At 49.2% G+C, this 144,179-nt stretch overlaps 1 protein-coding gene across 1 annotated transcript; it reads right to left on the bottom strand.

Moving 5' to 3' along the window:
- Positions 1-55,017: 55,017 nt before the first annotated feature.
- LOC140410894 (uncharacterized) lies at positions 55,018-95,598 on the bottom strand. The gene is made up of 4 exons (XM_072499714.1): positions 95,439-95,598; positions 84,298-84,427; positions 57,804-57,978; positions 55,018-56,164 (listed from the first exon to the last, which is right to left on the bottom strand). The coding sequence occupies exons 1-4, from the start codon at positions 95,568-95,570 to the stop codon at positions 55,999-56,001; spliced, it is 603 nt and encodes a 200-aa protein (XP_072355815.1). The 5' UTR covers positions 95,571-95,598; the 3' UTR covers positions 55,018-55,998.
- Between the last annotated feature and the right edge of the window lie 48,581 nt (positions 95,599-144,179).

Below are 144,179 nucleotides of genomic sequence, written 5' to 3' on the forward strand. Positions count from 1 at the left end.
CAAACAGCAAAGGTCCCAGCACTGATCCGTGTGGAACACCACTGGTCACAGCCCTCCAATTAGAAAATCATCCTTCCATTGCTACTCTCTGCCTTCTATGACCTAGCCAGTTCTGTATCCACCTTGCCAGCTCACCCCTGATCCCATGTGACTTCACCTTTTGTACTAGTCTACCATGAGGCACCTTGTCAAAGGCCTTACTGAAGTCCATATAGACAACATCCACTGCCCTACCTGCATCAATCATCTTAGTGACATCCTCGAAAAACTCCATCAAGTTAGTGAGACACGACCTCCCCTTCACAAAACCATGCCGCCCCTCAGTAATTTGTCCATTTGCTTCCAAATGGGAGTAGATCCTGTCTCGAAGAATTCTCTCCAGTAATTTCCCTACCACTGAAGTAAGGCTCACCAGCCAGTAGTTCCCTGGATTATCCTTGCTACCCTTCTTAAACAGAGGAACAACATTGGCTATTCTCCAGTCCTTCGGGACATCCCCTGAAGACAGTGAGGATCCAAAGATTTCTGTCAAGACCTCAGCAATTTCCTCTCCAGCCTCCTTCAGTATTCTGGGGTAGATCCCATCAGGCCCTGGGGACTTATCTACCTTAATATTTTTTAAGACACCCAACACCTCGTCTTGAGACCCAGGCTATCTACACACCCTTCTCCAGAGTCAACATCTACCAATTTCTTCTCTTTGGTGAATACTGATGCAAAGTATTCATTTAGTACCTCGCCCATTTCCTCTGGCTCCACACATAGATTCCCTTGCCTATCCTTCAGTGGGCCAACCCTTTCCCTGGCTACCCTCTTGCTTTTTATATACGTGTAAAAAGCCTTGGGATTTTCCTTAACGCTATTTGCCAATGACTTTTCGTGACCCCTTCTAGCCCTCCTGACTCCTTGCTTAAGTTCCTTCCTACTTTCCTTATATTCCACGCAGGCTTCGTCTGTTCCCAGCCTTTTAGCCCTGACAAATGCCTCCTTTTTCTTTTTGACGAGGCCTACAATATCTCTCATTATCCAAGGTTCCCGAAAATTGCCGTATTTATCCTTCTTCCTCACAGGAACATGCCAGTCCTGAATTCCTTTCAACTGACACTTGAAAGCCTCCCACATGTCAGATGTTGATTTGCTCTCAAACATCCGCCCCCAATCTATGTTCTTCAGTTCCCGCCTAATGTTGTTATAATTAGCCTTCCCCCAATTTAGCACATTCATCCTAGGACCACTCTTATCCTTGTCCACCAGCACTTTAAAACTTACTGAATTGTGGTCACTGTTACCGAAATGCTCCCCTACTGAAACATCTACCACCTGGCTGGGCTCATTCCCCAATACCAGGTCCAGTACCGCCCCTTCCCTAGTTGGACTGTCTACATATTGTAAGCCCTCCTGGATGCTCCTTACAAACTCCGCCCCGTCTAAGCCCCTGGCACTAAGTGAGTCCCAGTCAATATTGGGGAAGTTGAAGTCTCCCATCACCACAACCCTGTTGTTTTTACTCTTTTCCAAAATCTGTCTACCTATCTGCTCCTCTATCTCCTGCTGGCTGTTGGGAGGCCTGTAGTAAACCCCCAACATTGTGACTGCACCCTTCTTATTCCTGATCTCTACCCATATAGCCTCACTGCCCTCTGAGGTGTCGTCCCGCAGTACAGCTGTGATATTCTCCCGAACAAGTAGCGCAACTCCGCCTCCCCTTTTACATCCCCCTCTATCCCGCCTGAAACATCTAAATCCTGGAACGTTTAGCTGCCAATCCTGCCCTTCCCTCAACCAGGTCTCTGTAATGGCAACAACATCATAGTGCCAAGTACTAATCCAAGATCTAAGTTCATCTGCATTACCCGTAATACTTCTTGCATTAAAACATATGCACTTCAGGCCACCAGACCCGCTGTGTTCAGCAACTTCTCCCTGTCTGCTCTGCTTCAGAGCCCCACTGTCCCTATTCCCTAGTTCTCCCTCAATGCTCTCACCTTCTGACCTATTGCTCCCGTGCCCACCCCCCTGCCATACTAGTTTAAACCCTCCCGTGTGACACTAGCAAACCTCGCGGCCAGGATATTTATGCCTCTCCAGTTTAGATGCAACCCGTCCTTCTTATATAGGTCACACCTGCCCCGGATGAACTCCCAGTAGTCAGATAACGGAAACCCTCCCTCCTACACCAGCTGTTTAGCCACGTGTTTAGCTGCTCTATCTTCCTATTTCTAGCCTCACTGGCACGTGGCACAGGGAGTAATCCCGAGATTACAACCCTAGAGGTCCTGTCTTTTAACTTTCTGCCTAGCTCCCTGAACTCCTGCTGCAGGACCTCATGCCCCTTTCTGCCTATGTCGCTAGTACCAATATGTACAACGACCTCTGCCTGTTTGCCCTCCCCCTTCAGGATGCCCTCTACCCGTTCGGAGACATCATGGACCCTGGCACCAGGGAGGCAACATGCCATCCTGGAGTCTCTTTCACATCCACAGAAGCGCCTATCTGTGCCCCTGACTATAGAGTCCCCTATTACTATTGCTCTTCTGTGCTTTGACCCTCCCTTCTGAACATCAGAGCCAGCCGTGGTGCCACTGCTCTGGCTGCTGCTGTTTTCCCCTGATAGGCTATCCCCCCCGACAGTATCCAAAGGGGTATACCTGTTTGAGAGGGGGACAACCACAGGGGATTCCTGCACTGACTGCCTGCCCTTTCTGGTGGTCACCCATTTCTCTGCCTGAATCTGGGGTGTGACCACATTTATATAACTGCGATCGATGATGCTTTCCGCCGCCTGCATGCTCCTAAGTGCATCCAATTGCTGCTCCAACCGAACCATGCGGTCTGTGAGGAGCTCCAGTTGGGTGCACTTTCTGCAGATGAAGACATCTGGATGCTGGAAGCCTCCCGGACCTGCCACATCTCACAGTCAGAGCACTGCACCCCTCTAACTGACATTGCGTCAATTAATTAAAATTAAAAGTTATTTTTTTTATTTATTTTTTATATAAACCAAACTCTTTTTATGTTCTCGGTCATCTGTTCCATTGTTCTATGAAAAATGTCAGAAGCAGATATGATACCAAAAGGCATCCTATTGAAACAGTACCTTCCAAAAGGTGTATTAAAAGTACAAAGAAGTTTACTGGAGTCTTCTAACTGCATCTCCCAAAATCCTTGAGGCGCATCAAGCTTGGCAAATATTTTAGCATTTGCCATCTCAGCAGTGATATCTTCTTTCTTTGGTATTGGATAATGCTCTCTCTTGATACTTCTGTTGAGATCTTTTGAGTCCATACAGATTCTTATTTCACCTGTAGGTTTTTTTTACACAGACTAGGGAGCTTACCAAGTCAGCAGGTTGAGTAACCGTCGATTTTATTCCTTGAGCTTGAAGTCTTGACAATTCAGCTTTCAGTCGATCTTTAAGTGGAGCAGGAACACATCTAGGTTGATGGATCATCAATCTGGCATCCTTTTTCAGTTGGATTTTATACTGAAAAGGTAACGTGCCCATACCTTTAAAAAACATTTGGGTATTGCTGTAAAAGTTGCTGAACATCATCATTGAATGCACTTGATTGACAGGTATTCATGAAGATTCTCTGTATGAGTTGCAAATCTTTGCATGCTTGTGCTCCAAGTAATGATGAACAAGTATCATTGACAATCTCAAACCTTACTTGCAGTTGAATGTCTCTGTTTGTGACTTAGGTAGTAGGATCCATGTGAAAAAATGGGGTTGCCATTGTAATCAAGCAATGAGCATTCTGGAGGAATCATTTCATAGTGACTCTTGATCTTGGACAGGTCCTTGGAATTCAAAAGATTCGCCGAGAAACTATCCAATTTAAAAGTGATTGGAATTGTGTCAATATACACAGTAGTCATCCATTTGTTACTTACTATGTTGACTTTTTGTTCTTCCATTGCTTGAACATTTTTCTCATACTCTCGATGAGGTAACTTCATTGTTTTAAGATGATCCTTGCTTGCTTGTAGATCATGCTTGATGGACGAATCGACTAGAATCAACGAAGAAACTATTTTCTAAGAGAAAATAGTGACACCGTGAAATCTTCTGGAGTGTGGATTTCTTCTGTTTTGTCCACAGCTCACAGTTTGTGATGTTTTTTGTGTGTAGGAGGAATGTAAATAGCAGTTGATTGACACTGTGAAACATAATGGTTGAGTTTCTGACATTTTAAACATTGTTTGCCAAAAGCTGGACAATTCCCCTTTAAGTGGGCGTTACCACATCTGTGACACGTAATTACATTGTCACCATGGCGTAATTGTGAGGTACACGCATGCGCAGACTTCTTCTTGAACATCTCGCATTTTGGCGCAGAGTGCGCTTGTGCAGAGCTCGAAAATGCTTACAGAGGATAGCTTCCGTTCCTTACAGATTTCTGCTTTGCTTGCGACGCCTTTTTAATTTTCTCTGCCTCGTGGTAGAGATTCGCGCTTTTTCCCTTTGGATAAAATGCCAGATACTGGCTTCTGGTCTGTTCTGCTGTTATACATTTTTCAATCACGATTTGTAGAGTTAAATCATTTTGACGAATTAACACTTCTCTAACATTATCATCAAGTATACCATATACTATTTGATCTCTGACAAGTGAATCATGTAGATTTTCATAGTTACACGTTTTAGCTAAGAGCTTGAAATCTGTGATGAAATTATTCCAGTTTTTTTAATTCTCCGATGAAATTTCAGTCGTCTAAAATCTCATTTGTCCGTATTTTACAATGTTCATCAAACTTCGCTATCACTTGATCAAATTTAGTTTTATCTTCACCAGCACTAAAATTAAATGAGTTGAATATTTTGATTGCTTGCTGTCCTGCCAGGGACAGAAATAACATGATTCTTACAAAGAACAAAGAAAAGTACAGCACAGGAACAGGCCCTTCGGCCCTTCAAACCTGTGCCGACCATGTTGTTCGTCTAAACTAAAATCTTCTACACTTCCGTATCCGTTGTCCATAGCTCCCTATTCCCATCCTATTCGTGTATTAGTCGAGATGCCCCTTAAACGTCACTCTCGTCTCTGCTTCCACCACCTCCTCCGGCAGCAAGTTCCAGGCACCCACTACCCTCTGTGTAAAACACTGTGTAAATCCGGTTCTTATAGTAGCTGACTGTGAGCCATTTAGTGTTGAAATGACTGTACTACATTTACATACATTGATCATGTATATTGATAGCTGAATATCACTACAGTGAGTTTGCAAAGCCAAAAATCACCTATTTAGGCCATGTGGTGGGACAGGGGCAAGTGATGCCCAGAACGGCTAAACTAAGGGCATTTCTGAACTTCCCCACTCCCAAAACTAAATGGGAAATTATGAGGTTCCTGGCTATGTGCGGATTCTATAGGAAATTCATACCGACCTTCAATACTATACCAATACCTTTCACCAATGTGTTTGGGAAACAAGCGAAAATGGTGTGGTCCGCAGACTGCCAAGAAGCATTTGAGCAGTTGAGGGCCAACTTAATGAGCGAACCAGTGCTGCCCACCCCAAACCTTTCCAGGCCCTTTAAAATGGCCACAGAAAGGACACTGTGGTTAGCACTGCTGCCTCACGGCGTTGAGGACCCGGGTTCAATCCCCCACAACCCAAAAAGATATGCAGGGCAGGTGAATTGGCCATGCGAAATTGCCCCTTAATTAGGAAAAAAAACGAATTGGATACTCTAAATTTACTTTTAAATAGTCAAATAAAAAATCTGGGCACAGATGCCAATGACCTGGGGTGGGGGCAGTGCGACGACAAAATGATGGTGCAGGAATTGAGAGGTCAGTGGGATATTTTTTGAAAAAGATAAGGGCGCGATCTTCCGGCCTCGTTACACTTGCGCTCAAGCGTAACGAGGCCTGTGAACCGCGGGAGAGGCCAAAAACGGGAACCGTGGCAGGCGCTAAACAGTTTGCGATGCAACTGGCCTGCTCCCGTCGGTGAAATTGGAATCTCGTTGTAGCGCGGCGAGAAACCAATTATCACCACTTAAGCCCCATTTCCATACAATTAAGAGGAGCCGCCCCATATCCAACGGCCTCCTGTCATTAATCGCCCACCCCAGTGAGTGGTCACGCTGGGTCCGATTAGTACTCCTTTTTGAAAAACGTGAACCTGGTGGACGGGCTTCTGTGGAGAGCCGAGGAGGTGAGTAGCCATCTTTGCTCACCAACAAACAGCCCGGGGATGTTGGGTTTGCCACCCCGGTGCTCGGTGGAGAGTGGGGAACCCTCAACAGGGGTGGGCCACTGGGGGGGGGGGGGGTGCGGCTGCTGGGGGGACAATCGGTCACGGCACCACCATGCCAAACCTTGGATCCCAACCCCATTACAGAAGCAACCCCTGTTCCTGCCCGTCATCCCCACCGATCACCCATAACCCCCACCAACTGCTGAGGCCTCTGGCTGCACTGCTGAAGGCAATCGCTCAAAGGGAATTGGCAATCGTGGTTAAGTGAGCACTTGACACATGCCAAGTGAATTCCCGTGGGTAAGCGGGCCTTGTAGCATCTGGGAATCATTGCCTGGCATCCCAGTCAGACCATGGTGCCTGGACACTGTGTAGGAGTCAACACCACACTCGCAGCAGCCAACATCCGCACACCCAGGGCAGGCATTTTCAAAGTGGGGGTCGCGTCCCGTGGGTGGGTCGCGGGCGGGTTTTGGGAGGGTCACGGAGCCATCCGTCACGGCGTTCCCGATCATGGGAATGGAGAGACAGGCAAGTGTCTGGGGGTCAGCTGCATTATGGAGGAAAGTGACAGGCATCATAATGTTTGTGCAAAAAGTTATTTTCTAAATGTAGAAATGCTTAAATCAGAAGCACAAAGGGACTTGGGAGTCCTTGTTCATGATTTTCTTAAGGTTAACGTGCAGGTTCAGTCGGCAGTTAAGAAGGCAAATGCAATGTTAGCATTCATGTCAAGAGGGCTAGAATACAAGACCAGGGATGTACTTCTGAGGCTGTATAAGGCTCTGGTCAGACCCCATTTGGAGTATTGTCAGCAGTTTTGGGCCCGTATCTAAGGAAGGATGTGCTGGCCTTGGAAAGGGTCCAGAGGGTACACAAGAATGATCCCCGGAATGAAGAACTTGTTGTATGAGGAACGTTTGAGGACTCTGGGTCTGTACTTGTTGGAGTTTAGAAGGATAAGGGGGGATCTTATTGAAACTTACAAGACACTGAGAGGCCTGGATAGAGTGGATGTGGAGAGGATGCCATTTGCAGGAAAAACTAGAACCAGAGGATATCATCTCCGACTAAAGGGACAATCCTTTAAAACAGAGATGAGGAGGAATTTCTTCAGCCAGAGGGTGGTGAATCTGTGGAACTCGTTGCCGCAGAAGGCTGTGGAGACCAAATCACTGAGTGTCTTTAAGACAGAGATAGATAGGTTCTTGATTAATAAGGGGATCAGGGGTTATGGGGAGAAGGCAGGAGAATGGGGATGAGAAAAATATCAGCCATGATTGAATGGCGGAGCAGACTCGGTGGGCCGAGTGGCCTAATTCTGCTCCTATGTCTTATGGCCTTATGGTCTTATGGACCGAAGCCCTGGCTTTTACTAGGGTCTGGTTTAGCACAGTGGGCTAAACAGCTGGCTTGTAATGCAGAACAATGCCAGCAGAGCGGGTTCAATTCCCGTACCGGCCTCCCCGAACCGGTGCCGGAATGTGGCAACTGGGGGCTTTTCACAGTAACTTCATTGAAGCCTACTTGTGACAATAAGTGATTATTATTATTACTTCCTGCATCGCACGCCGGAGAATCCTGCTCGACTGGCAATCAGCAGCACCACCCATAGCTGCAGACTGGCTGTCAGACCTGGTGGAATTTCTCCAGCTTGGAAAATCAAGTCCGCCATCCAAGGGTCGGACGAGGACTCCCATAAAGCTTGGGGGGGGCCATTCATCAGCCTGTTCCAAGAGCTGTTCGAAGCTAATTAGTGATTAGGAAGATAGGGAGGGGGGGGGGACCAAGGAGGGCAAACAAGATCACACAGAGCAAAGAGGAACAAGGGGAGGGGGGTGAGGCAAGGAAGGAACCAGGGAAGTATTAGGATGGGACATGGGAAAAGAGCAAGGAGTGACAGAGAGCCCCCCCCCCCCCCCCCCCCCCCCAGCGAGGCTCGCAGGGGTTTTAAGCAAAAGTCACAAAATAAAGGAAAGAATATATAAAAATACACACCCACGCCAAAAGATGGGGCCAAGGTGGAGCCAACTATGAACTGGGGGGGGAGGGGGGGCAATAAAAGAGAGACATGTAAAGTTGTACATAAGAAACGTCTTATTCTGTAAACATTATGTGTTTTATATGTCTAATTGTTAAACTGTTAAAATTGAAAAACGCCAAGAAAAATATATATTTTTTAATTATCCAGTTCAGCATTTAATTGTTTGAAAGTTCCATCAGTTAAAACTGCTGAGTGGATCTTCCTCCACAACCTGTGATCCAATCATCTTCAGCTGCCTCAGTGATGGATTTCCCTCCGTTATAAGGTCAGGAGCACAGCAGCTCACTGACAATCGGAGAGTTTAACTCCATCCAGAACACCTCAATGAGCAGCTACTGAATGATAGGAACAGCAAGGCTGTGACAAAACGCAGTCTCGCTCAGACCAGCAGCAGCCTGATCAGTACTCGATACGACACATCCACAAGAGAAATCTCAACATACACCCCCAAATTTCAATGTCATTGTTGTGAATTACCGACCATCAATTACTTGCAGTTACTAATGAGTAGAAAAGTCATTGTCTTGTTCGGAGTATCTTCACACAGTGACATCAAGATCCACAGGGTGTGTCATCATGTGGGAGTTCCTGGTTGTAACGGATTCTAATCCTGAACATCCATCCTCCGTCTCTGACACCTGAGAATGGAAATCCTGTTGTTGAATGACTCAGTAATGTGGTTGTAATATGGTGAACATTTCAATTCCCATCCTCATTCTGCTCATTTCATCCACATTTGGGACTCCTCCTGCTACAAGGTGCCAAGGTCTGTATTCCGATTGTCTTTATTCTCATCGAGCAAGTACGTTGTAAAACCTGATTACAGCTCGTGAAATAAAGTGGACAGGAGCAGCATAGAGTGACCAGCAATAGTTAATGGACTTGTTCGGACTAAATATTGTTCCTAGTGGAGGGTTCCTGGGATCATTGCTCGATCTGTTGCCCGATACAATATATATTAACAACAGAGAAGAATTGTAGCATTGAAAATTATACTTTCATTCTCCTGAAATGTTCTTTCCTTAATGCTAAGCCTATCCCTGATGCTCTGCCTTGTTTTCATGTTTTCTCCAAAATGATATTGTAAAACATCATTGATGCATGATCAATTGGACAAAGACGAGAGTTGAATACAATTGAGGCTTTATTACTCTAAGATGTGTGGCCTCCCACAGCAGCTGGCAAAATGGCTGCTGTATGGAGGACACACATATTTATACTCCGCCTACTGGGCGGAGCCAGCAGGCAGGAACTACCGCTGTACCTGTAGTACATGGTCGTACCCTAGATCCCCTAATATATGTACAACAGTGGTTTACCACATTCATCCCCTGTTAAAATTGAGTCTGGCGGGGGGTAGTGGAGAACTATATACAGAAAGCCTGAGTTTAATGTACAGTATTCGCAAAAAAAAAATTTATTTTGAAGTACAGTGAACCAGTTATAGGTTTAGCCGGTCCGGGGCCTTGATGTGCCGCTGGGAGCGACGCAGTGGTGGCGGCGATGCCGATGTTGGTCTGGTCCTCGGTGACTCCGGGAGCGTGCCGAAATCCTCTTCATCCTCGGGTGTGGGCAGGGGGAGGACGGATGGTCCTGGGGGGGTTGCTGCTGGGAGCGCCGGGGGAGGGGGGGTGGAGCCGGGCCAAAAATGTGTGTGTGTGTGTGGAGCCTGCTGGTGCCAGGTCCCTGAGGGAGACGGTATCCTGGCGGGCATCGGGGAACGCTACGTAGGCATACTGGGGGTTCACGTGGAGCAACTGCACCCTTTCCACCAATGGGTCCGCCTTGTGGAGTCGGACGTGCCTACGGAGGAGTACGGGTCCTGGAGCTGCGAGCCAAGTCGGGAGCAACACCCCGGATGTGGACTTCCTGGGGAAGGCAAAGAGACGTTCATGGGGTGTGCCGTTAGTGCCGGTGCATAGTAGCGACCGAATGGAGTGTAGTGCATCGGGGAGGACCTCCTGCCAGCAAGAGGCCAGGAGATTGCTGGACAGTAGGGCCAGTTGGACGGCCCTCCAGACCGTCCCGTTCTCCCTCCCCACCTGTCCGTTTCCCCGGGGGTTATAGCTGGTCGTCCTGCTGGAGGCGATACCCCTGCTGAGCAGGAACTGACGCAGCTCATCACTCATGAATGAGGATCCCCTGTCATCCAGAATGTAGGCGGGGAAGACGAACAGAGCAAAGATTGTGTTGAGGGCTTTGATGACGGTGGCAGATGTCATATCGGGGCATGGGATGGCGAAGGGGAATATGGAGTACTCATCGACCACACTGAGAAAATACGCACTACGGTCGGTGGAAGGGAGGGGCCCTTTGAAATCCACGCTAAGGCGTTCAAAGGGGCGGGAGGCCTTCACCAGGCACGCACGGTCTGGCCGGTAGAAGTGCGGTTTGCACTCCGCACAGACCTGGCAGTCCCTGGTGATTGTCCGGACTTCCTCGATGGAGTAGGGCAGATTGTGGGCCTTTATGAAATGGTACAACCGTCTGACTCCTGGGTGACAAAGGCTGTCGTGCAGGGTCCGGAGTCGGTCTACTTGTGCGCTGGCACATGTACCTCGGGATAGGGCGTCTGGGGCCTCGTTCAGCTTGCCGGGGCGATACAAAATCTCATAGTTGTAGGAGGAGAGCTCGATCCTCCACCTAAAGATCTTATCATTCTTGATCTTGCCCCGCTGTGTGTTATTAAACATGAAGGCTACCGACCGTTGGTCAGTGAGGAGAGTGAATCTCCTGCTGGCCAGGTAATGCCTCCAATGCCGCACAGCTTCAACGATAGCGTGGGCCTCCTTTTCGACGGAGGAGTGCCGAATTTCATATGCATGAAGGGTTTGTGAAAAGAATGCCACGGGCCTGCCTGCCTGGTTGTGCGTGGCGGCTATGGTGACGTCTGATGCGTCACTTTCCACTTGAAAGGGCAGCGTCTCGTCCACAGCGTGCATCCCTGCCTTGGCGATATCGGCTCTGATACGGTTGAAGGCATGTTGTGCCTCGGCCCGCAGGGGAAAATGGGTGGACTGGTTGAGTGGGCGGGTCTTGTCCGCATAGTTTGGGACCCACTGGGCGTAGTATGAAAAGAACCCCAGGCAGCGTTTGAGGGCCTTGGGGCAGTGGGGGAGGGGAAGCTCCATGAGAGGGTGCATGAGGTCGTGATCGGGCCCCAGAACTCGGTTCTGGGCCACATAGCCGAGGATGGCTAAGCGGTTCTTGCTGAACACGCACTTCTCCTTGTTATACGTGAGATTGAGGAGAGTGGCGGTGTGGAGGAATTTTGCAAGGTTGGCATCGTGGTCCTGCTGATCATGGCCGCAAATGGTGACATTGTCTAGGTACAGGAAGGTGGCCCGCAATCCGTACCGGTCGACCATTCGGTCCATCTCCCTTTGGAATACCGAGACCCCGTTGGTGACACCGAAGGGAACCCTGAGGAAGTGATAGAGGCGACCATCTGCCTCGAAGGCAGTGTGTGGACGGTCCGTCTTACAGATGGGGAGCTGGTAGTTGTAGGTGGAGAGCTCGATCTACACCGCGGCGAAGTGCCCTTTCTTACCGCAGGCCTTACAAAGTGCGGATTTGAGGTCTACCGTTGAGAAGACTCGGTACTATGCAATCTGATTGACCATATCAGATATGCGTGGGAGGGGGTACACATTGAGCTGCCTGTACCTGTTGATGGTCTGGCTGTAGTCCACGACCATTCTGTGTTTCTCCACAGTTTCAATTGGGCTCTCCAGGGGCTGTTGCTGGCCTCGATGATCCCTTCCCGAAGAAGCCGCTGGACTTCTGACCTGATGAAGGTCCTGTCCTGGGTGCTGTACCGTCTGCTCCTGGTGGCGACGGGTTTGCAATCCAGGGTTAGGTTTGCGAAAAGGGAAGGTGGGTCGACCTTTAGGGTCGCGAGGCCGCACACAGTAAGTGGTGGTAGGGGCCCGCCGAATTTCAAGGTTAGGCTCTGGAGGTTACATTGGAAGTCCAGGCCGAGTAGCAGGGCAGCGCAGAGGTTGGGGAGGACATAGAGGCGTGCTGAATTCTACGCCCTGGACTGTGAGCGTGGCTATACAGTACGGATCGCCACGGAGTGGGATCCGAAGGCCAGGGAGATTCTCTGCTTGACTGGGTATACCGCGAGGGAGCAGCGTCTTACCGTATCTGGGTGGATGAAGCTTTCGGTGCTCCCGGAGTCCAGTAGGCAAAAGGTCACATGCCCATCGATCATAACGCTGGTCGAGGCGGTGGCCAGGTTGTGCGGGCGAGACTGGTCGATGGTGACCGAGACGAGTCGTGGCTTGTCGTCGCTGGTGTCGGACGATGGGTTGCCCGGGGGGCATGGGTCCTGGAACGACGGTGGTGCCCATGTGCCATGGGGAAGACAAGAAGGCGATGCCTGGAGATCTTGGGGTGGACAAAATGGCGGCGCCCACTGGCCACACATGGCGGGGGTTAAAAAAGATAGCGGCGCCCATGGGCCGCACGTGTTCCGCGGAAGGGAAGATGGCGGCACCCACTGGCTGCGCGTGGTCTGAGGGTGGGAAGATGGCGGCGCCCACTGGCTGCGCGAGGTCCGGGGGCTTGAAGTTGGCGGTGCCCATTGTGCGTAAACGAGGGGGGTCAGAGCGATAGCGGCGACTGAGCAGGCCTGGCACACCGCGGCGAAGTGCCCTTTCTTACCGCAGGCCTTACAAAGTGCGGTGCGGGCCGGGCAGCATTGGCGGGGGTGTTTTTGTTGGCCGCAGAAGTAACATTGGGGACCCCCGGGGTTGGCTGGCTGGCGCGTGGTGCAGGCGTATTGGCTGGGTAAGGCCCCCTCTGGGCCGGCAGTCTGTGGCGTCCACGATGCATAGGAGGGGTGGGCCGCACGGCTGGGGGTGTAAGCCTGAATATTGCGCGAGGCGACCGTCATTGATAGCGCTAATTTCTTTGTCTCTGCGAGGTCGAGCGTGGCGCCCTCTAAAGGTCGCTGACCTATGAGGTCTGACCCAATCCCAAAATTCGGGGATGCTGACCTGGGAGGCTCCTGGACGCGGTGGAGGCCGGGAGGGATGTCCTGTTCCCCCGAGGGTCCCGGAGGGTGAACCACAAGGCAGCCGGTGCTGCCTGGGACAGGTGGCGGCAACTGTGAGCTCAGGGAGTGTGACCAGGCGGAGTCTTCAGTGCCGGAAAACCGGGCAGCCGGAGTGAGTAGACACCAATGCCTCCCACCCCACTAAGGGAGCATCCAACCCCCCAACTCCCTATGTAACCCCCAACCCTCTCTCCACCCCCTCCCCATTCAAACCCCCCCCAGCCCAATCTTCCCTTCACACGCCCTCTCCCACCACTGAACCAGATGTGTGGCTAACGATGTCCTCTCTGTGTCTCCTCAGGAAAAGATCGCCACTAATCGGCGGTAGAGGGCCCAGATTGGCAGTGGGGTGCCCGACATAAGAATCCTCACCTCCTTCGAGGAACGGGCCCTGGAGGTGACCGGTGTGGCCGAGGGCAGATCGATCACCCATGCGAACGACGCAGAGGTGAGGAACCACTGGACTCCACCTGGAGGCCTTGTCAAACATGAGTTGTTATTGCTTTACTGACTGACCCATCCCTCCCACTGACCACATGTCCATTCTCCCACAGGTCCTCCAGTTGACAGCGCCGGCCTATCCTGGGTGGCCCCATTTCCTGACCCCGTGGAGAACACCTCGGAGAAAAGCTCCGAGGATATGACTATTATAGTCGCAGCACAGCTGTCATCGCCACCCTCCACCAGCACAGGTACACACACCTCGGTTGTGAGTGGACAGGCTTCGGGGGCACAATCTGGTGAGCACCGCACTGCTGCTGATGTACATCTGGGGGAAGCAGGAACCCCCAGGTGTTCAAGGCAGGCTTCAAGATAGGCGACCCTGACCTATTCAAGAAATCCGGGTGAGACCTTTCGCAAAGTCATCCGGGATGCCAAGAGGTAATATCAGACTAAGCTAGAGTCACAGACCAGCGTTATAGACACTCGTCAGTTGTGGCAAGGCCTAAACAATATAACGGGCTACAAAGCGAAGCCGAGCAGATCTCCAGCAGCAGCGCACCCCTCCCCGATGAACTCAATGGATTCTGTGCTCGGTTCGAGCAGGAAACCATCAACCTGCTGTTGAGTTCCCCAGCAGCCCATAACTCACCCATACCCACCATCACAGCGTCCAAAGTCAGATCGGCCTTCCTGAAAGTGAACCCTCGGAAGGCGACGGGCCCAGACGGGATCCCTGGTCGTGCACTCAGAGCCTGCGTGGACCAGCTGCCAGATGTGTTCCTGGGCATCTTTAACCTGTCCCTACTCCACTCCGAGGTCCCCGCCTGCTTCAAGAAGACCACCATCATACCGGTGCCAAAGAAGAACCAGTGTAGCGCACAAAGACTCCGAGAGACGAATAGAGTGAAGTCGATGAGGCTTTATTAAGCGTGACTGTTCCCCCGCAGTTCAGTAGTAGACTGCCTGCGGGGGAGGACTCCAGGTACTTATACTCCGCCTTCAGGGCGGAGCTAGAGGTCAACGTCCAACCAGGACCCGGGATCTGTCAGCCAATGACATCACGGCTTCACAGTCCCACATGACCCCTAATGCATACTATCACATTCACCCCTTGTTAAAAATGAACCCGGCGGGGTGATGCTTCGCATGGTGGTAAGGGTTTACAAGGCTGGTCCTGGGAGGAAAACTTTTGCATGTTATTACAGTATGTACAAGGTTTTTTTTTGTTTCGAACTATTTACAGTAATCGTCAGGAAAAAAAAGACAATAATGTTCTCGTTAAAAGTCCACATATTGTAGTGTTAGATCGACGCCACGAGTCGGTCGGACGATCTGGTCGTCCGTGTCGATCGCCTCGGCCCCGGTGGTGGTGGTGGTGCTTGTTCCGGTGTTGTCGTCTCCGGGAGCCTTACGGTTTCAGCTTGGGCTTTATTCTTGGTCGGGCCTGAGGGGAGGGGAACCGATCCTCCTGGGAAGGGGGCGGTTGCGGGGTGCGGCGGTGGCAGGAAGGGGGGGGGTTGGGTGAATGGTGTCGGGGGGGGGTGTATGTTGCCGGCGGGCGCCAGATCCCGCAGGGAGACCGTGTCCTGTCGGCCGTCGGAGTACTCCACGTAAGCGTACTGCGGGTTCGCGTGGAGGAGGTGAACCCTTTCGACCAACGGGTCCGACTTGTGCGCCCACACATGTTTTCGGAGCAAGATGGGTCCTGGGGCCGCCAGCCAGGTGGGCAGCGACGTTCCAGAGGAGGACTTCCTGGGGAAGACAAGGAGGCGCTCATGAGGCGTTTGGTTAGTGCTCGTACATAATAGCGACCGGATGGAGTGGAGAGCGTCCGGGAGGACCTCCTGCCACCGTGAAACTGGGAGGTCCCTGGACCGTAGGGCCAGTAGGACGGTCTTCCAGACCGTGCCGTTCTCCCTCTCTACTTGCCCGTTCCCCCGGGGGTTGTAGCTGGTCGTCCTGCTCGAGGCTATGCCGTTGCTGAGCAGGAACTGGCGCAGCTCGTCACTCATGAAAGAGGACCCCCTGTCGCTGTGGACGTATGCGGGGCAACCGAACAGTGTGAATATGGTGTTCAGGGCTTTAATGACTGTGGCCGCGGTCATGTCAGAGCAGGGGATGGCGAATGGGAAGCGGGAGTACTCGTCCACCACATTAAGGAAGTATATGTTGCGGTCGGTGGAGGGGAGGGGTCATTTGAAATCCAGACTAAGGCGTTCAAAGGGGCGGGAAGCCTTAATCGGGTGCGCACCATCCGGCCTGAAAAAATGCGATTTACACTCTGCGCAGATGTGGCAGTTCCTTGTGACTGTACGGACCTCCTCTAAAGAGTATGGGAGGTTGTGGGACTTAATAAAGTGGTAGAACCGAGTGACCCCCGGGTGGCAGAGGTCCTCGTGGAGGGTTTGGAGGCGGTTAATTTGTGCGTTGGCACATGTGCCGCGGGATAAGGCATCGGACGGCTCGTTCAGCTTTCCGGGACGATACAAGATCTCGTAATTGAAGGTGGAGAGCTCGATCCTCCACCTTAAGATCTTGTCGTTTTTGATTTTGCCCCGCAGTGCATTATCGAACATGAAGGCTACCGACCGTTGGTCCGTGAGGAGAGTGAATCTCCTGCCGACCAGGTAATGCCTCCAATGTCGCACAGCCTCCACTATGGCTTGGGCTTCCTTTTCCACTGAGGAGTGGCGGATTTCTGAAGCGTGGAGGGTTCGGGAGAAAAAGGCCACGGGTCTGCCCGCTTGGTTAAGGGTGGCCGCTAGAGCTACGTCGGAGGCGTCGCTCTCGACCTGGAAGGGGAGGGACTCGTCGATGGCGCGCATCGTGGCCTTTGCGATATCCGCTTTGATGCGGCTGAAGGCCTGGCAAGCCTCTGTCGACAGAGGGAAGGTCGTGGTCTGTATTAGGGGGCGGGCCTTGTCTGCGTACTGGGGGACCCACTGGGCGTAGTATGAAAAAAACCCCAGGCAGCGTTTCAGGGCTTTTGAGCAGTGCGGGAGGGGAAATTCCATGAGGGCACGCATACGTTCGGGGTCGGGGCCTATTATCCCATTGCGCACAACGTAGCCCAGGATGGCTAGCCGGTTTGTGCTAAAAACGCACTTGTCCTCGTTGTACGTGAGGTTCAAGGCTTTAGCGGTCTGGAGGAATTTTGGAGGTTGGCGTCGTGGTCCTGCTGATCGTGGCCGCAGATGGTTACATTGTCGAGATACGGGAACGTGGCCCGTAACCCGTGTTGATCAACCATTCGGTCCATCTCTCGTTGGAAGACCGAGACCCCGTTTGTGACGCCAAATGGGACCCTTAGGAAATGGTATAATCGCCCGTCTGCCTCGAAGGCTGTGTACTTGCGGTCACTTGGGCGGATGGGGAGCTGATGGTAGGCGGACTTGAGGTCCACGGTGGAGAAGACCTTATATTGGGCAATCCGATTGACCATGTCGGATATGCGGGGGAGAGGGTACGCGTCTAGTTGTGTGTACCTGTTGATGGTCTGGCTATAGTCTATGACCATCCTTTGCTTCTCCCCTGTCTTTACTACTACCACCTGTGCTCTCCAGGGACTATTGCTGGCCTGGATTATGCCTTCCTTTAGTAGCCGCTGGACTTCGGACCGAATGAAGGTCCGGTCCTGGGCGCTGTACCGTCTGCTCCTAGTGGCGACGGGTTTGCAATCCGGGGTGAGGTTTGCAAACAAGGATGGGGGTTGCACCTTGAGGGTTGCGAGGCCGCAGATAGTGAGTGGGGGTATTGGGCCGCCGAATTTGAAGGTTAGGCTCTGTAGATTGCACTGGAGGTCTAATCCCAGGAATGTGGGGGCGCAGAGTTGGGGAAGGACGTAGAGCCTGTAGTTTTTGAACTCCCTCCCTTGCACCGTTAGGGTAACTATGCAGAAGCCTTTGATCTGTACGGAGTGGGATCCTGCAGCTAGGGAAATCTTTTGTGCGCTGGGACGGATGGTCAAAGAACAGCGTCTTACCGTGTCGGGGTGGATAAAGCTCTCCGTGCTCCCGGAGTCGACCAGGCATGGTGTCTCGTGCCCGTTTATCAGCACCGTTGTCGTCGTCGTCTGGAGCGTCCGGAGCCGTGCTTGGTCCAGCGTCATTGAAGCCAGACGTGGTCGTAATGGTTGAGCGTCTTCTTCGAACCCTGTGGAGCCGTCGACACTGGGGTCCGTTGTTGCTGTCCAAGATGGCGTCGGGGGTGAACAAGATGGCTGCCCCCATGCATCGCACATGGCTGGGGGGTCACAAGATGGCGGCGGGGGTGGACAAAATGGCCGCCCCCATGCGTCGCACACGTCTGGGGTGGTCCAAGATGGCGGCGCCCTTCCTCCTCTCGTGGTGGCCGGGACCCAAAATGGCGGCGCCTGCGGGTCGCACATGGGGCGCTGGGGGGGTTGGGGAACGTTAGGAACACGCAGGACTCCCTCTTCTCTGGGGACAGCGGTGGCCGGGACCCAAAGTGGTAGCGCCGGCGGGTCATACATGGGGTGCGGGGGGGGGGGGGTTGGGGAGTGTAAACGGCGTGCAGGGCTCCCTGTTCTCCGGGGAGAGCGGTGGTCGGGACCCAAGGTGGTTGCGCCTGCGGGTCGTACATGGGGCGCTGGGGGGGTTGGGGAGCGTAAAAGGCGTGCAGTGCTCCCTGTTCTCCTGGGACCGCGGCGACCTCCCGGGACCGGCACACAGCCGCGAAATGGCCCTTTTTCCCGCAGCTCTTACAGATCGCTGCACGGGCCGGGCAGCGCTGCCGTGGGTATTTCGCCTGGCCGCAGAAATAGCAGCGGGCGCCCCCGGTGCGACTTGGCGTTTGAACCGCGCAAGCCTGTGGGGTGTCCGGGGGGGGGGGGGGGGTTTGACGCGACGGGTGCGCACGGAGCCCAATGGGCTGCCGCGCGGTCGGGGCCGTAGGCGCGGGTGTTTCGCGCGGCCACGTCTAGGGAGGCTGCTAGGGCCCGTGCCTCTGAGAGTCCTAGCGACTCTTTTTCTAGAAGACTTTGGCGGATTTCGGAGGAGTTCATACCTGCCACAAAAGCATCGCGCATTAACATGTCTGTGTGTTCATTTGCGTTCACCGGCGGGCAGCTGCATGCCCGTCCCAAAATTAGTAGCACGGCGTAGAATTCATCTATCGATTCTCCGGGACTTTGCCGTCTCGTTGCGAGTTGATAGCGAGCGTAGATCTGGTTTACTGGGCGAACATAGAGACTTTTTAGTGCTGCGAAGGCCGTCTGGAAATACTCTGCGTCTTCGATGAGGGAGAAAATCTCCGTGCTTAACCTCGAGTGCAGGACCTGTAGTTTCTGGTCTTCTGTGACCCGGCCGGGGGCCGTTCTGAGGTAGGCCTCGAAACAAGTCTGCCAGTGCTTGAAAGCTGCTGCTGCGTTCACTGCATGGGGGCTGATCCTCAGGCATTCCGGGATGATCCTGAGCTCCATAGTCCTTTAGTCACGCTTAATAAATTGTAGCGCACAAAGACTCCGAGAGACGATTAGAGTGAAGTCGATGAGGCTTTATTAAGCGTGACTGTTCCCCCGCAGTTCAGTAGTAGACTGCCTGCGGGGGAGGACTCCTGGTACTTATACTCCGCCTTCAGGGCGGAGCTAGAGGTCAACGTCCAACCAGGACCCGGGATCTGTCAGCCAATAACATCACGGCTTCACAGTCCCACATGACCCCTAATGCATACTACCACAACCAGGCAACATGCCTCAATGACTATCGACCAGTGGCCTTGACTTCAGTCATAATGAAGTGCTTTGAGAGGTTGATCATGAAGCGCATCACCTCCATACTCCCAGAATGCCTTGATCCACTGCAATTCGCATACCACCACAGCCGGTCCACAGCAGACGCCGTTTCCCTGGCCCGACACTCATCCCTGAAGCATCTCGCCAACAAGGACTCCTACATCAGACACCTATTTATTGACTACTGCTCCGCCTCCAACACCATAATCCCAGCCAAGCTCATATCAAAGCTCCAAAACCTAGGACTTGACTCCTCACACTGCAACTGAATCCTCGACTTCCTGACCGATAGACCACAATCAGTAAGACTAAACAACAACACCTCCTCCACAATAGTCCTCAATACTGAGGCCCCGTAAGGCTGTGTACTTAGCCCCCTACTATACCCCCTGTACACACACGAATGTGAGGCCAAATTTGGCTCCAACTCAATCTGCAAGTTTGCTGACGACATGACCATAGTGGGTCAGATTGCAAACAACGATGAGTCCGAATACAGGAGGGAGGTAGAGAACCTAGTGGAGTGGTGTAACACACAATCTCTCCCTCAGTGTCAGCAAAACTAAGGAGCTGGTCATCAAATTCAGGAAGCAAAGTATCGTACACACCCCTGTCTGCATCAACAGGGCCGAGGTGGAGATGGTTGACAGCTTCAAATTCCTAGTTGTGCGCATCACCAACAATCTGTCCTGGTCCACCCAGCTACGACAAAAAAAGCACAACAGCGCCTATACTTCCTCAGGAAGCTAAGGAAATTCGGACATGACACTTACCAACTTTTACAGATGCACCACAGAAAGCATCCTATCGGGCTGCATCACAGCCTGGTATGGCAACTGCTCGGCCCAGGACCGCAAGAAACTTCAGAGAGTCGTGAACACCGCCCAGTCCATCACACGAACCTGCCTCCCATCCATTGACTCCATCTACACCTCCCGCTGCCTGGGGAAAGCGGGCAGCATAGTCAAAGACCCCTCCCACCCGGCTTACTCACTCTTCCAACTTCTTCCATCGGGCAGGAGATACAGAAGTCTGAGAACACGCACAAACAGATTCAAAAACAGCTTCTTCCCCGCTGTCACCAGACACCTGGATGACCCTCTTGTGGACTGAACTGATCTCGCTACTCACCTTCATTACTGTTGTAGTACACTCTGTATGGTTCACTCTATGTCTATGTATTTACATTGTGCATTTATCATATGTCCGATGTTTTTCATGTATGGAGCAATCTGTCTGGACTGTACACAGAACAATACCTTTAACTGTACCTTGGTACACGTGACAAATTTAAATCTAAAAATCTAAAATCTAAAAATAATCATATCAGCCATGGTATTATAAAATGTCAGAGCAATTCTGAGGAGCCAAAATGTTCAAGAACAATAAAACTTAAGAACTAGGAGCAGCATAGGCAATTCTGCCCCTCGAGCTTTAACCGCCAGTCATTACGATCATGGCTAATCTCATCCTGGCCACCTTCCTGCCTGTTCTCCCTTCAACCCATTACTAATTAAAAATCTGTCTGTCTCCTCCTTAAATTTACTCACCGTCCCAGCCTCCACCGCACTCTGGGGAAGTGAATTCCACAGATTCACACCCTTTGAGAGAGGTAATTTCTCTTCATCTCTGTTTTAAACCTGCTATCCCTTATCCTAAAACCTCTTGTTCCAGAATGCCCCACAAGAGGAAGCATCTGCTCTACGTCTATGTTATCCATGCCTTTTATCATTTTATATACCTCAATTAGACCTCCTCTCGTTCTTCTAAACCCGAGAAAGTTTAGGCCGAAACTGATCAATCTCTCCTCATACGACAAACCCTCATCTCTGGAATCGATTTCGTGAACCTCCTCTGAACTGCCTCCAATGCCATTACATCTTTCCTCAAATAAGGAGACCAAAACTGCTCAGTACTCCAGGTGTGGTCTTACCAATGCCTTGTACAGTTGCAACAACACTTCCTTACCTTTGTACTCAATTCCTTTTGCTATAAATGCCAAAATTCTTTTCACTTTCTTATTACCTGCTGTACCTGCATTCTAATTTCCTCAATTCATGCACGAGGACGCCCAGATCCCTCTGCACCGACGCACTCTGAAGTCTCTCCCCATTTAGATAATAAGTTGCCTTTCCATTTTTCTGGCTAAAATGCATGACCTCACACTTATTCATATTAAACTCCATCTGCCACATTTTGGCCCACTCTCCTCACCTATCTGTATCCATTTGTACGGTTCTTATTTCCTCATTGCAACTTACTATCCCACCTATTTTAGTGTTGTCTGCAAATTAGGCAATATAACTTTCTATCCCTGTTCCAAGTCTTTAATATAGATTGCAAATAGCTGGGGCACAAGGACTGAACCCTGTGGCAGCCCACTAGTTATATCTTGCCACCCAGAAAAAGACCCATTTATCCCCACTCTCTGTCTCCTGTCCATCAGCCAGTCTTCTATTCAAACTAATAAATTACCCCTAATCCCAGGTGATCTTACCTTGCATATTAACCCTTTGTGCGGCACCTAATGAAACACCTTCCAGAAGTCCAGATATACTACATCTACAAGATTCCCATTATCCACTTGGCTTGTTGCATCTTCAAAGAACTCTCGCAAATTAGTCAAACATGATTTACCCTTCTTAAATCCATGCCTCCTCTGATGGGTTGTGATTTGACTTTTCAAATGTCCTGTTATTACTTCCATAATAGTAGATTCTGACAATTTCCCAATGGCAGATGTTAAACTAACTGGTCGAGAGTTCCCTACTTTCTATCTCCCTCACATTTTGAATAAGGGTGTTACGTTAGCATTTTCCCCATCCACTGTTACTTTTCACACATCCAGCAAATTTTGGAATATTAGAACCAATGGATCCACTATCTCTGCTGCCACTTAAAGACCCTAGGATGTAGGTCATCAGATCCCGGAGACTTGTCTGCCTTGTAAAGTAAAAATGGGAAAATATGTCATTTGAAACATGGAAGTCTGGCAAAACCTGACCTGAGGATACATGAGAAAATGTAGGGAACAATCCCACGAAGAGCTAACAGCAGCTTCAAAAGAAGGTTTTGAAATGCAGATAGCCTTTATCAAACAGGCGGTAAGAAAACAGCTTGTGACTATTCAAGCTGTAAAACTGATGCATGTCTTTTAAGTCACAGCAGATTGAATTTTTAGTTACATGGAAAAAAACAATATTTCGCACCTTTTTTGAAGTTAATTATTTTAGTAAGCAGCAAAAAACATTGCCAGGATCTTCAGTTGAATTGGGTGAAAAATGTGTAGCTGTGAAATTCTGCTGACACCAGGTGAATATGGGAAGCTGGAGAAAACGTGTCCACAAGCACACAGGTTAACCCCAAATCGGAGTCAAAGTTCTGACAAGCTAAGGGCACTATTTGGTAATAAAGCAACTTTAGAAGTGACAGGAACCAGATGTGACACCCCTCTAGGATCAAAGCACCTTTGAACATCACGAGGAAAACAATGTAATCAGAGTTCGATGAGCTAAAGTCATGCTCAACATGAATACATAGTCGTGTTAGAAGTAACTCAGATTAAAGGTACCTTGAACAATCAAGAGTAAAATAAAGTTACTTTACGATAAAGTCATAAAACTTAATAACTGCGAGATGGAGAATATAAACCCTAAATTGGTGACAGCCAGCAGAGTCAGCTCTCATAGCTGCCCTCAGTCATGGGAAGGATAGAACACCACAGAAACCGAGCAGAACAGCGAATCCATCTGAGGAAGACCAAAAGTTAAATTAGAGAGATTGTCAAGGTAGACCTGAAGATCTTTTCAACCAACCAGGAGAATCCAGAAGCAAGATCTTTTTACTTTTCTGGAAAGACAGTGATTGCATCTTTTAAAAGAAAAAATATAATAATAAAATAACTTAACGTTTTAACATGAAACAGTGGTTATTACAAAGTCTACTTTACTTACTTAGCAATGCAGGACCCAGGATCGATGCTACTAAGTGGTAAGTAGATGAAATCTCCTTTGAAGATATGGGTTATACCGGGAGATAACTTGAAAATATAGATTGACCCGAATAGCACCCACCTAAGTCTGCATAGGAGTCAGGGAGTGAGAATCCCTGTTCACCATTTAGAATGTCTTATTGACTCTTTTTCGTATAGGTGGATTTCTAAGAATAATGGTGAGTTTTTTACTTCAGCCTTCAATCCCAATAGTTTTAGTAATATTTCCTGTTGATGATGATTGTTCTATGTTCCTCCCTTTCTATTACCTCTGCATTACCTGTTACCATTGGGATGGTACGCGTGTCCTCCACTGGTAATAGTGTTCCCCACTATTAGCTCACTGGCCTCAACCTCCAAGGGACCATCATTTACTTTAGCTACTCTCTTCCTTTTCACATACTTAAAGAAGCTTTTGCTATTCTTTTTTATATTTTGCACTAGTTTTCTTTCATAATTTACCTTTGCTCTTCTTATTATTTTTTTTAGTAACCTTTTGTTGATCTTTAAAGGTTTCCCATCCTTCCAGCCTGCCATTGGCCTTTGCAATATGTTTTTTGTTGTTATGTTATCTTTAACTTCCTTGTTTAGCCATATATGTTTTTTCCCCTGTTACAACCTTCTTTCCTCTCTGGAATATATTTTAGTTGGGGGAAATTGAATATGTCCTTAAACAACTGCCACTGCTCATCAACTGTCCTACCTTTTAATCTTCCTACCCAGTCCGTTCGGGCCAAATCTGTCCTCATGTCTACATAATTACCTTTTCTTATCTCCAGAACACTAGTTCCAGTTTCTTGCCCTCAAACTGAATTTAAAATACTATCATACTATGATCACTCTTCAATAGAGGATCCTTAACTAGGATCATTAATTAATCCCTCCTCATTACACAATACAAAATCTAGAATAGCCTGCTCCCTGGTTTGTTCCACAACAAATTTCTCCAAGAAACAATCTCCAACACAATCAATGACCTCTCCCTCGAAGCTACCCTTGCCAATTTGATTAATCCTGTCTACATACACATTAAAATCACTCGTAATTATTGTCGTACCTTCCTTACACGCCCCCTATATTTCTTGTTTTATACTGTGCCCCACTGTGGAACTACTGTTTGGGGATCTATAGATTACTCCCACCAGGGATTTCTTTCCTCTGCTATTTTTTACTTCTATTCAGACTGTTTCCACATCTTGATCTCCAGTGACTATCCTTTCTCAATGCAACACTGATCCCTTCCTTTACCAGCAAAGCTACACCACCGCCTTTTCCTTGCTGTCTATCTTCTGAAATACTGAATACCCTTGGATATTCAACGCCCAGACTTGGTCTCCTTGTAACCATGTCTCATTAATCTGCAACAGATCATACCCCTTTGTCTCTGTTTGTGCTGTTAACTCATTAATTTTGTTCCGAATGCTTTGTGCATTCAGACACAAAGCTTATAAGTTTCTTCAGTTATCAAATTTCCCTCCTCTTTTCTGATTCCTTGACGCAATGTGACCCTCACATAGAAAATAAATAGAAAATACAGCACAGAACAGGCCCTTCGGCCCACGATGTTGTGCCGAACCTTTGTCCTAGATTAATCATAGATTATCATTGAATTTACAGTGCAGAAGGAGGCCATTCGGCCCTTTGAGTCTGCACCAGCTCCTGGAAAGAGTGTTCTGTCCCTCCCTTTAATTTTCTGCTAACAGTCCGCCTCATCACTAACCTGCACTCCTACCTTCCCCTTGAACTTTGATTTTCCAGTTTTCCATGCAACTGGAACCTCCCCCCTCTCTCACTATTTAGTTTAACACCCTATCTACAGCCCAAGTTATACGATTCGCCAGGACTCTGCTCCCAGCATGATTCAGATGAAGACCGTCCCATCGGAACAGCTCCCTCCTTCCCCAGTACTGGTGCCAATGTCCCGTGAATTCAAACCCATTTCTCCCACACCAATCTTTGAGCCATGCATTTACCTCCTTAATATTATTGACCCTGTGTCAATTGGCTCGTGGCTCAGGTAGTGATCTGGAGATTATTTCCTTTTTGGTTCTGCTTTTTCATTTAGCTCCTAGCTGCTCATTTTCCCTTAGCAGAACCTCTGTTCCTGTTCTGCCTATGTCGTCGGTACCTACGTGGACCACTACAACTGGATCTTTACCCTTCCACTCCAGGTTCTTCTGCAGCCCAGATGAGATATCCCGATCCCGAGCACCAGGCAGATAACACAACCTTCGGGACTCTCAATCCTGGTCACAGAGAATAGTGCCAATACTCCTAACTATACATTCCCAATTACATTTTTTTTCTGTCTCCCCACTTGAATGGCTCCCTGTACCACGGTGCTGTGGTCAGTTTTCTCATCCTCCCTGCAGTCCCAGTTCCCTCCCACACAGGGAGCAAGGATCTCAAACCTGTTGGACAGGGACAAGGATTGAGGCTCCAACAACCCTACCTCCTGGATCCCTCTACCTACCTCACACCCCCGCTCCTCCATTTTACAATGGCCTCCTTTTGCACCATAAAGACTATAATTGCAGACCTGCCAGACCTGCTGAGATTTTCCAGCATTTTCTCTTTGGTTTTGTCCAGAACTATGACTTCTGCACCATTTTCTGACCGGTTCAAATGGAAAGTGCGTTCGACACACAAATAAACATTGGCGATATTCTCAGATTTGAAGAGGGATTGTTTATTGCTCCAGATTAAAGGGGTCAAGTTTAAAGCGGAGTGGAGTCGAGGCCACAATGATGTGGAATGATAGGGGTCTTTTATTAAAAATGTCTTTCTTAGTACATTGAGTTTGAGGCAATTTGTAAGATTTTATTACAGATGCACCAGTTTAGATGCAGGTAGCTGTGACATTGCAGGATTCAGTTTGACTGAAGCGAGGTTTCGATTGGGATTACTGGCTGGATTGAGAAACGAGTTGGTTTATGAATCTGCAGCTCCCCCTGTAGTTGGATGAAACTGAGTGTCTCCTTTCTATAAACCCTGGATAGTTCCCAGTCTCACCACTCAATCCTGGCCAGACAACTTCGCGATTGACAGTCGACAGTCGGTGAGTACCTTAGTTCTTTCTTCTCTCTCTCACTATTTCTGTCTTTACAGTTTCCATCTCAGCTCTTTGCTGCCTTTAAATATTCTCACTTTGTGCCCTCCGGGTGTGAGTAAATCTTTTTGACGTTCGGCTCTGGAAATGCCTCTCTCGCCTTCCATTCCTCACTCCCCTCCTGGCTCTCAATGCTGCCTCTTTATAGTCCCCTCTCAGGAAAATTAGCGACATGTTTCTAGTTGAAATATTAGTATTGCATCTATTTTCTGAATGAAAATTGTGCAGAACAGTTCATTATTTCAGCTCAGTAAATTTGTGAAAACACTAAAGAGTTAGACGGTTCTGCAATCGCAGAGGAATGTGAGTGATTGTTTTAAGGTCTTTAATCTGTCTGTATTTTTCATTGTAGTATCTATCACTTTTAATATTCATTAAAATAGACATTCTTGTCTGAATACACATCTCCACAGCCTGTTTATCAAACTTCAGGCAGCAACAGGGCAATTCAATGTTTGAAGATGTGAAGTTACCAAGTTACTGTTTTCAGTAAAACTCCTTGTGGTAGTATGTATTGGGGGTCATGTGGGACTGGAAGCCCTAATGTCATTGGCTGACAGATCCTGGGTCCTGGTTGGCCGTTGACCTCTAGCTCCGCCCTGAAGGCGGAGTATAAGAAGCCAGAGTCCTCCCCCGCAGGCCATTCTACTATCGAGCTGCGGGGGAACAAACACGCTTAATAAAGCCTCATCGACTTCACTCTATTCGTCTCACGGAGTCTTTGTGCGCTACAATTTATTAAGCGTGCCTAAAAAGGACTATGGAGCTCAAGATCATTCCGGAATGCCTGAGGACCAGCCCCCACGCAGTGAACGCGGCAGCAGCCTTCAAGCACTGGCAGACTTGTTTTGAGGCCTACCTCAGAACGGCCAACGGCCGGGTCACAGAAGACCAAAAACTACAGGTCCTGCACTCGAGGGTAAGCACGGAGATCTTCTCCCTCATCGAAGACTCGGAGGATTTCCAGACGGTGTTCGCAGCACTGAAAAGTCTCTATGTCCGCCCAGTTAACCAAATCTACGCTCGCTACCAGCTCGCGACGAGACGGCAAGGTCCCGGAGAATCGATGGACGAATTCTACGCCGCGCTGCTGATTTTGGGACGAGCCTGCAGCTGCCCTTCGGTGAACGCAAATGAACACACGGACATGTTAATGCGCGAAGCTTTTGTGGCAGGTATGAATTCCTCCCAAATCCGCCAAAGACTTCTAGAAAGAGAGTCGCTAGGACTCTCAGAGGCCCGGGCCCTAGCAGCCTCCCTAGACGTGGCCGCGCGTAATACCCGCGCCTACGGCCCCGACCGCGCGGCAGCCCATTGGGCTCCGTACGTACCCGTTGCGACAAACCCCCCCCGGACACCCCACAGGCTTGCGCGGTGCAGACGCCAGGTCATTCCGGGGGGCCCGCTGCTATTTCTGCGGCCAGGCGAAACACCCCCGGCAGCGCTGCCCGGCCCGCGCAGCGATCTGCAAGAGCTGCGGGAAAAAGGGCCATTTCGCGGTTGTGTGCCGGTCCTGCGAGGTCGCCGCTGTCCCGGGAGACCAGAGAGCCCTGCAAACTGTTTACGCTCCCCAACCCCCCCAGCGCATCATGTACGACCCGCAGGCGCAGCCGCTCTGGGTCCCGACCACCGCGGTCCCGGGAGAACAGGGAGCCCTGCATGCCGCTTACGCTCCCCAACCCCCCCCCCACCCCATGTATGACCCGCCGGCGCTACCACTTTGGGTCCCGACCACCACTCCCCACGGAGAAGAGGGAGTTCTGGCCGTCTCTAACGCCCCCCTAACCCCCCCACCCCCGCGCCCCACGTCTGACCCGCCGGCGCTACCAACTTGGGTCCCGACCACCGCTGTCCCCGGAGATGAGGGAGCCCCGCGCGGTCCTAACGCTCCCCAACCCCCCCCAGCGCCCCATGTGCGACCTGCAGACGCCGCCATTTTGGGTCCCGGCCACCACGAGGGGAGGAAGGGCGCCGCCATCTTGGACCACCCCAAACCTCTACGACGCGTGGGGGTGGCCATTTTGTCCACCCACGCCGCCATCTTGTGACCCCCCCAGCCATGTGCGATGTATGGGGGTGGCCATTTTGTTCATCCCCGACGCCACCTTGGACGGCAACAACGGACCCCACTCCGCTACTACAACCACGTCTCGCTTCAATTACGCTCGATCAAGCTCGGCCCCGGACACTCCAGATGACGACGACAACGGTGCTAATAAACGGCCACGAGACACCATGCCTAGTCGACTCCGGGAGCACGGAGAGCTTTATCCACCCCGACAAGGTAAGACGCTGTTCCTTGACCACTTATCCCAGCGCACAAAAGATCTCCCTAGCTGCAGGATCCCACTCCGTACAGATCCAAGGATTCTGCATAGTTACCCTAACGGTGCAGGGGAGGGAGTTCAAAAACTACAAACTACACGTCCTTCCCCAACTCTGCGCCCCCACCTTACTGGGATTAGATTTCCAATGCAGTCTACAGAGCCTTACGTTCAAATTCGGCGGCCCAATACCCCCACTCACTATCTGCGGCCTCGCAACCCTCAAGGTGCAACCCCCATCCTTGTTTGCAAACCTCACCCCGGATTGCAAACCCGTCGCCACTAGGAGCAGACGGTACAGCGCCCAGGACCGGACCTTCATTCGGTCCGAAGTCCAGCGGCTACTAAAGGAGGGCATAATCCAGGCCAGCAATAGTCCCTGGAGAGCGCAGGTGGTAGTAGTGAAGACAGGGGAGAAACAAAGGATGGTCATAGACTATAGCCAGACCATCAACAGGTACACACAACTAGACGCGTACCCTCTCCCCCGCATATCCGACATGGTCAATCGGATTGCCCAATATAAAGTCTTCTCCGCCGTGGACCTCAAGTCCGCCTACCATCAGCTCCCCATCCGCCCAAGTGACCGCAAGTACACAGCCTTCGAGGCAGACGGGCGATTATACCATTTCCTAAGGGTCCCATTTGGCGTCACAAACGGGGTCTCGGTCTTCCAACGGGAGATGGACCGAATGGTTGATCAACATGGGTTGCGGGCCACGTTCCCGTATCTCGACAATGTAACCATCTGCGGCCACGACCAGCAGGACCACGACGCCAACCTCCAAAAATTCCTCCAGACCGCCAAAGCCTTGAACCTCACGTACAACGAGGACAAGTGCGTTTTTAGCACCAATCGGCTAGCCATTCTGGGCTACGTAGCGTGCAATGGGTTCCCCATTCATACTACGCCCAGTGGGTTCCCCAGTACGCAGACAAGGCCCGCCCCCAAATACAGACCACGACCTTCCCTATGTCGACAGAGGCTTGCCAGGCCTTCAGCCGCATCAAAGCGGATATCGCAAAGGCCACGATGCGCGTCACCGACGAGTCCCTCCCCTTCCAGGTCGAGAGCGACGCCTCCGACGTAGCTCTAGCGGCCACCATTAACCAAGCGGGCAGACCCGTGGCCTTTTTCTCCCGAACCCTCCACGCCTCCGAAATCCGCCACTCCTCAGTGGAAAAGGAAGCCCAAGCCATAGTGGAAGCTGTGCGACATTGGAGGCATTACCTGGCCGGCAGGAGATTCACTCTCCTCACTGACCAACGGTCGGTAGCCTTCATGTTCGATAATGCACTGCGGGGCAAAATCAAAAACGACAAGATCTTAAGGTGGAGGATCGAGCTCTCCACCTTCAACTACAAGATTTTGTATCGTCCCGGAAAGCTGAACGAGCCGTCCGATGCCCTATCCCGCGGCACATGTGCCAACGCACAAATTAACCGCCTCCAAACCCTCCACGAGGACCTCTGCCACCCGGGGGTCACTCGGTTTTTCCACTTTATCAAGTCCCGCAACCCCCCATACTCTTTAGAGGAGGTCCGTACAGTCACAAGGGACTGCCACATCTGCGCGGAATGCAAACCGCATTTTTTCAGGCCGGATGGTGCGCACCTGATTAAGGCTTCCCGCCCCTTTGAATGCCTTAGTCTCGATTTCAAAGGGCCCCTCCCCTCCGCCGACCGCAACACATATTTTCTGAATGTGGTGGACAAATACTCCCGCTTCCCATTCGCCATTCCCTGCTCTGACATGACCGCGGCCACAGTCATTAAAGCTCTGAACACCATCTTCACACTGTTCGGTTGCCCCGCATACGTCCACAGCGACAGGGGGTCCTCTTTCATGAGTGACGAGCTGCGCCAGTTCCTGCTCAGCAAGGGCATAGCCTCAAGCAGGACGACCAGCTACAACCCCCGGGGGAACGGGCAAGTAGAGAGGGAGAACGGCACGGTCTGGAAGGCTGTCCTACTGGCCCTACGGTCCAGGGACCTCCCAGTTTCACGGTGGCAGGAGGTCCTCCCGGACGCTCTCCACTCCATCCGGTCGCTATTATGTACGAGCACTAATCAAACGCGTCATGAGCGTCTCCTTGTCTTCCCTAGGAGGTCCTCCTCTGGAACGTCGCTGCCGCCCTGGCTGGCGGCCCCAGGACCCATCTTGCTCCGAAAGCATGTGCGGGCACATAAGGCGGACCCGTTGGTCGAAAGGGTTCACCTCCTCCACGCGAACCCGCAGTATGCTTACGTGGAGTACCCCGACGGCCGACAGGACACGGTCTCCCTGCGGGATCTGGCGCCCGCCGGCAACACACACACCCCCCCCCCCGACACCATTCACCCAACCCCCCCCCTTCCTGCCACCGCCACACCCCGCGACCGCCCCCTTCCCAGGAGGATCGGTTCCCCTCCCCTCAGGCCCGACCAAGAATAAAGCCCAAGCTGAAACCGTCAGGCTCCCGGAGACGACAACGCCGGTACAAGCACCACCACCACCACCGGGGCCGAGGCGATCGACACGGACGACCAGACCGCCCGACCGACTCGTGGCGTCGATCTAAATCACTATCTGGACTTTTCAGAAGAACATTTTGCTTTTCTCCCGATACCTTCTGTAAATAGTTGAAACAGGACAAAATTGTACAATACTGTATTGCCATGTGAATGTTTTTCCTCCCAGGACCAGCCCTGTAAACCCTTACCACCATACGAAGCATCACCCCGCCGGGTTCATTTTTGACAAGGGGTGAATGTGGTAGTATGTATTGGTGGTCATGTGGGACTGGAAGCCCTAATGTTATTGGCTGACAGATCCCGGGTCCTGGTTGGCCGTTGACCTCTAGCTCCGCCCTGAAGGCGGAGTATAAGATGCCGGAGTCCTCCCCCGCAGGCCATTCTACTATCGAGCTGCGGGGGAACAGACACGCTTAATAAAGCCTCATCGACTTCACTCTATTCGTCTCACGGAGTCTTTGTGCGCTACACTCCTTTCACTTCATGCAGAGATAAAGGATTAAACCCATCCTTTATCCATGAATGACAGCCGCAGTCCACAGTTCATGTTCCTGACACTGTTAAAGGAGCAGACACAATCTCCAAAATAGTGGCCATCGCCACTACCCCACCACCCATCAACCAGGGAAAACATCCTCCACCCACCCTGCTCAGCCTAGTAAGAATGATTAATTATGTAACTGTTGATGAGATCTCCTCAGAAGCCAATCCTACCATCACAGAGATATATCTTGTGGAGTTCCATTGCATTCCCTCTGTGACAACTGTATCCTGCTTGAGCCGAGGAAGTCAAAACTGTGCACAATAATTCATATGGCTTTGGTCACTGACTGTGAAAGCTCGTGACATCAAAACAAACCTGTTGGCATGTTCAAAGTTAAGTATAGGCCTGTTAGTTGTGGAAGTAGCTTAGACGTAGAATTTGTGCATGAGTAGCGATTACTGTGGATAATAAATGTGCTTTGATTTAAACCTTACTAATCGGTGTATTGGATTATTGATCATTACTCGGACTTGAACCTCGTGGCGGTATCATAAAGATACCTGGCGACTCAAGAGCAAAGGTAATAAAACAGAGCAATTGAACCAAGGAGAAAATTAGCAACAAGAGCCAACCACATAGCTGTAGGTCTGGAGTTAACGTTAAGTATCCAATGATGACCATGAAGCCATTGTCGATTGTCACAAAACCCCATCTGCTTCACTAATGCCCTGACGGAAGGGAATCAGCCATCCTGATCTGGTGCTTACCTTCTTGACCCGTCTCCCATGCGAGGCCTTGTCAAGGTTTACTGAAGTCCAAAATCCATGTAGACTACATCAACTACACTACCCTCATCGACACACAGAATTCTCCACCTCATGCCTCCAGCAGTGGAGTTCCCGGTGAGATGGAAAATCCAGCGTTGCGGAGAAAATGGGATCGACGCCGGGCATTCCCCCGCCCCGCTGCCGCTGTTAAGACCCATTTGCATTCATCTAGCAGCCGGGCACCATATTCTCCAGTCCTCTGTGCCGGAAATCACGTGGGTAAGAATCAATACAGGTATGGACAAGCGTGACCCTGATGTGGTGGACCTCACGGTGGGACAAGGGGGTAACTATTTTAAGGGGGTTTCCCCCAAAGTCCATCCGTGGGCCACCCTCCCCTCTACAATGCAAGACCTGTCCCCCCCACCCCCACCAGACATCCGCCCCCGGAGACCCTTAAATAAAGACAACCCCCTAGCAACCCCCCCTAAATAAGGTGACCCCCTAAGTTAGAGGTTCCAAGTTTATTGTTTTGTAATGCATGTCCCTGTCTGACCTAGCGCTCTTAGAATTGTTAGTTAAAATTTTTTGTGCATAGCTATGGTCAGTGCAGAGGCCATGAAAGAAGTGTCCCCCCCCGCCCCCCCCAGGTCAGGGAATGGAAAGTAGCATAATGATGTGATTCTTCACGCTTCGCGTTAGGATCACAAGGAGGGAATGTAGCCAGTTAAAATGGCTAACTCCCGATTAGAATGGCCAAACCTCAATTTAAAATGGCAAACGGAAGAGGCTGATGGGAAAATCAGCCAACAGGACTCAAACAGGCAGCTGCAGGTAAAACTGTGTATTCGCCTCTGGGAAGGCCAGACAGAATTGATACCTGCAGCCATCAGCATAACACACCAGCCATCTGAATATTAAGTAGCAAACCCCGGGAACAATGTGCAACAAATTAGACACACAAAGCCAACCCAGGCTTTTCGGCGCCAGCAGGAGCCTACACAAAGAGAGGTGAATGACCACCCCAAAACCGCCCATCGATCAAGGAATCGCTCCAGCATTTGGAGAAAATCGAACCAAGTGATTGGGGCGAAGTCCAAACACTTGGAACCAGGTACAAGGTCCGCCCCGAAAGTCGGGAAGCCCCTGGGGACTATAAGAATAGAGTCCAAGGTCAAATCGGCCCTTCTTCACCCCTTCTTCACCCTTCTTCACCCTGCTGCAACCCCTGCTGCCTTCTGCTGACCATCTGCAACAGCCGCTAGAATCGTAAGTCTTACTTCAACGCTCGCTACGAGATAGGTGCTCCTGGCTATCGACCTGTACCAGCTTTGAATCCCACAGGCTCAGAACCCATACGGAAGGCCATTCATTTCCCTGACCTGGTGGGCCATTTCCAAAGTTAAGTATTGGCCTGTTAGTTGTAGGAAGTAGCTTAGAAGTAGAATTAATGTATAAGTATTGATTACTGTATATAATAAATGTGCATTGATTTATCTCTTACTAAGCGGTGTGTTGGATTATTGATCATTACTCGGACTTGAACCACGTGGCGGTATCAGAAAGATACCTGGCGACTCAAGAGCAAAGGTGATAGAACAAGAGCAATTAAACTAAGGCTAAAACGAGCAACACTACGAACAGCAAAGGTCCCAGCACTGAGCCCTGCAGAACACCACTAGTCACAGCCCTCCAATCAGAAAAGCACCCTTCCATTGCTACTCTCTGCCTTCTATGACCTAGCCAGTTCTGTATCGCTCTTGCCAGCTCACCCCTGATCCCATGTGACTTCACCCTTTGTACCAGTCTGTCATGAGGGACCTTGTCAAAGGCCTTACTGATGTCCATATAGACAACATCCACTGCCCTACCTGCATCAATCATCTTTGTGACCTCTTCGAAAAACTATCAAGTTAGTGAGACACGACCTCCCCTTCACAAAACCATGCTGCCTCTCGCAAATAGGTCCATTTGCTTCCAAATGGGAGTAGCTCCTGTCTCTAAGAATTCTCTCCAGTAATTTCCCTACCACTGATGTAAGGCTCACCGGCCTGTAGTTCACTGGATTATCCTTGCTACCGTTCTTAAACAAAGGAATAACATTGGCTATTCTCCAGTCCTCCGGGACATCCCCTGAAGATAATGAGGATCCAAAGATTTCTGCGAAGGCCTCAGCAATTTCCTCTCTCGCCTCCTTCAGTATTCTGGGGTAGATCCCATCAGGCCCTGGGAACTTATTTACCTTAATACTTTTCAAGATGCCCAACACCTCGTCTTATTGGATCTCATATAGACTCACAATTTTTTTTTAAATTAAGATTTGACTCATAAATATTAATTGGCTTTATATAATTGTCAAGATCAGCACAACTTGTACATAACATCATTTGTCGACCTATTTCATGCAAGCAAAAAAAACTTAAGAGACTAAATGTATTAACATTTGACGGACTAACTCATTGATTTTATGTAATGCCTTTGCAAACTGCATCCATTATGTTCGTTCAATTTTCTTTACAACATACAGAAAATATGTAACACGAAAAAAGGGGGATGTAGTGATCTCTATGTGTGCATGTACACAAGGGGTTAATGTGTAATCAGTAGCACCACATGATCACTCGAGGGCCGGACTAACAGGGGTATAAAAGGCAGCCACATTGGATCTCTCTCTCTCTCTCTTGGGTGCACTGTGATCAAAGCAACAGCAGACTAGTTTAGATGGCCAGAGGAGTTACGTATAGTTACCATAGTTAGATCTTGTTAACCTTATCAATAGTATCAAAGTTAAAGTAAAGAACTCATGCAAATATTGTTCTGGTTACTCAATAAACATTTTGTTCCTCCTGGAAGAGTTCGAATCTTCTTCATCGGGATTCAGAAGACCTCATCACTAACCAAGGATTGAGTAGCACATGTTACCTACCACACTGGGAACAAAACAGCGTGCATAATCAAACAGCCGATTTGGCCATTCAGGGGCCAATTGACCTTAATTTTATATGACCCGTCTGCTTTTGCGGATGACGAGCAGGCTGATTGTCCAGGCAGCCGTTACGTTTCAGCTGCAACCCCGACCCAGGGCAGGGCAAACTCTCCAGGCTGAAGCAAAATTTAAAACCTTGAGCTGGATTCTCCAGTGGCTGACGCCGAAATCGTGTTCAACGAGTGGCCGGAGAATCTGAGTTCCTGACCATATCAGGAGCGGCGCCGCTTTTACGATGCCCCGCCCCTCCAAAGAGGCATGCTCGAGGAGTACACCGCGCCATATATTGTCATCCTCAGGACGTTGCCTGACGCCCGCCCCCGAATGCTCCGCCCCCGACCGGCCGGGTTCCCGGCAGCGTGGGACACGTGTCGTGTCACTTGTCGGGAACTCGGCTTGGCGGCTGTCGACTCAGCCTAGTGCTGCCACAGTCGGGGGAAGGCCGATCCGTGGGCAGGGGGGGACATCATTTGAGTCTGGGGCACTGTGGGGGGGGGTGGTCCAATTTCCGCTAGTCGGCCGCAGGGGGGGGACTATTTCGCGGGCCGGGTCCGCGAGCAGTCGCCGCCATGTTGCACGGCGAGGCCACTGTAGGCGGCTACCGTGCGCATGTGTGGCCACGGACCCTGCAATTCTTCGAGCCGTATCGGCAGCGAGAACCGGGTGCTCTACGCTGCCGTCCTGCTAGCCCCAGCAAAATGGGGAATCGGTGGCGGTTTTGCACCAGGTTTCTGGCGTAAAAACATCACCGTTCCCACGCCGGCGTGGGGACACAGCCCCAGAATCGGAGAATCCAGTCTCGTCTGGGGACTGAGGTTTGTGTTTGAATGTGCTGCGTAGACGCTCATTGCGGCGTTTTTCCATCATTCTTTATTTTGTACGGGTCAGCATTGCAACGGCTGTCCCCCTAAGGCAGCACATGAGAAGTGCCTGCCCACATCATCCCTTTTCTCAGTGTCCATCCTCTTCCCACTTTCCCCGGCAGCTCTGAGCCTTTCCCAGCACATGTTTCACGCTGAAGGCCTGTTAATTGGTCAGCCAGCTTGAAATCGCAGCCTGGGACCGCTCACAGTCGGAAGCACAGTTTACTTCTGCTTTTGGGGCCACCGACTGCACACATCCACAGCAGAAACATCCGGACCCTGGTAGTCATCTAGTAAACCTCTCAACTGCTTCAATAGCATTGGTCTCCTTAAATAAGGAGACCAATACTGTATACAATACTCAACAATACCTTGTACATCTGCACCATAACCTCCCTACTTTTGTAATTAATTCCCTCACAATAAATAATAACATTCTATGAGCTTTCCTAATTACTTGCTGTACCTGTATGGTAGTCTTGTGCTATTTATACACTCGGACACCCAGATCCCTCCACACCTTAGAACTCTGCACCCTGTCACCATTTCTTTTTTTAAATAAATTTAGAGTGCCCAATTCATTTTTTCCAATTGAGGAGCAATTTAGTGCAGCCAATTCACCTACCCTGCGCATCTTTGGCTTGTGGGAGCAAAACTCATGCAAACACGGTGATAGTAATCGACTATTTCCTGATAGATCTGATCGGTTAAAAGGACTATTTAGTGTAAATATTAAGACCCAGTTTTAATAGCCATTTTAAAATGAGGATTTCAGCACTCATAACCTCAGGTCATGACAAAATACATAGCTTCAATGGAGACACAAAAAGCCTGACACATGCATAAACTAATTGGAGATAAAAACAACATTTTCACTAAGCAAGATGAAAAAGCTATTGTTCTAATAAGCATATTTTCAAAGATAGTTTGACATTAAGAAATGAGCTGTAACAGTAATCATATCAAGGCCAAGTAAGCACCATAGCAATATGAAGGCACCAGTTCCAGAATGTGGATAAAAGCAAAGTCAGCAGAGAACCAGTAAAAAACAGTCATGATAAAAGCACAGAATCGCATTCCATAACATACACAGATATTCAAACATGAAACATTCAGAACTTATGTTGCACATTAAGGATTGACAGTTAACCATCAAATAAAATGTATTTGATTCTGACCCAAGCCAATTAGGATGACATAGAGGTGTAGATAGATGGCTCAAGACTGATAAGATTTCCTTCAAACATGATGGTCCGTACGGCCAGCTTTATTCCGGGATCATCCTATACTTTGGACCTAACTATTCGCTAACTCTATTTTCATATTTTCACTTTTCCACTCTAACTCTTGAAGTAAATGCAAGCTGTTTTGCCGTAAGAAAGAAACTATTTCTGTATTATCTTGAAAGTTAAATTGTTTACAAGTTACTTCTCTTTAAGTCCTTTGCTAGCCGGACTTTATTGAGAATAGACTTACGTTTCTCCTAATTGTAATCAAATAGAGGCAATAAAAGATTCGTGTTTGCATCCGAGAAGTTTAACTCAAATTTCTACTGAGTTTTAGTGTCACAAGACTTCACTAATTCTGCATGGTAGATCTCTTCACACGGGTAGAATGTGCAAACTCCCCACGGACAGTGACCCAGAGCCGGGATCGAACCTGGCACCTCGGCGCCATGAGGCAGCAGTGCTAACCAATGCGCCACCGTGTTGTCCCCTCTCACCATTTCGAAAATGGTTCATGTTGTGTGCTTCCCAGAATTTCCAAATAACCGCACACTTCGAAAATCAGATCCTGAGCTAATTAAATGAGTGGTTCCGGTTCCTTTGGAGACCATCAAAAGAAACACATTTACTAAACAACCCAATCAGAAAACCAATATTTATGATTCCACTTTTATAATTTTAACAATTGAATCAACATCAATTAAGCATGAATTAACAAACATATTGTGGTCAATATCAAATATAGAACAAAGTAAGATCGCACAGATTTACTGGACAGTCCCCACAACATATATGGCACGAATTTGAACCATAAACCCCTTCAAAGTTCTGAACTTCCTCAGGTTGAATTCCAGCTCCATTTCTTCAATGATTTAACCACCGATTCTCATCCAACATCAGCTCCCATGCAACCCCAGTTTCACCTAAATGGGAAACCTCTGCATATAGTTATTAGCTCTTTTCACTGAAATATTGACAGTGTGGGTCCACCAGAGATACCTTTCTCTGAACCCTCGGTGACAGCCCTGTGCACTGTATGACCAGTACCGGTCAATCAGTTCCTTTAAAATAACTGAAACAGCAACTATTTCCATCCCAGATCCAACTATTGTGTTCACCATTTTCCAACTAACAACCTCTCCCTCACAAAGCACAGTCACATTGGTCTACTTTCATGCTGCCACAGGTCACCTCAGCCCCTTTTAGTGTCTGACCCCAGGGCACAGTATTGCTCCTGTCCTGCAGCACCCGACAGAGTCTGATTGCACAATCGACGACCCACACCGTCCTAACAGGAAATGAACTCCAACAGCTGCCTGCCATGTACCATGGAGACCATGGACAGGGACAGGTAACCGCACTTCTGCCTCTGGTCAAACTCCAGACTCCTTGCCAATGCTCTCCAGTCTCTAACCCCCAACCCACGGTCCAGCCACCTCCAGTCAACTGGCCTACACTGATTGTGGATAAAATGGTGCCAGGTACAATCACACCATGTGCTGTGGAATGACACATTATTAGCTCAGTACGCAGGGCGCAGTTCAGCAGCCTCGAGTTAAAGTCGGTTGAGTGCCCATTTAGCAGTGTTATTCTCGGAACCTGCAGCACTGAGAAACACCTCGCTATTCAAAGGTATTTTGCTGTTTTTTTGGCCTTGGGACATTCTCTCCAGTTGCATTTAGGGAGATATCCTGCTGAAGACCTGACCTCGGGGAAGGGAGGTTAGGTGGGGGGGGGGGGGGGAGGGTTTGTGGGGGGAGGGGGAGGGTTGGGGGGAGGGGGGGGGAAGTTGGGAGGGTGTGTGGGGCGAGGTAGGTGGTGATGTGTTGCGTACTCTGGATCTGTGGAGACTGCGTTTACCTCAGCAGTAACATAGACAGGCTACCAACACTTGTAATAGTACAATTCTATTTTATTTAACTAAGAGCTGTTAAACATACTTGCACTGTGGGTCGACTCTATATTAGATTGACTGAAGACCTATGCCTAACCTGACCAGCCTATACTGCTAGCACATGGTGGATGTTTATGCTACTGACTGCGGGCTCTGTCTCTCTCAGAGGCTGCATCCCGAATGAGCAGGAAAACTAGTGCCCTCTGTCTTTATAGTGACCGTGCCCTAACTGGTGATTGGCTGCTGTGTTGTGTGTGTTGATTGGTCTTGCAGTGTGTCAGCTAGTGTGTGTCTCTGCACCATCATATACTGATGTGTATATTATGACATCCCCCTTTTCTAAAAGAAATGTGTGTTTGTGGCAATAAATAATGTAGTATGCAAATGTTCCTAACTATGTGTGGCACATGCGAGCATATTTACAGGACTATGTACAGAAACTCTAAGATATTTACATTGGAAGGTGTCTAGTGCAGATGGACAGTATGTAACACAGAATATAACTAGAATAACAGTATGTACAAACCAGTGAGTTAATCAAACAGGGTAACGAAACAATCAGTTCATGAGTTCAAAGAGTCCATGAATTCAGGCAGTTTATAAGTTCAGTCTCTGAGGTGGGCGACGAATTCTGATTGACCGTCTCAAGGGTGGGTCAGGGGCCGCCTGTTCTGGGATGGGCAGGACTGTGTCAGACTCAGAGGGTGGCAGAGCAAAAGGGAGATCTGCAAAGTCCGTGATGGGTTCGTCGTGACGGCGAGGCAGGACATGATGATCTGGTGGCGAGCGAGGAAGGAGTCGTAGTGCCCGCCTATTTCGGCGAAGAAGAAAGCCGTCTTGTAGACGAACCAGAAATGACCTGGGGGCCACTTGTCTGAGCACCACAGCGGTGGCGGACCAACCACCATCGGGAAGTTGGACACGGACCTCGTCAGCAGGAGCCAGAGCAGGGAGATCCGTGGCGCGGGCGTCGTACACCGATTTGTGTTGGGCCCGAGACAACTGCATTCGACGAAGGACGGGAAAGTTGTCCAAGTCCGGGACATGAATGGCCGGCACCGTCGTCCGCAGCGTGCGATTCATCAACAATTGAGCCGGTGACAGGCCGGTGGACAATGGAGCTGATCTGTAAGCAAGCAGGGCGAGGTAAAAATCGGATCCTGCATCGGCCGCCTTGCACAGGAGTCGTTTGACAATGTGCACCCCCTTTTCAGCTTTGCCATTGGATTGGGGGTAATGGGGACTGGACGTGACATGTGTGAAGTTGTATCGTTTGGCAAAATTGGACCACTCCTGACTGGCAAAACACGGGCCATTGTCGGACATGACCGTGAACGGGATGCCATGGCGAGCGAAGGTTTCCTTGCACGCCCGAATGACCGCAGTTGAGGTGAGGTCGTGTAGCCTAACTACCTCCGGGTAGTTTGAGAAATAGTCCACTATGAGGACGTAGTCCCGGCCAAGTGCATGGAACAGGTCGATGCCCACTTTGGTCCAGGGGGACGTGACCAACTCATGGGGTTGCAAGGTCTCCCTTGGCTGAGCAGGCTGGAAACGCTGGCATGTTGGGCTGTTAAGAACGGCGTTGGCAATGTCCTCGTTGATTCCAGGCCAGCACACTGCCTCATGGGCCCGGCGACGGCATTTCTCCACTCCCAGGTGGCCTCATGGAGCTGCTCAAGGACGAGGTTCCGCATGCTGTGCGGAATGACGATCCTGTCCAGCTTTAGTAGAATTCCATCTACCACCGCCAGGTCATCTTTAATGTTATAGAATTGAGGGCATTGGCCCTTGAGCCACCCGTCTGTCAGGTGGCGCATGACACGTTGGAGCAGGGGATCGTTTGCTGTCTCACGACGAATATGGATGAGTCGTTCGTCCATGGCGGGCAGATTGGATGCGGCGAATGCCACCTGAGCATCAATTTGGCACACGAAGCCCGCTGGGTCGCAGGGTGTGGTGACAGATCGAGAGAGTGCATCGGCGAGAATGAGCTCCTTACCCGGGGTGTAGGCGAGTTCGAAGTCGTACCGCCTGAGTTTAAGGAGAATGCGCTGCAGGCGCGGCGTCATGTCGTTAAGGTCTTTTTGAATGATATTGACCAGTGGCCTGTGGTCTGTCTCGACTGTGAACTTTGGGAGTCCATAGACATAGTCATGGAATTTGACAACTCCGGTAAGAAGACCCAGGCACTCTTTTTCAATTTGCGCATAGCGCTGCTCGGTGGGCATCATTGCACATGACGCGTATGCGATAGGAGCCCATGAGGAGGCGTCGTCACGTTGAAGGAGCACTGCTCCAATGCCGGACTGACTGGCATCCGTGGAGATCTTTGTTTCTTTGGCCGGATTGAAAAATGTCAACACCGGGGCCTTGGTCAGCTTCGCCCTGAGTTCCCGCTATTCTTGTTCGTGGGCGGGGAGCCATTGGAACTCGGTCGTCTTCTTAACCAGGTTCCTGAGAGCCGTGGTGTGTGAGGCGAGGTTAGGGATGAATTTCCCCAGGAAATTGACCATGCCCAGGAAGCGGAGGACCGCCTTCTTGTCCTCCGGTGTCTTCATGACCTTAATGGCAGATACCTTGACAGCATCCGGCTGCACGCCAAACTGTGAAATGTGGTCTCCGAGGAATTTAAGTTCTGTTTGACCAAAGGAGCATTTGGCCCTGTTGAGGTGAAGGCCATGCTCATGGATTCGCCGTAAGACGCATTGGAGGTGTAGACCATCCCATTTGTAGAGGACCCACCAACCCCAGAATGAGCCCCAATTATCCAGAAATCTGAAACCCTCCCTCCTGCACCATCCCTGTAGCCACGTGTTATACTCCTCTCTCTCCCTATTCCTCGTCTCGCTATCACGTGGCACAAGTAACAACCCAGAGATAATAACTCTGTTTGTCCTAGATCTAAGTTTCCACCCTAGCTCCCTGAATTCCTGCCTTACATCCCTATCCCTTTTCCTACCTATGTCGTTGGTACCTATGTGAACCACGACTTGGGACTGCTCCCCCTCCCCCTTAAGGATCCCGAAAACACGATCCGAGACATCACGCACCCTGGCACCTGGGAGGCAACACACCAACCGCGAGTCTCTCTCGTTCCCACAGAATCTCCTATCTATCCCCCTAACTATGGAGTCTCCAATGACTAATGCTCTACTCCTCTCCCCCCTTCCCTTCTGAGCAACAGGGACAGACTCTGTGCCAGAGACCTGTACCCCACGGCTTACCCCTGGTAAGTCCCCCCCCCCCCCCCAACAGTATCCAAAGCGGTATACTTGTTACTAGGGGAACGACCACAGGGGATTCCTGTACTGACTGCTTCCTCCCAGCCCCTCTCACCGTCACCCATCTATCTTTATTCTTCGGAGTAACTACATCCCTGAACCTCTCTCTATGACCACCTCTGCCTACCGAATGATCCGAAGTTCATCCAGCACCAGCTCCAGTTCCCTAACGCGGTTTCTGAGGAGCTGGAGAACCAATTCATTCTCTTTGGTGAATACTGATGCAACGTATTCATTTAGTACCTCGCCCATTTCCTCTGGCTCCACACATAGATTCCCTCCCCTGTCCTTCAGTGGGCCAACCCTTTCCCTGGCTACTCTCTTGCTTTTTATGTATGTGTAAAAAGCCTCGGGATTTTCCTTGTCCCTATTTGCCAATTACTTTTCGTGACCCCTTTTAGCCCTCCTGACTCCTTGCTTAAGTTCCTTCCTACTTTTCTTATATTCCACACAGGATTAATTTGTTCCCAGCCTCCTAACCCTGACAAATGCCTCCATTTTCTTTTTGACGAGGCCTAAAATATCTGTTGTTATCCAAGGTTCCCGAAATTTACCATATTTATCCATCTTCCTCATAGGAACATGCCGGTCCTGAATTCCTTTCAACTGACATTTGAAAGCCTCCCACATGTCAGATGTTGATTTACCCTCAAACATCCGCCCCCAATCTAAGTTCTTCAGTTCCCGACTAATATTGTTATCATTAGCCTTCCCCCAATTTAGCACATTCATCCAGGACCACTCTTATCCTTGTCCACCAGCACTTTAAAACTTACTGAATTGTGGTCACTGTTCCCAAAATGCTCCCCTACTGAAAATTCTACCACCTGGCCGGGCTCATTTCCCAATACCAGAACTATAGAGTTCCTACAGTGCAGAATGAAGCATTCGGCACATCATGACTGCACCAGCCCTCTGAATGAGCATCATACGTAGGCCCACTCTGCGGCCCTATCATCGTAACTTGATCCAACCTGCACATCTTTGGACACTAAGGGACAATTTAGCATGGCCAATCCACCTAACCTGAACATCTTTGGACTTTCCTGCCTCTCTGATACATTCTCGTCAGTTCAATATAGCTCAGCCATCAGGTCTGACATGGGCGACTTATGAAAAAGATATACAGGGTAACTTGATAAGCTTTATTCAAAATTGGTGTAGCTGTAGGACACAGAGGGTGATGACAGATGGCTGCTTTAGTGACTGGAAGTGTACAGAGGCATTCCACAGGGATTTGTGCTGGGTCCCCCATTGTTTGTCATTTATATAAACAACATAGATGATTATTTGGGGGGTAGGATCAGTAAAGGTGGGGATGACACAAAGATTAGCTGGGTGGTTATCAGTGAGGTTGAGTGTCCTGGGTTGCAGGAAGATATAGTCAGGATGGTCAAATGCTCAGAAAAGTGGCAGATGGAATATAACTCTGAAAAGTGTGAGGTGAGACACTTTGGGAGGAGTAATGTGACAAGGAAATATTAAATGAATGGCCTGACACTGGGACGTTCCGAGGAACAACAGAAACTTGGCATCTTTGTCGATAGATCTTTGAAGGCAGAAGGGCAGATTAATAGGGTGGTGAAATAGGCATTTGGGGCACGTGCCTTTATCAATCGAGGCATAGATTACAAACGCAGGGAGGTCATTTTGGAGTTGTTTAGAGCTTTAGTGAGGCCATCGCTGGAGTACTGTGTAATTCTGGTCGCCACATTTTACGAAGGATGTGATTGCACTGGAGTGGCGACAGAAATGATTCACCAGGACGTTGTCTGGGATACAACATTTAAGTTATGAAGAGAGGTTAGATAGAATCATAGAATTTACAGTGCAGAAGGAGGCCGTTCGGCCCATCGAGTCCTGTGGAAAGATCACCCTACTTAAGCCTATCACCATAACCCAGTAAATAATTGGGTACTCTAAATTTTAGAATTTTTGTTTCAAGAAGCAATTGGATATAGCTCTTGGGGCTAAAGGGATATGGGGGGAAGGCAAGAGCAGGGTATTGAACTTGATGATCAGCCATGATCAAAATGATTGGCAGAGCATGCTCAAAGTTGAACTTGATGATCAATCATGATCAAAATGATTGGTGGAGCATGCTCAAAGGGCAGAATCGGGCATCAAGGTAGAGCACTGTTGCTTTACAGCGCCAGGTGCACAGGTCTGATTCCTGGCTTGGGTCACTGTCTGTGCAGAGTCTGCAGGTGCTCCCCGTGCCTGCGTGGGTTTCCTTCGGGTGCTCCGGTTTCTGCCCATGAGTCCCGAAAGATGTTAGGAGAATTGGACATTCTGAATTCTCCCTCAGTGTACCCAAACAGGCATCAGTGTGTGGCGACTATGGGATTTTCACAGTCACGTCATTGAAGTGTGAATGTAAGCTTACATGTGACACTAATAAAGATCATTATTATTAGGTCCTCCTCCTGTGTCTATGTATGTTTCTCTGTAGGCATTCTATGCACTAAATCCCAACCCAAATTCCTCCCCTACCCACCCTGATTGGTGAGATTTTCCAAACAGGGAAGAAAATCCCAACACCAGGTCGAAGACTGATCCATGAATTGTTGAGTGTTGGGCTCTACCTATCCAGTGATATCCCATTGACAGAGTTAGAAAGACTGTTCAGAGTGGAGTTTGACAGATTGAAGTGTCAGGCTGCATGGGGATGTGAGCTGTCACCTGACCAATATGGAGCTCACTCGCCAAGTGTTGCATCTCTCAATAAATTACCCTCCATCTCTTCATTCTTTCTCATTCTTTAATTTTACACCTCAATATTTTAACAGAATCATTTCACTGAAATGTGGAGAGTTTATCTAATATGAAACTAGTGATGTGATCATTGACCCAGATTTATTTCTGAGGAAGAATCTAACACGAGACCAAATGTGTAAATGCATCACCCTCTTTATTTCACAGTGAGAATCCATTCCCAGCAGTTTGAAAAACAAAAGACAAACAAAGACTAGAAGACGATGGTTTATTTACTCCAGAAGAGAAACCTGTGAATGGGTCACCTGTAAACAAGAGTCAGATCTGAATCGATCATTTTATCAATTACAGATTCTGTCTGTCGATATTCCCAATGTCAGCTCAAAGTGTGGGTTTGAGGAGATCTGAATTGAAGCTTTATTCCACCTTCAGTCTCTGGATTCTAATTTTAGATTGGGATTCTTTCTCCGGTTTAAGGACCAGTTTTAAACTGCTTCACGTCTGAGTCACAAAACTCCCACTTCACTTTCCTGACCTGGGCCCACCTGTTTCCTGAACCTGGTCTGGTCTGAGTCAGACCAAACTGGATTGAGAAACAATCCTTTTAATCATCCCCACCACAATGTCCAGTGTTTGGTTATCAGGAATGACAGGAAAAGGGAATACTTTACTCCCCATACAGGGAGTCCCCATTCGCAGTGTAGAGGGTGCCATCTCCGCTACTCCACTACTGGGCCGATATCTGGGGTTTGAATATCTGTGTGTGTCTCTCTCCAGCTGGCACTGAAACTTCAGAGGCCAGGGGATGTCGCACTGGGACACTTCCACTGAAGAGAGCACTGATTCAAGCCTGCCGTTTATTCCTAACCGACAGCCTGAGACTTATATCACACAGATCTCCAGACCCCTACCAATACCCAGGTGATTCTCTCTCTTGCCGGTGGTGCAACAGCCACCCGGTTCCTACTCCACTAGAGTAGCTTTCCCAAGAGAGAGAATAGGACACTGCTGTTTATTCCCTAACCAGCAGTCTGTCCTGAGTGAATCGCTCAAGATGACCCTCGATTCCTGAACCCGGAATTAAGGTGAGGAGTATTTTAACAATGACTTGGTCAGAGGTCGCTGGTGAAAGATTGAAGAATTTAAACGACTCCAATTGTCATCAAATCAAGGTTTATTGTAAAACCCAGGTCAAAATCATCAACAGAAGAAACACAATACAATCTTATGCTCTAATATACACTATGTCTATTCAAAGTAATATAGCGGACACGACGAAAATTCTTATGCTTACACAGCTTTTAGCAATATCACAAGGCACAAAACAAGTTCCCTTCCCCAAAGCCTCAACCACTATTAAAGTCAAGGGAGTTTCGCAAGCTGCTGCGGAGTACTTACGGTCACAGGCTGCAGAGGTCAAGTCAGGGGTGCAGAGGTCGAGCCACGAACGAAGAGACCCCCAATCGAAAACACAGCCCCTTTTATATTGTTTTACCTGGCTTTGTCCTGTGATCGGCCAGCCCCTTTTGCATTGAAAAAGGTAAGATTTAAAGTTCCCGCTGGTCCCGCCCCCTTTGAGCCGGTCAGACCTGTCGAGATGGGAGTACCTCCCCTAGGTCCGCCTCCAGTCTGTTTTTTTTGAGATAACGAGGTTGAGCTCCCTTGAAGATTTTCAAAGACTTCCATCTGCTCCGGAGATAGCTGCTATGTTGATGGGGTGTTGATTGGATTCTGCTCTGGTGGAGGCCAGGTCATTTACATCTGCATGGGGCTATGACCATCCCATTGTCCTGCTTGCAGGCAGGCCCCCTGTGTATTCCCGTGCCCCTTGGTCTGTGTTTTGATCTTATCTCGTTGTCTGGCTCCTTCTTCCTTGTAGCTCCTAGGGGGGGGTTTGTAAATACTTATGTTCCCTACTCAGCTCAGCGGACCAGGCCTGCTGGGAAAACTGGTTCCGTTCTCTTGGCTGAAAAGTCAGTTTACAGTCTCTGAGTTTTTATTCTTGGGCAGTTCCAAAAAGGCCGAATTGCCCGAAAACCTTACAGATGCCCCTTCGATACGTCCCTACCTGCTTGGACCGTAACGACACAGGTGAAGGGCAATCATTTCCTCTTGTGTGGACCGTAGGCCCCCCCCAACAACATGCGAAATTACAATTCCCAAGACAGTTCCCTTAATCTAGGCTACCCCTGGTTTCAATGAAAGGGAAAGACAAGACCATATCTAATTTAAACACACAGTAACATATACACATTTCACCGGAACCCCAAACGTAAGGGTCCCTGTACATATATCACAATCAAGTACACATTTCACCGGAACCCCAAACGTAAGGGTCCCTGTACATATATCACAATCAAGTAACTGAAACCCGCGAATCCATACAACTATTTACAATTGCATCTCTTTATTTCACCAAGGATCCTCCTTTCTTGGCTGCACTTCGTTTCTTCCCGTTGAAGGCTCTTCATTTATCCTCCATCGTCGATACCTGCAGCTGAGAGGTTTAGTCCAACTGAGGCGACAGCATAATGTACCCCCTGTACAACATTTCCTTTGTGGGGGCAAACACTAAACCATTCTCAGGCCCCCCCCTGGTGGTGATCGGACAGTTGTGAGGGTCGATCGGTGGGGCTGTGGGCAGGGGTCGCTTTACCTGAACCAGCAGTTCGGTAGCTTCTACAGTCATCCCTTCCCTGGGCGTTACACATCCCTCCCCAGTGCGGTCAATTCATCCCGTTCCCTGGGTTCTGCCACCACCTTACAAAAGTGATTAATGCCCCTTGTGGACATGCCTTGGTAGATCCCCATGAACACAAATAAATGCCCTGGTCAGAAGCCCACCACTTATCCCAGCAAACGGTGATCCTACCCGGTGACCCCGTGATGGTCCGGTAGGTGTTGTCCAGTCCGTTCCCAGTCCGAGGACCGATCCCTCATGTCCAGCCTCAGCTTCCTGGGCCACCACCGTCTCCCCAAAGGAAGGTCCCCCTCACAGGTTGAACACACCCGCCTGCCCTCAGTCACCCTAACCCGGTCAGCCGAAGGACTCTTCTGTCTCGCCTCTGCGGAGTTCTCCCGGTCCCACCATCGCCAAGATCATCAGCAAGCTCCACATCGTCGGGTGCCCCATCTGTAAAACAGACAAAACACATCCTTGCCTCTACAGCCCTACCTACCTTAAAGTGCATGGGTTCTATCCAGCGGCAGCAGCAGCTCCCGCTTTGAAGTTGCCGCAGCCTGTCTGTGATTCTGTGTTTACAGCCCGGCTCCCCAGGGTCCTAGTGCCTGGTGCTTCATCATTTTACCATTGCACCAGGCGCTTCTGTGTTCCCACGATCCTAAATACTTCACACACAACTACACACTAATTAGAACTAACAGGGGGGGAATGCTATATACAATGCCACCCGTCTCCGGGTGGCCAAATTAAAACTGTGCCCCGCTAAACTGGGGCAGTTCACCTGTTTGGTCCAACGGCTCGGGCCAGACCGTCCCCTCCCGGGGGTTCGGGCTGCCCCTTGCCTCTCCTTTCCCAACAGGGTTCGGTGATCCCTCATCGCTCCCTTCTACTCGGGCCCCCTTACTGCGGGACCGGGTGACAGGGAGGTGTGATGGGGACCATCTTACCGGGGGCTTGGAGACCCGATTGCTCCTTCGTCCCCTGACTGGTTCCCAAACCCAAGGTGATACCTCCACTTCCTCCGCCTCCTTAGCCTCTATACTAAGGCAGGCCACCTGACCCACAGGTAAGGGCTTGGGAATCGTTCCTGTCCCTGGGCTGGGTGCTTGCAGCACTGTCGGTCTCTTTGGGACTGCCCCTTCGGGACAGCACCTTGTCACCGGTTGTGTGACCGTGGAGTCAGGGACCTCCCCCACCGTCGTTAATTCTACGGGGGGTTTCTCCACTACCACCCCCCGTCTTCCCCCCACCTTGCTCTTTTTTGTCCTTATGGGGTGGAACAATTTAAATTGACTGATGTGGCGTTCGCATGGGTCCCACCTTAAGGGATTTAAACTGCAAATAGCCCCTGAGGCAGCCTCCAGAATGGGACCCTGCACCTGGACCGGACCAGGGTCTGGGGCTAGAACTACCCCTGCGCTCCCTTTTTCCTGAGGCTGCTCCCTGGGTAGTCATACGGGTTCTTGTGGTGTGGGTGCGGGCAGGCCCTGGCCCGTTGCCATTGCCCCCTGTCCTGAGCCTTGCAAAAGGGCTAAAATTTTACTTATCTCGATGGTTCCCGGGGCAGCTGCTCCTACCGCCGGGGTCTGACTCTCTACTGCGGGAGCCCTCTCCTGCTTGCTAGGGTTTTTACATTCCCTCTTGAAATGTCCGGCCTTCCCACACCCGTAGCATACCGGTTTCTCGTCGGAGGTCCGGGTGCCCTCATGCTTCCACTCTCTCTTAGGGGCTGCTGGCGCGATTTCATGCACCCTACCCTTAAGGGGCTTGTCCTCACCCCTCTCCCCATTACGATATGCAAGGGTGAGTTTCCTAAGGACCTCTGCCTCATTAAGGTCCGGACTCTGCGGGTCGAACCAGTGTTCGGCCTTTGCCCTAATGTGAGGGAGACAGTTAGCTACGAGGGTCTTCAGCCAGTGGGCTGTTCTCTCATCTAAATTCTGCCTATCCGCGGGAGCCCCACACGCCTCCACATAGACAGTCCACAGCCTGTCTGCGAACATAGTGGGAGATTCCCCTGGTTGCTGCTTGGTTTCCCCCACCCTCATGAAAGGGCTCCCCAGATTCAAGCCCATTGCCTCCAGAACAGCAGTCTGTGCTGCCGCCCAGGTGTCAGGTCTTCCCCCATTCCCAGAGGTCACTGTCCTGCATAGCTGGGCATCTAGGGTTATCAGGAGCATCTTTATTTGCTCCCCTTCGTCGCAGTCATTGATGTTGGCTGCCTGTTCCACCTCCATAAAATGCAGCGACGGATCCCCCTTTAGAGTTAGTCTGGGAACGTGGGCCACCATCCCCCTGAGCGCGGATGCCCCATGAGGAACGATAATGTCGCCCTCAACCGGTCCCCTGTTTGCCATCCCCGCCGGGGGACCATACCTTCTTTGCCTGACAGGGCACATCTGCCCTACCTGGGGTTCCTGCTCCTCCTCCCCACTGTCCAGCTCTCCTGCCTCGTTGGGTAGCCCCCCTGTCCCCGGGCTAACTACCCATATAGGAGACGCCGCTATCTGGGGATACACCACTGGCCCCCCTTGGACCTGCCCCTGACCGGGCGGTCCAAACCCTACCTGCTGACCCGGCCCCATCACCGGCATCCCAGGCAGCGGTCTGTCCCCATCCCATGGGGACCCACATACGAAACCAGGCGGACACGCCGCCAGCTGGGGGTACCCTGCCGACCCCCCTTGGACTTGCCCCTGAACGTGCAGTCCGATCCCCCCCTGCTGGCCCGGACACAATCCCGGTGCCTCAGGAGGCGGTCTATTCCCCTTGGCCTTTGGGGAATCATCCGCTGCGAGGAGCATCTTGCCCCTAGGGAACCCCCCTGGACCTACCAGGTGTATCTGTCCCCTGAACCTGGACAAGGCCTCCTCCAACTCCGTTATTCGTGCCTGGCACGGCCCATGGGCACAGTCCCCTACTTCCTCGCGAGCCACTCGGTATGCTGCCTGGATGTCCCGGAACTTCCCCTCCAGCTTCCTACACTGCTCTGTACTCCGAGCATAGAGTCCCTGGAGCCTCCGTTCCTTTTCTTTACCCTCCACTATCTGGCAGTGGAGATAGTCCTTCTCACATCTGTTAGACTCGCTTTCCTGTTTCATTTCTGCCACTTCCCCCCGCAGTCGTTCCGCTGCGCTAGCCTCCTGCTCTAACTCTTCGATCCTTTGCTCTGCGTTGACCACCTGCTGAGACAGGCAAACCAGCCAAACTGCCTTCTCTAAGTGCCTTTTGTGCGCCTTGCTTTCTGTCCATGCAGCCGCTGCCATTACCGGTTGCTCCGCATTGATCAATTCTGAGACCCAAGGTTTGGTGAGGTTGACCTTTTGCCACAAATATGAGGATATTCTCTCCTCCATTTTGCTTCGTTCCCTCACCCCCTCTGCCAAGTCACATACTCCAAACCACCGGGCTCCTGCCGCGGTCGCCATTGTAGAGGGTGCCATCTCCGCTACTCCACTACTGGGCCGATATCTGGGGTTTGAATATCTGTGTGTGTCTCTCTCCAGCTGGCACTGAAACTTCAGAGGCCAGGGGATGTCGCACTGGGACACTTCCACTGAAGAGAGCACTGATTCAAGCCTGCCGTTTATTCCTAACCGACAGCCTGAGACTTATATCACACAGATCTCCAGACCCCTACCAATACCCAGGTGATTCTCTCTCTTGCCGGTGGTGCAACAGCCACCCGGTTCCTACTCCACTAGAGTAGCTTTCCCAAGAGAGAGAATAGGACACTGCTGTTTATTCCCTAACCAGCAGTCTGTCCTGAGTGAATCGCTCAAGATGACCCTCGATTCCTGAACCCGGAATTAAGGTGAGGAGTATTTTAACAATGACTTGGTCAGAGGTCGCTGGTGAAAGATTGAAGAATTTAAACGACTCCAATTGTCATCAAATCAAGGTTTATTGTAAAACCCAGGTCAAAATCATCAACAGAAGAAACACAATACAATCTTATGCTCTAATATACACTATGTCTATTCAAAGTAATATAGCGGACACGACGAAAATTCTTATGCTTACACAGCTTTTAGCAATATCACAAGGCACAAAACAAGTTCCCTTCCCCAAAGCCTCAACCACTATTAAAGTCAAGGGAGTTTCGCAAGCTGCTGCGGAGTACTTACGGTCACAGGCTGCAGAGGTCAAGTCAGGGGTGCAGAGGTCGAGCCACGAACGAAGAGACCCCCAATCGAAAACACAGCCCCTTTTATATTGTTTTACCTGGCTTTGTCCTGTGATCGGCCAGCCCCTTTTGCATTGAAAAAGGTAAGATTTAAAGTTCCCGCTGGTCCCGCCCCCTTTGAGCCGGTCAGACCTGTCGAGATGGGAGTACCTCCCCTAGGTCCGCCTCCAGTCTGTTTTTTGAGATAACGAGGTTGAGCTACCTTGAAGATTTTCAAAGACTTCCATCTGCTCCGGAGATAGCTGCTATGTTGATGGGGTGTTGATTGGATTCTGCTCTGGTGGAGGCCAGGTCATTTACATCTGCATGGGGCTATGACCATCCCATTGTCCTGCTTGCAGGCAGGCCCCCTGTGTATTCCCGTGCCCCTTGGTCTGTGTTTTGATCTTATCTCGTTGTCTGGCTCCTTCTTCCTTGTAGCTCCTAGGGGGGGGTTTGTAAATACTTATGTTCCCTACTCAGCTCAGCGGACCAGGCCTGCTGGGAAAACTGGTTCCGTTCTCTTGGCTGAAAAGTCAGTTTACAGTCTCTGAGTTTTTATTCTTGGGCAGTTCCAAAAAGGCCGAATTGCCCGAAAACCTTACAGCAGGTTTCTCCAATGAATGTCGTGTTCTTCCTACAGTGTAGTGTCTATTCAGAGCACAGGAGACAGGACTATTCAAACATTGAAGGAAATTCTTCCAGATGATGGACTAACTCTTCCATCTTGAACTAACTCCGAGTGAGAGAGCCCAGGAAAAATAACACATCTGAACACCTCATGATTTCACATTTAACAGCTTCGATACTCTGTGCCCTGTAACAAATCCCAATTTAATTTAACCCTTTTCTGATCAACTTTAAACATTCTGGTCAGTATGATGGATGAATATGAACATGTTCCATCACTGTGTAAAGATAGAAAATTCCAGAACTATGGGCGGGATGCTCCCGTGCATGCGCCAACTCGCGCCGGCCAGCGGAGGTCCTTCAGCTCCGGTCGGCGCGGTGCCAAGCCTTTCAGTGCCGGCCTAGTCCCTGAAGGTGCGGAGGATTCCGCACCTTCTGGGCGGCCCAACGCCGGAGTGGTTTACGCCACTCCTCGGCGCCGGTACGCCCGCCCCGCCGGATAGGCGAGAATCCTGCCCGCTATCTGTCACTCGGACCATCTCAGTCTGTACACAATTCAGTTAAAGCAAGATTACAGAAAAAGCAAATTACTGCCGTGATTAATCCCCGTTACCCAATAGAGGGCCCACCACCCTGTACAATTGAGTTTTGCCCTGCATATGTGCAGTGTGGAGACATGTTCAGCAATGAATTTGAGATATTGAAGGGAAACCTCATTACAAACAATATTAAAGGAAAAAGAGCAGCCGGGACTCCAGGACATTCAAATATGTCAGGGCTGGAGTCACATGGATGGTTAATGTGTGGGTGGACGATCATGTGTTTTCTCCATATTTAGTTGGTTAAGTGAGTGGTTAAGAATATTAGAGGTAGAATATGGGGCGCCCGCCGTGAATCCCGCCCCCTCCGGTTGCCGAAGTCTCCGGTACTGGAGATTGGGCAGAGGCGGGAATCGGGCCGCGCCGGTTGGCGGGCCCCCCCGCTCGATTCTCCGGCCCGGGTGGGCCGAAGGCCCGCCGAGAAATTGCCTGTCCCGCCGGCGTAAATTAGAGTTGCTATTTACCAGCGGGACAAGGCGGCGCAGGTGGGCTCCGGGGTCCTGGGGGGGGGCGCGGGGCGATCTGACCCTGGGGGGTGACCCCACGGTGGCCTGGCCCGTGACTGGGGCCCACCGATCCGCGGGCGGGCCTGTGCCGTGGGGGCACTCTTTCCCTTCCACCTCCACAACGGCCTCCACCATGGCGGAGGCGGAAGAGACTCTCCCCACTGCGCATGCGCGGGAAACTGTCAGCGGCCGCTGACGCTCCCGCGCATGCGCCGCCCCGAATGTCATTTCCGCGTCAGCTGGCGGGGCAACAAACGCCGTTTCCGCCAGCTGGCGGGGCGGAAATCCCTCCGGCGCCGGCCTAGCCCCTCAATGTTGGGGCTCGGCCCCCAAAGATGCGGAGCATTCCGCACCTTTGGGGTGGCACAATGCCCGTCTGATTGGCGCCGTTTTGGGCGCTGTTGGGGGAGAATATGGCGGACATCGCGCCGTTGGGGGAGAATTTCGCCCCCACGATGTAGTGATGTTTGGTCTCCTTAGTTAAGGATGGATGAGCTGACTTTAGCGGGACTGCATTACCTGTTTATTAGGTAGATTACATACTCGAGGGACAGAGTGGGAAAGTGAAGTTAAGGTCGAAGATCAACCATGATCTTACTGAATGGTGGAGCGGACTTGAAGAGTCTCTCTTTTTATCTAATTTTGGGAAAGACAAAAAGGTCCAGCCCCTGGTGAGAAGCAAGATCTGTCTGATACAGGACAATGTGGAGACAAACTGAACTGGACATCTAGGTAGCATGGTGGTTAGCACAATTGCTTCACAGCTCCAGGGTCCCAGGTTCGATTCCCCGCTGGGTCACTGTCTGTGCGGAGTCTGCATGTCCTCTCCTGTTGAGCGTGGGTTTCCTCCGGTTTCCTCCCACAGTCCAAAAGATGTGCAGGTTAGGTGGATTGCCCATGCTAAATTGCCCTTAGTGTCCAAAATTTCCCTTAGTGCTGGGTGGGGTTACTGGGTTATGGGGATAGAGTGGAGGTGTGGACTTGGGTAGGGTGCTCTTTCCAAGAGCTGGTGCAGACTTGATGGGCCGAATGGCCTCCTTCTACACTGTAAATTCTAAGTAATCTGTAAATTCTGTGTAATCTAGAAAAAAACTTTGTTCAGAATCATTGAGCTAAACAATCAATGGGAAAAGTGTGTGTAAATGAAGAAGAAATGTTCACTGTTGATATTAATGTGGCTGAATATTTTTGAACTAGAATAAATGCTGCAGTGTGTGTGGGAGTCAAAATTACAAACTACCAGTAGAGGGCAATATTTATAAACAGGATCACAGGGATTTGAAGATGGGACATTGGTGGAATTATTGGAAAAATCCCAATATATACATATACGTAATCTGTCCGATGAACAGACATTGCGTTCCCTCAAAGGTAAATATATCCTTGTTGAGGTAAGGAGATTAAAACTAAAGGGCAGCACGGTGGCAGAGTGGTTAGCACTGCTGTCTGACCGCATCGAGATCCTAGGTTCGATCCCGGAACTAGGTCACTTCTCGTGTGGAGTTTGTACAATCTCGCCGTGTTTGCTTGAGTTTCGCTCCCACAACCCAAACATGTGCAGGTGAGGTGGATTGGCCATTCTAAATTGCCCCTTAATTGGAAAAAATGAATTGAGTACTCTAAATTTATTTTAAAAACTATGCTCAGTTTTCCAGGTTAAATCCAATGGAAAACGAAACAGTTTTAAAGTAGTTAAGCGCTTCTCACTGTTTGATGTCTAGAAAGGTAAAAGAACCTTCCAGAAAGCCTTCATTCTCCTGCATTTTCAAAACCTAGTCCCATTAGCCCATGTGAACTAAAAAAAGCAATGACAAAAAATGTCCCATTGAAGGGTTGATTGTCTTGTTCCAAGTCCTTCTGGAATTGAATCACACGTTCTTCAATTTGTTCTTCATCAACTTTCTTGTCAAAAGCCCTGTAACAGAATTAAGGACAGAGAGATTAAAATGTTATTATTCCTGACAAAACCTGTTTGGAAACCAAGTCGGTTGTCAGGACAACAGGAACAGGAGTTGACCATTCAGCCCATTGAGTCGCCCCTACCATTCAGTTAGTCCACAGCTGTAGTAACATCAGAGAGAAGCTCGCCAAAAGTACAGACAAGGGACAGAGTTTAATACAGAGAAATGTGAGGTGAAGCATTTTGCAGAAAGGCTGGAGAGATACAGACTTAATGACAAAGTTCTAAAGAGTGTGCGGTAGCAGAGGGACCTCAGGGTGCCCACCTTGACTGGAAGGAAAAGCTAACAAGAGGCCGGCAAGAACATCATTTGCATCCGAAAATGGAAATAGAGGGAGAACTGCCCCCCTACGAGGATAGATTCTCTGCCATTCTGGCGGGAAAATACACCAGTGTGAGAAACATTTTTCACAATGTAGTGTGCCAAGGTCGGGATGCATGACGCAGCCTACAGAGCACAGGATGGAGACCGCCCACAACCCTGGACCCTGGAACACCACAGCAATGGGTTACGGGAACATGTGCTCTTGGACATTCCAGATTTGGTGTCCTCCGGCCTCACAATGTTCCTGGAGATCAACCTTCAATTTCAGGAGGTCCACCTTCTTTTTCAATGATGGGTCAATGATGTTGGATATCTTTTTAATGTAAAACCCGGACATGACAGCGGTCTACACACCATCCAGGCCTGACTCACTATTGAAAACAGCGCAAAACACCCAGGTGAATAATTAATGAGGATGGGTGGGAAGATTGGGAGTGTTTTCCAGCAAGCCGCCGAAGCAGAAAACAATCCAAGTTCCCGCCCACACCGCAGCACTTAGTCCCAAAATGGGAGAATTCCGCTCCTGGTTGAGTGATGTTGACAGAAGAGCTGACAGAAAGAAAGATTAATCACAATGGGCGAGATTTTCCGACCCCCCGCCGGGTCGGAGAATCGCCGGGGGGCGGCGTGAATCCCACCCGCGCCGGCCGCCGAATTCACCGGCACCGAAAATTCGGCGGGGGCGGGAGTCGCGCCACGCCGGTCGGGGCACACCCCCCCCCGCCCCCCCCCCCCCCGCGATGCTCCGGCCCGCGATTGGCCGAAGTCCCGCTGCTGTCATGCCAGTCCCGCCGGCGTGAGTCAAACCACCTCCCTTACCGGCGGGACTGGCGGCGCGGGCGGGCTCTGGGGTCCTGGGGGAGGCACGGGGCGATCTGGCCCCAGGGGGTGCCCCCACGGTGGCCTGGCCCGCGATCGGGGCTCACCGATCCGCGGGCAGGCCTGTGCCGTGGGGGGCACTCTTTTCCTTCCGCCTCGGCCATAGCCTCCGTGATGGCCGATGGGGAAGTGGCCCCCCCCTCCCCCCCCCGCGCATGCGCGGGGGTGACGTCAGCAGCCGCTGACGCTCCCGCGCATGCGCGGACTTCCGCTTGCCAGTGCGGGCAGCGAGGGCCCTCAAGGTGAGGCCTTGGCCCCCAAAGGTGTGGAGAAATCCGCACCTTTGGGTGGCCCGACGCTGGAGTGGTTCCCACCACTCCATCCCGCCGGGACCCCCCGCCCCGCCGTGTAGGGGAGAATCCCGGCCATGATATCAGTCACTTCACTCACCTGGTATAGTACCAAACAGGAGGTGCGAATACTGTTTTAACAGTTGGATCTGTTGATTCAGGCGGATTGATGACTTCAGGCACTATCTCTAGAAATACTCTGAATTTATGTTGTATTTTGCCATTTTCCAAATATCCAAAAACACCCCAAGGCGCGGAGATAGGAACAACGGTACCTGTAGACAGAGAAACATCTGTTACAGCATTTAACTAGGTGATCAACTGATGGGGAGTCAAAGGTTCCAGTTGAGGGGTCAGGGTGACTTTGCTGAGATGTGGAAAAGTTGTGAAGTCACTTTGAGGGAAAATGCAAATGAACAAGTAGCCAGGATGTAGAGCAGCATGTGACCAGCTTGGTCACACTCGTAGTGTGATTCCCGACACCATATTTAAATACCAGTCCAGCAGACTCATATCACTCTCTGCAGCCCACCTCTCTTCACCAGACTGTGCAGCATGTCCACAACACAGTTGGAAAAGTCTAGCAGCCTTAAGAGAAAGTCTGTTCCTCAATCCAACCACCCTCCCCCCGAGCCCATCACCTGTGAGGTGCCCATGCCCCACATGGATCTCCACCCACAGCTTCTGTCATCTTTGTGCATCGCCTGCCAGTAAATTGTGTGGTATCCCTTTGACGCCATTGTTTGTGAGCTTCTCATGCAGCCTCATCAGGCTCCAGGGTCCCTTCCCTTGGTCTTCCCTCTGCCTTCCATTGATAATTTTATTCATCCACCTCCTTGTTCCTCCGCCTGAAATCATCAGCCCTCCCACTAGCCCCCCCCCCAACCCTTGCATAACCCTCCTTCCACATTGCCCGCCTTGTCTCCGTCAAGCCATCAAAACACCCCCCTGACCCCACAACTCACCTCGCACTCCACCCCTGGTCAAACATTGTACCTTTGCTGCGTTGGCTGCATGAGTCCCGCAGCACAGAGCTGTCCAGATAGACACTGGTGTGTGGCACCGGTGGAAGGGGGAGAAGGAGACCCCTGCACTCGCCAAGCCCAGCCGCATACTGACCTGGAAACGGTGATACAAGTCTGTCCATGGGTCCAGCAGCACGGTGCTGTCCATGGAGACCTGCTCGGTATGGAGCAGGAGGGCAGGAACTGGTCTGCCCCGGCAGAGTGGTGAACAGTGCATCAGGAGCAGTGCAGCACAATGGCAGTATCCCATTCACCTCAAAATCTCTGGTGAACCGAGGGTCATCTTAAAGCCTCCAGCCTTTTTGAAAAATAAATTTAGAGTACCAAGTATTGTTTTCCAATTAAATGGCAATTTAGCGTGGCCATTCCGCCTACCCTGCAAATCATTGGGTTGTGGGGATGAAACCCACGCAGACACGAGGAGAATGTGCAAACTCCGCACGGACAGTGAACCGGGGCCAGGATCATTGATCACGCCACATTTGATGCCAATGTGATTTGCGACTGATGTGACGCAGGATTGGAAAACCTGACTGGACAACATGGTGGGCTGAAGGGCCTGTACTGTGCTGTACTGTTCTATGCTCTATGATACTAGCGGGCAGCTGCTTTAATGAGCATTCATGGGCCTAAATAAATGTATGTGACATTTACGCCACCTGCCAGCGGGTTGACTGAGCCACCATTAACACGCCATTGGGAGAATTACAACGTAATTTTACACCAGTGGGTGTTCGACCTTTTGCCTCCCACCAGATTCACCGCATCCGCCCGGCACTAAGAGAATTGGGAGAATAGTGCCCCTAGCTTAACAGAGCTGTGGGTGAGGTTGGTCTCATTCCTCGATTGGATTGATCCATTTAATTGCACTGACTTGCTCTTTCCCCACAGACCGACACACATTCCCTATCAGTTAAATACGTCTCTTTTGAAATTTAGTCTTGCATTTGCATCCAGTTCAAGTAGAACATTGCAGATCATTGCCGTGACTTCCGTTCTCCCCAGAGTTGGATTTGGAGAGCATACTCCAAACATATGCTGGGGAATGACTCTCGGAACTTCGCAAGTAAGCATTTGCAATTGGCTGGACATGCTTCTGAGTTGTGAGTTATTCGATAAAGCGATTTAAATCTGCTTTCCGCCAAGTTTCTGCTAATTTGATGTTTTATTCATTGAATGTGGGCATCGTTGGCTGGGCCAGCATTTATTGCCCATCCCTACTTGACCTTCAGTACTTGGAGAAACCACTGAGGGTGGCAAGGATACAAAATGTACTCTGCGTGATCGATGGCCAATGCATGCCAGTCTGGCCAGCGACAGCCACACCCTGCAAATTAATTCTTAAAAAGCTGAGGGCGTTGAAGAGTCAACCAGGTTGCAGTGGATATGACATACTGGCCAGACCAGGTAACACTGGCAGATTTCCTTCACAACAGGGATTTAGTTAACCAGATGGGTTTATAACAGTTTCATGGCCATCATTAAACTTTAAATCTCAGTCTTTTTTACACCATCTGCCGTGGTGGGACTTAACCCCGGCTCCCCAGAACATGACCCTGAGTCCTGCGATTACTAGTCCAGTGTTAATACCACATCCTCGTGAAAATAGTAACTTCGAAAAGCTTCATTGCAATAAAACTTTTTCTAACTTCTGCGTAACTATTTTAAACAACACGATTGTTCCCGGCGTGGGACACTCCCCACGCTCCGACACTCCCCCTTACTCCCCATGCTCCGACATCCCCCACGCTCCGACATCCCCCACGCTCCGACATTCCCCTTGCTCCGACATCCCCCTTGCTCCGCCATCCCCCACGCTCCGACATCCTCCTTGCTCCGACATCCCCTTGCTCTGACATCCCCCTTGCTCCGACGCTCCCCTCGCTCCGACATCCCCCTTACTCCGACATCCCCCTTACTCCCGACATCCCCCTTACTCCCGACATCCCCCATATCCCCGACATCCCCTATATCCCTGACATTCCCAACATTCCCGCCATACTCCCAAAACTCCCACACCCCAACATCGCCGATAATCCCTACACTTCCCACATCCCAAAAACCCCCCATATCTGTGGTGCCACCCCCTCCCCCCCCATCCACCTCAAGGGCATTCCCACAACCCTCTGAACCCCCATCAATGCAGGTTTCCCCCTCTCCCCTCCTGACTTGATTCATCCCTCAACAACCCAAGGCATAACTCTCATCCCTGGTGCACATCACCAACAATCTGTCCTGGTTCACCATCATCAACGCTACCACCAAGAAAGCACAACAGCACCTATACTTTCTCAGGAAACTAAGGAAATTGACTCTTATCAATTTTTACAGATGCACCATAGAAAACATTCTATCCGGCTGCATCACAGCTGGTATGGCAACTGCTCGGCCCAAGACTATAAGAAACTACAGAGAGTTGTGAGCTCCGCCCAGTCCATCACACGAACCCGCCTCCCGTCCATAGACTATGTCTACACCTCCCGCTGCCTGGGGAAAGCGGGAAGTGTAATCAAAGACCCCTCCCACCCGGCTTATTCACTCTTCCAGTTTCTTCCATCGGACAGGAGATACAGAAGTCTGAGAACACACACGAACAGATTAAAAAACAGCTTCTTCTTCTCTGGTACCAGACTCTCGAATGACCATCTTCTGAACTGAACTGATCTCTTGACACATCTTCTCTACTGAGTAGTACTACACTCCGTAAGCTTCACCCGATGCCTGTGTCCATGTGTTTACACCGTGTATTTCATGTTTGCTTTCTGTATTTTCTTTTCATGTACAAAATGATCAATCTGAGCTGTACGCAGAACAATACTGTTCACTTTTCACAATACTTTTCACTGTACTCCGTACACGTGAGAATAAAGAAATCCAATCCAATCCCAAACCCCACCATGGATGGAGCCCCAACTCAATCCCGCAACCTGAGTCTTAAACACTGGGACCCCCCACATTCCCGATGTTCAAACTTCCATCCACACCTCCCGACCTCCACACCTCTGACAACCCACAGCCAACCTCTGACCCCCCAACATCCACCCCTCTGAAATCTAACACCCTTGACCTGCCCCTACCCCTTTGACTTCATTTTAAAAAATTAAGTCCAGTACATCCCCTCTCTTGCAAGAGTTTCTAAATGCTGACTCAAAAAGCTCTCCTGGATCACCATTCAGGACAAAGCAGCCCCGCTTGATTGCTCCCCTTTCCACAACCATTCAAGCCCTCTACCACCGGCGAACAGTGGCAGCCGTGTGTACCATCTACAAGTTGCAGTAACTCAGCAAAGTTCCTGAGGCAGCACCTTCCAAACTCACGGCCATTACCATCTTGAAGGACAAGAGCAGCAGATACCTGGGAGCCCCACCACCTGGAGGTTCCCCTCAAAGTCACTCAACATCCTGACTTGGAAATATGTCAGCGTTCCTTCACTGTCTCTGGGGTAACATCTTCGAACTTCCTCCCTCACAGCACAGTGGGTACAGCTACACCTCAGGAACAGCAGCGGTTCAAGGAGACAACATACCACCACCTTCTGAATGGCAACCAGGGATGGGAAGTAACCAGCAACGCCCATATCCCACAAAAGCATTAAAAAAAATAATTTTAAGAGCTGTCCTTTCTCAGCTTTTTACACTTTTACTCAGCCAATTAATATTGGGGAAGTTGGAATCCCTGCTAATGTTACCCTTTAATTTTTACACTTCTCTAAGGATTTCCTACATATCTGCTTTACTATCATGGCCAGTCCACCTAACCTGCACATCTTTGGACTGTGGGAGGAAACCGGAGCACCCGGAAGAAACCCACGCACACACGGGGAGGATGTGCAGACTCCGCACAGACAGTGACCCGGTGGAGTATTGAACCTGGGACCCTGGGACCCTAGCTACCGTGCTACCTAAAGTACACTCCCAGCTAAGTGATTGTTCCCTTTTTCTTTTTATGTCTGACCTCAATTGAGGAGCCTAAAAAAGATATTGTGGCCAGATTGAATTGCATGCTGGTGGAAAGTGGCCAACTCTGTGGCTTTAACCAAATATGGGCATAACCACCGGCTGGTTCAACAGACAACAGGTCATGGCAGGCGCTTGAAATATAGAAAACAGGAGCTGGAGGATGTCATGTGAGTGTCCCTGAGAGAAATGTTTTTTGTCTTATCACATGACTTCAGTGATGTCATTGTATGGGTGGAGCTGGGCTGTGGCTCTGCGAGTTTACTTTCATTTTTGACTTTTACTTTCGCTTTGAGTTTGGACTGCACAGGTTGAAAGAAGGATTTCTCTATCTTCAGTTTAAAAGCTGTTTCCAGACTTTTTGATAACTTAAAAGAAATAATTGTTTTCTGAAAGGAATTCAAACCTGCTGTTTGGAAATAAAACAAGAGTATCCACACCAAATTGTTTACCAATAGGAATACAGGGCCACATCTTTGAAAAGGGGTTTCTGGTTTTGATTTGAATCTTGTTGGATCTTCCCGTACCAGCCTCCCCGAACAGGCGCCGGAATGTGGCGACTAGGGGCTTTTCACAGTAACTTCATTGGAGCCTACTTGTGACAATAAGCGATTTTCATTTCATTTCATTGTTATTAAATTGGAACAGTTTTGGGGGATTCATTAAGGGTTATAAATAGATTACTCTAGCTGTGTGAGGTATTTATGTTTGTAGTTGATAAAAATTCTTGCATGTGTGTGGTCATACGAATGTTAACTAAACTCGTACAATAAAGTTTTGTTTTGATTGAAAGCGCCTAAGAACTCTGTTGAATAACACCCGAATGGCGGGCCCTTGTGCTGATCCCAGCCACATTCAATGAACAGTTGTAGGTCAGGTGGTGTACTTTGGAGTTTTCTAAACCCTGGCCCATAACAAAGAGGCCATTCGGCCCTTCGAGCCTGCTCCATGATTGCAGCTGCATCAGAAGTTAACTGAATAACTGAAGTAACGAGATGTTGTCTGATGAGATAAACAGCAGGAAACAACCTGATTCACTGGAACAATGAGATTGTTTCTGCTGAAAAGTTAGGATTTGGTGACTTGCTTCATGCAGGAATCCAGGAACCGAGCCACACACCTCCTTGAGAAATAAAGTATAAATATGCTGGTGAACAGAACATAGGCAGCGACCACCCAGGAATAACAATCTGATAAAGAGGAAAGAAGAACCCTGAGCTTGAAGCCCCGGAGATGGTGAGCTGGAGCCCAGAGACCGCAGCAATGGAAGTCGAGCCCTGTTAGCGCCTGGCCAGAGTGACTCGGATTTTACTCACTGATCTTCTTTGGGGAAATAAGTGTTGCTTATTTGTGAAACAGATCTTAATGTGTTGAAAGATCAAATAGCAATAGTGAGAATTCAGAATGTCCAAATTACCTAACAGCATGTCTTTCGGGATTTGTGGAAGGAAACTGGAGCACCCGGAGAAACCCACGCAGACACGGGCAGATTGTGCAGACTCCACACGGGCAGTGACCCAAGCCGGGAATTGAACCTGGGAACCTGGCGCTGTGAAGCAACAGTGCTATCTACCGTGCTATCACGCAGTCCATAATAGATCGAACAGCAGAGCCTTGGTCAACAATATCATCCCTCCTCACTGCAGTAATTGACTCCTTGATCAATACTGTGACACCAGCTCCTCTGTTGGGGGGCATTGCCAGGTCACTGTCAAGGTACTGCCTGGCATGTCCCTCTTCTTGGGGCTGTACTTACACCCCTGATCCCTTCACCTGATTCACATTGCTCCAGACCGATTGTTCACCTTGACACTGTGATCTCACAACAGACCAAATGCATGGGGACGACACTGCGGGAAGCCGGGCAATGAGGTTTGTCTAGATTTAAGTCTGGTCCCCAACATTCGTGGGCAGGGACCTCATTCTGTCAATGGCGGGATGGGGATGCCATTGGAAAGATTCTCGTTTTTGGTCTCCGACGGGATTCTGGCCCCCGCCGGCCAATGTTTTAGTTCAATGATCTTTCATCAGAACTGGGTAATGTTAGAGATGTAACGAGGTTCAAATAAGTGTGAGGGGGACAGGGTGGGTGAAGGAACAGAAAGTAAGGCTGGGAGAGGGGGAAGCCAGGAGAGATTAAATGGCTAAAGGGTTGAAGGTGGAAGGCCAAAGGGGGAGGAATGGGATGGTGTTAGTTAAAAAAAAACATTTCCTGGGATCTGGGTGTTGGTGACCGGACCAGACTTGTTGTCCATTCCTGATTGTCCCTGGGAGGAGGGTGGAAAGCTGATCGGCTGTGATCCATGTGGTGTAGGTACACCCACGCTGCTGTTAGGAAGGGAATTCCACGATTTTTCACCCAGCAGAGAGACAATATAAATAAAGGGAACAGTTCTAAAGTGGGGCAGGAGCAGATGTGTGTGATATCTCCGTATAAGTTATTAAAGGTGGCAGGGTGGGCTGAGAGAACAGTTAATTAAGAACACAGCCTTCTAGACTTCATAAATAGGAGCAATGGTTCCAAAAGTAAAGCTAAAGTTCCCATGATAGTGAAGGGTGGGAGCAATAAGTCCGGACAACCCTGGACGTCAAGACATATCCAGTGTTGGATAAGGAAAAAACGGGATTTAAAAGTGATTAAGAAATGAAGCAAAGGCGACATGAGGAAAACGATTTTCACAAAGCGAGTGGTTAGGATTTGGAATACACTGTCTGAGGATTGAGCTGGAGGCAGGTTCAATTGAGGCATTCAAGTGGGAATTGAGTTATTATCTGCCAGGGAAGAATATGTAGGGTTGAGGGAAGAAGGCAGACGAGTGGCACAATGTCAATTGTTCCTTCAGGGAGACAGCACGGACACCATGGGCTGAATGGTCCTCTCTGTGCTGTCACTGTTTTATGATTTGATGGTTCTGTCTGTGTTTGGTCTCCCCAGTGTCGAGAAGAAACATGGTGAGCAGCAAATACAGTATAGTAACTTGAAAAAGTACAAGTGAATCCCACATTTAGACCAGGAAATATGAGTGAGGTCTTGGATGGTGAGAAAAATATATTTAGTGCTTGCAGGTGAAGGTGTGCGAAAGCAGGAGGGTGTTCGGGGTGATTGAGTAAATGTGACATTTGAACTGAATCAAAAATGTCACATTTATTGCTTTGTGCTAATACATCGCCAGGATCTCTGTTCCTGCACCCCTTTAAAATCTTTCTAATTATTTCATATTTGTGTGGCGAAAATATCATGGGTGGGATTGTCCAGCCCGCTTTCCAGTGGCGACGCCCCACCCACCTCCCGCCGGAAGCGGATGGGCGTGTGTGTGGATGTGGCTACTTTAATTAAACTAAAGATTAGAAACATAAAAAAGGTGTTAGATGTGAAAGCAAGTGTTTTTAAATGGAGAAGAGCAGAGCTGAAATGAGAATAGTGAGATGCATGAATGGAAATTTGCATTAAGAAGATAAGGAGGGTGACTGGAAGTTGAATTACTGTATTTCAAAAGGGAATAGACTATAGGCAAAAATCATAAATGCATCAAGTATTACGTTTATTTTCACCTGAAATAAATAGCAATTTAAACAAAACATGAACCTTCTGTGTGTTCTGAGAAAGCAAATTTCCAAAGGGATGAATAAACAATAGAATTAAAGACAAAAGGGGAAAAACAGATTTAAAGAGAGAATGTAAGCTGTATAGCCTTTGGTGGCACTGGAGTGATACTTTGGGCTGCGCTAGAGTGCTTAAGTTGGGGTTTAGTGACAGAGTTCAGTGAGGAGGGAGAAGGTGCTCCTTTCATTTTCTACCTTTCCTCAGAACAGCGAACGGCAGCGGCCTTGCATTGGGGGCCTTTGGGGCCACCAACAGCGGCCTTTGGAGGTGACGTACAGTTCAGAAAGTGACATGGTCCCAACGGACACATACAGAGTATTTTCTTGCTGTTTTTAAGTATAATACATTAGCTTAAATAAAGGGAGGGATTATAACAGAAGTGTTTTGAAAAGAAGGAAGGTCCCTCGCCAAAGTAAATTCTATTAAAGGGCATAAATAATCTAATCTAGAGAGAGAGCTCAGATCCATGGTGTCCTCCTCTTGCACAACGTGGGAAACACTGGACGCTTCCAGTGTCCCTGGTGACCACTTGTGCCGGAAGAATGTCCGACCGCTGCTATTGGCAACTGCATTTTGGAGCCAAAGCTGCGAGTGGACTTACTGTGGAGCATTCACGATGCTGAGAATGTTGTGGATAGCACATTCGGCAAGGTGGGCACACTGCAGGTTAGGGTTAACAGGTAAAAAGGGAATGTGTGACCATCAGATAAAGTAAGAGTCAGGAAGGAAGTGCAGGAGACCCCTGTGGTCATCCCCCTCTCAAACAGATAGGCCACTTTGGATATTGTTGGGCATGGCCTCTCAGGGAAAAGCAGCAACAGCCAAGCTGATGGCATCTCAGGTGGCTCTGCTGCACAGACGGGGAGTTAAACCAATGCCATGGCTATAGTGATGGGGATTCAATATCAAAGGGCACAGACAGGCCCTTCTGTGACCGGAGACGTGAATCCAGTTGGTATGTTTCCTCTCCGGTGCTAGGATCAGGGATGTCATGGAGCTGCTTCAAGGCATTCTGGAGAGAGAGGGTGACCTGCCAATGGTCATGGTACACATAGTTACCAACAGCAGTGGTTGTGGTTCACATAGTTACCAACAGCAGTGGTTGTGGTACACATAGTTACCAACAGCAGTGGTTGTGGTTCACATAGTTACCAACAGCCAGTGGTTGTGGTTCACATAGTTACCAACAGCCAGTGGTTGTGGTTCATATAGTTACCATCAGCCAGTGGTAGTAGTTCACATAGGTACCAACAGCCAGTGGTTGTGGTACACATAGTTACCAACAGCCAGTGGTTGTAGTACACATAGTTACCGACAGCCAGTGGTTGTTATACACATAGTTACCAACAGCCAGTGGTTGTGGTTCACATAGTTACCAACAGCCAGTGGTTGTGGTTCATATAGTTACCATCAGCCAGTGGTAGTAGTTCACATAGGTACCAACAGCCAGTGGTTGTGGTACACATAGTTACCAACAGCCAGTGGTTGTAGTACACATAGTTACCGACAGCCAGTGGTTGTTATACACATAGTTACCAACAGCCAGTGGTTGTGGTTCACATAGTTACCAACAGCCAGTGGTTGTAGTACACATAGTTACCGACACCCAGTGGTTGTTATACACATAGTTACCAACAGCCAGTGGTTGTGGTTCACATAGTTACCAACAGCCAGTGGTTGTGGTTCACATAGCTACTAACAGCCAGTGGTTGTTATACACATAGTTACCAACAGCCAGTGGTTGTGGTTCACATAGTTACCAACAGCCAGTGGTTGTGGTTCACATAGTTACCAACAGCCAGTGGTTGTGGTTCATATAGTTACCAACAGCCAGTGGTTGTGGTTCACATAGTTACCAACAGCCAGTGGTTGTGGTACACATAGTTACCAACAGCCAGTGGTTGTTGTTCACATAGCTAGCAACAGCCAGTGGTTGTGATACACATAGCTACCAACAGCCAGTGGTTGTGGTTCACATAGCTACCAACAGCCAGTGGTTGTGGTACACATAGTTACCAACAGCCAGTGGTTGTGGTTCACATAGCTACCAACAGCCAGTGGTTGTGGTACACATAGTTACCAACAGCCAGTGGTTGTGATACACATAGTTACCAACAGCCAGTGGTTGTGGTTCACATAGCTACCAACAGCCAGTGGTTGTGGTTCACATAGCTACCAACAGTCAGTGGTTGTGGTTCACATAGCTACTAACAGCCAGTGGTTGTGGTTCACATAGTTACCAACAGCCAGTAGTTGTGATACCCATAGTTACCAACAGCCAGTGGTTGTGGTTCACATAGTTACCAACAGCCAGTGGTTGTGGTTCACATAGTTACCAACAGCCAGTGGTTGTAGTTCACATAGTTACCAACATCCAGTGGTTGTGATTCACATAGTTACCAACAGCCAGTAGTTGTAGTTCACATACTTACCAACAGCCAGTGGTTGTGGTTCACATAGTTACCATCAGCCAGTGGTTGTGGTTCACATAGTTACCAACAGCCAGTAGTTGTAGTTCACATAGTTACCAACAGCCAGTGGTTGTGGTTCACATAGTTACCAACAGCCAGTGGTTGTAGTTCACATACTTACCAACAGCCAGTGGTTGTGGTTCACATAGTTACCATCAGCCAGTGGTTGTGGTTCACATAGTTACCAACAGCCAGTAGTTGTGATACACATAGTTACCAACAGCCAGTGGTTGTGGTTCTCATAGTTACCAACAGCCAGTGGTTGTGGTTCACATAGTTACCAACAGCCAGTGGTTGTGGTTCACATAGTTACCAACAGCCAGTGGTTGTAGTTCACATAGTTACCAACATCCAGTGGTTGTGATTCACATAGTTACCAACAGCCAGTGGTTGTGGTTCACATAGTTACCAACAGCCAGTGGTTGTAGTTCACATAGTTACCAACATCCAGTGGTTGTGGTACACATACTTACCAACAGCCAGTGGTTGTGGTTCACATAGTTACCAACAGCCAGTGGTTGTGGTTCACATAGTTACCAAGAGCCAGTGGTTGTGGTACACATAGTTACCAACAGCCAGTGGTTGTGGTTCACATAGTTACCAACAGCCAGTGGTTGTGGTTCACATAGTTACCGACAGCCAGTGGTTGTGGTTCACGTAGCTACCGACAGCCAGTGGTTCTGGTACGCATAGCTACCGACAGCCAGTGGTTCTGGTACGCATAGCTACCAACAGCCAGTGGTTGTGGTTCACATAGTTACCGACAGCCAGTGGTTCTGGTACGCATAGCTACTGACAGCCAGTGGTTGTGGTTCACATAGCTACCGACAGCCAATGGTTGTGGTACACATAGCTACCAAGAGCCAGTGGTTGTGGTTCACATAGTTACCAACAGCCAGTGGTTGTGGTTCACATAGCTACCGACAGCCAGTGGTTCTGGTACACATAGCTACCAAGAGCCAGTGGTTGTGGTTCACATAGCTACCAACAGCCAGTGGTTGTGGTTCACATAGCTACCAACTGCCAGTGGTTCTGGTACACATAGCTACCAAGAGCCAGTGGTTGTGGTTCACATAGTTACCAACAGCCAGTGGTTGTGGTTCACATAGTTACCAACAGCCAGTGGTTGTGGTTCACATAGTTACCAACAGCCAGTGGTTGTGGTTCACATAGCTACCAACTGCCAGTGGTTCTGGTACACATAGCTACCGACAGCCAGTGGTTGTGGTTCACATAGTTACCAACAGCCAGTGGTTGTGGTTCACATAGCTACCAACTGCCAGTGGTTCTGGTACACATAGCTACCAAGAGCCAGTGGTTGTGGTTCACATAGTTACCAACAGCTAGTGGTTGTGGTTCACATAGTTACCAACAGCCAGTGGTTGTGGTTCACATAGCTACCAACAGGCAGTGGTTGTGGTTCACATAGCTACCGACAGCCAGTGGTTCTGGTACACATAGCTACCAACAGCCAGTGGCTGTGGTACGCATAGCTACCGACAGCCAGTGGTTCTGGTACACATAGCTACCAACAGCCAGTGGCTGTGGTACGCATAGCTACCGACAGCCAGTGGTTCTGGTACACATAGCTACCAACAGCCAGTGGCTGTGGTTCACATAGCTACCGACAGCCAGTGGTTCTGGTACGCATAGCTACCAACAGCCAGTGGTTGTGGTTCACATAGCTACCGACAGCCAGTGGTTCTGGTACACATAGCTACCAACAGCCAGTGGCTGTGGTACGCATAGCTACCGACAGCCAGTGGTTCTGGTACACATAGCTACCGACAGCCAGTGGTTCTGGTACACATAGCTACCGACAGCCAGTGGTTGTGGTATACATAGCTACCAACAGCCAGTACACATAGGTACCAATAGCCAGTGGTCGTGGTATGAGGAAATGAACAGAATGGCATGATGGGTAGTTAGGCCAAGTTAGGAGTAAAATCTTAATGTGCAGCCTGCAAGTGGGATTCAAGGCAGGTAGATGGGGAGCCATTAAGACTGGTTCTTTGTGCAGAGGATGCTGCAGAGGATGCTGGGTGAAAGGGGCCCCAGGGTCAGCTTATATGGCCAGGTCAAGGAATTTGTGAGAAAGACCTATGAGAATCTTGCATTTGTTACCGTTACCTTATTTGGTCGTTTGTATGTGAAACTTCATGCTACATGAATGTATGTGAAAACACATGCTTTGTCTCCTTTTGTTCACTCACTCTGGAGAAGTCGGAGGCTGTGGTCTCTGATCTTTGTCAGGGTGAGTGAGGCTTGCAAGCGGGATGAAATAAAATAAAAGGAATACCTATAAATCCGACTCAGCCTTTGACTGCGACCAGACTGAGGGCAGAAAGAACTCAATTTCATCATTTGGTGTCAGGAGTGGGATTTCAAGAGCGAATTCCCGACTATTCGCGAAATCAGAATTAAACCAGCCTTGCATGGAGAGAGGGGAAATGGGCCCCCGGTGTGAGTAGATTATAAAGGACCACGTCGGTTTTCCCCTGCCTCGTAGTCCGAAGCGAGTTTGGTCACTCCCCTATGGTCGGGTAAGATCGTTTGACGAAATCAAAGGTCAATCTGGCGGATTAGAAAAATTAATTTCAGTCGATGTAGATACGGCTGAGGGTTAAAACATGATTGAGGGAATACGGGCTAATAATTCAGTTGGTAACTGAGATAATATTGCCTGGTAATTCAGTTGCATGTGGGTTGAAAATTAAAATTGGTTATATTAAATTACACTTTAATTCGGTTAAGGTCTTTAACGGGTTAAGGGAACGTAACAGAGACAATTCAGTTAAGACCGCTGATGGAATGTTCTGGAGACAATTCAATTCCGTACAATTACAATTGGCTAAGTTCGATTTTGTTCTTGGGAGAGATGTCTTATGAGTGGAAAAAAGTTGGGAGATGAATGGCCACCAGGGGGAACCAGAGACTTGGAAAATTCAGAACCATATCGGAACAGAGGAGGCTTCAGGATTGTTTAAATTTACTTTACAGTTTTGAAGAAGGGAAAAGGGAAAGCCTTTACACTGTGTTTCTGTGCAAATTCAAATTTTTATTGTCCAGCTGGTTGAGATGAATGAAAGTATAATGCTTTGAATTCCTTTCGTTTGAGTGGAGATCTCGGAGGATGAATGAGTGTGTGTGTTTAATAAGAATTTGTGAGCTTCCTCTGGTACACCTAGTTTTTAAAATGTTGTTGTTTTGCAAAACGAAGTTGCACATCAATTAGGAGGTATAAACGGCAGTTAAAGTGAGATTTAAAATGGGGTAAGTATTTGAAAGCTCTTTCAAAAATCAGTAATAATGATTAACATTGTGGGAGTTATTTAGAACACAAGTCTCAGAAGTACACAAAAAGCAAAATCAAAATGTATAAATTGGGATTTGTAAATGATTAGTTGAACTCGGCATAGTCTTGGCTGCTTAAAAAAAAAGGGGAGAGAACAAAGGAATCAAAAATTGAAATGCGAAGACTAGGCATTCGGTGTGGGCTGGGTCCATGAGCTCCTTTGTTAGAGCATGCCATGATGTACCTACATTTAAAAACTTTGTTCGGTGTGTTCCATATTTGTAGAGATTTCAGTATTTTCTCTGTAAACTCACTACAAATTTAAGATTCGGTGATTTTCATATAGCAAAGACTATGGATTTTTAAAAAACTTTATTTTAAGATGGCTTCCGGTGGCGCGGGCAAGCGGAGCGGTAGCGTTGGAGAGGGGCTCCCGCCGGTCGGCGGCATTTCAGTGTTTTCCGGGGGGTTCTCTGTGGTTTCGCCAGTCGGGATTTCCTCAGCCGTTGGGGCCTGAGGGATGGGCACCGGGTCGGGCCGGTTTGGAGCCAGTGGGGACCCCCGTGACCGGAAGAGCAGGGGCATCGAGCCCGAAGCAAGCAGCGTGGGAGGAGAGTGGCCTGAGGCGAGGCCTGAATCCAGCCGCACTGCTTACAGTGGAAAGGATGACCGAGGTGATGGCTGTGGAGCTGGAGAAGCAGTGTGCGAGGCACGTGGAGGCGTTGAGGAAGGAGATGGCGGTCACACTGAGATCATTGGTGGAGGAGGCAATCGCCCCGGTGAGGGTGGATGTGGCAAAGACATCGGCCGAGGTGAGAGAACAGGGCGAGAAGATGAAGGAAGTGGAGGAGGCCGTGTCGCAGCACAGCGACCAGCTCACCTCGATGGGAGACGAACTACAGAGGGTAGTGGAGGCCAACAGAGGACTCCGAGCAAAGCTCAAGGACTTGGAGAATCGCTCGAGATGGCACAATCTGAGAATTGTGGGCTTTCCCGAAAGGACAGAGGGCCCTAGGCCAACAGAATACTTCGCTAAGACGTTGGCGGAGCTGATGGGGGGGTGAGAACCCCTCCCGGTACGAGCTGGACCAAGCTCATGGGTCATTAAGGCCGAAGCCCAAAGTGAATGAGCCGCCAAGGGCAGTAATTATCTGTTTCCATAAGTACTGCATGAAGGAGAAGGTGTTAAGCTGGGCGAAGCAGAAGCGAGAGGTGCTGTGGGATGGCGCTGGAGTTCGGATCTACCAGGACTTGATGGTGGAGTTGGCAAAAAGACGAGCGGCGTTCGGGCGAGTGAAGGTGGCACTGTACAAGAAGGAGGTGCGATTTGGTATGATATACCCGGCGAAGCTGAGGGTGACGTATGAAGCGAAAGACGTTTATTTCGCGACAGTGGAGGCGGCTGAGGCGTTCGTGAGGGCGGAAGGTTTGGGATAGACGTGAGGAGCGGAGCTGGAAGAGAGACTGTGGACTGTGATTGGGGAGCCGGAAAATGTATAAATGCTCTAACTTTCTTTTTACTGACGTGTATTGTAATTTACTTCTCTTCACATTGTTACAGAGTTCAGGTTATTGGTTGGGTTATTTGGCAGTCTGTGTTGCGACGATTATATCTTATGTTAGTGAATTGTATGTGTTTGATTGTTGTTTTGGGGTTTTTTTTCTTTCTCTGGGACTGGGTGGGAGGGGACGGTATACCATGGTGGGGGGAGGCACCCGTGCTAGCTAACTAAAGTCGGCTAGTGAACGGAGGTGAGGTGAGAGGACGGCTGCGGACATTGGAGCCTGGTTAGCAGGTTTTGATGGGCCTACGAGGCGGGCGAGGAGGGGGGGGGGGGGGGTGGGGGGGGGTAGGGATGGATTCTGGGAGATGTTTTTATGAGAGAAAAGGTGAGGGGGGGGTTGGGATGGGGGGGAAGGGGTTCGATGTTAAGAATAGATAGGGGCATGTCAGGCTCATGGGGCAGGGCCCGGTGGTATGATGATGGTGTACAAGAAGGGTGGGGGGGGTGAGAGACCCCCAGTTAGTTTGAACGGAGGGGCAGGACGGAGGGTTCTACAAGTCATGGGCGTTGTTCATTATGCACTTTCAAGATCTGGATGACATTGAATATTAGTTGGGGGAGATGGGTGGGGGAGTTGGGGGGAGGAGGGTGTGTGTATTAAGGGTGACTGTGGGTGATCCCTGATTCCTTTTTGTCATTTGTTTATGTAAACGTGCGGGCTAGTTTTGGGGGGATGGTGGGAGGATGGGATCGTTGTTGTTGTTATGGGGATTGACATATTTGTTGCAGATTACTGTTTGTTGTTGGTGGACGTAAGTTTGGGACAAAAGGTGGAAAAGGAGGAGAACTTTATTTTAAGATTACACAGGGGTAAAGGAAGATCCCAGTAGAAAGGCAGAAGGCCATTTTAGAGATGCCCAAACCCCAAACTGTAAGAGTGGTTAGGCAAGTACTGGGGACTATTCGACTACTGTAGGGCCTTGGTGTATAAGCACTCAGAACTTGAGGGGACGCTGCAAGCACTGACCCCAGGGAGGTAGGCAGTCCCGAGAGCAGGTAGAATGGGGACTGTAGCAGGATACCGCTTTCAAGAAAAAATTAATTAAAACATGCCCTCGCATTATATTGGGATAGTGGAGAGGGGCATTGCGGCAGTAAGGGGCTAGAAACACGGGGACCAATGAGACCAGTATTAGGAGGTAGTCGGTGGAATTGATACGGCACAGCTCAACCGGGTCCTAGTGCCCACTGACTTGCAAGAAAGTCATTCGCAGAAGAAATGAAGTTTAGAATGTTAACTACATTGCAGACGAAGCTTTAGGGAATAAAGATATGGGACCGGAGCTTAGATTCGGAATATTACTTGCAGTATCAGGAAATGAGAATCTGATGGCAGGGAAAGATTAATAAAAACAGATGCAGAAATAAAAAATTAAGACATGAAAAACCAATTGATAACGTAGAGGAAATAAGGAAACAGAAAGAAAAGTATTTTAATTGACGAAACTTAGAAGGAGTATTAAGGAAAGCAAACCTAGCAATAGAAAGAATGACACAGGGTTAATCAGCACACAATCCAGGGAGGCCGACACAGGCCGCAAAAGTAATATCCCTTGACCCGAGGTGCCAAATGCGAGCTGGAGGTAATGATCAAAGAGTTAGAACAGCAGGGAATTTCAAGAAGTCAGATATGCATCGACGAATAGCCCACTTCAGGCAGTTAGCAAGCCTGATGGTACATTTAGAATGGTAACGAATTACAAAGCATTAAACAAGGTAAAAAAAAAGAGAAGGATAAACAGTATTTAATAAATCCGCAAACTACATTGGAGAAGGTGGCAGGCAAAACTTATTTAACTAGTATAGATTTAGCCAATGGATTCGGGAGTGTTCCGTTAGACCCAGACAGCAGGGAAAAGACAGCATTTACCTTTGGCACGAAACATTCCGTATACTGTAAATTGCCTCAAGGATATGTTAATTCCCCGAACCACTTTCAGGCAATAGAAAGGGAGCTGATTAAAGATGATTTGGCTTTAGTATATATTGATGACGTGTTAATTGGAGATGATGATCAGGGGGACACATGTTGAAAGAGTGACCAAAATTATTAAAACACTTAGTGAAGCAGGATTTAAGATAGGGTTAAAGAAATGCCAGATTGGCAGGAGCGAAGTCGACTATCCAGGGTATTCATGTCAAAGGCAGGTAGGGAAGCCAGTGTTGGGATGAGAGAGAAAGTTGCTCGAATCGCAGCGCCCGTTTCACGAAACGGGGTTCAGCAAATCATGGGAATTTGGGGGTATTTGAGACCAGCAGTGGAAGACTTTAGTCTTTATGCTAGACCCACTTATGAAACTTTGAAAGGGGATTTTAGGTGGACCAGTGAAGCACAGAGGAGTTTGGACCAGTTAAAACAGCTGTAGCAACATCCGGGCCATTAGAGGAGAGACATGAAGAGGACGATTTGAGCATTAAATCTGATCAAATGGATATGGTATGGTGCTTGCTAATCATAGTACTCAGGCACCTATCAAACATTGACAGGAAATTGGGCAAGGGCTGAACAAAAGGTTTTCAGACATCGCAAAATGTCTGGCAGCCAGAACAAAAAGGATAGCAGAGATTGGAAATTTATCAGCCGGGAAGGAAACTTATGTCACAACTGAATTTTTAGAATTGACAGAGTTGACCAAGAGACAGGGTTGCCAGCAAGGCGCGAATACAGCTCGATGGGAAAGATGGGAAACTATTCTTTTAAACCCTGCCTTTATGTTTATTCATAACATTAAAGAGGGACAGAAACTTGATAATTCAGTTAGCAGAACAGAGTTGGTAAATGCTTGGGTGGTATATACGGATGGTAGTAAAGTTAAGGAGGACGAAGAACAAGCCAGGTGGGCATCCATTTTTTAAAAATTCAGGAAAGAAAATGGTGCAGAAACAGGGAGTAGCATTAAAAAAATGGAGACACCGATGGAAGAATTGTCATTAGAGTATGCAGGCCCTCTTTTTCCCAGGAGCAGCAAAAGTCATTTGTACTTTTTAATCAAAGCAGATAGCAGCACGGGGGAAGTTGAATTAGAGAATCAGTGGCATCTGGAGCAAAGGAATTGTATCAGAACTAAAACATCCGACCCAATTAAATAATTACAAAGGGATTATTATAATCCATAGGCAACCTATCGGCAGCAAACAAAGAAGCGTAATCAGTAAGGAATTGACAATATGGGATGATAGGTCACGAGCTGGTATTAATGGACCTCAGTTTAAAATGATTCATTGTGAACATAATGAAACATTGTGTCAAGGATGTGGCATGTTGTGTAGCCCAGTAGTTTGGACAGGGAGTAGTCATGTGAAACCTAGGAGAATGGCAGATATAGAGTATTCATGTGAGTTGATATTGCATTTAGAACGACAGAAATGGGGAAATGCTTCGGCTCCCAGGGAAATTTGGGGAATTCAGTTTGTCATGATTGTTTTGTGAAACATCAGGCAACATTGATGATTGATAGATTTTGACCATGGGATGGTGCGATTATGACAAATTGTAATTACTTCAGAGAAAACTAAGCTGACGACGAAGTGATTGGGAAAGGATGTGCAGGATTGTGAAACTTGATGCTCCATGAATGTATATGTATGCTTTGTCTCTTTTTGTTCACTCACTCTGGAGAAGTCGGAGGCTGTGGTCTCTGACCTTTGTCAGGGTGAGTAAGGCTTGCAAGCGGGATGAAATAAAATAAAATAAAATAAAGGATTACCTATAAATCCGACTCAGCCTTTGACTGCGACCAGACTGAGGGCAGAAAGAACTGAATTTCATCAGGTACACATAGCTACCAACAACACAGGTAAACAAAGGAATGAAGGTCTGCAAGCTGAATATAGGAAGTTAGGAGATAGGCTAAACTTCCGGTTCTCAAATGTCATAATCTTAGAATTACTTCCAGTGCCATGCGCTAGCGAGAACAGAAAAACACGAGGATGCATGGATGAAGAAAGGGTGTACCACGCAACAATTTTGATTTTTTGAGGCATTGGGACTATTTCTAGGGAAGGTGGAACATTTCACCCGGGGAAGAGCTGTGACCAATATCCACGTGAGCTTTTGCTAGCTCTGCTGGGGAGGTTTTAAACTGGTGTGGCAGGGGGGGATCAGAATCCAAGGGCATGCTTAGATGGGGCAGATTTGCACGTCATCAGCGACTTGGGAAGACAAAAGAATGAGAGCTAAAAAAATGTCCACTGTATGATATTGACACGGTTCAACTTTTTAGTAGTTCATGGGGTGTGGGCATTGCAGGCTGTGCCATCATTTGTTGCCCATCCATAGTTGCCCTTGAGGAGGCAGTTGAGAGTCGACCACATTGCTGTGGGTCTGTAGACACATGTAGGCCAGACCAGTTAAGGATGGCAGATTTCCTTCCTTAATTTCATAGGATGTACTGTGCAAAAGGAGGCCATTTGGCCCATCGAGTCTGCACCGGCTCTTGGAAAGAGCACCCTACCTAAGAGAACACCTCCACCTTATCCCCATAACCCAGCAACCCCACCCAACACTAAGGGCAATTTTGGACACGAAGGACAATTTATCATGGCCAATCCACCTAACCTGCACATCTTTGGACTGTGGGAGGAAACCGGAGCACCCAAAGGAAACCCACGCACACACAAGGAGAACGTACAGACTCCGCACAGACAGTGACCCAAGCCGGGAATCGAACCTGGGACCCTTGGAGCTGTAAAGCAATTGCGCTAACCACTATGCTACCATGCTGCCCGCCAGACCAGTTAAGGACGGCGGAGTTCCTTCCTTAAAGGACATTAGTGAACCAGATGGGTTTTTACAATAATCGACAATGGTTTCATGGTCATCATTAGACTTTTAATTCCAGATTTTGTATTGAATTCAAATTTCAAATTCCTGCAGTGGCAGGATTTGAACCAGGTACCCCAGCGCATTACTCTGTGTCTCTGGATTATTGTCCAGTGACAATACCACTTTGACACCGCCTCCCCCAAGGAGTATTGCAAGGAGTATTACAAACAAGGCAGATTGACTCCTAGGTACATAACAGCACATAACTCCTAGGGACATGAGGTACCTAGCTCCTCGGTACATAACTCCTAGGTACAGAACTGGCTTTGAAAGCAGACCAAGGCAGACCAGCAGCACAGTTCGATTCCCATATCAGCCTCCCCGAACAGGCGCCGGAATGTGGCGACTAGGGGCTTTTCACAGTAACTTCATTTGAAGCCTACTTGTGACAATAAGCGATTTTCATTCATTTCATTTTTCAGCAGGATGTTGTTATAACAGAAACCTGGCTAAAGGACGGGCAAATTTAGTTGCTCAATATCCTTGAATATTATGTTTTCAGCAGGATTGAATGGGAGATACAAAAGGAGTGGTGTGGGGAAGCATTATTGGTTTAATAATCAATTAGTTGTGAGAAGAGAGGATATAGTCAACGGGTTAACAATTGAGGCTTTATTGGTTGAGTTTAGGAATAAGGAAAGGGGGCGGTCACACTACTGGGAGTTTTCTACACACCCCAAAATAGTGCGAGGGAGATGGAAGAAGATATATGTCGACAAATTTCCACCTGTAGGAATAAGAGGGCAATAATAGTCGGAGACTTTAATGATCCCAATAGCAACTGGTTTTCAAACAATAGAACGGGGATTGAGGGTGAAAATTCCATATGTTGCATTTAGAATTGTTATGGAAAAGTACAGAGATAAATCAGGAGTAAAAATATTAAACTTGGGTGAGGCAAAGTTTACAAAACTGAGAAGTGATTTGGCTGAACCAAAGAGAAAATGCTGGAAAATCTCAGCAGGTCTGGCAACAGCTGTAGGGAGAGAAAAAAGCTAACCTTTCGAGTCCAAATGACCCTTTGTCTGAGGTGGACTGGACAAGACCGCGAAAGGATAAACCAGTGGGAAGCAGTTATAAGTGAGATCCTTCGGGTGCAAAGCAGACATGCCCCCTCCAAAAATAAGAATTGTGCTGCCAAATCTAGACCCCCGTGTTTGTCTCGAAATATACAGGAGAATAAACAGAAAACAAAAGCTTCTGATAGTGACAAAAAACTCAACACAAGCGTATCGAAAGTACGGGGGTCAAGAAAAAATAGAAATAAGGAAATCAAAAAGAGGGCAGGAAAAAATATTCACAAGCAAGTTTAAGGAAAACCCAAGATGCTTTACCAGCATTTAAAGAGCAAAAGGATAGTTACGCAAAAATGGGACCTATCAGAGATAAAGAAGCAAACTTTTGTGAAGATGCAGAGGATATGGGAAGAGTTTTAAATGAATTTTGTCTCCATGGCCACAAAGGAAAGGGATGATGTGGCTATAGTAATCGAAGGGGAGCAGTGTGAAATATTGCATAAAATAATCCAAATGAGAGAGGAAGTGTGAGAGGGCTTGGAATTCTTGAAAGTGGATAAGTCACCAGGGTGCAATGGATTATTTCCTCGGATATTGAAGGAGGTCAGGGAGTAAATAGCAGATGTTCTGAGGATTATTTTACAATATCCCTGGACATGGAGGAGATTCCCAAGGGACTAGATGAATGCAAGTGTGGTTCCAATGTTTAAAAGGTTACAAAGGAAAGGTCAAACAATTATAGGCTAGTTAGTCTTACATCGGTGGTGGTCCCACATGGCAGATTGGTCAAAAATGTAAATACCCATGGGATACAGGATAACATGGTGAATTGGATCCAAATTCGGCCCATCGAGTCTGCTCCGCCATTCGATCATGACTGATTACCTCATCTGTTACCTACAATGCTGCAGACCAAGCGCTGGGTGGCGAAATCAGCCAGAGCATCTCCTCCCTGGAACACATGACCTAGGAGCAGGAGCAGGCAATTTATCGTTCCAAGTCTAACACCCTCAATGTGATCATGGCTGATCCCATCATGGCCTCAACTCTACTGTCCTGCCCATTCTCCCTAACCCTTCAACCCATTACCAATTAAAAATCTGTCTCACTCCTCAAATTTACTCACTCTCCCTGCATCCACCGCACTCTGGGGTAAAGAATTCCACAGATTCACAACCCTTTGGGAGAAGTAGTTTCTCTTCAACCTTGTTTTAAATTTGCGACCCCTTATCCTGAGACTATGACCTCTCCTTCTAGAATGCCCCATAAGAGGAAGCATCTGATCCACTTCTACTTTCTTCATAGCTTTTAGCATCTTGTATGTCTCAATTTGATCTCCCCTTATTCTTCTAAACTCTCGAGAGTATAGGCCTAAAATGTTCAATACCTTCTCATACGACAAACCCCTCGGGCTGGATTCTCCGTTCCTGAGGCTAAGTACTGATGCCAACGGAGGGTCAGGTGGCGTTTCACGATGGGAAAATTGGCGCCAAACCCTCACCGATTCTGCTACCGATGCGGGGCTAGCACCGGCGCCACGAGAAACAGCTGCAGAACATGCGGAAAACGGTTGGGGAATGGCAAGTCCCATGCTCCACATGCCCAGGGCTGACAAGCCGCAGCCCCACGTACGCCTACACCTCCCACACACAAACTAATCGCACCGGCAAAGATGGCGTAGGCCATGCTGGACCGCGTACCCACCCACCCCAGCAACACAGCCCATCTCCTGGTCACCTCCCACTACTCCTCCCGGCCCTGGCAGAAGCCCCCCGGCCAGCAGCATGCATCGCAGCCGAGTGTGGTGGTGTTAGACACTGTCCGCACGCCCTCTCTCTCCGCAGCTGGCACACCAGGATCCCAGCCGCTGAGACTGCACATAGCCACGCCGGCGGGAACTCAGCCATCGGAGGCGGAGCATCACGGATGGGTCGGCTAATGGCATACCAATGGGGTTTCGACTGCGCGCAGCGGGCATCCCGATGACACCAATTTGGAGGAGCGGAGCATTGCAACCCGGCGTCAATCCGATTCTGGCATCAGGAGCCATTCTCCGCCCGATTGCCGTTCCCGATTTCAGCGTCGGGCAATGGAGAATCCCCCTCATCTCTGGAATCAATCTCGTGAACCTCCTCTGACCTGCCTCCAATGCCACTACATCTTTCCTCAAATAAGAGGACCAAAACTGTGCACAATACTCCAGGTGCAGTCTCAGCAATGCCTTGTCCAGTTGCAACAACACTGCCTTACCTTTAAATTCAATTCCTGTAGCTATAAATGCCAACATTCCAATCGCTTTCTTTATTACATGCTGCACCTGCATGCTAGTTTTATAAGACCATAAGATATAGGAGCAGAATTCAGCCACTCGGCCCATCGAGTCTGCTCCGCCATTCAATCATGGCTGATATTTTTCTCATCCCATTTAACTTCATTCCTTACGCACAGTGCAACACCGCCCTTTTGCCCATCTGTCTGCCCTTTCGATCGGACACATAATCTTGGATATTTAGATCCTATTCCTGATCCTCTTGCAGCCACGTCTCTGTGATGCCCACAACATCGTACCGGCCAATTTCAATGTTCGCAACAAGCTCATTTACCTTGTTCCGTATACTGCGCGCATTTAGGTACAACACCCTTCTCATACTTGCCACCTTTTTTTGCTCTGCTGAGGGTGATGTTGTTCTCTTATTTTTGTTCTTGATTTTCCCTTCAGCTATTACACCTTCTAAGCTAACCCTCTGGTTCCCACCCCTCTGCCACACTAGTTTACATCCTCCCCAGTGACTGTCGTAAACTTCCCAGCAAGGATATCAGTGCCCCTCCAGTTTAGATGTAGCCCTTCCTTCTTGTACAGATCCCACCTGCCCCAGAAGAGATCCCAATGATCCAGAAATCTGAAACTCTCCCTCCTACACCACCAGTTTAGCTACTTTTTAGCTGCACCATCCTTCTATTTCTATCCTCACTGGCACGTGTCACAAGGAGTAATCCTGAGATTACAACCCTGAGATTATCGTCTGGGACGAAATTCTCCGGAAACGGCGCGATGTCCGCCGACTGACGCCCAAAATGGCGCAAATCAGTCGGGCATCGCGCCGCCCCAAAGGTGCGGAATGCTCCGCATCTTTGGGGGCCGAGCCCCAACCTTAAGGGGCTAGGTCGGCGCCGGACGAATTTCCGCCCCGCCAGCTGGCGGAAAAGGCCTTTGGTGCCCCGCCAGCTGGCGCGGAAATGACATCTCCGGGCGGCGCATGCGCGGGAGCGTCAGCGGCTGCTGACAGCTTCCCACGCATGCGCAGTGGAGGGAGTCTCTTCTGCCTCTGCCATGGTGGAGACCGTGGCGAAGGCGGAAGGAAAAGAGTGCCCCCACGGCACAGGCCCGCCCGTGGATCGGTGGACCCCGATCGCGGGCCAGGCCACCGTGGGGGCACCCCCCGGGGCCAGATCGCCCTGCGCCCCCCCCCCCAGGACCCCGGAGCCCGCCCGCGCTGCCTTGTCCCGCCCGTAAGGTAGGTGGTTTAATCTACGTCGGCGGGACAGGCATTTTAGCGGCGGGACTTCGGCCCATCCGGGCCGGAGAATCGCGCGGGGGGGGGCCCGCCAACCGGCGCGCCGCGATTCCCGCCCCCGCCGAATATCCGGTGCCGGAGACTTCGGCAACCGGCGGGGGCGGGATTCACGCCAGTCCCCGGCGATTCTCCGACCTGGCGGGCGGTCGGAGAATCTCGCCCCATATGTTGACATTATACCTTGTTGACCCAAATCTAAATGATTAAAATTAATCAAATGTGTAATAGTCCTAATACCGGTCCCTGGGGAACATCACTGACTACTTCCCCAGTCTGAAAAACAACTGTTCACCACTATTCTCTGCTTTCAATCACTGGTTCCACTCTGTCTCCGTGCTGCCAATCCCTTCCATCACATGAGTTTCAGTTTTGCTGACTGTTATAAATATAGTAATTTGTGAAACACCTTTTGAAAGTGCACAGACATAACATCAACTGTACACCCTTTAAACCATTAAATATCTGGATGAAGTTATTCAAACACAATTCCTCTTGAACAAGCAGAATTTCCTGCCACTGAGTCTCAGCAGGAGACGGCAGCACAGTAGCATAGTGGTTAGCCCTGTGGCTTCACAGCGCCAGGGTCCCAGGTTAGGTTTCTCTGCCGGGTCACTGTCTGTGCGGAGTCTGCACGTTCTCCTCGTGTCTGCGTGGGTTTCCTCCGGGTGCTCCGGTTTCCTCCCACAGTCCAAAGATGTGCAGGTTAGGTGGATTGGCCGATCTAAGTTGCCCTCAGTGTCCAAAAAAAAGGTTAGGAGAGGTTACTGGGTTGAGGGGATTGGGTTGAAGTGAGGGATTAAATGGGTTCGTTCAGACTTGATGGGCCGAATGGCCTCCTTCTGCATTGCATGTTCTATGTTCAGTCAGTAGCCAACATTCTCGCAGCATCCAGTAAGCTGAGAGAGATGTAGTTTATCAGCTTCCACAAGGGTTCATGTCGACTCCAATAGTGGGATTGTGCCTTTATTATACTCGGAAAATTCAACAGCCCCACAGCTGGAGTCAGAACAAGAGTTTGGAATCTCACTCCCAGCACACGTGGGAAACCTTCCCAGATTCTGGGAGCATAAATCCTGCAGGTAATAAAGAAGTAGCCCAAATGGCCCTTCAACCCACTCGTCACATGTGAACGAGGGACCCTGTGGGATTGACAATTGTGGAATTCTTTTGTCAGTCTGTACAGAAAGTTTCAAACATGACAGGTTAAAGAGTGAATGGTTGTTTTATATTCTGTTGTTCCTTTGAAGGAACATCTGACATACCTGCAACATTACCACAACGTGAATAATTGAAAAGTTTCTCCAGGCCGATCTCCATCGCACTTTTAAAATTCACTGCATGAACCTCAGTTTCAACCCTCCGGCGAAATTTGTATTCCATCTCTTCATAATTCTGAAACAAGAAAATAAAATCTATCACCAGATGACACAACTGAACGAGCACCAAAACACCTCAGTGTTGAGAAAACTGTCCTCGGTTCCCAGGTGTGGGATTCATGTCCTGGATGGACTGACCTTGTGAAAGAGTTTGGAGTTTTTGATGGAAGTCTAGGCATCGCCACTTCCGGATACATTTTCCTTACCCCCTCATGCACTCTTTCAACTTTAGAGATGTCCTGCATGATGGGCCTCACTCCTTCCCCTTGGGTTTTCAATTTAAACAAATATAGAGAATGTTCACATAGAATTTACAGTGCAGTTGGAGGTCATTCGGCCCATCGAGCCTGCACTGGCCCTTGGAAAGAGTACCCCATTAAACCCACACTTCCAACCTATCCCCGTAACCCCACCTAACCTTTTTGGACCTATATGGATTTCAGTAAGGCATTTGATAAGGTTCCCCATGGTAGGCTCATTCAGAAAGTCAGGGGGCATGGGATACAGGGAAATCTAGCTGTCTGGATACAGAATTGGCTGGCTGACAGAAGACAGCGAGTGGTAGTGGATGGAAAGTATTCCGCCTGGAGGTCGGTGACCAGTGGTGTCCCGCAGGGATCTGTTCTGGGACCTCTGCTCTTTGTGTTTAATGACTTGGAGGAGGAAGTGGAAGGGTGGGCTAGTAAGTTTGCCAATGACATGAAGGTTGGTGGAGTTGTAGATAGTGTTGAGGGTTGTTGCAGGTTACAACAGGACATTGACAGGATGCAGAACTGGGCTGAGAAGTGGCAGATGGAGTTCAACCTAGATAAATGTGAAGTGATTCATTTTGGGAGGTCGAATTTGAATGCTGAATACAGGGTTAAAGGCAGGATTCTTGGAAGTGTGGAGGAACAGAGGGAACTTCGGGTCCACGTACATAGGTCCCTCAAGGTTGATAGGGTGCTGAGAAGAGGTATGGTGTGTTGGCTTTCGTTAACAGCGGGATTGAGTTCAACAGCCCCAGGGTTTTGCTGCAGCTTTTTAAAACCCTGGTTAGACCACACTTGGGATATTGTGTCCAGTTCTGGTCGCCTCATTACAGGAAGGATGTGGATGCTTTGGAGAGGGTGCAGAGGAGATTTACCAGGATGCTGCCTGGACTGGAGGGCATGTCTTATGAAGAAAGGTTGAGGGAGCTCGGGCTTTTCTCACTGGAGCAAAGAAGGAAGAAAGGTAACTTGATAAAGGTGATGAGAGCCATGGACAGTGTGGATAGCCAGAGACTGTTCTCCAGAGCGGAAATGGCTGTCACGAGGGAAACATAATATCAAGGTGCTTGAGGAAGGTGTAGGGGAGATGTCAGAGGCAGGTTTTTTACACAGAGAGTGGTGGGTGTGTGGAATGCACTGCCAGCAGAGGTGGTGGAGTCAGAGTCATTGGGACATTGAAGTGACTCTTGGACTGGCCCATGGACAGCAGTTGAAGGGGTGAAGGTTAGGTTGATCTTAGATTCGTTTAAATGGTCGGCACAACATCATGGACCGAAGGGCCTGTATTGTGCTGTACTGTTCTATGTCCTATGTATCCAGGCACTAATACAGGATGAAAAGAAAAAAAATGTCATTAGACCATAGGAAATAGAAGCTGGAGTAGGCCTGACAGCTCCTCAAGCCTGCTCCACCAATCAACAAGATCATTGTCATGATATTCAGAGAAACATATCATGGTAAGGGAGGTAAGTCAACCTTTAAAAGCACTTGTCTTTGCAGGGGCAGGCCAGTCGATTTCGGCGGCGTGAGAACAGCTGGTGAGTGGTGAGTCAGTTTCAGCGGGAGCATTGCGGAAGGAGGTTGCTGGGAGGTAAGTCAACCTTTAAAAGCACTTGTCTTTGCAGGGGCAGGCCAGTCGATTTCGGCGGCGCGAGAACAGCTGGCTGGTTAGTCAATTTCAGCAGGAGCTGAGAATTTTTCTTTTTTTTAATTTTAAATTAGTTTTTTAGGCGGGAACAGGAAGTCGACCCGCGGACGTCTGGGAAGACCCTCCCCAATAAATTCTGGTGGAGAGGAAACCCGAGACACTACACGTGTAGTGTCTCCCACCCGCCCTCCTCCTCTAACCTAATAATAAAACCCATTGGTCTGAGGTAAGTACCATATTTTATTATATTATTATTATTTTTTAGCCAGATCTTGGTAGAAAGTTAGAGGAATGGCAGGGAAGGGAGTGCAATGTTCCTCCTGCAGGATGTTTGAGGTGAGGGATGCAGTTAGTGTCCCTGCTGATTTTACCTGCAGGAAGTGCTGCCATCTCCAGCTCCTCCAAGACCGAGTTAGGGAACTGGAGCTGGAGTTGGAAGAACTTCGGATCATTCGGGAGGCAGAAGGGGTCATAGATAGCAGCTTCAGGGAATTAGTTACACCAAAGATTGGAGATAGGTGGGTAACTGTAAGAGGGACTGGGAAAAAACAGTCAGTGCAGGGATCCCCTGCGGTCGTTCCCCTGAGAAACAAGTATACCGCTTTGGATACTTGTGGGGGGGGGGACTTACCAGGGGTAAGCCATGGGGTACGGGCCTCTGGCACGGAGTCTGTCCCTGTTGCTCAGAAGGGAAGGGGGGAGAGGAGCAGAGCATTAGTAATTGGGGACTCTATAATCAGGGGCACAGATAGGAGATTTTGTGGGAGCGTGAGAGACTCACGTTTGGTATGTTGCCTCCCAGGTGCAAGGGTACGTGATGTCTCGGATCGTGTTTTCCGGGTCCTTAGGGGGGAGGGGGAGCAGCCCCAAGTCGTGGTCCACATTGGCACCAACGACATAGGTAGGAAAGGGGACAAGGATGTCAGGCAGGCTTTCAGGGAGCTAGGATGGAAGCTCAGAACTAGAACAAACAGAGTTGTTATCTCTGGGTTGTTGCCCGTGCCACGTGATAGTGAGATGAGGAATAAGGAGAGAGAGCATTTAAACACGTAGCTACAGGGATGGTGCAGGCGGGAGGGATTCAGATTTTTGGATAACTGGGGCTCTTTCTGGGGAAGATGGGACCTCTACAGACAGGATGGTCTACATCTGAACCTGAGGGGCACAAATATCCTGGGGGGGAGATTTGTTAGTGCTCTTTGGGGGGGTTTAAACTAATGCAGCAGGGGCATGGGTTGCTGGATTGTAGTTTTAGGGTAAGGGAGAATGAGAGTATAGAGGTCAGGAGCACAGATTTGACATCGCAGGAGGGGGCCAGTGTTCAGGTAGGTGGTTTGAAGTGTGTCTACTTCAATGCCAGGAGTATACGAAACAAGGTAGGGGAACTGGCAGCGTGGGTTGGTACCTGGGACTTCGATGTTGTGGCCATTTCGGAGACATGGATAGAGCAGGGACAGGAATGGATGTTGCAGGTTCCGGGATTTAGGTGTTTTAGTAAGCTCAGAGAAGGAGGCAAAAGAGGGGGAGGTGTGGCGCTGCTAGTCAAGAGCAGTATTACGGTGGCGGAGAGGATGCTAGATGGGGACTCTTCTGCCGAGGTAGTATGGGCTGAAGTTAGAAACAGGAAAGGAGAGGTCACCCTGTTGGGAGTTTTTTATAGGCCTCCTAATAGTTCTAGGGATGTAGAGGAAAGGATGGCGAAGATGATTCTGGATATGAGCGAAAGTAACAGGGTAGTTATTATGGGAGATTTTAACTTTCCAAATATTGACTGGAAAAGATATAGTTCGAGTACAATAGATAGGTCGTTTTTTGTACAGTGTGTGCAGGAGGGTTTCCTGAAACAATATGTTGACAGGCCAACAAGAGGCGAGGCCACGTTGGATTTGGTTTTGGGTAATGAACCAGGCCAGGTGTTGGATTTGGAGGTAGGAGAGCACTTTGGGGACAGTGACCACAATTCGGTGACGTTTACGTTAATGATGGAAAGGGATAAGTATACACCGCAGGGCAAGAGTTATAGCTGGGGGAAGGGCAATTATGATGCCATTAGACGTGACTTGGGGGGGATAAGGTGGAGAAGTAGGCTGCAAGTGTTGGGCACACTGGATAAGTGGGGCTTGTTCAAGGATCAGCTACTGCGTGTTCTTGATAAGTATGTACCGGTCAGACAGGGAGGAAGGCGTCGAGCGAGGGAACCGTGGTTTACCAAGGAAGTGGAATCTCTTGTTAAGAGGAAGAAGGAGGCCTATGTGAAGATGAAGTGTGAAGTTTCGGTTGGGGCGATAGATAGTTACAAGGTAGCGAGGAAGGATCTAAAGAGAGAGCTAAGACGAGCAAGGAGGGGACATGAGAAGTATTTGGCAGGAAGGATCAAGGAAAACCCAAAAGCTTTCTATAGGTATGTCAGGAATAAGCGAATGACTAGGGAAAGAGTAGGACCAGTCAAGGACAGGGATGGGAAATTGTGTGTGGAGTCTGAAGAGATAGGCGAGATACTAAATGAATATTTTTCGTCAGTATTCACTCAGGAAAAAGATAATGTTGTGGAGGAGAATGCTGAGCCCCAGGCTAATAGAATAGATGGCATTGAGGTACGTAGGGAAGAGGTGTTGGCAATTCTGGACAGGCTGAAAATAGATAAGTCCCCGGGACCTGATGGGATTTATCCTAGGATTCTATGGGAGGCCAGGGAAGAGATTGCTGGACCTTTGGCTTTGATTTTTATGTCATCATTGGCTACAGGAATAGTGCCAGAGGACTGGAGGACAGCAAATGTGGTCCCTTTGTTCAAAAAGGGGAGCAGAGACAACCCCGGCAACTATAGGCCGGTGAGCCTCACGTCTGTAGTGGGTAAAGTCTTGGAGGGGATTATAAGAGACAAGATTTATAATCATCTAGATGGGAATAATATGATCAGGGATAGTCAGCATGGCTTTGTGAAGGGTAGGTCATGCCTCACAAACCTTATTGAGTTCTTTGAGAAGGTGACTGAACAGGTAGACGAGGGTAGAGCAGTTGATGTGGTGTATATGGATTTCAGCAAAGCGTTTGATAAGGTTCCCCACGGTAGGCTATTGCAAAAAATACGGAGGCTGGGGATTGAGGGTGATTTAGAGATGTGGATCAGAAATTGGCTAGCTGAAAGAAGACAGAGGGTGGTGGTTGATGGGAAATGTTCAGAATGGAGTACAGTCACAAGTGGAGTACCACAAGGATCTGTTCTGGGGCCGTTGCTGTTTGTCATTTTTATCAATGACCTAGAGGAAGGCGCAGAAGGGTGGGTGAGTAAATTTGCAGACGATACTAAAGTCGGTGGTGTTGTCGATAGTGTGGAAGGATGTAGCAGATTACAGAGGGATATAGATAAGCTGCAGAGCTGGGCCGAGAGGTGGCAAATGGAGTTTAATGTAGAGAAGTGTGAGGTGATTCACTTTGGAAGGAATAACAGGAATGCGGAATATTTGGCTAATGGTAAAGTTCTTGAAAGTGTGGATGAGCAGAGGGATCTAGGTGTCCATGTACATAGATCCCTGAAAGTTGCCACCCAGGTTGATAGGGTTGTGAAGAAGGCCTATGGAGTGTTGGCCTTTATTGGTAGAGGGATTGAGTTCCGGAGTCGGGAGGTCATGTTGCAGCTGTACAGAACTCTGGTACGGCCGCATTTGGAGTATTGCGTACAGTTCTGGTCACCGCATTATAGGAAGGACGTGGAGGCTTTGGAGCGGGTGCAGAGGAGATTTACCAGGATGTTGCCTGGTATGGAGGGAAAATCTTATGAGGAAAGGCTGATGGACTTGAGGTTGTTTTCGTTGGAGAGAAGAAGGTTAAGAGGAGACTTAATAGAGGCATACAAAATGATCAGGGGGTTGGATAGGGTGGACAGTGAGAGCCTTCTCCCGCGGATGGATATGGCTGGCACGAGGGGACATAACTTTAAACTGAGGGGTAATAGATATAGGACAGAGGTCAGAGGTAGGTTCTTTACGCAAAGAGTAGTGAGGCCGTGGAATGCCCTACCTGCTACAGTGGTGAACTCGCCAACATTGAGGGCATTTAAAAGTTTATTGGATAAATATATGGATGATAATGGCATAGTGTAGGTTGGATGGTTTTTGTTTCGGTGCAACATCGTGGGCCGAAGGGCCTGTACTGCGCTGTATTGTTCTATGTTCTATGTTCTATGGTGCAATCACACACACACACTGATGGACAGATCAACGGACCAATCAACACACACGCAACATCACAGCCAATCACCAGTGAGAGCACACGCACTATAAAACAGGGAACACCACAGTTCCCGCTCATTCCAGCAGGAGATCGCTCAGAGCACAGAGCTCACAGCGTGTCACTCAGACATACACCATGTGCTGAGTGCCTCTCTAAGATAGTGTTAGGGCTGGGTCCACAAGTTAACGGGTAAAGTACGAACCACAGCCATGAGTTAACAGATGTTGTTATCAAGAGTAATAAAACAGAGTTGTACCATCTACAACCGTGTTGGTTCGTTTGTATAGCGGAACACCCAACACGACAATCATGCCTCACCTTTAACCCCAACTCTATTTGCCCCATGCAATCCTCACCTGTTACATTGTGTTGTTGGGTTGGAGAAGTTTCCATAATTCCCGAAGACTGCTGGCTGCAGACATTCTAACTCTATTGTAACACATTTACAGTTATCAGAACATTCCCCGACACAAGCTTATTTTCGTATTGCTTTCTTCGAGACTCTGGAAGTGTATATGTCACTTCCTTCCAATGACAGCACAGGCTTAGCCCTTCACGGGACTATTCCTAATATCCTCCATTATATTACACCTGCGATGAACCTAGAATCCTACATTCCAGCTCTCTTAGCCTTCAGTAAACTCAATGATGAAGCTTCCATAACAGGCTGGAGAATTCCAAAGATTTCTTTGAGTGAAGAAATTTCTCCCCACCTCAGTGCGATTTGATTAAGGGCTGGTTTAGCACAATGGGCTGACACAGCTGGCTTGTAATGCAGAGCTAGACCAGCCGTGCAGGTTCAATTCCCGTTCCAGCTTCCCCGAACAGGCACAGGAATGTGGCGACTGGGGGCTTTTCACAGTAACTTAATTGAAGCCTACTTGTGACAATAAGCAATTATTATTATTATTATCTCTTTCTCCTGAACCTGTGCTGCCCTGTTCTCGATGCCCCAGCCAGGGGAAACAACCTTCCTACCTTGTCATCTTGTATGATTCAATGAGATCACTCTCATTCTCCTAAATTCCAGAGAGTATGCAACAATATGATTCCTTTCAGCATTGGACAACTCTGTAACCCAGGTATCAATCCAGTGAATCTTCACTGCATCATCTCCAAGGAATGTACATCCTGTTTTAGATCAGGTGTGAAGTTCACCGTTTGGGAGACGAATGTTGACGTTGGGACTGAATTGGGCTTGGCGGGCCGAAGGACCTGTTCCTGTGCTGTACTGTTCTTTGTTCTCTGTGATCCATTTTTTTACGGCAGCGAGATCCTGGATGAGAAGAGAGCGGGCCTCCAGAACTGGCAACATCAGGTGATGGTGGAGCCTCCAGATGCCACTCCGGCCTCAGCTCTATCCCATGGAGTAGCCTGGGGCCCATGCAGGACCCTCCCGCAGGGGATGTGCTGGAACTCCTCAGCACTTCTGAATCCCCCCATCCACCTGACACTGGAGCAGTGGGAAGAACAGGGTGTGACACCCGAAAATCCGCCTGGCCAATCTAAATCCAGGCCTTCCAGAGGTCGGCCGCAAAAAGGCATATCAGATCATAGGGTGAGATATGCAGCAGGCCGCCTCCATGTCTGAGGTGCTGCCTGGGTCACATCTAGTAGGAGTGGTAGGCTATGTAAAATAAGCAACTTAATTTGGCCAGCGTGCAGCTAAGGTTAGAACTGGGGGGTCAGGGCACAATAATGTATATGGACACTATTAAACACCTTTTCACCAACATTACAATGTGCTTCTCCCCTCTGAAGGGTGTGAGGGAAGGGCTGGGCTGGGTGTAGAGGGTGTGCCGGCTGGGGAATGTGGGAGGTTGGTGGTGTGGGTGTTGGAGGTTGGCATGGGGCAGGGCTCCCAGGACAACTGAACGTTCCACCTGGGGTCATCCTTCGAGGCAGCAAGGAAGAGGGCCCGAAGTGTGAGGCTGCCTTGTAGGACAGCTTGCCCATCTAGCACAAGTGATGCATGGCCACCTTGGTTTCCAAAATCTTTGGTGGCACAGTCATTCCAGCATCTCCTCGATTGCCTCCGTGTTAGAGGCGTGTGTGTGGGCAGGTCCTACAGATGGGGGTGAGGCAGGGAAGTGTGTGTCTGCTGGGAGTGTAGCTGCAGTGTGATGTGGGTCCTGGGCGTGACGCAGTGGTTGTGACAATCTGTCCAGGGGCAGGATGGATGGGAGCAGGGGCGCGATGGACAGGGAGGGCTTGGAGACGCTGTTGGTCCTGCAGAGTGGGCTAGCTGATACTGTCACTGGTGAGGCCTCTGCCCTGAGAGGGTCAGTGTGCCAGGAAGGATGCCAAAGGCCACGGTACATGTGTCCTTTGTTTGGGGTGAGCTCTGCTATTCCCCTGCTTCCCCTGCAGTGGGGCTGAGCTTCTGATGAGGACACTGAGGAGTGGCAGCACCTGGTGGGCCCCTGATTGAGCTTGGCCACGCCCATCCCGGTGACGGGTCAGCTGGAGTCTGAGGGTTTCCAGATGGGTGGCCTGGCTGGGCTTCCAAATGACCAGAGGGGTGGCCTGGCTGGGCTCCCGAGTGACCAGAGGGGCGGCCTGGCTGGGCTCCCGAGTGACCAGATGGGCGGCCTGGCTGGGCTCCCGAGTGACCAGAGGGGCGGCCTGGCTGGGCTCCCGAGTGACCAGAGGGGCGGCCTGGCTGGGCTCCCGAGTGACCAGAGGGGCGGCCTGGCTGGGCTCCCGAGTGACCAGAGGGGCGGCCTGGCTGGGCTCCCGAGTGACCAGAGGGGCGGCCTGGCTGGGCTCCCGAGTGACCAGAGGGGCGGCCTGGCTGGGCTCCCGAGTGACCAGAGGGGCGGCCTGGCTGGGCTCCCGAGTGACCAGAGGGGCGGCCTGGCTGGGCTCCCGAGTGACCAGAGGGGCGGCCTGGCTGGGCTCCCGAGTGACCAGAGGGGCGGCCTGGCTGGGCTCCCGAGTGACCAGAGGGGCGGCCTGGCTGGGCTCCCGAGTGACCAGAGGGGCGGCCTGGCTGGGCTCCCGAGTGACCAGAGGGGCGGCCTGGCTGGGCTCCCGAGTGACCAGAGGGGCAGGCCTGGCTGGGCTCCCGAGTGACCAGAGGGGCGGCCTGGCTGGGCTCCCGAGTGACCAGAGGGGCGGCCTGGCTGGGCTCCCGAGTGACCAGAGGCTCTGTGAACATTTCCAGGACACAGGGAGTAGTCAGCAGTCAGCAGCCAGGGGCCCGGAACTTGTACCAAATGGGTGTGTGTAAAACAAATACTGCAGCAATGGGGGTCTGAGCCAGGCCACCTCGATCCCGAGGGGGACACCCCGAATCCACGGAGCTGTCAGGAAGTCGGTCCTGCTATTCCCCTACACCCCCCAGCAAGTAGCACAATGTTGAACAGTTTTTCCAACTTTGCTTACCTTCTCTCTCCCCTTCAGCAGACATGGCACAGAGTCCCCGTTTGCAAATACCTGCAGTAAATCGCCACCAGCGAAGGAACGGAGTACCCCCCCCCCCGAATTGACCTCGATTTTGGCTGGACGCCCATTGTCTGGCTGAGCCCTGTTCGTGTTCACATTGCCGCGAATCAGAGAAATTTACACAAGGAGATGAAAACTGCCCGCAATTCTCCAGGTCTGGTCTCAGCAGACTTGTCAAATTGGAACAAGACTCCAGGATTCTCGCACTCCTTTCCTTGGATTGCTCCTTGCAATGGTGGAGAGGCTTGAACATTCTATTAATCACAAGAGCAATGTCATCGGGCGTCTTAAGCTCCTGACAGGGTCACTCATGATGATAAGGTCGGGTGGGAGGAACCAAACAAAGGGCAATTTAAAACTGGTTCTCAATGGTGGATCATGCAGTAGATACTCAAATGGTATCAACGGCTGCCATGGTAACCATTGCCCCTTTGGCCCACTGTGAGGTCCACGATGGTAGAGGCCACAAGTGAACCGCGCCCACGTGATTTATGGCCGCGGGGACCAGGGAATCTTGGGAGGGCGGGGCACAGGGTCATTACGCTCCATTTACATTTATTTACTTGCTCCCCCGGCGTGCGCCATGGAACTCGTTCACGCTGCCAGCGGGGGGGGGAGGGGCCAGAGCATCGCGTTGCCACCAATCCCCGCTTTTGCCCTGACTCCCGATTCTCCATCCGTTCAGAGGACACGTTCGGGCATCCCGGACGGAGAACCCAGCCCTTCCAGTCACAGAATCATCCCTCGACCTCACCCTCAGCTTCCTGCCTCTCAGCCCATTTTGGATCCAATGTGTCACTTTGCCTTGGATCCCATGGTCCCTGGTATTATCCTCATCCTGGTTACCTCCTCAAATTGTATTTGTCAAGAAAGACCTTTCCTCAACAAATCCATGCTGATTGTCCCTGATTAATCCGTGTCTGAAGTGCAGATATATTCTGTCCCTCACAATTCTTTCTTGGTCCCAACCTTGAATTTGGAAATCATTAACTCTGTGAGTGCCGGTCCCCGGGATGTCTGAACAGCCCGGGGCAGCTATTTCAATATTTATTCCAGTTCACACACTCAGGAGTGACAACCCTCCCTGCCTGAGTTAGACAGATTTTTGACAGTAAAGAGAGTAAAGGGTTTTCAACCCAAAAATACAGGCTTTAAATAATTTCTAGGGGTACTGATGCGCAATCAATTACACTCAAGACAAAGTGATTTCATAACTGAAGGCTTTAATCTGCTAGAACTCTTCCCCAGCAGCTTCGGTACAGAAAGTGAAGGCTGCTGGGACGGCACCGGTTCTTATACTCCGCTTGTCAGGGCGGAGCTACGTAACAACAGCCAATGATAAACTCCTGGGTCTAACCAATGGTCATCAGCCTCTTAGGAACCGCAATACCTGGTACTACCACAGGTACCAACATTACAGAATGCAGTAAACTCTAAACTATACTGACCTTGTCCTCAATGACTACTATGGGTTTAGGGCAGTCATCTTGTTCACAGAGGACGACCACCTTTTCTACTTCTTTTTGTGCAGCGAGTTGGTTCCAGAAGAGGACAGACACGGTTAAGAAGATTCTCAGCATCTTGGTGTCGGCTCAGATCACTGGTGAATCCACTAAATGACTCTCAGCGCCTTCAGCTCGATCTGCAGTTTGAGCAGAGAGCTCAGAGATTTTTATACTGTTTTCAGGAGATGGTTTTGAATAAAGTTTAGCTACAGGAACATCAGGTGTTGAAGAAATGTCCCAGCTATTTAACTATGGAAGTGTTTCCTGGTTCCAGCCTTGAATTTAGAAATCATTAACTCTGTGAGTGCTGGTTTCTGGGCAATCTGAACAGCCCGGGGCAGCTAGTTCACTACTGAGTCCAGTTCACACACTCAGGATTGATCTCCCTGCCTGAGTTAGACGGATTTTTGGTGGGAAAGGGAGTCGAGGGTTATGGGGACAGGCTGGAATGTGGAGTTCAGGCCACAATCAGATCAGTCATGATCTAATCGAATGATGGAGCAGGTTCGAGGGGCTGATTGGTCTATTCAAGCTCCAATCTTTTTATTCATTATTCGGATGTGGGCGTCGCTGGTTGGCCGGGAATGGGGCAACAGCAAGTCAATAAGTTTCTCTTTCAACGTGTTGGGGGACATTTTCTGATACTGGACTATGATATAAATTATAGGTGGCTCTGTAACTACATTTGCGCTCCTATATTATTTTTGAACAGTTCTGCTGAGACAAAAGGTACGCATTGGCTTAGATGCCTGTTTAGAAGAGGCAACTTGTAGAAATAGATAGTGTATACACAATGCTTGTAATATCAGAAGGACACTGTTATAACCTGCCTGCTTACCACTGGCTGGGGACTAATGACAATCCCACAATCCTGTGGGAGTATGAGCTCCCCCAATGAGGGGGGGGCGGAGAAACCATTAGTAAACTCCATGTATAAATAAAGCTGGCCAGTTTGGAACCAGCCAGGAAGGAGTGAGCAGAAAGGGAAGTTGCTGCTGATGTTGTATATATATGTTATTGTAAATAAATGTTATTTCTTTGTATCGTTAAAACTCGTGCTGGATTCTTCGTGGCCCTCACAAAAGACACAAAATGGCTGAACTAGCCACATTCCTGAACAATAAGTTACAAACTGTGTAAACTGTGGTGAACCACTGAATTATATTGTACATACTCTTCTTACTTTTGGTACTTACTGTTCTTACAGTTTGTTACATGTCTGTAACAACAGGTTTGATACTGTTTATCCCTGCTGGCACCGCCCCTCGGGCTCAAGTATAATGGTAGCTAACCTCCAGCCCTGCCCTCATTCTGGGACCGGCTGCCAGCAGGTGTCGTTTAGCTGATTAAAGCCACAGTTTACTCTTCCGACTCTCGTCTGTCGTCATTGATGGTACATCAATTTAATCAGCTAAAATTTTAAGATGGATCCATCACTCAAGCCTGATCGCCTGGAGCTGGACCCCCAAGCAGCCGACGCTACTGCCACGTTTGAACACTGGCTAAGCTGCTTCGAATCTTACATTGATTCCTCTGCCGCCGCCTTCGCTGAGACCCACAAGCTGCGAGTCCTCAACTCCCGGGTGAGCCCGCAAGTTTTCCTTATCAGGGACGCTACCTCGTGCGAGGAAGCGATAACGCTGTTGAAGGGGCAGTATGTTAAGGAAGTCAACGAGGTGTACGCTAGGCATCTCCTTGCCACGAGGCGACAGCGCCCCGGAGAATCGCAAGCTGAATTTCTGCGCGTCTTGCGGGTACTCGGCCGGAACTGCAGTTGTAAGGCGGTATCGGCTGTCAAGCACACTGAGTTGCTGATCCGGGACGCCTATGTCGCAGGCATGAAATCTAATTACATCCGCCAGTGCCGAATAGAAGGGGGTACACTCGGCCTCCAAGACACAGTATAAGTCTCGGACCCGTTGGAAGTGGCCTTTCACAACATGGATGCTCACGCCTCCGACCACGCGGCACCCTCGTGGACCTTGTGGGCGCCGCCATCACCCGACCCAGGGGCGCCGCAAGCCTGTGCCGCTCAGCAACCTGCCAACTCCGGAGGCCCGAAATGTTACTTCTGTGGCCAAGGTAAGCACTCCAGACAACGTTGCCCAGCGAGGAGCGCGATCTGCAACGGGTGGGGAAAGAAGGGCCACTTCTCTAAAGTCTGCCAAGCCCGGCCTGTTTCTAAACCCAGCAGTGCTGCGTGTAGCCCTCAGGGACCGCCCCCATCTTCCACGTCATCCACCACGTGCGACCCGTAGGGGCCGCCATCTTGGCCGCCATCTTCAACGCCACCTGCCACGTGCGACCCGTGCGGGCCGCCATCTTGGAATCACCCCACCGCCTCCCGGAACCCCTGCTCACCAGATCGTATGCTGGCCTCCGCTACCCTCGATCAGCCCACCCACCTTCCGAAGCTCGCCTCCATCACCCTCGACCAATCCCGACCTCATCACCTCACTAAATCCATGATAGCCATCCGGATCAACGGTCACGAGACAACCTGCCTCTTCTACTCCGGGAGCACGGAGAGTTTCATTTACCAAGATACGGTATGGCGCTGCTCCCTCCCAATTTTACCCGCGACCCAGAGAATCTCCCTGGCTTCCGAATCACATTCCGTGGAAGTCCGTGGGTACTGTGTAAACCCTCACAGTACGGGGCGTCGAGTACAAAAAGTTCAAGCTCCACGTCCTCCTCCAACTCTCCGCTGCCCTACTACTAGGTCTAGATTTCCAATGCAACCTCAAAAGTCTTAGCTTGGGGTTCGATGGACCCCTGCCCCCTCTCGCCGTCTGTAGCCTCTCGACCCTTAAGGTCACCCCACCCCCGCTCTTTGCTAACCTCATCCCAGACTGTAAGCCCGTCGCCATTAGGAGCAGACGATACAGTGCTCGGGACAAGGCCTTCATCAGGTCAGAGGTCCAGCGACTCCTGCGGGAAGGGATCATAGAGGCCAGTACCAGCCCCTGGAGAGCCCAAGTGGTGGTCGTCAAAACTGGGGAGAAGCACTGGATGGTCATCGACTACAGTCAGACCATCAACCGGTACACGCAGCTCGATGCGGACCCTCTCCCCCGCATATCTGACATGGTTAATCAGATTGCGCAGTACCGAGTCTTCTCCACTATTGACTTGAAGTCCGCCTACTACCATCTCCCTATCCGCCCGGAGGACCGCCAATACACTGCTTTCGAGGCCGATGGCCGCCTCTACCATTTCCTCAGGGTCCCCTTCAGCGTCACCAATGGAGTCTCGGTCTTCCAACGGGAGATGGACCGAATGGTTGACCAGGACGGGCTGTGGGCCACGTTTCCGTATCTGGATAATGTCACCATCTGTGGCCATGACCAGAAGGACCATAACGCTAACCTCCAACATTTCCTCCACACCGCCAAGCTCCTTAACCTCACATACAATAAGGAGAAATGCGTTTCCCGCTCAACCCGCCTAGCCATCCTTGGCTACGTTGTGGAAAACGGAGTCCTAGGGCCCGATCCCGACCGCATGCACCCTCTCCTGGAACTTCCACTCCCCCACTGCCCCAAGGCCCTGAAGAGATGCTTGGGGTTCTTTTCCTATTATGCCCAGTGGGTCCCCAATTATGCGGACAAGGCCCATGACCAGGGACTGCCAGGTCTGCGCGGAGTGCAAACCGCACTTATTGGCCAAACAGAGCGCACCTGGTAAAGGCCTCCCGCCCCTTTGAGCGCCTCAGCATCGATTTCAAAGGGCCCCTCCCCTCCACTGACCGTAATGTGTATTTTCTCAACATCATTGATGAGTACTCACATTTCCCTTTCGTCATCCCGTGCCCTGACATGACCTCTGCTACAGTCATCAAGGCACTGCAAGGCCTCCCCACTTACACCAGAGCGATCGGGATTCGTCCTTCATGAGTGATGAGCTGCGTCAGTTCCTGCTTAGCAAGGGCATCGCCTCAAGCAGGACTACCAGCTACAACCCCCGGGGAAATGGGCAGGTGGAGAGGGAGAACGCGACGGTCTGGAAGGCCGTCCTTCTTGCCCTATGGTCTAGAAGTCTCCCGCTGGGAGGAGGTCCTTCCCGATGCTCTCCACTCCATCCGGTCACTCCTGAGCACTGCCACCAATGTGACCCCTCATCAGAGGATGTTTGTCTTCCCCAGGTAGTCCACCTCAGGGGTCTCGCTCCCGTCCTGGCTGACGGTCCCAGGGCCCGTCCTCCTCCGGAAGCATGGGAGGAGTCACAAGTCGGATCCCCTGGTCGAACGGGTCCTTCTCCTCCATCCTAACCCCCAATATGCCTAGGTGGCACACCATGACGGGCGGGAGGACACAGTCTCCCTTCGGGACTTGGCACCCGCAGGTTCCCCAGCGACCAGCACCACTACCCCCGACTCTACACTGTCTCCCTCCGTTGCTATTCACAACTCTACACCGTCTCCCTCCGTTGCTACTTATCCGGAAGATGACACGTTCCTGGATACGCAGGCCTCAACACTTCATCCGACACCAGTGTCCTCACCACAGCCAGGACTGAGGCGATCACAGCGGAAGGTCAAAGCCCCCAACAGACTCGATCTCTAATTCAACCCGTCCACTTCACCCCCGCCGGACTCTTTTTTAACAAGGGGTGAATGTGGTAAACCGCTGCATTATATTGTACTTACTGTTCTTACTGTTTGTTACATGTCTGGGTTTGTCCCTGCTGGCTCCGCCCCTCAGGCTCAAGTATAACGGTAATTAACCTCCAGCCCTGCCCTCATTCTGGGAACGGCTGCCAGCAGGTGTCTTTTAGCTGATTAAAGCCACAGTTTACTCTTCCGACTCTCGTCTGTTGTCATTGATGGTACATCATAAACTACCTCATGAGAACCAGGCGTGGGTATGTATAGGGAGTATCTTAACAGCCGCTGATAACAGCTTCACAGTACAAGGAATGCAATGTATCCTTAATAAGCTCAAGGTCCCCAGCTGCAGACAGGACATATACTTATCTTAGTCTTGAGTGACTTTTGCATGAAGTTAGGGGCGGGTAAGACACGTTGCCAATGGAGGTGGTAGAGGCAGGCACAATAGCAATATTTAAGATGTATCTTGACCCACTTTAACCATATATGTTATAACTGGGATGCTAAGAAAATTGATTGACTGCATGTAATGAATTGTGACGCGAATATAGTTGATTGATTCTATGTAAATGAGAATACAACTAATTCCGTCCCTTGAATCTGCATATTAACCCAATGTGAACCTTAGCTCAAGTGAGAAAGAGGATTGCGAGACTGCGTAGTCTCCAAATCTTTCTCCCAGATCTGAAATAATAAACTGCTTCTTAACTTACTCAAACAGGCCTAAGTGTGAATATTTTCACCTCGAACAAACCTTATTCCTGCGCACACACACCCTGTACCTACATTGTGGGGTTAGGGGGTGTAAGGTTCTGTAGAAGGTGCCAAAAATCAGCATCGTGGGTGCCTGGAATGCATTGCCAGTGGAGGTGGTAGAGGCAGGCACAATAGCAATATTTAAGATTTATCTTGACAGACACATGAACAGGCAGGGAATGGAGGGATACGGATTGTTTGGGCAAAAAGTAGTAGGTTGTTATAACCTGCCTGCTCACCAGTGGCTGGGGACTAATGGCAATCCCACAATCCTTTGGGAGTATGAGCTTCCCCAATGAGGGGGGGCGGAGAAATCATTAGCAGATTCCCTGCATAAATAAAGCTCGCCAGTTTGGAACCGACTAGAGGATAGTGAGCAGCAAGGGAAGTTGCTGCTGCTGCTGTTGTATATATATATATATATATGTTATTGTAAATAAATGTTATTTTTTTCTATCCTTCAACTCGTGCTAGATTCTTTGTGGCCCGCACAAAACTGGCGACGAAGGTTAAAGTGAATAGCTGCCTACACTGCTGAAACCGCCTCCCTGGAGTTTTGTTGGATACAGGTTGGAAGTTGTTTTCTATTACACCATGCCTCTGTACGGACGTTTGGATGTTTTTGATGCTGCGCTGGAAAGCTGGAACCAGTATGCACAATGGATGCGTTACTATTTCCGGGCAAACAGCATCACCGAAAACGAGCGCCAGGTGGTCATATTGCTCACCGCCTGCGGCCCGCATACGTTTGGGGTGATTAGGAGCCTTACTTACCCAGTTGCGCCGGACACCAAAACGTTTGATGAACTTGGAAACTTAGTGGGTCAACATTTTAACCCAACCCCGTCCACGATAGTCCAACATTACCGGTTTAATACCGCTGAGAGGCCTGTGGTGTTGGGTGCTCTGAGGTACAGATGAACCAACACGGTTGCGATTGGTACAACGCAGTTTTATTCCAACTTGTGGTTTACAGATCTGTCTTGGTACTCAGCACGTGGTGACTGTGTGAGTGTCTTGTTAATCAGGTCCTGTCCTTGTCCTGTCTCCAGATTGACTGACCACCAGGTGTCGTGTTTCTTGTCTTATACTGTCTCTGTCCTTGTCTGTGATTGGCTGTCGTGTTATGTGTGCTAATTGGTCTGTTGGTCTGTCTATCATGACGTGTGTGTTTGAATATCATGACAAGGACCCCAGGAGAATCCCTTGCCGAGTTTCTATCCAGGTTACGCAGGATTGCGGAGTATTGTGACTATGGTGAGACCTTGTCAGAAATGTTACGTGACCGTTTCGTTTGCGGTATTAACAATGCGGCCACCTTGAGAAAGTTGTTAGCTGAGCCAACATTGACTTTTCAACAGGCCATTCAAATAGTATTGTCCCGAGAGAGCGCAGAAGGGGGAGTGCAGGAGCTACAGGGAATGGAGGCGCATGCCTTGGGGCGCAACCCCTTCCGTCCGAAAGCGTCCCCCCACACCCCTGCGGTACCTTGGACGAGGCGACATCCGGATAGACAATTTTAGAAACAAGAGAGGCTGGAATCTCCTCCTGGGCAGTAGTGCAATAGAATAATAATCTTTATTGTCACAAGTAGGCTTACATTGCAATGAAGTTACTGTGAAAAGCCCCTGGTCACCACATTCTGGCGCTTGTTCAGGTACACAGAGGGAGAATTCAGAATGTCCAAATTACCGAACAGCACACAGACACGGGGAGAACGTGCAGACTCTGCACGGACAGTGTCCCAGTCAGGAATCGAACCTGGGACCCTGGTGCTGTGAAGACACAGTGCTAACCCCTGTGCAACCATGCTGCCCTGGTATGAAGTGCTTCGAAAGGTTAGTCATGGCACAAATCAACTCTAGCCTCCGAATTGCCTTGATCCACTACAGTTCATCTACCGCTGGAACAGGTCCACAGCAGGCGCCATCTCCATGGCCCTGCACTCAGCACTGAAAAACCTAGATAACAAAGACACCTATGTCAGACTCCTATTTATTGACTACAGCTCAGCCTTTAACACTATTATTCCTACAAAACCCATCTCCAAAATCCGTGGCCTGAGCCTTGGCTCCTGCCTCTGCGACTGGATCCTGAACTTTCCAGCCCACAGACCACAATCAGTAAAGATAGGTAACAACACCTCCTCCACGATCATCCTCAACATGGGTGCCCCACAAGGCTGTGTCCTCAGCCCCCTACTATACTCCTTATACACCTATGGCTGTGTCTAACATTTCAGATAACAGGAGGGATAAATGAGACTTCTTTGGATTGTGAAGCTGGAATTACTGTCAGGGCCACAACTATTTACAATCTGTATCAATGGTTTGAATGAAGGGACAAAATATATGGTTGCTAAATTATCTGAAAGCACCAAGTTACCAAGGGGAGGTTAAAAGTTTATAAAGAGATATGGACGGTTAAATGAGTGGGCAAACATTTGGGGGTGGGTGGGGAGGCCGGACAAAGCCAGGTCCTATGTGAAGTGTGCGAGGATGAGGCCTCCCTAGCCTGCTGGTCCCTCACCGCTACCGTCTGACCTCCACCCTAAGACTGGTCCTGGGGGTCATCCACAGGCTTGTCCTCCAGCCCCTCCTGGTCCAATGCCTCCTCCTCCTCATCCTTGTCATCCTCCTCCTCTGAGGTGGCCACAGGTTCCTCCCCTTCCACCTCCAGCATGTCACCCTGCTGCTGTGCCAGGTTGAGGAGGAAACAGCAGACCACCACAAAGCGGGTGGTCCTCTGGGTGTGAGAGGGGTGTGTGCTGCAGTGCACCACCGCAGCGGTCGAGGCATCGGAACCGCATATCGAGGAGTCCGATTCACCGTTCAATGACAGCCCGGGTGGTCACACGGGCCTCGTTGTATCGGGTCTCCGCTACGGTCACTGGCTTCCGTACTAACATCAGTAGCCACGTCCTCAGCAGGTAGCACTTATCCTCTAAGAGGCAACCGGTCATTCTGGGATGGTCCTCAAAGAGTCCGAGGATGTCCGACTGCCCCAGGATGTAGCTGTCGTGCACACTTTCTGGGAACTGTGCACACATGTGCATGATCTTCAAGTACTGGTCGCAAGTGTTCATGTTGATGTTGGGCACTCCCAGACCGCCCAGCGAGTGCAAGGTGTGCTATCCACTACCATCTGGGCCTGGGGAATCCCAGCAATGATGGAGAATACTGCAGCCCAGGCATCTTTCTGGGCCTGATCCATTACAAAGTGTATATAGTTCACTGCCCAGGCAAACAGGGCATCTGTGACCTCGCATTTGTGGGCTGTAGCTTGTGAGATGCCGCACAAGTCCTGTGGCACATGCTGTCGGTCATCTGTTCGAAAGTCCAGCAGTGTCTCTACATCTTGGTTAGTTGCCGATTTCCCCCTCTGGGTCCCTCCCTGGCCTGATGGACGGCCAGGTCCTCAAGGTGTGGGGTGGGGCACTGCACATGGGCCGCCCCCTCGAGCGTCTGTCGACGCTGCTGCTGCCGCCTCCTTCGGCGTCTGCCTGTCACGACTGCCAGCAGCATCACGAGGGCAGCTTCCACTGGGTCCAAAATATCATCCATTCTGTCTAATTGCTGCAAGGAATTGGAGAAGGTGACAACCAGTGGTGTCTTCCAACCAGGGTCCCTCCATTCCCCTGTCCCCCTGCCAGCTGACGCGCTCTGCCCATGTACCCCTGATCGCTGCAAGGGTCCCTGCTCATCAGGCCCCAGACCCTGAGCCCCAGACACCCGCACATAACGTTATCTGGACCCGGCACTAGGCCCCTTCACAGTGCACACACCCACCCTCTAGTCGTTGAACTATCCCCGGTGCACAGCCTCTGAGTGCTTGGATGTTGGCCACTGTAGCAGGGGTCTTGCCTCCCACAGTTTTCAGGCCCAGTGTCCAGGCATCACAGCATGATTGGGTTGCTAGACAAGAACCCCCAGATGCTACATGGCATGCCTACCCACAGGGGTCTTCTTGGGTGGTATGAAATGCTCACTTAACTACTATTGCCAATTCCCTATTTTCAATAGCCCTCAGCTGCACCGACTGAGGCCTCCGCGGCCAATGGGGGTTTTGGGTAGTCGGTCGGGCAGGTAGGCTTGGCAAGGCTTGCACCCGAAACAAGGCACACAATCCAGGGATTGGCATGGTGGACCCGTGGGTGCTGAGACACACATCTCTTTATTCAACCCCATCCCCGCTCCACAAGCCCCACCACCAATGGCAGGCCACCCTGACTGAGACTGGGACCCTGAGGTCTTCTCCGGACCCCCACACTCAGAGCACTGGGATTCTCTGCCTGTGAGTGAATTTGATTACTCACCTCGCTGGATCCCCGCAGCACCTCTTCTGCCAACTTCACGTTTTTAAAATGTAATACTAATTGGCACCTGTGTGACCACTTGCTGGGGAGGGGGTTAGATCATGGGAGGTCATTGGATAGAGGGTTGCTCCCGTTAATTATATAGAGATTGGCTTTAAGTGGTGATCATTGGTTTCTCGCCATGCTTTGGATCTGGGAGAGACTGATTGGATTGCAAACAGATTGGCACCCAGTGCGGATCTCATGTTTGGCCTCTCCTGTGATTTAACAGCCTCATCCCAAAGAACAAAGAAAAGTACAGCACAGGAACAAGCCCTTCGGCCCTCCAAGTCTGCGCCGACCATGCTGCCCGTCTAAACTAAAATCTTCTGCACTTCCGGGGTCCGTATCCCTCTATTCCCACCCTATTCATGTATTTGTCAAGGTGCCCATTAAACGTCACTATCGTCCCTGCTTCCACCACCTCCTCCGGCAGCGAGTTCCAGGCACCCACCACCCTCTGTGTAAAAAACTTGCCTCGTACATCTCCTCTCAACCTTGCCCCTCTCACCTTAAACCTATGCCCCCTAGTAATTGACCCCTCTATTCTTTCCAAGAGGGTAGTTAGTATTTGGAACTGCCTTCCTCAAAAGGCTGGGAAGCAGACTCTTTGGATATTTTAAGCCAGAGGAATATCAATCCTTCATAATCTACACCTCAGTGTCAATTATGTACATACATTCCCAGGCTAATTCTGTACATACATCCCCAGGTTGCTCTATTCCTCCACCCACTATAAAATTGACGGATGAACATTGATCCCTCATTCATCCACTCAAAGTGCAAATCTTCACACCTCTTTGTGTTAAATTTAATCTGTCAGAGTCAGCCCAATATACCGATTTATTCATCTCTTCCTGAAGACTGGTACGATCCTCTTCACTGTTCAATACACTTTCAAGTCTTGTGTCATCTGCAAACTTTGTGACTAAATCCAGGCTATTAAATCAGGAAGAACATTGGTCCCAATACCTTAAGACCGTAAGACCGAGGAGCAGAAGTAGGCCAATCGGCACATCAAGTCTGCTCTGCCATTTAATGGGATCATCTGATCTGAAATGATAATCCTCAACTCAAATTTCCCACCTTATCCCCATAACCCTGATTAAAACTCTGTCTGTCTCAACCTTGAACATACTTAATGACCCAGCCTTACAGCTCTCTGCAGTAGAGAGTTCCACAGATTCACTATCCTCTGAGAGAAGAGATTTCTCCGCATTTCTGTCTTAAATGAGCAATCCCTTATGATGAGATTATGCCTTCTGGTCCTCGACTCTCCCACAAGAGGAAACACCCTCTCAGCATCTACCCTGGCAAACCCCTGAGAATCCTTTGTGTCTCAATAAGGTCACCACATTGTTCTAAACTCCAACGAGTACAGACCAAATCTATTCTACCCCTCCTCATGAGAAGATCCCTACACACTCGTGAAACTTCTCGGAACTGCCTCCAATGCCAGCTCTTAGATAAAGGCACCAAAACTGCTCTCAGTATTCCAGGTGTGGTCTAACTCATGCCTTGTACAGTTTTAGCATGACTCCTCTATTTTTAGACTCCATTCCCTTTGAAATGAAGCCTAACATTCCATTTGCTTTCCCTCTGGAAGTGGCTGTATTTCGGGAAGGCTAATTACAGAAATACTCGGCAGGAGCTGAAGAATTTAGATTGGGGGGGCGTCTGTTTGAGGGTAAATCAACATCTGACATGTGGGAGTCTTTCAAATGTCAGTTGATTAGAATTCAGGACTGGCATGTTCCTGGGAGAATGAAGGATAAGTATGGCAAGTTTCGGGAACCTTGGATAACGAGGATTATTGTGACCCAGTCAAAAAGAAAAAGGAAGCATCAGTAATGTCTAAAAGGATGGGAAATGATGAAGCCCTTGAAAAATATAAAGAAAGTAGGAAGGAGCTTAAACAAGGAGTCAAGAGGACTAAAGGGGGTCATGAAAAATCCTTGGCAAACAGGATTAAGAAGAACCCCAAGGCAATTTATACGTATAGAAATAGCAAGAGGGTAGCCAGGGAAAGGATTGGCCCACTCCAGGTCAGAGGAGGGAATCTATGTGTGGAGGCAGAGGAAATGGGCAAGGTTCTAAATCAGTACTTTGTATCAGTATTCACCAAAGAGAAGGACTTGGTGGATGATGAGTCTGGGGAAGGGTGTGCAGATAGTCTGGGTCATGTTGATATCAAAAAGGAGGAGGTGCTGGACTGCTGAAAAAGTAGAAAAGGTAGATTAAGGTAGATAAGTCCCCAGGGCCTGACGGGATCTACCCCAGGATATTGAGGGAGGCAAGGGACACAGGTCACTGAAAGTGGCAACGCAGGTGATAAGGTAGTCAAGAAGGCATATGGCATGTTTGCCTTCATCAACCGGGGCATTGAGTTTAAAAATTGACATGCAGCTGTATAGAACCTTAGTTAGGCTACACTTGGTATATAGTGTTCAATTTTGGTTGCCACACTACCAGAAGGATGTGGAGGCTTTGGAGAGGGCATGAGCTATGAGGAGAGGTTGAAGAAACTCGGTTTGCTCTCACTGGAAGGATGGAGGTTTGAGGGGTGACCTGATAGAAGTCTACAAGATTATGAGGGGCATGGACAGAGTGGATAGTCAGAAGCTTTTTCCCAGAGTGGAAGAGTCAATTACTAGGGGGCACAGGTTTAAGGTGCGAGGGGCAAAGTTTAAAGGAAGTGTATGGGGCAAATTTTTACACAGAGGGTGGCGGGAGCCTGGTACTCGCTGTCGGGGAAGTAGTGGGAGCAGACACGATAGTGACTTTTAAGGGGCTTCTCGACAAATACATAAATAGGATGGGAAGAGAGGGATATGTTCCCTGAAGGGTAGGGGTTTTTAGTTCAGACGAGCAGCATGGTCGGTGCAGGCTTGGAGGGCCGAAGGGCCTGCTCCTGTGCTATAATTTTCTTTGTTCTTTGTGCTTTGCTCCCGTACCAGCCTCCCCGAACAGGCGTCGGAATGTGACGACTAGGAGCTTTTCACAGTAACTTCATTGAAACCTACTCGTGACAATAAGCGATTTTCATTTCATTTCATTTCAATATTCTAAATGGGGTCTGACCAGAGCCTTATACAGCCTCAACAGTACATCCTGCTTTTGTCTTCTCGCCCACTTGACATGAATGCTAACATTGCATTTGCCATCCTAACTGCCAACTGAACCTGCACGTTAACCTTAAGAGAATCCTGAACTCAGTGCAAGAACTGTAAGTTCTACGAATTCAAGTTTGTAATCTCCAATTAAAAATATAAATATATCTTCACTGTTATTTTTTTAGATCTTTTTTTATCATAGAATTTACAGTGCAGAAGGAGGCCATTCGGCCCATCGAGTCTGCACCGGCTCCTGGAAAGAGCACCCTACCCAAGGTCAACACCTCCACCCCATCCCCATAACCCAGGAACCCCACCCAACACTGAGGGCAATTTTGGACACTAAGGGCAATTTATCATGGCCAATCCACCTAACCTGCACATCTATGGACTGTGGGAGGAAACCTGAGCACCCGGAGGAAACCCACGCACACACGGGGAGGACGTGTAGACTCCACACAGACAGTGACCCAAGCCAGGAATCGAACCTGGGACCCTGGAGCTGTGAAGTCACTGTGCTAACCACTATGCTACCGTGCTGCCCACTAGATATATTCAGATAATAACAATAATAATAATCTTTATTGTCACATGTAGGTGAAGTCACATGGGATCAGAAGAGAGCTGGCAAGTTGGATACAGAACTGGCTTGGGCAGGGAAGACAGAGAGTAGCAGTAGAACAGACTGCAATCGGTCAGGATAGGTAACAGCACCTCCTCCTGAACTCAGCCCAACACATCACACAGCTTGACATCCTCCCATTGATTCTGTATACACCTGCTGCCTCAGAAAGGCAGACAACATTGTCAGAGACCCCTCACCCCCAGGCATTGCCTTCTTCCAGACCCTTCCGTCAGGCAGAAGGTACAGAAGTCTGAAGACCCGCACATCCAGACATAGGAACAGCTTCTTCCCCACAGCTACCAGACTCCTCAACGACTCTCCCTCGGACTGATCTGTTCCCTGTAAGAACACTATTCACCACGCCCTATGCTGCTCTTGTTTGGCCTTGTTCCACACTGGAACCAATCACTATTTGTTGACCCATCACTGTTAATGTACTCTGTCAATAATTCTTTTGTCTACTATGTACATACTGTGTACATTCCCTTGGCCGCAGAAAATTAATTTTCACTGTACTTCGGTACATGTGACAATAAATATCAATCTATCAGTCAATCAAATGGTGCTTTTCCGAATGGAAGGCTGCGTCTAACGGTGTTCCAAGTGGGATCAGTTCTGGGGCCTTTGTTGTTCCTAGTGTATATAAATGATTTGGAAGAAAATGTAGCTGGTCTGATTAGTAAGTTCGCAGACGACACAAAAATTGGTGGAGTGGCGGATAGTGAAGAGGATTGTCAGAGGACACAGCAGGATATAAACTGGTTGGAGTCTTGGATGGAGAAATGGTAGATGGAGTTTAATCTGGACAAGTGTGAGGTAAGGCACTTTGGAAGGTGCAATGCATGTAAGAATTACACAGTAAATTGTAGAACTCTTGCGAGTACTGACAGGCAGAGAGATCTGGGCGTGCATGTCCACCGATCACTGAAAGTGACAACACATGTGGATTAGGTGGTCCAGAAGGCATACGGCATGCTGGCCTTCATCGGTCGGGACATTGAATATAAAAATTGGCAAGTCATGTTGCAGCTGTACAGGACCTTAGTTTGGCCTCATTTGAAATATTGTGTGCAATTCTGGTCGCCACACTACCAGAAGGATGTGGATGCTTTGGAGAGGGTCCAGAAGTGGTTTATTATGATGCTGCCTGGTGTGGAGGACATTAGCTATGAGGAGAGGTTAGATAAACTCGGTCAGTTCTCACTGGAACAACGGAGGTTGAGAGGCGACCTAATAGAGGTTTACAAGATCATGAGTGGCATGGGCAGAGTGGATCGTCAGATTCTCTTTCCAAGGGTAGGAGAGTCAAGTACGAAGGGACAAAGGTTTAAAGTGCATGGGGAAAAGTTTAGAACAGATGTGCGAGGCAAGTTTTTTTATACAATGGGTGGTAAATATATGTAACGCGCTGCCTGGGGAAATGATGGGAGCAGGTACGATAGCGGCATTTAAGGGGCATCTGGACAAGTATATGAATAGGGTGGGAATGGAAGGATACGGACTCCGTAAGTGGAGACAGTTTTAGTTTAGGCAGGTACCATGGTCGATGCAGGCTTGGAGGGCCGAAGGGCCTGTTCCTGAGCTGTATTGTTCTTTGTTCTAAGGCTTCCATTGCAATGAGGTGACTGTGAAAAGCCCCGATTCGCCACACTCCGACACCTATTCGGGTACACAGAGGGAGAATTCAGAATGTCCAATTCACGTAACAGCACGTCTTTCGGGACTAGTGGGAGGAAACCGGAGAACCCGGAGGAAACCCAGTTTGCCATAAGCTGAATGGATCTTTGTCTTTCGCTTTACAAATAACTGCAAATGGAACAAGATTTGCAGTAGCTTCAAGAATTCGAGAAGAATTTAAAAGATAAAAATCAGCTCCACCTATTGCTCTGAAATGTGGCTCCTGTAAATGTCCCGATGGACAATGGAAATTAGGTTTCAGATCTGCCTTTGGAGGCAGCTTTACTCCAGTGGTCATTGGGTGGTCCAGATCTCACCGACATTTCCAATGACCTTGTTTTTGAGTGAGGCACTCAGCTGATTTTATTACTTTGCATTGACAGGGCCACACACCATCATTTGGCCTCTCTTCACAGTAACATTTACATGGTGCTTCGCACCTTTTGATGGTGAACTCAAGGGAGATGAAGAAAAACATTGTCACAAGATCAAACTGACTTCAGCTGCACCTGGACAAACTAAACTCCTGAATTTAACTAACTTTACATTTTCCAAATGATATCAAAATGTACCTGTAGTTCTCCCTGACTCTTTATTCCCTGGATTAGTCACACAGCTTGCTGTCAAACCAGAACCTAACGTGAATGAGGAGGTGGGTGGTGGGTGTGAGTGTGATTCCTCACAGCATGAGGACACCACCAGAGACTGGAGGGAATGATCCCTGGCAGCAGGAAAGTTGCAGGGAAAATATCTGGAAGTTATTGCAACTGGGAAAGGTGAAGGGAATTCTGTACCAAAGGATGGGCAAGTGTTTCGATGTTGTCCTTGTGTGACACTCGAGTAGGCCAGGGACCCTGAATGGACAGACGGTCGGGAGGGGTAGAACCATCTGTTCCTGCCCTCTTTGCCCACCAGGTGCCTTTCACAACAATAACAATTTGTAAAACCTGGCCTTCTCCCAGCCACAATGTAACTTCTAGGGCGTTTGCCCCTATTGATCTCACAAGGTGTCACTGCCTTGTTGTCACTGTCAGCAGTTAAACCAGCATCAGGCTCCATTAGATGTCCCCGGACCCCAACATTTAAATGTTCAAGGGGACCCTGCCTGTCTCCAGCGGAAAGTTGGTGAAGCTAACGTGGGGCTTGTCCTGGAATGGAGCGACAGCGAGTCAATAAATTTCTCTTTCAACCTTATTCCTGCACACACAAACACCCGGGGCGGGATTCTCCGCCGGTGGGATTCTCCGTTTTGCCGGTGCCTGGGGGTTTCCCGAAGGCGTGGGGCTGCCCCATTGACCGGCGGGCGTTAAGGAGAATCCCGCCCACGGGGCGAGGCAGAAACGTGGCGGGGCGGGGCCGAGAATCCAGCCCCATGTACTTACATTGTGGGGTTGGGAGGTGTAGGGTTCTGGAGGCGAGTTCAATACCGGGGCCCCGCAAGGCTGCGTACTTAGCCCCATACTCTACTCCCTGTACACACAAGACTGCGTGGCAAAATTTGGTTCCAGCTCCATCTGCAATTTTATGAGGATACAACCATAGTGGGCCGGATCTCGAATAACGACGAGTCAGAATACAGGAGGGAGATAGAGAACCTAGTGGAGTGGTGCAGCGACAACAATCTCTCCCTCAATGCCAGCAAAACTAAAGAGCTGGTCATTGACTTCAGGAAGCAAAGTACTGTACACACCCCGTCAGCATCAACGGGGCCGAAGTGGAGATGGTTAGCAGTTTCAAATTCCTAGGGGTGCACATCTCCTGTTCCACCCACGTCGACGCTACCACCAAGAAAGCACAACAACGCTTATATTTCCTCAGGAAAACCTAAGGAAATTCGGCATGTCCACATTAACTCTTACCAAATTTTACAAATGCACCACAGAAGGCATCCTATCTGGCTGCATCACAGCCTGGTATGGCAACTGCTCGGCCCAGGACCGCAAGAAACTTCAGAGAGTCGTGAATACCGCCCAGTCCATCACACGAACCTCCCTCCCATCCATTGACTCCATCTACACCTCCCGCTGCCTGGGGAAAGCGGGCAGTATAATCAAAGACCCCTCCCACCCGGCTTAATCACTCTTCCAACTTCTTCCATCGGCAGGAGATACAGAAGTCTGAGAACACGCACGAACAGTCTGAAAAACAGCTTCTTCCCCGCTGTTACCAGACTCCTAAATGACCCTCTTATGGACTGACCTCATTAACACTACACCTGTATGCTTCATCCGATGCCATTGCTTATGTAGTTACATTGTATACCTTGTGTTGCCCTATTATGTATTTTCTTTTATTCCCTTTTCTTCCCATGTACTGAATGATCTGTTCAGCTGCTCACAGAATAATACTTTTCACTGTACCTCGGTACACGTGACAATAAACAAATCCAATCCAATCCAGGAGGTGACAAAAATCGGGGTGGTGGGTGCCTGGAATGCGTTGCCAGTGGAGGTGGTGGAGGCAGGCATGATAGCAATGTTTACGATGTATCTTGATAGACGCATTGTAGAAGCCAAGTATTTCAAATACAACTAGTATAGGTAAAAGATAGCTGTTTTTAGTACTCATTTTTAAAAATGAGAATTTCAGCACACATAAATTCAGGACTTCAATGTGATACATGAAACAGCATAAAATTCCATTATAAGATTATAGCAGCACAGTTGCCAGACAATTTGACACTGCTTGTGCTAATTGTCAAGGCCAAGGACTGAGTTCCATGGCAACTAGGTGGCAAGAGTCCAATGCAGTTTGTAAGAGCATTGAATTATATATATATTCTCGATATGAAGTCTCAATTGTTACATTAGCCAAGCCAGCTAAAAGATTAGCAAAATATCACATTCCATAACATGTAGACATGAAACAATTAAAAAGCTGATGTTGCACATTGAAGATGGACGGCTTGCCATCAAATCAAATGTGTTTGAGTCTAACCCAAACCAATTAGGATTATATTGGGGTGTAATTAGATGACTTAAGACAGATATGAAAGTGTATAACTGAAAAGTTTCCGCCCGCCATTTTAGTATTGTCTTTGGGTGTGTGTTGAGAAGATGTCTTTGTGTTTATCTTTCTGTTAGTTTAGTCAGTTTTGTCCTTAATAGTCTCCATTTTAGGAGATGTCTTTTGGTGTTGTCTGTCCTTAATTTCTGTCTTTGATTCTAGTCTCCATTTTAGAGATGTCTTTTGGGGGTTCTGTCAGCCTGTTAGTCTGTGTCAGTGATGTTAGTCCACTTTTGACTTTGAGTTTGAGTTTAGCTGAAGATTAGCTTTCTCTCTCTCTTCATGTTTCATTGCCAGACTTTGACCTTTTAAAAGTTACTTTCAAGCTGTCTGCCTAAGCAAAGAAAGATAATGGGCGTCATTCTCCGCCGGCGGGAGTCTCCGTTCTGCCCGCGCTCGGGGGTTTCCCGACGGCGTGGGGCTGCCCCACAATGGGAAACCCCATTGACCGGCCGGTGTTACGGAGACTCCCGCCGGCCGGTCGGCGCAGAAATGTGGCGGGGCGGGTAGGAGAATTTCGCCCATGATCTGTAATTCTCTGAAAGAACAAAGAACAAAGAACAAAGAAATGTACAGCACAGGAACAGGCCCTTCGGCCCTCCAAGCCCGTGCCGACCATGCTGCCCGACTAAACTACAATCTTCTACACTTCCTGGGTCCGTATCCCTCTATTCCCATCCTATTCATGTATTTGTCAAGATGCCCCTGTAATGTCACTATCGTCCCTGCTTCCACCCCCTCCTCCGGTAGCGAGTTCCAGGCACCCACTACCCTCTGCGTAAAAAACTTGCCTCGTACATCTACTCTAAACCTTGCCCCTCTCACCTTAAACCTATGCCCCCTAGTAATTGACCCCTCTACCCTGGGGAAAAGCCTCTGACTATCCACTCTGTCTATGCCCCTCATAAGTTTGTATACCTCTATCAGGTCTCCCCTCAACCTCCTTCGTTCCAGTGAGAACAAACCAAGTTTATTCAACCGCTCCTCATAGCTAATGCCCTCCATACCAGGCAACATTCTGGTAAATCTCTTCTGCACCCTCTCTAAAGCCTCCACATCCTTCTGGTAGTGTGGCGACCAGAATTGAACACTATACTCCAAGTGTGGCCTAACTAAGGTTCTATACAGCTGCAACATGACTTGCCAATTCTTATACTCAATGCCCCGGCCAATGAAGGCAAGCATGCCGTATGCCTTCTTGACTACCTTCTCCACCTGTGTTGCCCCTTTCAATGACCTGTGGACCTGTACACCTAGATCTCTTTGACTTTCAATACTCTTGATTGTTCTACCATTCACTGTATATTCCCTACCTGCATTAGACCTTCCAAAATGCATTACCTCACATTTGTCCGGATTAAACTCCATCTGCCATCTCTCCGCCCAAGTCTCCAAACAATCTAAATCCTGCTGTATCCTCCGACAGTCCTCATCGCTTTCCGCAATTCCACCAACCTTTGTGTCGTCTGCAAAGCAAATTTGAAAGCTTCGAATTGTCTACGAATTGCCTTTTAAATGACTTTTAAATTGTAATCAAGCGACTACAAATAAAACAATTCTTTTTGGCACCTGAGAAGTTTATACTGCAAATTTCTGCTGAGTTCCAGTATTCGCAAAGTGCTACTGATAACCGAATAGCAGAGATGATATAAATTCCTTCAACTATACACAGTCGAATAATACAAGGAATCGAACAACTTAACACAGTCTATAAATATTATAAATCTTACAACTTGTCGTATTGCGCCAGGACTTGATTCATCAACTAAGCTTCCCCCAAACTTGGCGTAGTTCGACAGGTTAAGATCCAATAAATTAAAGTTTCCTTTAGGGAGACAGACGGCGTCAGTATGAGAGAGTCGGGCGCATGCAGCCAAGGGAGTGGGTAAAACGGGCTGCCGCTCTCCTCGCTGCCATCGTGTTGGCTGGGATGGTGAGTGTGGGGAGTGCAGTGTGTATATGTGGCTGCAACTTGTCAGCCTCCTGAGTGACAATCACGAATCTGACGAATCCGGCACCGTTTCTCACTGGAATCAATTGTGGTCCACATGACGCTGGCGCCAGCCCCTCCATGGTTGCGGAATCGGTCCAGGTGCGGCACCCGTTTAGCTGTCATAGAACTCTGTGAATCCTGCCCCGTCGCAGGAACGGAGAATTGTGCTGGCGGCCTTCAGAGCCGGGGTTCCATTCGGGAACCTTTCCTCTTCAGTTCTAGCACCAACTGGACTGGTGACAGAAGGAAGGCCATTGATGGAGCAGCTGAAGCTGGTAGGGCCCAGCACACTACCCTGAGGATGTGCTGCAGTGATGTCCTGGAGCTGGGATGATTGACCTCCGACCACCACAACCACCTTCCTTTGTGCCGGGTATGATTCTAACCAGTGGAGAGTTTTCCCCTGATTACTGGTGACTCCAGTTTAGCGAGGGCTCCTTGATGGTATACTCGGTCAAATACCACCTTGATGTCAAGGGCAGTCACCCTCACCCTGGCATTCAGCTCTTTTGTCCATGTTTGAACCAAGGTTGTAATGAGGCCAGGAGCTGAGTGACCCTGGCAGAACCCAAACTGAGTGTCTGTGAGCAGGTTATTGCTGGGTACGTGCCACTTGATAGCTCTGTTGATGGTCAAGAGTGGACTGATTGGGGAGTAATATGGGCGGCACGGTAACACAGTAGTTAGACCTGTTGCTTCACAGCTCCAGGGTCCCAGGTTCGATTCCCGGCTTGGGTCACTGTGTGGAGTCTGCACGTTCTCCCCATGTCAGCGTGGGTTTTCTCCGGGTGCTCCGGTTTCCTCCCACTAGTCCCGAAAGACGTGCTTGTTAGGCAATTTGGACTCTCCCACTGTGTACCCGAACAGACACCAGAGTGGGCTTTTCACAATAACTTCAGTGCAGTGTCAATGTAAGCCTACTTGTGACAGTAAAGATTATTATTATTAAAAATTAGCCCGGTTGGATTTGGCCTGTTGCTTGAGTACAGGACGCACCTGAGCAATTTTCCACATTGCCGGGTAGATGCCAGTGTTGTAGCTGGACTGGAACAGCTTGGCTAGACGTACGGCAAGTTCTGGAGCACAACTCATCAGTATTATTGCTGGAATATTGTCAGGGCCCACAGCCTTTGCAGGATCCGGCGCCTTCAGCCGTTTCTGGAAATCACGTGGAGTGAATCGTATTGGCTGAAGACGGACATCTGTGATGCTGGGGACCTCCGGCGGAGACCCAGACGGATCATCCACCCGGCACTTCTGGCTGAAGATTGTTGCGAACGCCTCAGCCTTGTCGTTTGCACTGATGTGCTGGGCTCCTCCATCATTGAGGATGGGGATATTTGTGGAGCCTCCTCCTCCAGTGAGTTGTTTAATTGTCCTCCGCCATTCACGGCTGGATGTGGCAGGATGACAGAGCTCAGACCTGATGCATTTGTTGTGGAATTGCTGAGCTCTGTCCAATACTTGCTGCTTATGCTGTTTGGCACACAAGTAGTCCTGTGCTGTAGCTTTACCAGGTTGGCACCTCGTTTTTCAGCATGCCTGATGTTGCTCCTGGCACGCTCTCCTGCTCTCTTCATTGAACCAGGGTTGATTCCCTGGCTGGGCGGTAATGGCAGAGTGGGGGATATGCCGGGCTATGAGGTTACAGGTTGTGGTTGAGTACAATTCTGTTGCTGCTGATGGCCCATAGTGCTCATGGATGGCCTGTCTTGAGCTGCTAGATCTGTTCAAAGTCTATCCCATTTAACACGGTGGTTGTGCCACACAACACGATGGAAGGTATCCTCAATGTGAAGACGGGACTTTGTCTCCACAAGGACTGTGCGGTAGTTACTTCTACCGATACTGTCAGGGACAGATGCATCTCCAGCAGGCAGGTTGGTGAGGGTGAGGTCAAGTATATTATCCCTCTTGTTGGTTCCCTCACCACCTGCTGCAGTCCCAGTCTAGCAGCTCTGTCCTTTAGGACCCGGCCAGCTCGGTCTGCGGTGGTGTTACCGAGCCACTCTTGGTGATGAACATTGAGGTCCTGGCCCAGAGTACATTCTGCACCCTTGCCACCCTTAGGTCTTCCCCCAAGTGGTGTTCAACATGGAGGAGCACTGATTCATCAGCTGATGGTGACCGGTACGTGGTAATGAGCAGGAGGTTTCCTTGCCCATGTTTAACCTGAGCCATGAGACTTCATGGGGTCCAGAGTCGATGTTGAGGACTCCCACGGCAACTCCCTCCCGACTGTATACCACTGTGCCGACTCCTCTGCTGGGTCAGTCCTGAATTGGCTGTCGAGGAACGGCGATGGTGGTGTCTGGGACATTGTCTGTAAAGTAAGATTCTGTGAGTATGACTATGTCGCCCTGTTAGTTGACTAGCCTGTGAGACAGTTCTCCCAGTTTTGGTACATGTTAGTAAGGAGGACTTTGCAGGGTCGACAGGCTATGTTTATTGTTGTTGTTCCCTGTACCTAGGTCGCACCAGGTGATCTTCAGGCCTTTTTGGTCCCTTTGCAGCGATTGAATACCATAGGTGTAGTGATCTGTACACCTGTACATACATCTGCACATACACCAGGGACTGCAGCACTGATGTAACAGCCACAGCATCACTAGAGGGAGCATCAGAGACGGGTATAAAGGGTCCAGCCCAAGGCAGGATCCGCCTCTTTTAGAAGCACAGAGCTAGTGAGCAGCAGCACACAGGGATAGCTCAGCATCGGCAGTTTACCTGAGTTTCACTGGTGATACCTCTTGACTGTTTTACATCTAGTTGAGCTCTGGAAGCAGAACGAACCCTTTGAATAAAGTGTTTGTGTTAACTGTAAGTCTACAGTCGTTATTCAGAATGAGAGAATAACATATAGTACCAGGAGTGGTTTCAGCAAGCCAGCTAGACACCAGCAGGAGAAGAGAACCTAAACCAGACATTCGACCAAGGAAGGCCTCGCAGCATTCGGAGCCTTTGACAAATCAAAATATTTTACCCGTCAGTCTGGCCTCAATAAAAGTTGAGATGGATTTGCAGGTACAGCATTAGTTATTTTATTTGACTTGCAAGTCTGTCTCAACTCACAGTAGTACAGAACACATACTGTCTTCTGCACTCCCGGAATCGCGTGAGTCTGTAGAACAAAGAAGTCTCTACTGATACAATCAAATGGCATCAAGTTTCACATACACGAGTCCCATAGGTCATCCTATACCCCTCCTGACCTGGCCATACATCCTAATTGGCTCACTTCCAATCCCTTCCTCTGGCCCCCTATTACCCAGCATCCTTTTCCCCTCCATAGCTGGACACACCTCCTCCTTGCTTTGCCATGCGTTCTGAAATCCTTTGTCTGTGAACTCACCAAAATGAGACTGGCCTATCTCTACATTACAGTAACTAATATCTCTAAAACAATTATTTTATATCACATTCGTCATTCCCTCCTTTTATCATTCCATGATAACCAAACTATTCAATCCATAGCTACGGTCCCTCATCTAAAAAGATCCGTCACTGCATTTCCAATTCCTGTAGTAGCCCCCCTTCATCCGCTGCACCCTCATGGAGTGTGACAGCCAAGATTTTAGGGGCGTTGTTCTGTTCCAGTGCACCCCGCATTCTACCCATCACACATTTAAGGATGGCTAGGCCCACAAAGATACAGCCGATAGCCACTGCTAAATACATGGCCATATTTATCAACCAGTCCTTCCAACCTCCAAATCCCCAGTTACCCCAAGAGCCAGGATCCTGCATTCCGTCCAGGTGATCCCGTATGTGATCCATAAATTTAGTGATGTTAGCGGTCAAGTCTTGAACTCCCATGATACACTTGCCCTGTACTATGGTGCATACCCCACCCTCACAGGCCAGAAGATAGTCAAGAGCATACCGGTTCTGCATTGCAAACAACCGCAGCTGAGACAATTCCTTGATTATTGCCCCGAGGGCTCCCAAGGTTTCATTTCCCAAGATGGTAAGGCCACAAATAAAATAATTCCTATTGCTGACAGCCAAGGAACCCCCCACACCTCCCAGTGTCAAGACGCTCAGAGTCCCCCACCCGGCTGAGTGGCCCCGGTTGGGTGCGAGAACCTGAGGTTTTTTCCAGTTCTCGCAGAATTAAGCTGAGACTGCCCGGCGTGCTAACTGATTATGCAGTATCCACACAGAGGGGCAGGGGACTGTGGTAGGGACTAGAGTCCCAATAGCAATTTGGCGGGGAAATGGGGGTGACAAAACATTGGTCGCTGTGCCATTAAATAAAAAGTAGTATCCTTGTTCCGTGTGCAGGCTAGCATCACAATCAGTATATCGGTTGCGTAAGGACCCCCCAGTAGCCCAGTTTATCCAGCTTTGAAACGCCCATTCGGGCCGCCTAGCAATGCGGAAAGCCCTAGTCCCAACAGCGATATGAGAGACATTCGCCCAGCCACAAAGGAGCTGGAGGCCGGCGTTCAATGGAACGCTGGTGGTGTTGTAACAGACGCATTGGCCAGACACCTGAGTGATATGACACCTCCTGTCCATACAGGTGGGAACAGACATGTTATATTTGTTTCCACCTCTACCAGCAAACAGCCGTATCCTTCACTGCTGAAGCAATTCTCGTACGACCGGGAATCCCTATTGGGAGTGAAGTGGCTAGGTATGTATGCCCTCCACCGTTGCAGCCTATCATACTGTGAGTGGGAATTATCCCGAGGAAGGGGAAGGCAAATAGCCGGTGGTGCTGAACCTGGATCGTAAGGAAGAGTGACGTGCTCGGGTGGTGGCTCGGAACGCTGACAATGAACCACCGTTTGGGGAGTACCCCAAAGCGGTGAAACAGAAAATAACCTAGACACCACTGCGGGGTTCGAGTAGCAGACAACCCGTCCCTGGCCATACAAGCGGTGGTAAATCTGGTAGAAGAGATTCATACTACCCGGGTTTTCCTCAGTTTGGCCGCTAAATGAATTAAGTGTATCTCCTGATAACCTACGTTCTAGTTGTACTCCCCTTCTCGCATGCTCCGTCCTCTCTCTAGTCCTCCTCTCTCTCCCACAACCTCTTCCTACTCTCTCCTGATGGTCTGATTTTACCTTTATCGCACCAATCTTAACACATCCAAAATCAAATTTACATGTACTCCAAAAACAAGGCAATGTCCATATAATGTTCCCTTCCCATCGCCGGGACCGGTGCAATTGCTTCATGAGTCCTGCATTGTCCGTGAACTTGATGACCTTCCATGAGTCAATACCATGTCCTCGTATATGGGTCAGCGAAGAACATCACCTTTGCATAAATGAAATGTCCTTGTAGTTTGGTTGGGGTTACAAATGTAGATAATCTTTCCCTTTTCCATGTCCGTCACCAATAACACTCCAAGCGAGGTGAGGCCGAAGATTACACAGGCGGTGCATTGCCACTCCATCATGCTCCACACCTGGAAAATAGCGCTGGGGAAGGGAGGCAGGTTAATCTGTCCAAGAAAATGAGGCCCATTATCAGAACTCAACTGAGCTGGTATACCGTACCGGGGAATGATTTCCCGCATCAGAACTTTAACCACAGTAGCAGCTTTATTATCGATAGTCGGATACGCCTCAACCCATCTGCTGAATACATCCACAATGACCAAAACATATTTATAACATTGACAGCTTTCCAACTCAATGTAATCCATTTGGAGCGTCTCAAAGGGACCACTGGGCAACGGGGTTTGCCCCATACCACAAGGGGTACCTTTGCCGGTGTTATATTGCTGACAAATCAAACACCGATTACTGATACTCTGGGCCAACCCCTGCATTTTAGGGTGCCACCAAGTGTCCAGCAACAAATCACTAGTCCCCCGAGCCCCACAATGAGTTGCAAAGTGTACACATTCAGTGACCCATAAAGCCAGTACATCAGACATACAAGTCTGATGTGCTGGCGTGGTCCATAAAGAGGAAACAGAATCATATGTACAACCTAACCATTTCCACATTGGTTTATCACTCTCAGGAGCGTCCTCCTGTAACCTTATGACGTCTTGGATGGTTGGCATTGGCTTGTCAGAGGCAGACCTATTTATTGCAGAACGTTTAGTCTGACTTAACATTTTAGGCACCATCACTTGCTGAATTTGCGCGGCTGCACAATCTGCTTGTTCATTACCAACGTCGACTGGGGTCTTACCGTTTGTATGGGCAGCGCATTTAATGACGGAAATCTGCGCGGGCATAAGGAGGGCCTGTAGTAGGTCATTAACTAATCCCCGGTGGGATATTTGACCACATATAATCATGTCAGGTTGTTCTGACGAAATACCGCTCAAATCGCCCCTTATTGTGGTAATTTCCTGAATCAAGGCTAAACAGTCGTGGTCAGGTGCGTCCTCATGGACAGGGGGACCACTAAGAAAACAGGCTGGGTTGATAGTGGTACAGTATTTAAATGTCAGACGTGGATTGTTCAAAAGGTATATCTCATACCTATTCTGACGAGCTGCGGTAAGATGCTGAGTCTGCAGTTGCCTCAGTAGTGCGATGACCGAGTGGGAGCTATACACCGTAATATCCTGTTGGAGGGTGAGAGCATGTAACGGCTATGCGGTGGCATTGATTGAACGTAAATCCTGTACTAATCGGTACTGGTCTGGTTTGGCTGGTTTAGGCACAGCAAGTATGGGGGTGTTACATTCTGATTGGCAAGGGCCCAAAATACCTGTTGCAACAGCTCTTGAATTAATTTGTCCATAGACGGGGCTGCAGTCGAGTGTTAATCGTTTCAGGGACCTCAAAATATTTTATGGCAGTGCCGTCTGGCGTGACTTGAAGTGCGTACTCTGTTGGATCTGAATGATCCACTACCCTCCTTACCATATGTCCCAGATCCCTGGCATTGTACTGGTCATGGACCTGACGTGTAATATGAGGGCTTACCGAAGCTGACTGTGGCCATAAATGTGGTGGTATTGTAACAAAATCGGCTGTACCTTCTTTTCCCGTGACTGTGGCTGTAACTTTGACTGGCCATTCGGTCCCAATTAATGGCCGGTATTTGTCCTCCAACTCCTTGTTTTATCCAGTTCTGTCATAGGCCAGGGTAACGTGATGCAGTGAATGTCTAACGTCCACCACTGGGGGGTGATAGAAATATAGCACTGTTGTCTCATCCTCCATGATGTAACCGTTACCCCTTCGTCTCCGCACTCTAGCCGTAGCTGGAAGATACACAGTAAATCTCGGGCCAACAAGTTACAGTCCAATCCAGTAGTCACTACAAACTGATGATCTGCAGACTTATTCTCGTAAGTGACTGTCACAGGTTCAGAAATAGGATACTCACACACCTGTCCTTGGAACCCCGACAAATGCTGGGTGTGGTCGGATAGTGGTAGTCGAAGTTCTGATTGTACCGAAGACATGGCTGCTCCAGTGTCGATTACAAATGAGTGATGTTGATCTCCAATCTGCAGAGAGATAATAGGTTCCCTGTCCGATTGGAGATTCCTTATGACTAAATTAGCTAGTCAATCTTGTGTTGGGAAAGGGTTTGCCTGGGAGAAGTCAGTGTATCTCATCTGTCCTCCCCTTGGTGGGTACCCCCTCCTTTGGGTCGGATAATCTCCTTCTACTGCCTGTCTTTTAAAGGGGCATTCCTGTTGCCAGTGATCTGCACGGCCGCAATTAAAACATGCATTGCTCCCTCTATATCTGCCCCGTCCTCTTCTCCCAGTAGACCAATGGCCCCTCAGAGGGGGCGGCGGTTGTAAAGCTGTTGGTGCATACGGTGGGCCATAAAAAGGAGCTGAGGGTCCCTTTGGGTGGGTTTGATATCCTTCCCCTCGCTGATCCACCCACCCAAAGTCATAATATTGGGGCTCCAGCTGGTAAACTACCGTTTCTGCCGCTTGTTGGGGTCGCAGATCATCCTTTTTCATTACATACTCAGTCTTAATCTTTGTAACTGAGCCTCCTTCCTGGCCTACACCCTCCTTCCAATAAAATCTGACTGCCCTTGCCATCTGGGAAGGGTCGTTCTCTGTCCAATTCATGTTATTACATTTCACAGCAGTAGCCACGGAAGGTGGTAGGCAATGCATTAACATAGCACAATATTGAGGGGAATTCTGACCATTTTGATATGGCAAGTCGCCTGACTGCCCACAGTAGATTTCATTAAAACGCTCCAGAAATTCCTCTGGCTCTTCAATCTTCTTAGGTTTTAGGTCTAAGATAGCAGAAATATTTATGGGCTTTTGAAATGTGCTATTCAACGCATTCAGGATTTGCGACCGTCTATCGTTGTCCAACGCATGGGCTTGCTGAAGTGCGGCGTGGCTAGCATAATTCAAGTGATTAAGATAATTGCGGTACTCTGCTGGGGTTAAAACCTGCTGGACTAGGGCCCAGAGGTCCCTAGAATCAGCTTGATAAATTGAGATGGTAGTTCTCAGGGAATCCACAAAAGCAGCAGGAGATTTTTTTCTATCTGGGATTGTAGCCATAATAGCCATCATCTCACTGGGTGTCCATGGGAAATAAACGTCTATCGTGGGCTGGGCCCCGGCAGTCACTGCGTCAAGGTTTGGTATCTTCCTAATCGGCAACTGTCTCCGAGTCTCACCAGGGGGCACTCTAGCTATTTCCTCTGGTTCTTCCAAGACTTCGACGTCCCTCCCTGTCACTAGAGGGAGTTCTTTCTCTTCAAAATCAACCCTGGCATTTCCCTTTGTTCTCGAAGTTTGCGGTTTCCCCTTGGTCTGAAGGGATTTAGGTGGTATACTTAATTGTTTCTGGTTAGGATCAGGCCCTTCTCTCGCTGTCCGAGACCGGGTCCTAGAGCTAACTGGGCTTGTGGAACAGAGCTCCTCTTCCCTCTTAGATCGTGAAGCTGGTAAATCGGGACCCACGCTATCAACCAAAAGGGCTGGAGTGACTGGCATGATTGGAATCTGGGGAGCAGTGACTGGATATAAATTATTATACTCTGGTGGTTCTGGAATTAGTGCAGACAATGCTACAGGTGCAGTCAAAATCCTAGCCGACCTGGTCAAATTATCTTAATTTTCATCTTCTGCCTCTGTCAATGCAAGGCCAGCCATTGAACTACGTAGCCCATTGTTTGTTTGTTTTTTTTCTTCACTAATTGGAATCCCCATTTTAAGGGCATTTTCTTGCCAACTTAATAACATGATCTTATCCCTCTCATGTTGACGATATTGTCTCCATAATCTAATTAACTCTTTAGCTTTCATACTTTGGCTCTTTCTTTTTTTTAAATTATATATATATTTTTTATTTGCTTATTTATAACCAATGGCAATTTTTTTGTTTTTGCTCCTTGGCAAAATTATTAAAAAGGTTCTAACAGTGTTCTTTTAAAACTTAAAATGTTTGAAAATTCAAATTGAATTACTGCAACTTGCAAGCTAGCTCTGATCTCAACTCAGAACTAAATTTACAATTTGCTTAACGCAAACTTGTATAACATTTACAACTTAATTAATTCTTTATCTTAACAATTTTTCTTTTAACAATTTTTTCTTACATTCTCAAAAATGTTGGCTGCTATCAATGAGGGAGCAGTTAGCTGCGGTGATGTATACCGGAGCAAAGTCAACTGTCATCTCCAGATTTACACTTTTTAAAATGGTGTCAGTGAGTTTCTTTCAGTTTCTATTAATTCACAAATAAAATGAGATAAACATTATTTCAAGTGAGTAAAACTTAAGATTCTGGCAATTGCAATCAATTGCTTTCGAAAATAATAACTTTTATCAAAGAGGTGGAGAAACCCACTGGTTTCCTTTAATTAATTCAAAACGTAACTTTGCTGGAGTTCACTGACTCAAAGGAAAGGTATCCGATTACACCACAGGCTGCTGCTGTTATCTCAAGGCCTATGTGAGAAGCACTGTCTGTCATCTTTAACTTTGGCGGCTGCTGTTAACCCTTTGAGAAACTTCTGCTTTAACTAACATGCAGCATCCAGTTCTATGGATGTTCTTTGTTTTGAAATTTATCCAAGCAATTCCCCATAATCTCAACTAGTCCTCAGAACTGCGCTTTTCGCCACTACAGTCCAAGGGTACAATTTTAGCTTCATCAACTATAGATTTAAAACACTCATTGAACTGAACCCTGGCCTGAGGTCCCATCAGTTCTCCAAAAACACTCACACATGGAGTTAAACCATCTTTAGATTTAAAAACACTCATTGAACTGAACCCTCATCCTGAGGTTACATCAGTTATTCAAAACACTTGTAGAACTGAACCATCTTCCGATGTCCCATCAATTCATCAACAACACAATTAACCCAAAACTGAACTATCAATTATGATATCCCATCAGTTTAATTTTTTAATCCCCAGACTGACCTTTGATTTCGTCGAGACGATCTTTCCGTACCAACCGCGAGTGACCAGACTAATCAGACGATAAGAAGAGGGGAAAAAGCAATGCGCGGTCATTTTCCAGCTTTACATTGTGGGCCCCTTTTTCCACTCTCCCTCCGTCCATAATCAGTCTAATTCTGAGTTTGCAGCTGGCCAATGACCATCTTGAGAAATCCCGGGTTTTCGGCACCAAATGACAAATATAAATTTCTTTACCCGTCAGTCTGGCCTCAATAAAAGTTGAGATGGATTTGCAGGTACAGCATTAGTTATTTTATTTGACTTGCAAGCCTGATTCATTTCACAGAGCCACAGGACACAGGACTAGTCTCCTAGACCCTTGGAAAACGAATGAAAAAGGAGACAAATGAATTTCTGCAAATACATTCAAATGGCATCAAGTTTCACATACATGATTCCCATAGGTCATCCTATACCCCTCCTGACCTGGCCATACATCCTGATTGGCTCACTTCCAATCCCTTCCTCTGGCCCCTATTACCCAGCATCCTCTTCTCCTCCTATGGTGGACACACCTCTTCCTGCTTTGCCATGCGGTCTGAAATCCTTTGTCTGTGAACTCACCAGGATGAGACTGGCCTATCTCTACATTACAGTAACTAATATCTCTAAAGTAACTATTTTATATCACGTTCGTCAGTTTCCACTACCAGGAGAAACTAGAACCCGAGGGCACACAGCCTCAAACTAAAGGAACGATCCTTTCAAACAGTGATGAGGAGGAATTTCTTCAGCCAGAGGGTGGTGAATCCGCTGACGGCTGTGAGGGACAGATAACTGAGTGACTTTAAGACAGAGAGAGGTAGGTTCTTGATTAATAATTGGATCAGTGGTTATGGGGAGAAGACAGGAGAATGGGATCAGAAACATATCAGCCATGGTTGAATGTCAGAGCAGACCCAGTGGGACGAATGGCCTAATTCTGCTCCGACATCTTATGGTCTTAAGAAGGCATATGGCATACTTGCCTTCATCGGCCGGGACATTGCTGGCACCATCCGCTGCGCCCGTAGCCTCTGGGATTCCTCCTGCTGGAGTGCCACTGACATCTCGCTCTGAATATCACGGCCGTACCCTAGCATCTACATGAGCTTCAGGAGAGCACTGTCCAGAGGCTCAGCATCTTGCATTGGATTGGATTTGTTTATTGTCACGTGTACCGAGGTACAGTGAAAAGCATTTTTCTGTGAGTAGCTCAACAGATCATGAAGTACATGAAAAGAAAACAAAATAAAAGAAAATACTTAATAGGGCAACACAAGGTACACAATGTAACTAGATAACACCGACATCAGGCGAAGCATACAGGATGTAGTGTTAATGAGGTCAGTCCATAAGAGGGTCGTTCAAGAGTCTGGTGACTGTGGGGAAGAAGCTGTTTTTGAGTCTATTCGTGCGTGTTCTCAGACTTCTGTATCTCCTGGCCGATGGAAGAAGTTGGAAGAGTGAGTAAGCCGGGTGGGAGGGGTCTTTGATAATGCTGCCTGCTTTCCCCAGGCAGCAGGAGGTGTAGATGGAGTCAATGGATGGGAGGCAGGTTCGTGTGATGGACTGGGCGGTGTTCACGGCTCTCTGAAGTTTCTTGCGGTCTTGGGCTGAGAAGTTGCCAAACCAGCTGTGATGCAGCCCGATAGGATGCTTTCAATGGTGCATCTGTAAAAGTTGGTAAGTGTTAATGTGGACATGCCAAATTTCCTTAGTTTCCTGAGGAAGTATAGGCGCTGTTGTGCTTTCTTGGTGGTAGCGTCGACGTGGGTGGAACAGGAGATGTGCACCCCTAGGAATTTGAAACTGCTAACCATCTCCACCTCGGCCCTGTTGACGCTGACAGGGGTGTGTACAGTACTTTGCTTCCTGAAGTCAATGACCAGCTCTTTAGTTTTGCTGGCATTGAGGGAGAGATTGTTGTCGCTGCACCACTCCACTAGGTTCTCTATCTCCCTCCTGTATTCTGACTCGTCGTTATTCGAGATCCGGCCCACTATGGTTGTATCCTCATAAAATTGCAGATGGAGCTGGAACCAAATTTTGCCACGCAGTCTTGTGTGTACAGGGAGTAGAGTATGGGGCTAAGTACGCAGCCTTGCGGGGCCCCGGTATTGAACTCGCCTCCAGAACCCTACACCTCCCAACCCCACAATGTAAGTACATGGGGCTGGATTCTCGGCCCCGCCACGTTTCTGCCTCGCCCCGTGGGCGGGATTCTCCTTAACGCCCGCCGGTCAATGGGGCAGCCCCACGCCTTCGGGAAACCCCCAGGCACCGGCAAAACGGAGAATCCCACCGGCGGAGAATCCCGCCCCGGGTGTTTGTGTGTGCAGGAATAAGGTTGAAAGAGAAATTTATTGACTCGCTGTCGCTCCATTCCAGGACAAGCCCCACGTTAGCTTCACCAACTTTCCGCTGGAGACAGGCAGGGTCCCCTTGAACATTTAAATGTTGGGGTCCGGGGACATCTAATGGAGCCTGATGCTGGTTTAACTGCTGACAGTGACAACAAGGCAGTGACACCTTGTGAGATCAATAGGGGCAAACGCCCTAGAAGTTACATTGTGGCTGGGAGAAGGCCAGGTTTTACAAATTGTTATTGTTGTGAAAGGCACCTGGTGGGCAAAGAGGGCAGGAACAGATGGTTCTACCCCTCCCGACCGTCTGTCCATTCAGGGTCCCTGGCCTACTCGAGTGTCACACAAGGACAACATCGAAACACTTGCCCATCCTTTGGTACAGAATTCCCTTCACCTTTCCCAGTTGCAATAACTTCCAGATATTTTCCCTGCAACTTTCCTGCTGCCAGGGATCATTCCCTCCAGTCTCTGGTGGTGTCCTCATGCTGTGAGGAATCACACTCACACCCACCACCCACCTCCTCATTCACGTTAGGTTCTGGTTTGACAGCAAGCTGTGTGACTAATCCAGGGAATAAAGAGTCAGGGAGAACTACAGGTACATTTTGATATCATTTGGAAAATGTAAAGTTAGTTAAATTCAGGAGTTTAGTTTGTCCAGGTGCAGCTGAAGTCAGTTTGATCTTGTGACAATGTTTTTCTTCATCTCCCTTGAGTTCACCATCAAAAGGTGCGAAGCACCATGTAAATGTTACTGTGAAGAGAGGCCAAATGATGGTGTGTGGCCCTGTCAATGCAAAGTAATAAAATCAGCTGAGTGCCTCACTCAAAAACAAGGTCATTGGAAATGTCGGTGAGATCTGGACCACCCAATGACCACTGGAGTAAAGCTGCCTCCAAAGGCAGATCTGAAACCTAATTTCCATTGTCCATCGGGACATTTACAGGAGCCACATTTCAGAGCAATAGGTGGAGCTGATTTTTATCTTTTAAATTCTTCTCGAATTCTTGAAGCTACTGCAAATCTTGTTCCATTTGCAGTTATTTGTAAAGCGAAAGACAAAGATCCATTCAGCTTATGGCAAACTGGGTTTCCTCCGGGTTCTCCGGTTTCCTCCCACTAGTCCCGAAAGACGTGCTGTTACGTGAATTGGACATTCTGAATTCTCCCTCTGTGTACCCGAATAGGTGTCGGAGTGTGGCGAATCGGGGCTTTTCACAGTCACCTCATTGCAATGGAAGCCTTAGAACAAAGAACAATACAGCTCAGGAACAGGCCCTTCGGCCCTCCAAGCCTGCATCGACCATGGTACCTGCCTAAACTAAAACTGTCTCCACTTACGGAGTCCGTATCCTTCCATTCCCACCCTATTCATATACTTGTCCAGATGCCCCTTAAATGCCGCTATCGTACCTGCTCCCATCATTTCCCCAGGCAGCGCGTTACATATATTTACCACCCATTGTATAAAAAAACTTGCCTCGCACATCTGTTCTAAACTTTTCCCCACGCACTTTAAACCTTTGTCCCTTCGTACTTGACTCTCCTACCCTTGGAAAGAGCATCTGACGATCCACTCTGCCCATGCCACTCATGATCTTGTATACCTCTATTAGGTCGCCTCTCAACCTCCGTTGTTCCAGTGAGAACTGACCGAGTTTATCTAACCTCTCCTCATAGCTAATGTCCTCCACACCAGGCAGCATCATAATAAACCACTTCTGGACCCTCTCCAAAGCATCCACATCCTTCTGGTAGTGTGGCGACCAGAATTGCACACAATATTTCAAATGAGGCCAAACTAAGGTCCTGTACAGCTGCAACATGACTTGCCAATTTTTATATTCAATGTCCCGACCGATGAAGGCCAGCATGCCGTAGGCCTTCTGGACCACCTAGTCCACATGTGTTGTCACTTTCAGTGATCGGTGGACATGCACGCCCAGGTCTCTCTGCCTGTCAGTACTCGCAAGAGTTCTACCATTTACTGTGTAATTCCTACATGCATTGGACCTTCCAAAGTGCCTTACCTCACACTTGTCCAGATTAAACTCCATCTACCATTTCTCCATCCAAGACTCCAACCAGTTTATATCCTGCTGTGTCCTCTGACAATCCTCTTCACTATCCGCCACTCCACCAATTTTTGTGTCGTCTGCGAACTTACTAATCAGACTAGCTACATTTTCTTCCAAATCATTTATATACACCACGAACAACAAAGGCCCCAGAACTGATCCCACTTGGAACACCGTTAGACGCAGCCTTCCATTCGGAAAAGCACCATTTGATTGACTGATAGATTGATATTTATTGTCACATGTACCGAAGTACAGTGAAAATTAATTTTCTGCGGCCAAGGGAATGTACACAGTATGTACATAGTAGACAAAAGAATTATTGACAGAGTACATTAACAGTGATGGGTCAACAAATAGTGATTGGTTCCAGTGTGGAACAAGGCCAAACAAGAGCAGCATAGGGCGAGGTGAATAGTGTTCTTACAGGGACCAGGTCAGTCCGGGGGAGAGTCGTTGAGGAGTCTGGTAGCTGTGGGGAAGAAGCTGTTCCTATGTCTGGATGTGCGGGTCTTCAGACTTCTGTACCTTCTGCCTGATGGAAGGGTCTGGAAGAGGGCAAAGCCTGGGTGTGAGGGGTCTCTGACAATGTTGTCTGCCTTTCTGAGGCAGCAGGTGTATACAGAATCAATGGGAGGATGTCAAGCTGTGTGATGTGTTGGGCTGAGTTCAGGAGGAGGTGCTGTTACCTATCCTGACCGATTGCAGTCTGTTCTACTGCTACTCTCTGTCTTCTGTGCCCAAGCCAGTTCTGTATCCAACTTGCCAGCTCTCTTCTGATCCCATGTGACTTCACCTACATGTGACAATAAAGATTATTATTATTGTTATTATCTGAATATATCTAGTGGGCAGCACGGTAGCATAGTGGTTAGCACAGTGGCTTCACAGCTCCAGGGTCCCAGGTTCGATTCCTGGCTTGGGTCACTGTCTGTGCGGAGTCTACACGTCCTCCCCGTGTCTGCGTGGGTTTCCTCCGGGTGCTCCGGTTTCCTCCCACAGTCCATAGATGTGCAGGTTAGGTGGATTGGCCATGATAAATTGCCCTTAGTGTCCAAAATTGCCCTCAGTGTTGGGTGGGGTTCCTGGGTTATGGGGATGGGGTGGAGGTGTTGACCTTGGGTAGGGTGCTCATTCCAAGAGCCGGTGCAGACTCGATGGGCCGAATGGCCTCCTTCTGCACTGTAAATTCTATGATAAAAAAAGATCTAAAAAAAAACAGTGAAGATATATTTATATTTTTAATTGGAGATTACAAACTTGAATTCGTAGAACTTACAGTTCTTGCACTGAGTTCAGGATTCTCTTAAGGTTAACGTGCAGGTTCAGTTGGCAGTTAGGATGGCAAATGCAATGTTAGCATTCATGTCAAGTGGGCGAGAAGACAAAAGCAGGATGTACTGTTGAGGCTGTATAAGGCTCTGGTCAGACCCCATTTAGAATATTGAAATGAAATGAAATGAAAATCGCTTATTGTCATGAGTAGATTTCAATGAAGTTACTGTGAAAAGCTCCTAGTCGTCACATTCCGACGCCTGTTCAGGGAGGCTGGTACGGGAGCAAAGCACAAAGAACAAAGAAAATTATAGCACAGGAGCAGGCCCTTCGGCCCTCCAAGCCTGCACCGACCATGCTGCTCGTCTGAACTAAAAACCCCTACCCTTCAGGGAACATATCCCTCTCTTCCCATCCTATTTATGTATTTGTCGAGAAGCCCCTTAAAAGTCACTATCGTGTCTGCTCCCACTACGTCCCCGACAGCGAGTACCAGGCTCCCGCCACCCTCTGTGTAAAAATTTGCCCCATACACTTCCTTTAAACTTTGCCCCTCGCACCTTAAACCTGTGCCCCCTAGTAATTGACTCTTCCACTCTGGGAAAAAGCTTCTGACTATCCACTCTGTCCATGCCCCTCATAATCTTGTAGACTTCTATCAGGTCACCCCTCAAACCTCCATCCTTCCAGTGAGAGCAAACCGAGTTTCTTCAACCTCTCCTCATAGCTCATGCCCTCTCCAAAGCCTCCACATCCTTCTGGTAGTGTGGCAACCAAAATTGAACACTATATACCAAGTGTAGCCTAACTAAGGTTCTATACAGCTGCAACAATAGCATGTCAATTTTTAAACTCAATGCCCCGGTCGATGAAGGCAAACATGCCATATGCCTTCTTGACTACCTTATCACCTGCGTTGCCACTTTCAGTGACCTGTGTCCCTTGCCTCCCTCAATATCCTGGGGTAGATCCCGTCAGGCCCTGGGGACTTATCTACCTTAATCTACCTTTTCTACTTTTTCAGCAGTCCAGCACCTCCTCCTTTTTGATATCGACATGACCCAGACTATCTGCACACCCTTCCCCAAGTCCTTCTCTTTGGTGAATACTGATACAAAGTACTGATTTAGAACCTTGCCCATTTCCTCTGCCTCCACACATAGATTCCCTCCTCTGACCTGGAGTGGGCCAATCCTTTCCCTGGCTACCCTCTTGCTATTTCTATACGTATAAATTACCTTGGGGTTCTTCTTAATCCTGTTTGCCAAGGATTTTTCATGACCCCCTTTAGTCCTCTTGACTCCTTGTTTAAGCTCCTTCCTACTTTCTTTATATTTTTCAAGGGCTTCATCATTTCCCATCCTTTTAGACATTACTGATGCTTCCTTTTTCTTTTTGACTGGGTCACAATAATCCTCGTTATCCAAGGTTCCCGAAACTTGCCATACTTATCCTTCATTCTCCCAGGAACATGCCAGTCCTGAATTCTAATCAACTGACATTTGAAAGACTCCCACATGTCAGATGTTGATTTACCCTCAAACAGACGCCCCCCCAATCTAAATTCTTCAGCTCCTGCCGAGTATTTCTGTAATTAGCCTTCCCGAAATACAGCCACTTCCAGGGGGAAAGCAAATGGAATGTTAGGCTTCATTTCAAAGGGAATGGAGTCTAAAAATAGAGGAGTCATGCTAAAACTGTACAAGGCATGAGTTAGACCACACCTGGAATACTGAGAGCAGTTTTGGTGCCTTTATCTAAGAGCTGGCATTGGAGGCAGTTCCGAGAAGTTTCACGAGTGTGTAGGGATCTTCTCATGAGGAGGGGTAGAATAGATTTGGTCTGTACTCGTTGGAGTTTAGAACAATGTGGTGACCTTATTGAGACACAAAGGATTCTCAGGGGTTTGCCAGGGTAGATGCTGAGAGGGTGTTTCCTCTTGTGGGAGAGTCGAGGACCAGAAGGCATAATCTCATCGTAAGGGATTGCTCATTTAAGACAGAAATGCGGAGAAATCTCTTCTCTCAGAGGATAGTGAATCTGTGGAACTCTCTACTGCAGAGAGCTGTAAGGCTGGGTCATTAAGTATGTTCAAGGTTGAGACAGACAGAGTTTTAATCAGGGTTATGGGGATAAGGTGGGAAATTTGAGTTGAGGATTATCATTTCAGATCAGATGATCCCATTAAATGGCAGAGCAGACTTGATGTGCCGATTGGCCTACTTCTGCTCCTCGGTCTTACGGTCTTAAGGTATTGGGACCAATGTTCTTCCTGATTTAATAACCTGGATTTAGTCACAAAGTTTGCAGATGACACAAGACTTGAAAGTGTATTGAACAGTGAGGAGGATCGTACCAGTCTTCAGGAAGAGATGAATAAATCGGTATATTGGGCTGACTCTGACAGATTAAATTTAACACAAAGAGGTGTGAAGATTTGCACTTTGAGTGGATGAATGAGGGATGAATGTTCATCCGTCAATTTTATAGTGGGTGGAGGAATAGAGCAACCTGGGGATGTATGTACAGAATTAGCCTGGGAATGTATGTACATAATTGACACTGAGGTGTAGATTACGAAGGATTGATATTCCTCTGGCTTAAAATATCCAAAGAGTCTGCTTCCCAGCCTTTTGAGGAAGGCAGTTCCAAATACTAACTACCCTCTTGGAAAGAATAGAGGGGTCAATTACTAGGGGGCATAGGTTTAAGGTGAGAGGGGCAAGGTTGAGAGGAGATGTACGAGGCAAGTTTTTTACACAGAGGGTGGTGGGTGCCTGGAACTCGCTGCCGGAGGAGGTGGTGGAAGCAGGGACGATAGTGACGTTTAATGGGCACCTTGACAAATACATGAATAGGGTGGGAATAGAGGGATACGGACCCCGGAAGTGCAGAAGATTTTAGTTTAGACAGGCAGCATGGTCGGCGCAGACTTGGAGGGCCGAAGGGCTTGTTCCTGTGCTGTACTTTTCTTTGTTCTTTGGGATGAGGCTGTTAAATCACAGGAGAGGCCAAACATGAGATCCGCACTGGGTGCCAATCTGTTTGCAATCCAATCAGTCTCTCCCAGATCCAAAGCATGGCGAGAAACCAATGATCACCACTTAAAGCCAATCTCTATATAATTAACGGGAGCAACCCTCTATCCAATGACCTCCCATGATCTAACCCCCTCCCCAGCAAGTGGTCACACAGGTGCCAATTAGTATTACATTTTAAAAACGTGAAGTTGGCAGAAGAGGTGCTGCGGGGATCCAGCGAGGTGAGTAATCAAATTCACTCACAGGCAGAGAATCCCAGTGCTCTGAGTGTGGGGGTCCGGAGAAGACCTCAGGGTCCCAGTCTCAGTCAGGGTGGCCTGCCATTGGTGGTGGGGCTTGTGGAGCGGGGATGGGGTTGAATAAAGAGATGTGTGTCTCAGCACCCACGGGTCCACCATGCCAATCCCTGGATTGTGTGCCTTGTTTCGGGTGCAAGCCTTGCCAAGCCTACCTGCCCGACCGACTACCCAAAACCCCCATTGGCCGCGGAGGCCTCAGTCGGTGCAGCTGAGGGCTATTGAAAATAGGGAATTGGCAATAGTAGTTAAGTGAGCATTTCATACCACCCAAGAAGACCCCTGTGGGTAGGCATGCCATGTAGCATCTGGGGGTTTTGTATAGCAACCCAATCATGCTGTGATGCCTGGACACTGGGCCTGAAAACTGTGGGAGGCAACACCCCTGCTACAGTGGCCAACATCCAAGCACTCAGAGGCTGTGCACCGGGGATAGTTCAACGACTAGAGGGTGGGTGTGTGCACTGTGAAGGGGCCTAGTGCCGGGTCCAGATAACGTTATGTGCGGGTGTCTGGGGCTCAGGGTCTGGGGCCTGATGAGCAGGGACCCTTGCAGCGATCAGGGGTACATGGGCAGAGCGCGTCAGCTGGCAGGGGGACAGGGGAATGGAGGGACCCTGGTTGGAAGACACCACTGGTTGTCACCTTCTCCAATTCCTTGCAGCAATTAGACAGAATGGATGATATTTTGGACCCAGTGGAAGCTGCCCTCGTGATGCTGCTGGCAGTCGTGACAGGCAGACGCCGAAGGAGGCGGCAGCAGCAGCGTCGACAGACGCTCGAGGGGGCGGCCCATGTGCAGTGCCCCACCCCACACCTTGAGGACCTGGCCGTCCATCAGGCCAGGGAGGGACCCAGAGGGGGAAATCGGCAACTAGCCAAGATGTAGAGACACTGCTGGACTTTCGAACAGATGACCGACAGCATGTGCCACAGGACTTGTGCGGCATCTCACAAGCTACAGCCCACAAATGCGAGGTCACAGATGCCCTGTTTGCCTGGGCAGTGAACTATATACACTTTGTAATGGATCAGGCCCAGAAAGATGCCTGGGCTGCAGTATTCTCCATCATTGCTGGGATTCCCCAGGCCCAGATGGTAGTGGATAGCACACCTTGCACTCGCTGGGCGGTCTGGGAGTGCCCAACATCAACATGAACACTTGCGACCAGTACTTGAAGATCATGCACATGTGTGCACAGTTCCCAGAAAGTGTGCACGACAGCTACATCCTGGGGCAGTCGGACATCCTCGGACTCTTTGAGGACCATCCCAGAATGACCGGTTGCCTCTTAGAGGATAAGTGCTACCTGCTGAGGACGTGGCTACTGATGTTAGTACGGAAGCCAGTGACCGTAGCGGAGACCCGATACAACGAGGCCCGTGTGACCACCCGGGCTGTCATTGAACGGTGAATCGGACTCCTCGATATGCGGTTCCGGTGCCTCGACCGCTGTGGTGGTGCACTGCAGCACACACCCCTCTCACACCCAGAGGACCACCCGCTTTGTGGTGGTCTGCTGTTTCCTCCTCAACCTGGCACAGCAGCAGGGTGACATGCTGGAGGTAGAAGGGGAGGAACCTGTGGCCACCTCAGAGGAGGAGGATGACAAGGATGAGGAGGAGGAGGCATCGGACCAGGAGGGGCTGGAGGACAAGCCTGTGGATGACCCCCAGGACCAGTCTTAGGGTGGAGGTCAGACGGTAGCGGTGAGGGACCAGCAGGCTAGGGAGGCCTCATCCTCGCACACTTCACATAGGACCTGGCTTTGTCCGGCCTCCCCACCCACCCCCAAATGTTTGCCCACTCATTTAACCGTCCATATCTCTTTATAAACTTTTAACCTCCCCTTGGTAACTTGGTGCTTTCAGATAATTTAGCAACCATATATTTTGTCCCTTCATTCAAACCATTGATATAGATTGTAAATAGTTGTGGCCCTGACAGTAATTCCAGCTTCACAATCCAAAGAAGACTCATTTATCCCTCCTGTTATCTGAAATGTTAGACACAGCCATAGGTGTATAAGGAGTATAGTAGGGGGCTGAGGACACAGCCTTGTGGGGCACCCATGTTGAGGATGATCGTGGAGGAGGTGTTGTTACCTATCTTTACTGATTGTGGTCTGTGGGCTGGAAAGTTCAGGATCCAGTCGCAGAGGCAGGAGCCAAGGCTCAGGCCACGGATTTTGGAGATGGGTTTTGTAGGAATAATAGTGTTAAAGGCTGAGCTGTAGTCAATAAATAGGAGTCTGACATAGGTGTCTTTGTTATCTAGGTTTTTCAGTGCTGAGTGCAGAGCCATGGAGATGGCGTCTGCTGTGGACCTGTTGCAGCGGTAGGCGAACTGTAGTGGATCAAGGCAATTCGGAGGCTAGAGTTGATTTGTGCCATGACTAACCTTTCGAAGCACTTCATACCAGGGCAGCATGGTTGCACAGGGGTTAGCACTGTGTCTTCACAGCACCAGGGTCCCAGGTTCGATTCCTGACTGGGACACTGTCCGTGCAGAGTCTGCACGTTCTCCCCGTGTCTGTGTGCTGTTAGGTAATTTGGACATTCTGAATTCTCCCTCTGTGTACCTGAACAAGCGCCAGAATGTGGTGACCAGGGGCTTTTCACAGTAACTTCATTGCAATGTAAGCCTACTTGTGACAATAAAGATTATTATTCTATTGCACTACTGCCCAGGAGGAGATTCCAGCCTCTCTTGTTTCTAAAATTGTCTATCCGGATGTCGCCTCGTCCAAGGTACCGCAGGGGTGTGGGGGGACGCTTTCGGACGGAAGGGGTTGCGCCCCAAGGCATGCGCCTCCATTCCCTGTAGCTCCTGCACTCCCCCTTCTGCGCTCTCTCGGGACAATACTATTTGAATGGCCTGGAACTCAGCAGAAATTTGCAGTATAAACTCCTCAGGTGCCAAAAGGAATTGTTTTATTTGTAGTCGCTTGATTACAATTTGAAAGTCATTTAAAAGGCAATTCGTAGACAATTCGAAGCTTTCAGAGAATTACAGACATTATCTTTCTTTGCTGAGGCAGAAAGCTCGAAAGTAACTTTTAAAAGGTCAAAGTCTGGCAATGGAACTGTCATGATATTCAAACACACACATCATGATAGACACACCAACAGACAAATCAGAACACACAACACCACAACCAATGACAGAAAGATATAAAAGCACAGACACGACCCCCGGTGGTCAGTATTAGCTGCAGAGGAGGACCAGGACAGATCTACTACACGACACACTCAGGGAGACAGCACGTGCAGAGTATCCAGAACGAACTGTATTATAAGAGTTAAAATAAAATAGAGTTGTACCACATACAACTTGCACCAGAGCACCCAACACCACATGGTACAGGAGTGGATCGATACCTGCCGGCATACCTCAGTGTACACAGACAACCAGCAGTGCCCAGGCAAAATGATAGAGCTCCCCGTTCCGCAGCCGCTCCAGTGCCACGGCGACCTCCGCGAAAACTGGCGGCGATTCCGGCAAGTGTTCGAATTGTTCCTGGTGGCAGCTGAACTCCAAGACCTGGATGATAGCGAAAAAATTGAATTTCTCCTCACCATCGCCGGTGCAAGGGCAAGAGAAATATTCACAAGGTTCAGGTTCTTCAGGAGGCAGCAAAGGTACGATTACCAGGCAGTCCTGGACAAATTCTCCAAGTACTGTGAAGAAAACGCAATCCAATCGGCAAGTAAAGGTAAGAAAAGCTGCAGTACTCACCTCGTGGCTGGGATCCCGGAGCCCGAATTCCCAGAGGCCGAAATCCCGGGCCTGAGAGAGGGCTGGGTCGAGGTCGGCGGCCATCTTGCTAAAGGTATCACGCTAGCACAGTTGCGCGAGCAGTGCGCAGAACCGGAAGTTTCGTTTGCGCATGCGCGAGATGCTGCGCATGCGCAGTCAAGAAAACGGCCATCGGTAAAGGGACAGCGATCTGAGCATGCGCAGTCGCTTCCTACGTGCTACATACCGAGCGTCAGGATGTCAGAGGCCCCAGACTGCACCAATTTAAAGGGGAAACGTCCCAAATCCAATTTAAAAGGGAAACGCCCCAAATCAAAAAAACAAAAATCTGTTAAAGCTGTAAAACAACCTTCCCTCACCTGGAATGACAGCACATTGCCGCAAATTGACCCAGGAGATGAATTTGACCTCCGAAGAACCCTCCGACAAGCAGTTACCTACGCACAAGCCGATGATTCCGACCTCAAATACTTCGATGATGATCTTTACAGTGTTTCCGGACCTCGCGAGCCCAATGATAGCTCCGTGGTCCTATACGACTATGACTTGGACGAACCTTTTGTGTTGCACATTGGCGGCCCCCACATTGAATCCGACGCAGATGCGGATTCATTTTTCGGATTTGAGGATCTTCAATCCAGCAGATATGACGTTCCAACTTATCAGTACCGGATGATGCTGCAGCCTGACATTAACAGACAGGGAGCGCTGCAAGCACACGGAGAGCGCCCTGCTGCCACACAGAGCGTGGTCCACGTCCCGCTCAACGTTCCCGACTCTATGAAAGAAGACATGCAAGACTCCAGAGCGCAGTCCTCGCATGAACCAGAAGTGACTCCAGTGTCACAAGCCTCCACAGCAAGCTCATGGACAGACTCCACAATTGCAGAAACGCAAGACTCCAGAGCGCAGTCCTTGCACGAACAAGAAGTGACTCCAGTGTCACAAGCCTCCACAGAGAGCTCGTGGACAGCCTCCACGATAGAAGCAACGCAAGACTCCAATGTGCAGTCCTTGCAGGAACAAGACCATGAGGGTCTAGCAACCTCTCCTGACCAACCAGCGGCAGATGATGCAAGTCTGCCATGCTCACGTGAACAGCAAGAAGGCTATAACAGCATACCATGATCCACTACACAGCAGCATGACCATGACGGTCTCTCATGCTACAATGAAGGGCACAGCGCTGAAGACTGTTCAAGCCCAACTGAAGACAAGCCAAAGGAATCGCCTCGTCCAAGCCCGAAGAAAAAAGGTTTATGCGCTGACCTTCAGGATCATTATAGCCGAACAGAGATTAATAATGCTGCACGGCCACAGAAGGATGCTGAGGATTTGCTAAAGAAATTAATTGAATGTTTAACTTGCAAGGAGCAGACTGAGAATTGCCAGTGTTTTAGTACGGATCGAGAAAATGGACAAGACATTGATCCTCAGGTAATGGAAATAACACAACCTGAATCATATCTACAGCAGGAACAAATGTCTCCCTTCAACACAACGCCGCATATTCCCAACTTCGGAGACCAGCAGTTAGTCAGTAATGACTCTTCAAACCTTGAGGGGAACATTAATTGCATTGAACCTATACACACTCCACTGATAAATGAGCAGAACATTGGAGCAAGAATCCTGAGGACACCGACATCGAGTAGCCAGATAACGAATTTAAAACCCACAGCAGTTTCACGTGAACCAAGTGTGCTTTCCACTAATGGTGAAGATGCAGATAAGGTCGACCCGATTATCCATTGTACCACACTAACCCCAGTGATTAAGCAGTTATGTATAGGGAGTATAATGTGGGCAATTGAGAACAGTAAAAGAGAGACTGTGACCATGCCAGTCCCAGCAAAATCAGACCCAGAGACCATGAAGGCATGTACATTAGACAAAGATACATATGAGGTACCTGAGAAGAAAAGTGAAACGGAATGTTCTTTGGAAAATAGTACAATGTCGATAGAAACATTGGATCCTATATTAGAGACCATACATATGGGAGAATTTGGGGGTAAGAAACAAGGTTCTGCAATGTCTGGGGCAAGATTTAAAATTCCAAAGAAGAAAAGCCCAAATGAAGGACAACGGCAAGACAATGACAGTCCACCGACATGGTGTGCACCACCAGATGAAAACTCTGACAATTTACCCAACCCTAGTGAACAGCAAGCTGCTAATGAGGATCTATCCACGGGATGTGAGACGAGTGACGACAGCATCCCACTTCCCATGCAAAAGGTGTAAGGTGACAGACCTCGCCTAGTGCGTACCGAGGCACTCGACGATCACGGTGGGACCACTGACGACTGCGGTGGCGGCGCACCGCTTCCACCCTCGATGGCTCGAGCCTCTCCACTGGTTGGTGCATTCCTGCATGTTCCGACTCCAGAAGTGCAGCTTCAGGGAATCTCGGCTGCCTCCAGTGAACCTGTTGGGACTCCGGACGGGGGGCATCGACGGAAGGCAGACCGGACTCCAGATGGGGAGCAGCCAAGCGCCGACTCTGATTCGCGCACGCCAGACCTTGCTCCGGACGGGCGGTGTCGCGGCCTCGGTGATGGCACGCTCAGGGTGACGGCGGATGCCACGGCGACAGGGAATGGATCGCGTGGCAGTCCCACTGGGTCGGCAGTGGCAACCAGCACCGGCGGTCCAAGATGGACACACCAATTCGCGCCATCGCCAGATGTTGATGCGAGCAACAATTCTCTCTCCAAGGCGACATGCTTCGACGTTTCTCTGCGGAGTCGCCCTTCCGGCACAGCAGGTGGCCGGAACCAGCGTGCACGGTCTCGGCCAACTTCCACATCTGGCACCGTCATCACCTTGCATGATATTAGTGATGGTGCTACTTCGATGGCAACGACCCATGGGCTACAAGATGCCGTCCACCACAAACATAAAAAGAAAACAGACTCCACCTTGTTCCTGGCATGCAGGGCGGATGGATTGGTGCATAGGCGCAATCAGCGAGCTTTGCGCCGCCTTCCACCCTCGCAACTGAACCGTACGCACACGCCGGATCCTCCACTGGTTCCCAAGGATGACTTCGTGGAGATGCCACGGATCATGCCCCTTCCATCGCCACCAGATCCAAACCACAGCCAAGGCAACAATAACAAAGATGTTGAATGTTATATTTGCACGAATGAAAAACCAAGCACTGCACGAAGTACAACAAATGGTAAAGTAGAGACTTCGGCAACAGCATCACCTCCAACAGTCCAAGGTGAACCAGTGTGACCCCAAATCTCCACAGCTGAACCGGCTTGAGGACCAGCCCATTCTTGAGGCGGTCACCCATTAGACTGGACTTATAACGCTGTTCATACGTTCAAAAAGACAAACACTTCTGTATTATAACCTGTTGTTGTTTATTGTTCCAGATATCGTCTGACCGGACCACTGTTCAAGTTTTTTTTCTCTCGCATCCATGTTTTGTTATGGTACTACCTTGTTAGTGTGACGCACCCGACATCGCCCCATGTAAATAGTTACGTCATATACACACGCTGTACACAACACACACACACACTCTTAGATGCACTCACGACACAATTATATTTATAACCACGTAGGCACATATCTTTGTAAAAAGGGGGGATGTCATGATATTCAAACACACACATCATGATAGACACACCAACAGACAAATCAGAACACACAACACCACAACCAATGACAGAAAGATATAAAAGCACAGACACGACCCCCGGTGGTCAGTATTAGCTGCAGAGGAGGATCAGGACAGATCTACTACACGACACACTCAGGGAGACAGCACGTGCAGAGTATCCAGAACGAACTGTATTATAAGAGTTAAAATAAAATAGAGTTGTACCACATACAACTGTGTTGGCTCATCTGTGCACCAGAGCACCCAACACCAGAGGAACATGAAGAGAGAGAGAGAGAGCTAATCTTCAGCTAAACTCAAACTCAAAGTCAAAAGTGGACTAACATCACTGACACAGACTGTTAGGCTGACAGAACCCCCAAAGACAATTACCTAAAAACTAAACACTAAAACAAAACTGGAGACTAGAATCAAAGGCAAAAACTGACTAAACTAACAGAAAGACAACACAGACAACACACCCCCAAAGACAATAAAAACCACAGACAACACACGAAACACTAAACCTAACCCACAAAGACAACAAAACCCAAAATGGCGGGGAGAAACTTTTCAGTTATACACTTTCATATCTGTCTTAAGTCATCTAATTACACCCCAATATAATCCTAATTGGTTTGGGTTAGACTCAAACACATTTGATTTGATGGCAAGCCGTCCATCTTCAATGTGCAACATCAGCTTTTCTGACCTAGCTGTTATCTGCATTGTGAACAATGTTGCTGTGTATTCAGTCCCTGTCCTTGACAATTAGCACAAGCAGTGTCAAATTATCTTGCTGTTTTAATGTCACACTGTCTTTGAAAATATGCATTTGCCAGAACAACGGACTTCAGTAAAAGTGAATTATGCTGTAACTGGGGCTCAACATGTATGCTTAAACAGCTATCTTTTACCTATACTAGTTGTATTTGAAATACTTGGCTTCTACACTCCCCCACCCAGGAGAAGGCTGCCCATAACCTGAGGGAGCGGGAGAAAACTGGAGGGGGACCGCTGGACCTGCAGTCCCTCACTGCGTCAGAGCACCGGGCCCTGGACATCAGACCATAAGACATAGAGCAGAATTAGGCCACTCGGCCCATCGAGTCTGCTCCGCCATTCAATCATGGCTGATGTTTTTCTCATAACCCTTGATCCCCACATTGATCAAGAACCTATCTATCTCTGTGTTAAAGACACTCAGTGATTTGGCCTCCACAGCCTTCTGCGGCAAAGAGTTCCACACATTCACCACCCTCTGGCTGAAGAAATTCCTCCTCATCTCTGTTTTGAAGGATCGTCCCTTTAGTTTAACATGGTCAGCGGACCCACGGAAAGGGCAATTGCCGGGGTCAGGCGAGGAAGTGAGACCCCACTGAGTGGCAGTTCCCGTGTCACGTGTGTCAACCCTGCCCAACCACCGCCACCTCCACACCACCCTCATGCCAAACGCATACCCACCCTCACCCCCAAACCACTGTCACATCACCCCCACAACCCCCACTCCCCCCCCCCAGCCCCCACTCCCCCCCCCCCCCCCCCCCCAGCCCGCGGTCCAGTCTTACCTTGTGTCTTGCAGGAACTGCTGGTGATGGAGCGGGTCCATCTGGTGTCCCCCGCCCCCGGACACGGCCAGATCCCCAGGTACTGAGCAGCGACGAGGGTAAAAACACGGAGGGGAACCCATATACCCGAGATGCAAGACACCCCGGAGCTCGAGTCCGGGGATGATACGGATTTCCA

Source organism: Scyliorhinus torazame, chromosome 1 (genome assembly GCF_047496885.1).
Source record: "Scyliorhinus torazame isolate Kashiwa2021f chromosome 1, sScyTor2.1, whole genome shotgun sequence".
NCBI classification, from domain to species: Eukaryota; Metazoa; Chordata; class Chondrichthyes; order Carcharhiniformes; family Scyliorhinidae; genus Scyliorhinus; species Scyliorhinus torazame.

Excerpts from the sequence above, each read along its gene's own strand:
- LOC140410894 (XM_072499714.1), bottom strand. The coding sequence starts at position 95,570 with ATGCTGAGAATCTTCTTAACCGTGTCTGTCCTCTTCTGGAACCAACTC. Across the intron at positions 84,428-95,438 it reads TAGTAGTCATTGAGGACAAG|AATTATGAAGAGATGGAATA; the intron begins GTCAGTATAGTT and ends TTCTTGTTTCAG. Across the intron at positions 57,979-84,297 it reads ACGTTGTGGTAATGTTGCAG|GTACCGTTGTTCCTATCTCC; the intron begins GTATGTCAGATG and ends CTCTGTCTACAG.